This window comes from Siphateles boraxobius, unplaced genomic scaffold (assembly GCF_051911475.1).
Source record: "Siphateles boraxobius isolate OS27281-9 unplaced genomic scaffold, OSU_SipBor_1 117, whole genome shotgun sequence".
In the NCBI taxonomy this organism is placed as follows: domain Eukaryota; kingdom Metazoa; phylum Chordata; class Actinopteri; order Cypriniformes; family Leuciscidae; genus Siphateles; species Siphateles boraxobius.
Window position 1 is genome coordinate 12,571 of NW_027508719.1, and position 139,041 is coordinate 151,611.

The 139,041-nt window shown below is 39.0% G+C and overlaps 5 protein-coding genes across 15 annotated transcripts in view; 1 reads left to right on the plus strand and 4 right to left on the minus strand.

Annotated features, from left to right (window-relative positions):
• Positions 1-3,200, minus strand: part of LOC143710570 (uncharacterized) — a 15,467-nt gene extending 12,267 nt beyond the window's left edge. The window contains exons 1-2 of the mRNA XM_077201491.1: positions 3,072-3,200; positions 1,359-1,418 (exon numbers count right to left, since the gene is read on the minus strand). Coding sequence (XP_077057606.1) covers positions 1,359-1,377 — 19 coding nt within the window. The 5' untranslated portion in view covers positions 1,378-1,418; positions 3,072-3,200. The remainder of the gene's footprint in view (positions 1-1,358; positions 1,419-3,071) is intronic.
• A 9,288-nt stretch (positions 3,201-12,488) lies between these two features.
• nsdhl (NAD(P) dependent 3-beta-hydroxysteroid dehydrogenase NSDHL) lies at positions 12,489-26,773 on the minus strand. 3 transcript variants are annotated; one of them, XM_077201525.1, is made up of 9 exons: positions 26,703-26,773; positions 26,403-26,473; positions 24,444-24,605; positions 22,943-23,089; positions 22,405-22,533; positions 21,043-21,185; positions 16,803-16,905; positions 13,751-14,110; positions 12,489-13,147 (listed from the first exon to the last, which is right to left on the minus strand). In XM_077201525.1, exons 2-8 carry the CDS (start codon positions 26,421-26,423, stop codon positions 13,778-13,780), a joined length of 1,038 nt encoding a protein of 345 aa, XP_077057640.1. In that variant the 5' UTR covers positions 26,424-26,473; positions 26,703-26,773; the 3' UTR covers positions 12,489-13,147; positions 13,751-13,777. The 3 variants fall into 3 exon arrangements, with proteins under 3 accessions (XP_077057640.1, XP_077057620.1, XP_077057631.1); XM_077201505.1 differs by having other exon boundaries at positions 12,489-14,110; positions 26,703-26,772; XM_077201516.1 differs by having other exon boundaries at positions 12,489-14,110; positions 26,403-26,452; positions 26,703-26,753.
• A 669-nt stretch (positions 26,774-27,442) lies between these two features.
• cetn2 (centrin, EF-hand protein, 2) lies at positions 27,443-31,353 on the plus strand. Its single transcript, XM_077201748.1, has 5 exons — positions 27,443-27,532; positions 28,043-28,201; positions 29,127-29,255; positions 29,332-29,469; positions 29,541-31,353. The coding sequence occupies exons 1-5, from the start codon at positions 27,530-27,532 to the stop codon at positions 29,628-29,630; spliced, it is 519 nt and encodes a 172-aa protein (XP_077057863.1). The 5' UTR covers positions 27,443-27,529; the 3' UTR covers positions 29,631-31,353.
• A 435-nt stretch (positions 31,354-31,788) lies between these two features.
• On the minus strand, positions 31,789-58,974 carry gcna (germ cell nuclear acidic peptidase). 2 transcript variants are annotated; one of them, XM_077201538.1, is made up of 14 exons: positions 58,851-58,974; positions 48,857-48,969; positions 48,652-48,769; positions 46,575-46,641; positions 44,514-44,563; positions 44,372-44,438; positions 44,218-44,294; positions 42,030-42,326; positions 37,803-37,935; positions 36,975-37,122; positions 35,439-35,574; positions 35,159-35,363; positions 32,258-32,485; positions 31,789-32,169 (listed from the first exon to the last, which is right to left on the minus strand). In XM_077201538.1, the coding sequence occupies exons 2-14, from the start codon at positions 48,944-48,946 to the stop codon at positions 32,091-32,093; spliced, it is 1,695 nt and encodes a 564-aa protein (XP_077057653.1). In that variant the 5' UTR covers positions 48,947-48,969; positions 58,851-58,974; the 3' UTR covers positions 31,789-32,090. The 2 variants fall into 2 exon arrangements, with proteins under 2 accessions (XP_077057653.1, XP_077057662.1); XM_077201547.1 differs by having other exon boundaries at positions 31,789-32,485.
• Positions 58,975-61,160: 2,186 nt separating this feature from the next.
• Positions 61,161-94,561, minus strand: LOC143710589 (UDP-N-acetylglucosamine--peptide N-acetylglucosaminyltransferase 110 kDa subunit). Of its 8 annotated transcripts, none has more exons than XM_077201567.1 (24): positions 94,120-94,542; positions 92,180-92,330; positions 83,765-84,008; positions 82,101-82,169; positions 78,765-78,881; positions 78,603-78,682; positions 76,475-76,670; positions 75,883-75,960; positions 74,784-74,924; positions 74,593-74,693; positions 71,638-71,791; positions 71,456-71,557; positions 70,952-71,131; positions 70,658-70,816; positions 68,798-68,887; positions 68,575-68,700; positions 67,749-67,919; positions 67,550-67,666; positions 67,004-67,168; positions 66,330-66,377; positions 65,979-66,131; positions 65,031-65,283; positions 63,683-63,806; positions 61,161-62,287 (listed from the first exon to the last, which is right to left on the minus strand). In XM_077201567.1, exons 1-24 carry the CDS (start codon positions 94,154-94,156, stop codon positions 62,107-62,109), a joined length of 3,237 nt encoding a protein of 1,078 aa, XP_077057682.1. In that variant the 5' UTR covers positions 94,157-94,542; the 3' UTR covers positions 61,161-62,106. The 8 variants fall into 8 exon arrangements, with proteins under 8 accessions (XP_077057682.1, XP_077057675.1, XP_077057709.1 ...); XM_077201560.1 differs by having other exon boundaries at positions 92,180-92,360; XM_077201594.1 differs by lacking the exon at positions 75,883-75,960 and having other exon boundaries at positions 94,120-94,549.
• Positions 94,562-139,041: the final 44,480 nt, after the last annotated feature.

Here is a 139,041-nt window from a genome sequence, read left to right on the forward strand (position 1 = left end):
GAAACATACACATTGCAAAAAATGCTTTTCTTACTTATTTTTTTCTTGTTTCCAGTCCAAATATCAAAACACTCTTAAATCAAAATGCATTTTCTAAAGTAGTAAATACAATACGATATTGTGTCTTGTTTTCTGGGGAAAGTTTTGTTTTTGCTTAAAATAAGCACAATCATCTGCCAATGGGGTAAGAAAAATAATCAACAACTCACTTAATTTTTATTTATTTCCCCAGAAAACAAGACTTAAAGAGATAGTTCACCCAAAAATGTAAATTCTGTCAGTATTTACTCACCCTCATGTTGTTCAACCCCGTAAGACCTTCATTCATTTTCGCAACACGAATTAAGATATTTTTGATTAAATCTGAGAGCTGGACCACTCCTCATAGGCTTCTTCAGGGATTGAACTTGCCAGCCCCGAAAAGTTATTAAAGACATCGGTAAAATAGTCCAAGTGACTACAGTGGCTCAATCTTAAGTTTATCAAGCGACGAGAATACTTTTTGTGCGCAAAAACAAACAAAAATAACGACTTTATTTCAACTATTCATTTCCTTCTCGTTGTGGGTCTCGAGTCAGTTAATGTAGTGTAATTGCGTAGAGCTACGTCACACGTAGGCTCACTATTGGCCGACGCTGGTCATGTGTGTGATGCGTGTGACGTACAACAACAGAAGCTTACGCTGTTACACTAGTGAACTCACTCGAGGCCCACAGAGAGGAAATGAATTGTTGAAATAAAGTCGTTATTTTTGTTTGTTTTGCGCACAAAAAGTATTCTCGTCGTTTGATAAACTTAAGATTGAGCCACTAGTCACACGGACTATTTTAACGATGTCTTTAATAACTTTTAGACGATGAACGAAGGCCTTACGGGTTGGAACAACATGAGGGTGAGTAAATACTGAGAGAATTTTAATTTTTGGGTGAACTATCCCTTTAATATCTTATGTAATTTTACTCATCTAGTAAATACATCTTGATTTAAGAATTTTTTAGAAATTTGGACTGGAAACAAGACAAAAATGCTAAGTTAGAAAAGCTTTTTTTTGCAGTGAAAATACATCAAAGAAATGAGATCTTATTTATGTTTTCAGGGGCCATTGCTTCAGGGGTAATACACACACAGTTGTTTGAGTATTTTTACAAAAAAGAAGTATGGCTGAAAGTTGAGTGTGTTAAGCAATGTGTGACATGTGGCACGACAGGATTTGATGCTGTGACGCAGGACATAAATGTTTTGGTTGTAAGAGTGGAATGCCATAAATTATTAGCTGAAGCTCATGAGCAAACGCTGAGAGTTTGACCCGATTCAATAAGATAAGACGGTGAATCAAAACACTGGACACTGTAACGTACCTTTAGTACCGTTAGACATTGTTAGTGGCAATCAAGTGAAAAACCTTCCTGAGAAGACACCTGGACATTATAAAGACAAGAAAAAAGTATTATTCATTGTCGTTCATTTTTCATTTTCATGTGATAAAACGTGCTTTCTCAAAATTGAATGCATTGACAATATGATATGCATTGACACTGATATATGTATATGTGCATTGAATGACATCATAGGAATACATTACAATATAAAAGATTTAAAATGGTCATAACTGACCCCAGACTTTTGACTTGTAGTCTATGTATATTAAACCATTTAATCCCAATGGTAACTTCCATTTTCCTATAATTTATGTAATTTTTTCATCATTTAATTTGATTATTTGTGCCGTATTGCTGCATAGAAATGCTATTTTGTCCCTTTTGAAAGTGAGCCTTCTTTGTTAATGGAATAAAACACTCATTTCAACAATTTAACCCAGTCTCTGAACTTATTTCAGGAGGTTTGTGAGTTTGTAAATGCATTAACACATAGACCCCGACTCCCTTCGTTCTATACCGACATTAGAACATTAAAACCATTTTTCATGGAATTTTCAATTATTTTTTTTTAATAATTGTTTAATATCCTTACAAATACCATCCAAATTAATATATGTCATCTCTGGGAATCATTTGGAATTAAATGGGTTAATATTAAATTATTATTATTGAATTGGTCTTATTGCTGGAAGCACTGCATATTTTGTATATAATGTAGGCACACTATTTATTAAATAAAGGCGGGTTGTTGGCAAGTTAAACAACCACCAACACAAAAATAAATTCTCATTGTGGGAGTGTCTCACAACTTTCCTTCAAGAAATTCCCACGAACTGAAAAATTCATTAACAAATTCTCCAAGAAACTGTCAGATTCACAGGAAACGGGGAAGCCGAGGAGCCGTGTTAATGGCATTCCCAAAGAGTTTGTGTTACATAAACCAGATTACTGAAATAATTCATTCAGCACTTCATTATGAATATCTCTGTTTATTTAAGAGAGTTATTTTGAACATAGGATATACATCTGTAACACTGAACCATTATGCCGAATTCCTGAGTTTCTTTTCTAAACCATGTAGAAGAGCCTGCACACACACACACACACACACACACACACAACGTCTCTCTCTCTCTGAAAACCACGACCTCCGAACATCTGATCATATTTACCAAAAACTTCCCTTACGCTATACATTAACTCACCTAGTTTGATGACACCATTCATTAATAATAGTATTATTAGCAGATTTTTTTTGTAAAACTGACTTCAAAAATCAACCCCCCTTCGTGTCCATAATTGTTTGTTCGGTTCCCAAAAGAATATCCCAGTGTGTACATAAAGCCCAGCAACCCTCATGAATGCCCTTGATGAGTCAACAGAGCTTGAGCAAGAGGAAACATGTTTGAATAGCGATCGTGACAGTGACAGTGTGAACGCAGAATCATTGATATCTGACGGCAAAAACACTTTCACTGTGACACACATCACAGCACACATGACACAAGCAGACAGATAGATATATACACATATATATATATATATATATGTATATATAAGATAAGAAACTGAAATAGAAATGTCATCTCAAGCTTGCAATACTTCAGATCAGTCAAAGATCTGCCAACACCAAATAGCCACATTAGACAGAAACAGTTTGTGGATCTTAATGAGAAGAAGCAGAGCACTTGCCTGATGAATATGAGTGAAGCTGCAGTCGAACGCAGATGCACTGGTAATTTCAGCTGACTGACTGAGAGCTCACACACACACACACACACACACACACACTGAGGGAGGTGTTGCAGGTATGGGCGTAGGCACAGACCTGCCCAGCCAGTCGGGTAGGCAAACCGAACCTATAGGTGTGTACCTGCATGTGTGTGTGTGTGTGTGTGTGTGTGTGTGTGTGTGTGTGTGTGTGTGTGTGTGTGTGTGTGTGTTTCTATGTACTTCATGGTTTGGTGTGATACTCTCCCACCTTTATTTGTTGAATTCTGTTTATCTGCATTTCAATACAGCCGAACCTGAGAGCAATTACTGGAGGTGATGTCACATCATGACACTGGTGTCCGAGGGACGGTGCGAGACCATGAAGAGGAACCGCTCTTAAAAAGCTCCCAAAAATAACCACTTGTGCCTGAAGGTGCACTTTTAAAAAACATTGGGTTAAAAACAAACCAATTTGGGGTTACATAGCATTTCCCTTACGTTATACCCTAAACGTTAACTTGCCTAGTTTGATTGCACAAGGGGTATTACTATTATTCATTAATATTAGCATTATTATTAGCAGAAATTTTTGTTAAACTGACTTCAAAGTCAACCACCCTTAGTATCCATAATTGGGTTAGAAACAACCCAATTTGGGGTTACATAGCATGCATTTCCCATACGTTATATCCTGAACGTTAACTTGCATAGGTTTTAACCCAATGACTGGGAAAATATAGGACAGAACACATGTTGGGTTAATTTTACCCAGCACATTGGGTTGTTTATTTAAATCAGCATAATGGGTTGATTAATTTTTTTCCATGATACTAGCTTTTTTCTTTCTTTTTTTTACTTCACAAATGAACTAATGATTACAGATTAACTTCAGTCCTCTAAACTTTTTTAAAATACTCCACACAACCACTGGTTGCCTACATTAAAGCTTGTTTAACAAATATTAGAAGTAAAAATTAGACATTTATAAGTAATTCAAGTGTAATCGACCATTCTCTGATCTCGTGCCAGTGTTGTGCCGAATTTAAAATCCCTGCAAAATTATTACCCCCTCGTTGAAGACAGTACCTGATTGCCTAATCCTAAACCCCACAACTAATCCTAAAGCTACCAATACTAGGGGTGAGGGGTGTGGGGTGGGGGGTGAGTTTGGGGTGGGGTGTCGGGTGGGGGGTGTGGGGTGTGGGGTGGGGGGTGTGGGGTGGGGGGTGTGGGGTGTGGGTCGGGGGGTGTGGGGTGGGGGGTGTGGGGTGTGGGGTGAGTTTGGGGTGGGGTGTGGGGTGGGGGGTGTGGGGTGAGTTTGGGGTGGGGTGTGTGGGTCGGGGGGTGTGGGGTGGGGGGTGTGGGGTGTGGGGTGAGTTTGGGGTGGGGTGTGGGGTGGGGGGTGTGGGGTGAGTTTGGGGTGGGGGGTGTGGGGTGAGTTTGGGGTGGGGTGTGTGGGGTGGGGGGTGTGGGGTGAGTTTGGGGTGGGGTGTGTGGGGTGGGGGGTGTGGGGTGAGTTTGGGGTGGGGTGTGGGTCGGGGGGTGTGGGGTGGGGGGTGTGGGGTGTGGGGTGAGTTTGGGGTGGGGTGTGGGGTGGGGGGTGTGGGGTGAGTTTGGGGTGGGGTGTGTGGGTCGGGGGGTGTGGGGTGGGGGGTGTGGGGTGAGTTTGGGGTGGGGTGTGTGGGTCGGGGGGTGTGGGGTGGGGGGTGTGGGGTGAGTTTGGGGTGGGGGGTGTGGGGTGGGGTGTGGGGTGGGGTGTCAGAATTCTGTGCAACACCTGAGCTTGTGTTGTGTTCAGCGGGGGAACGCCCTAATAAATATCATTTAAAATCTTTACGATAACAGTGGAACAGGCATCTCACGGCAACACATACAAACATTCAATGGCAAACAATCGAAGGATATCGTGAAGGGCAATAACATGCACAGAAATCAAGAGATAAGGACATTCAACATACACTCTCAAGAAAACTCCACAAAGAGGAGACCAAATATGCCAGAAATTATAAGTTAGGTTTTCTACTCGCTTAATAATGTTGGGTTAAAAATAGCCTAATGAGTAACCCAACTATGGGGTAAAAAAAAAAACCTTTGTGGGGTATAGCACCTTCCCAACTGTGCGTTATTTTAAGCCAATGCACTGGGTTAAAAGCCAATTGGGTTAAAATTAACCCAACAGTTGTTAACTATTCATTTATGTTAATAAATAATACAGATTGTTTATTTGCATTAAACAATAAATATGTTTTTAAATTACAAATTAAATATCGGGGAGTCTAAAATCTAATGTAAGTATCCAACATACATATTTAACCCAACAGCCGGGTTATTACTAGGAATTACCCAACGATTTTAAAATGACCCAACATTTTTTGGAAAAATAACCCAACATACTGACCAAACGGTGACCTCAACCACGTTAACTGAAGGTACACGAACATCCACTCCGGATCAGAACAAAAGTATATATTTTCTCACGTAAAAGGTCACACATTGAAGGCCATGGTCAAGATAATCAACTTTACAGTTCAAAAGGAAATACTTCTGGAATAAATCTGGATCTCTTGAGGATATCGCGGTCCTAAAAGACGTGCATCACAGTACCAATATTAACATTTTGTGTAGGTTTTAGATATAGGTCTTGATAAATATGTGTTCTGTATTTACACTTTGAATTTATGTACACAATTATGTATATTTACATTAAATTCTACTCTCCCCAATATATAGTTTGTAATTTAAAAATATATTTTGTTGAAACATGTGTATAATAATAAACAATATGTATTTGTAAACAAAGTGTATTTTATTTATTAAAATAATACATAAATAAAAAAATAAATAGTTAACTCAACTGTTGGGTTACTTTGACCTAAATGCATTGCATAAGTGAGTAGACTTGCACCTGAAACACAGTTGGGAAACATTAGGGCAGATCTTATGAAGGGGAACTGGTGTTCAGCAAGTCCTGTACATGAACTTCAACTTCTGCTCATGATTAGATATCGGAAAGACGGATAACCTCTCCTCCAAGTCTTTCTCCCGTTAAACAGAAGAATCAGAGATCAGAGGGTTTGCGATCTTCCTTTAGAAGAGCTTCAGAGATTTATATATAAAAAAAATCATTATTAGGTAGATTACATTTCTGTGAAAAATCTATTTTAAAAATGCCAAATTCTTAAAAATGCTTCACAGGTTTTAACAAAGGTTCTGATTAAATGACCCTGTTGTGTTGCAAACGTGTTTCACAAAGTATTTGTAATAATTTAAAAGGTTTTCCTGAGGTTACTGTCACATCTGGTCTGCAGCACAACAGACATTTTAGACATTTTTCAGTCTTTATTCAAAATTCTTTAGTTGAACCGAAGAATCTAAGGATCCTCAATAGCAGTGTGTGTGTGTGTGTGTGTGTGTGTGTGTGTGTGTCTGTGTGTGTGTGTGTGTGTGTGTGTCTGTGTGTGTGTGTGTTTTCACATCCGTGTTGTGTTTTATTTTCTTTATTTTTTATACAATTTAATTTTTATAATTTACTATCACTAGTCAATTTGCAGTTTGACTTATTATTATTTGACTTACATCATTTAATTATTATTAATTTCTCATTTATTGTTGTTATATTACCTTACTAATTTCCTTGCTCTTACGATGCTTGCTCTTGTTGTTTCCTCTTATGATCGTGTGGTTTGTAAGCGATAAGAGAATGTCTCCAGGTTTCTAACTTCACAGGACGATGTTGTGAAGCTGTAATTTTCCTTGTTGTTGTTTTACTGGTCAGACATTCAGATGAACATATGCAACTACGCTCTTTATCATCATCATCATCACTTCATCTGCTTCTGCTCCTCCTCCGCTTCCTCAGGCTGATCGAGACTGAGACTCCAGCTCTGACACCACACTGGACTTTGTGTTGACCGGTTTTACTGGTTTTGGACACCAGATAAAGCTGATATCTTCTGGCAGGGATTAAATATCAGATATATCTATATATTTCTGACGTGGAGATCCATCCGATCTAACGAAACGCAGGAGAACTAGCAAACCACACGAAACCAGAAACCAGAACTGATATATATATATATATATATATATATATATATATATATATATATATCCACAACAAACATAAAGAGACCAGTGCAAAACATAAGCAACCACAGAAACAAACGTAGACAAATGAGGAAACCAAAACTAAACAGAGTGGAGAAACAGGAACTAAAGGAATCAGAACAGAACATGAATATGACATGAATTTCAGTAAATTATCAGTCTGTTTTATGGTTATCCTGTCATATGAGAACAACTCACCTTGGTTACACAACACTGACTTCTGAGGAAATCATTTTGATGGACAAATTTTCCAAAAAATTGCTACACAACATATTAAAAAAACAATATTTTTAAAAATACTATTTTATTATTTATCATCATTATTATGAGAACAGTAAGAGAGCTATACAAACTTGACATTTTTGCTTTATACGCCACAAAAAAAGAAAAAAAAACGACGCAAAATTCGAATGTTTTTTTTAAAGTCAAAAAATGTATTGTTTGTAATGACATGTTTTTTAATGAATTAATAGATTCTAGGGGTGTAACAATATATCGCAATACAAATATGTATTCTGGATAGTGACCAAATGCATTGTGTATGTTGCAGATTTTTCCCTAAACCTGCGTACCTGGAACCTAATTATTTTAATTGAACGCCATCACTTGGGATTGGTTGTAAGGTCTCTAGTGCTCTTAAATGTATTTGGGGTGCCCAGTCATCACCCAAGCGTCTACACGTCGACACTTAATAAATATCTGGGGCGTCTACATATCGACACCCAATAACCTTTATACTCTGGCTCCTGCGTCTTCTGTCCGAGTTCCCTAAACTCTAACTTACTTACTTTCCTAAAAATGTCCTTTAAATGCTTTAATCACGGCCAAGCAGTTCTTAGAGGATCTCCCTAGAAGAAGCAAGGCCGGTGGATCTCAGACAAATCCCATTGAGAATCCCACCAGTAAACACGAATACAACAGTTTTTATAATGTAACATGATGCATCACCACGAGTTCTCCAACCCAGACATCTCAAAACAGAATCATCATGACTAACATATCACGCTCTCCATCATCACGATTGGTTACATTGTCAAAGCAAGTCCCCCCTTTCATTACCCTTCGTTAGTAACATAAGCAAAGATATCCTGTATCATGAGGGGTTAATATTTTAATCAATCATTTCACAATATAGCGGTTAGTCCAATTTTAAGTTATATTAAGTCAAAAGTTAGGAGGTTAGACATCACTCACTTTAGATTTATTGTTAGAATCGTGGAAGTTTTAGTCATCCTCAGACATAGGAGGAAAGGAAGTGTTAGAACTTATCACGAGGTGTTAGTATAATTCATATCTTTGTGGTTAGTATCATAATGAATCTTTATCTCATTAAAAAATTCATCACATGTACAGCATCACACACAGCTCTAATAAGCCCACATCCTCCGACAGTTGTCACGAGCTGGCCGGAGGTTCAGGAGGTGGAAAAGCTGGATCAGGTGAGTGGAGTGGAGTCACTCCTGCGCACTCCTCCTCCTGCTGCTGCACCTGTGGAGGAGTGCGGGTGATCTGGCGCAGGGGAAGAGTAGCCCGGCACTGGAGATACGCAGACGGTGTATGGATCCCCAAGGAACATCAGTCAGGTCAGTGTCTTCAGCAGTGTCCACTAGTCTCTCCCTGTGAAGGTCCCCTTCTCCTTCCCTTTACCTCTGTAAACCTGGCCAAAGTAGGTCCGGTTCACACGGCTACTCGGAAGTGATAAATAATTCTGTATTATGCATTTTTAAGGCCAGGCAAGTAATTTGTTGGAGGTCAATTTGTAAAGAATGATGTGCTTTGAGTTTCCAGCACCAAGACCAACCCTATTCATTCACACACACAACGTAACACCAAATTTAGCATTTTAATCAACAGCACATTTTTTATCATATGTCTTGGAGTATCGCAATAATATCGTATCATGAGTTCAGTATCGGGATATGTATCGAATCGTGACATGAGGGTCTCGTTACACCCCTAATAGATTCACATCCAAGTGAGTTTTTATTTTTATTTGAATTCAATGATAGTGATTCAAAACCACTCACACACAGACTTTTTACAGTAATGCCTGGCTAAACAGTAACCGCTAACATAAACTTGTCTAAATGCTAACTGGATGATGTTCAGTGGAGGGGAACAGCTTAGTCAGAAGATGTGTGTGTGTGTGTGTGTGTGTGTGGTCTCCAGGAGACTCACTAACCCAGTGCCCAGTGTTCTGCAGACTCATCAGCACTGGTTTCACCCTGGGTTACACCTACAGCTCTGGGACAGGAACAGGTCTGACCGCTGTGAGTCAGACTGATAGCGATTCATATCTACGGGTGGGGAATGTGAGCTATCCGAACAAACAACACCCCTATCCCATCCAACGCCTGCTGGAGGAATCACAAACATGCAGCACTGGCAAAAGACTGATGTCGTAATAACGCGCATCACTAAAGCACGGCCAGTGTGGACTCATAATAATAGTTCATTGAACCCATTGATGGGAGATATTGAATAGCAGAGCTGGAAGTGGGCAGAGGAAAAAAATGATGTAGTGTCTATTCATCGAGTAATTACTCTAACGGATGCAAGACGGATCATGCATCATAATGACTACACTATTTATAACTGTTAACAGCCTTTCTAACATCTCGTTCCAGTTATATTTCCAGTTGAGCTTGAAGCGGCCCGTTCACACCAAGAGTGATTACTAATGATAACGATAGTTCTAAAAATACTTATAAATATAAAGGAATAGCAGAGTTGACCAAACTATAACGATAATAACATAGTGAAATTATATCGTTGGAATCAATTTCAGAATGTTTTTTTCTCAGCTGATCAACGATTAAAACACTGACAGCCAATCACAATCCATCCAGGTTTGACAAGCTCGAGCATTTAAAGAGACAGAAGTCAAAACTGTATTCAATCCCAAGCATAACTTACATTAATCTTGGAAATACAAAAGGTATTTTTAATATTCTCTCATTTTTGTCCATTCATTGAAAGTCCATGCTGCAACCAAACTTTAATGCATTAAAAAAAGTACAAAAATGATATTGTAAAATTAATCAAGACACATAAACCCTGTGTCTTGATTGCCCCTCGGTGGCTGGTCCTAGTATAGCTCATAAACCCCGTGTCTCGATCGCCCCCCGGTGGCTGGTCCTAGTATAGCTCATAAACCCCGTGTCTCGATCACCCCCCGGTGGCTGGTCCTAGTATAGCTCATAAACCCCGTGTCTCAATCGCCCCCCGGTGGCTGGTCCTAGTATAGCTCATAAACCCCGTGTCTCGATCGCCCCCCGGTGGCTGGTCCTAGTATAGCTCATAAACCCCGTGTCTCGATCGCCCCCCGGTGGCTGGTCCTAGTATAGCTCATAAACCCCGTGTCTCGATCGCCCCCCGGTGGCTGGTCCTAGTATAGCTCATAAACCCCGTGTCTCGATCGCCCCCCGGTGGCTGGTCCTAGTATAGCTCATAAACCCCTTGTCTCGATCGCCCCCCGGTGGCTGGTCCTAGTATAGCTCATAAACCCCGTGTCTCGATCGCCCCCCGGTGGCTGGTCCTAGTATAGCTCATAAACCCCGTGTCTCGATCGCCCCCCGGTGGCTGGTCCTAGTATAGCTCATAAACCCCGTGTCTCGATCGCCCCCCGGTGGCTGGTCCTAGTATAGCTCATAAACCCCGTGTCTCGATCGCCCCCCGGTGGCTGGTCCTAGTATAGCTCATAAACCCCGTGTCTCGATCGCCCCCCGGTGGCTGGTCCTAGTATAGCTCATAAACCCCGTGTCTCGATCGCCCCCCGGTGGCTGGTCCTAGTATAGCTCATAAACCCCGTGTCTCAATCGCCCCCCGGTGGCTGGTCCTAGTATAGCTCATAAACCCCGTGTCTCGATCACCCCCCGGTGGCTGGTCCTAGTATAGCTCATAAACCCCGTGTCTCGATCGCCCCCCGGTGGCTGGTCCTAGTATAGCTCATAAACCCCTTGTCTCGATCGCCCCCCGGTGGCTGGTCCTAGTATAGCTCATAAACCCCGTGTCTCGATCGCCCCCCGGTGGCTGGTCCTAGTATAGCTCATAAACCCCGTGTCTCGATCGCCCCCCGGTGGCTGGTCCTAGTATAGCTCATAAACCCCTTGTCTCGATCGCCCCCCGGTGGCTGGTCCTAGTATAGCTCATAAACCCCGTGTCTCGATCGCCCCCCGGTGGCTGGTCCTAGTATAGCTCATAAACCCCGTGTCTCGATCGCCCCCCGGTGGCTGGTCCTAGTATAGCTCATAAACCCCGTGTCTCGATCGCCCCCCGGTGGCTGGTCCTAGTATAGCTCATAAACCCCGTGTCTCAATCGCCCCCCGGTGGCTGGTCCTAGTATAGCTCATAAACCCCGTGTCTCGATCACCCCCCGGTGGCTGGTCCTAGTATAGCTCATAAACCCCGTGTCTCGATCGCCCCCCGGTGGCTGGTCCTAGTATAACTCATAAACCCCGTGTCTTGATCGCCCCCCGGTGGCTGGTCCTAGTATAGCTCATAAACCCCGTGTCTCGATCGCCCCCCGGTGGCTGGTCCTAGTATAGCTCATAAACCCCGTGTCTCGATCGCCCCCCGGTGGCTGGTCCTAGTATAGAGTTTCCCAATTCAAAAAGATATGAGCTGCGCTTGAAAGCCCGAGAGGCGTTTCAAAAATGGCCGCCGGGTGAACTGACTTGTCTTAAGGTAATTTGACAAGTCAGTCTTCATGTCTTCAGTGAATGATATCAGATGGGAAAGAAATCGGATGCGTGTCAATAGGACCAGTGCATTAGGTCTTAAAGTGACAGCAGCCTAAAACAGTAAATCTGCTGCTGTCAATCAAACAAGAGAAAATTCCTCAATGCTCTTGACTGAAGGACTTTTGTAGCTGTATTATGAATTCACTGTATATTTAATTCAAGTGAAGACTATGCAGCGTTTCATTTTTACATTTGATTTCTGTATTGATTCTTATTATAATGCTGCGCTTAAATCTAATGTACATGAAAACTTTAAGCACTGTTTACTTTATTTGCCTCTTTGTTCTCATTTTTAATTACAAAGATAAATTAAAATAAATGTAACTAATCGTCCACCCCTAGTTTCAGGTGCTTTTGTTAACCTGGATGTTCTTAATGTGAAGTTTTCAGGCTGATATAACTATACATTACCAAGATGAGCAAAAGTTGTTTTTTTACATTGATGTAAAAATGCCGTTGTCATATTTGTGACATCACCATTTATGTAATGCCGTTCACTTTCAGAAGTTGTAGTGATGCTTCATTTTCTCAGAAAGAATGAGAAACATTTTTCATTTTCAGTTTTTAATTTAAATTGATTTTACACACTTAAAGCAATATCATATTGCATATAGAATATCACATTATTTAACAAGTTATCGCATATCACATTTTTCCCTAGATTACATTTACACTTAATGTCTTTATGAACATTTTGAAGAGTCAAGTTTTGCTGTAACTTTTACTTGAGGTTTCTGTTCCTCAATTGAATCTAAACAAAAATATCTTCAGTGTTTTTCTTAAGATGAAAGGAAACTATTATGGGTTTGGAATGACAAAGTACATTCTTGTGTGAAATATCCCTTTAAATAAAAAAATGAAGTAAAACAGGAAGTGAATGCCATTTCATGTTGTACTGAAAAGGGAACGTGACTATTAGAAACTTGATTTGAAATTTGTACAGACAAGTTTAGAAAAACTGAATAGCTCTTACATAGATCGAATTCTTTCGGACAAAAGTCGGAAAAGGCAATCGTCCATATCTACCATTTGAACTCAACATCACATGCGGATACATCCGGGTGAGAAGGCACATTTAGCATAGGAATGATTAAAGGAGGGGTTCACTTCAGAGTTAAAACTTCCTGGTAATTTTCTCCCCCACGTCATCCAAGACGTTCAAGTCTTTCTCCATTTGAAAAGAAATGAAGGTTTTTGAGGAAAACACTCCAGGATTTTCTCCATATAGTGACTTCAATGGAGTCCAACGGGTCGAAGGTCCAAATGTGAGTTTCAGTGCAGCTTCAAAGTCTCGACACGATCCAGCCGAGGAATAAGAGTCTGATCTAGACAAACCAGCGCACATTTATAACTAAATAAACATTTATATACTTTTAACCACAAATGCTGGTCTTGCACTAGCTGTGATGCGCCACACATCACGTTGAAAGGTCACGCGTGACGTAGGCGGAAGAACAGAGCTAGTGTTTACAAAAAAACAAGTCAAAAGAAATTAATAAACAAAAGGTAAAACAATGATGTGCCGAGCGTTTATGATTAAAAAGTATATAAATGTTTATTTAGTTATAAATGTGCGCTGGTTTGTCTAGATCAGACTCTTATTCCTCGGCTGGATCGTGTCGAGACTGAAACTCACCTTTGAACCTTCGACCCGTTGGACTCCATTGAAGTCACTATATGGAGAAAATCCTGGAGTGTTTTCCTTCATTTCTTTTCGGCTGAAGAAAGAAAGACATGAACATCTTGTAATCATCAGGAAGTTTTTATTCTGATGTGAACTCCTCCTTTAGGTGCGTAGTTAATAAACACTAGTAATCCCGCAGGTCCTGGAACGCGTTACGCCCCCTGGCGGAGGTGCGGGTAGCTCTCCACGGTGCGCACGATGGCCTCCTGCAAGCTCACCGGGGGCCGGTAGCCCAGGTCCTGCTTGGCCCGAGCGCAGCTGTAGTAGTGGTGTGTGCCGGCCAGAGCGACTCGCATCGGGGTGAAGGTGGGCTTGATCTGGATGAGCGGGCGCAGCACTAGCGCTATCAGCCACAGGAGCAGAGATAACCCATACACCAGCGTGTAGGGCAGGTGGAACCGCGGGGCGCTGTAGCCCAGACCCACCAGAACCTGCGACATGAAGTCCCAGAAGCGCACCGGCTCGTCGTTTGTTATGTGGTAAGCCTGTTAGTGCGGGAACAGTGGAACTGGATGAGGTACAGTTTGGGTTTAAAAAAATGTCTTTGTGAAAATCTTTAAAATGTTGTTTATATGTCTATGTGGTGTTTTTAATATGCTTTAAGACAAACCATGTGTAAATTCATAAGTCGACAGCATTGCTGAGTATTTTCTGCTTAACACTGCAGTGAACCAAAGACAGTCTCAAAAACACGCTTTGAAATCGCTGGTGTTTCTGACGTCACAAACTACCTTGTAACCAATCAGATCAACGTGTGATCGTCAACGAGTGGATCTCTGAGTGAGTGAGTGGAGGCGGGGCTCATTTGCATAGAACCGCGCATACTAAATGAGGCAAGGGTGTCGAGTTAAATTCAAGATATTTTAAGGCATGAAGACTTTTTTTCCAAGGAAATGTAATTTTGGTGATCAAAGATGAGTTTTGTGTAACTATTTTTAAAAGTACTTATGGTCCCACTTTATATTAGGTGGCTTTAAGAACTATGTACTTGCATTGAAACTAATAATTTGATACAATGGACTTTTTACATTGTACAGAAGATTAAGAGCTTACAAAATAATTGCATATTAAATCGCAAAATCGGTACAAAAAATTGAAATAATAATTTGCAATTAGATTATTTTCCAAAATCGTTCTGCTTTAATTTACACATGGTTTGCCTTAAAGCATATTTAACACCACATAGACATATAAACAACATTAAAAGCTGATTTTCACCACAGGGGGACTTTAAATTTTAAACCAAGTAAACGGTGATGGATTGTCCATTCGTTGCTCCCACAGGTTTGCTATTAAATTATTCCACTACTGGTAAAAAGTTATATTTGCCAAACGTTCACACAAGAGCTGTTTGCTAATAGTGTCAAAATGTTAGTTTTTGTTCAGTAGTATCTTTAGCCACAAGTACGGGAAAATAAACAGCTTTTGGGAGGTTTTTCATCAACACCTGTAATATTGAAGCACTTTCACACAGAGGAAGTTCTGCTATGTTTCTGGAAAGGCTGTGGGGCAGCATTTTTTCAGTAATGCTCAACTAACCATTTCTTAATGAGTTTTGCAACTACTACAATAACTGCTAACATGGCCTCTGTCATGATAAATAAACAGCTCATATTAGTTGCAGTAGGTAAAAGAGCATTTATGATAATATAACATGCTGCTAGTAGTTCATTAGCCAGCTAATGTGGGTTACTCAAGATTCAGATCATACACACTCAGGCCATGTGTCCACCAAAGCGTTTTTAGCCAGCTGAAAACGCTGGGCGCTCTGCTGAAAACGCCTCGCTGTGGGCGCTTGAGAGCGTTTTGGCTGCGCTGCGTTTTTTCAGTTGAGGCGATTCGTTGCTATGATACAGAATATACGCAGCACAGTTTACTTGTAACTGATTTCGTAGATAATTTGTTTCATACTAAAAATGTATTTTTCATCCAGTTTGTTCGGTTAGCTCTGCTGGTTGACGTCGTTGTACAGAAAGAATGTTGTGACAGTTGGTCGGTGTGGTATTTGTCCCGCCCCTCCTACACTGTGATTGGACGGCTGTGTAAAAAGTGACAGTGATGAGCGCAGCGTTTTACCCAAAGTTGAACATTTTTCAACTCTCGGCGACCAGTAAAAAACGCCGGGCGCTCAGCGATTGTGCGTTAAATACACGCTCAGCACCTCGTTACGCTCATGGCGTTTAAAAAATGCGGCGCTCCCATTGAAAACAATTAGAATTTTACGCCAGCTGCGTGAAAAAACGCTTTGGTGGACACACGGCCTTAAGCCCTATTCGGACGAGATTATCTTTGCAAGGGTCGATGGAGTAATGTAATTTTACCACAGGACGCCTGTAGTATTAATGGCCAATTCGCACGGGATAAGAGATCTCAGTAAAACTGCTGCTGTCATTGATGTCACATGCACAAATACATATAACCTATATTTATATATATATAAAACAGTAATGTCCGGTCGAACAATTTATTAATTATTATTATTTATTAATTAACTTCTGATTGGGTTCTGTTGGTAATAGGCACTCAACGCTAAAAGAAGTGTCGTGCCTCTAACCAGTGCTTTCGATCTTCTTCCTGGTCTGAATGGTGTGTGTTTTGCCACAGACTCGTCCCAGCGTCTAGAACACAACTCAATGCCTTTTCAAGCGTCTCCATACTTGAAAAACAGCGGAAAACTACTTGTAAACAGAATATTTACAGCGGGTCTATTCGCTGATGATAATTACTCTACCCCTGCTTTAACATGTTAAACTAGTCCCGTCCGAATAGGGCTTTAGTGGTTAAAGACAGCTAATCAAACAGATATTTTTTAGCTGTCCCACGCTCCTATTGGCTGTGTCTTACAAAAATAAATATTTTGGCATCACACTGAAAAACCCACACCATGTTTGTTTTCCAGAGCATCTAGAAAATTCTCATTTTCCATGACAGGACAATTGCGTGACGAAACTCAAGGTCTCTCAGGTTGTGCTAATAAAAAGGTTTATTGACCATCGCTGCACTTAATGAATGACGTAAAGCCCCTATGAGCTTGTTTTATCACTGCATTTCCCTTGAAACGATAGTCAAAACTTAATGCATCATTAATGCTGGATGTTTACACAGTAACAGTATACACACACGCACGCGTGGGACTAGCGCATCTAGAAACACTCTTTCGGTCTCTCGTTCACATACCTGAGCGCAGAGCGGAGAGTCAGCCTTGAGGTGTTCAGCTGCTAAGATATGCCCATGAACCACATTCTCCACATACGTGAAGTCCACAAGATTGGATCCGTCTCTGCATCATATAAAGAGTCAGACAGCACTGGTTTATCACATGATGTCATCACATCAACATACAGTGGGGTTCCAATGTCCACACTGAAAAGATATATATATATATATATATATATATAGGAAAAAAGCAATGACTTAAAATGAATAATATTGATTTGAAATTCTGTACTAGGCTAATCAATGATCAAATGAAAAAAACATACACAAAAAAAAAGAACAAAATTCATACAGATGGTCAGATTTTCTTGCTTTCATTGAAGCACAAGATGCTTTTCTAGATCGATGTTAAAACATGATCATCATTTTTTTGCTCATGCCACCTGAATGCTGTCATTAAAGCAAAAGGACAAATGCAATATTAATTTCTTCAAAAAGAAGAAAACATACATATTTAAAAACAGACAATTAAAATAAATCAAGTTACTATCCCCCTAGTGGACTAAGTTGAGAACCTTATTAGCAGATCACGTCTCTTCGTGGAAGATTAACTAAAGTGTAGTGTTGGGCATTGACACAAATTTCACGACTCAATTAGATTTTATTCACAAGCTTGAGATTAGATTCTGCAACTATCCGATTAGACTTTGTAACTTTGTTATTTAGTATTCATCTCTGATGTAATTTGTGTATTTGTTCTTATTTTATTACTGACTGTTCACTTTAATAATGTGATGTTAAATAATAATGTTAAAGCAAAGTTACATCCCCAAAATATATATATATATATATATATGTTTTTTTTGGCTGATCCGAAAAATTATCCGATTCGTGGCTCAAAAACCGTAAATGATCCAAACCGTGAATTTTGTGATCCGTTCCACCACTAGCGCTCAGAAAACCATATATCAGAAGTTTAAACTGATACGGCTTTTAACACGCATGCAGACAATACATTTTCTTGATAGTGAAGAACTGGAATGTCACATGAGCGTGACCGCGATAGAGATGTTAATCAAAACCAAACAGATGTTTAGTTTTTGGCGTGGAGTATCCGAGGAACGAGCTGTACAGGCTCCGCCCTCTTCTGGATATGGGGCGGGGCACAGCAGCTCATTTGCATTTAAAGACACATGCACAAAAACAGCATGTTTTTCCTTCCACTCAAAAATGGGGGTCTCTGTAGGGTATTATTAGCTGAAACTTCACAGAAACATTTTGGGGACACCAGAGACTGATGTTACATCTTGTAAAAAGGGGCATAATAGGTTCCCTTTTAAGAGCACCAAAACTATTCATTGCTTGAATTTCGTAATACAATTGACAGAATTTGAAAGCTGAAACTTGGTTTCAAATCGTAAGTAACGAAGCGTGTTGCGATTTATTGGATGTGAGGAGCTACAAAGCTTTGTTCATCAACTGAAAAGCATAGAATGAAAGATCGATTCTTAGGATTTTTTAAAAATTATTTTAAATGCTCCTTAAGGTTCTCTTATAAAGCAAAAAGTGTTTTGCACAAAAAACAAATATATGTGGAAAAACAATTTTCAACCCTCATTCTGATCCGTTTTTAATGTGCGGCTCCTTTAAGGCTGGTCAGTAAACGCGCACTGTTATGATTAGTGAACCTACTGTATAGGAAACAGTATCAACGCCCACTCGCTATTGCATGCTTTAGAAACATTCTCCATATAAAACCATCACTTTCAGACAGAGCATTATGATGCAGCTGCTGTCAGACACAATACTGCTGCTTCTGGCAGTAAAAGTTTCTCTGCGAACTCTCTATTACACTGTGCCTCGTTTGCAGTCAAATGCTCCGAACAAACATGTACGGATCCAGGACGCCATTAAAAATAAACCATACACTGGTTCCTGACGTTGGGATCCTCCTGAGGTGTGTACAGAGACACAAACCAGCTGTGATACAGGATACGTCAAAGCCAGCGCTCCTTTACACTTCTTTTTACTCCTCCATTTGCCCATGTGACATCACAGATCCCACAATGTCCAAACGAGCCCTTTTTGGAGCTTTATAGGGATGGGCATTCGATTAAATTTTCTTAGTCGATCGTCGGGAGAATTAACGATCGACTATCGATTAATCATTAATATTTTTTTATTCAAATTCATTATTTATTTAACTTTTTATAAATTAAAAAGGCAATGAAAATACAAAAATACAGCGTGTTTTTCCTCGATTAGATCTTTATTACAAGATGATCAACTTGTGGCAGTAAAACTGGACGTTCGGTAAGGCTAAACTTGAAGATATATGCGCTGTGGTGCTTGAAAGCAACGGAACCTGCAGCTGCGAGTTGGCGTTCTTAAACAGAGACCCTTGTTTGTTCCAAAATAATAAATAATAATAAAAAATCATGTTAAACAATAACTTAACCAAAAACATAATAATACTTAGATCTGACAGGTTTTGTCAAAATGTAACTCAAAACTATCCAAGAACGAAGTCGAGAAAGAGGGTGAGAGAGATTACTGTAACAATCAATTAGGCTAGGCTACTTAACAAAGCCTCATAAAAAATAACTAGTAACTCACATACAACTTCTACACCAGTCTACTGATTTTTGTTGAGAAAGATAAGCATGTTGATGACATGATCTGGGGTCAGACGCGACCGCAACTTGACCGTCAAGCCTCGTTTACACTTTCGCCTGGCTCTGCAGCGCGAGTCTCCGCAGACTGCGCGCGCACCTCCCCAAACAGACGAGGCGTTTATACTCGACGCGCTCGCCTGTGAAACACCGAATACCGCAATGACGTCATTTTTGCCGCGCTAACCTTCGCGCTCGTGCGGACGCGTCGAGTGTAAACAAGGCTTCAGTCCAGCCGCTGAAAACACCTGCTCTGAGGAGACTGACGTTGCCGGGATGCACAGGTACCTCCGCGCTAACTTGACCAGCCCGGGGAACACGTTCACTTTCCGCAGCAGCATTAGTTTAATGATAATCGATAACAAATTAACGTGATCGACGAAATTCTTAATGATCAATAATCGATCGTCGATTAAACATGCCCATCCCTAGAGCTTTATTTAATAAATGCTTTGATTATGAGGAGGATTTAAGCTATAAAACTTGGAGGATGTTTTAATGTTACAAAAACCTCTTAGATGCCAAAAGATCAAAGCAAGTTTGTCAAATTTCTCATGTCATGACCCCTTTAAGAATCGATATCAGTTCTTCTAAATGCCCTACAAAAGTGTAAACTCTACCTTGAGTCAACTGGACAGTTTACCAATGGCATTATCAATGGATAATTCAGGGTGCTTTTAAATATTCCTGATTAGAAAAATAACAGAAATGTGTAAAACTGTTTAAGTAACAGGTGTACTTTAGTTGCTTAAATTAGCCACCTGATCTCTAGCCATTGGCATCATTGAATATAAAGCAAATGGTAGCCATTGAAAATCCCAGAAACTCGTCTATCTCGAACACAATATGTGGTCACAGCGATCAACAAGCCGAAGAGAGGACTAAGAATATGCATTTGTTGTCGTTGTCTGTTTAGTTCCCCAAAACACTGCCTCCTAAAGCGATTGCTCCTGGCTGTAACAAAGGCTGATTGAGGAACCCAGACTGGGCAGTGTGGGACAGTTACCTCCACTATGAACTGAACTAAATGTGCTCTGCTTTGCAATGTCATGGAGTAATTTAACAAATCTAGAGGGTCCTGGTTCAGTAGAGATGCTCTTTGGTCTTATTTAGTTGATTTCTTGCTCTGAAAACCATATTCTTGATCGTTATGTTCCTGCTGCTATGTTTACTAATATAACACTTCATGTCGATACGAATGCTGTCAGTCAAGATAATATTGTAGGTGTGATTCTGCCACCTAGTGGACTAACCCGCTCTGCCACTGAGCCCTTATAGGAGCCCTTTTCTTTGGCATTTGGATCAATGTAGTTTTATTGGAGTTTTTAACCCGTTTTTTACAATAATTAGGACACATTTCTCAATAGTTAGGTCACTTTTTATACTGATATTTGTAATGTTCTTTGTGTTTGGCGATCAAATGAAACTCTTCATACACTCACACACAAACACATTCCCTTCAGACACGACCACACACACACGTTCAAGTGCTGTGAAACACATTCCTGTCTAGTGGAAGCATAACATCTTCACTAATTTATCAAAAGTTAACTTAATCAAGTCTTTCAGCCAAAGTCCCCCTCTCTCACCCGATGATGAACTTCATCTTTCCTCTGCGGGCCGAATCCACCAGGATGGGCACTAACTGAGGGTCCCGGGGCCCGAAGATGCCATGAGGACGGATGGCGACCGTAAGGAAACCTCTCTCTTTACTGCAGGCCTCCAGCACCAGCTGGACACATGACACAGAGATCATAATGACTCAGCACATCCACCAACATCAACATCCTTCATTTCAGAAGAGAGCTGAAGATCAATACTATGGAAGCTTGTTTCCGCCACAGAATAAAACATTTAAAAAACATAATTGCGACATTTTATTGATTTCTTAGGCCCCATCAACACTACTGCGTTTTAGTTTAGAAACGGAGAATTAAAACGAATACGATCTCCAGCGTTTTAGCTGCATATTAGAACTTATCTCAGTCCACATTAAACGACTGAAAACGCGGATCACGTCACCATTCACCTACACTGAGCGTGCACGTGCCGGTGTAAACAGAAAACAGATTGACGAGCCTATTCCTCAGATTTCGCTGAGGTTAATAAGTGCCGATCTGGACATTCAAAAGTTTTCGCACCATTCTTCAGGAAGTACAACTTAATTGATAAAATTATCCCACCATGCGCTGGTTCTTCCCGGCTTAGCACAAAACCGACGCTCCATGTAGGGTCGATACCGCCGCTGCACACGGGAACTGTCACAGATCGCTGGAATAACAGCTTGCCTCCGGCGCATGTAGGCAGTTATAGCATTGTAAAATTAAAAATTTGCTTGCACTAACGTAACTGGTAGTCCAGGCTGTTGTTGTATGTTTTCTTCCGTTGTATGACACCCAATCAGAGAGCCGAGCGTGAGCCTCTGCGTCATCGTTTCTAAAGTCCTACACTAAATCGCCCTCCGGAGATTCAAAACGCAAATGGGGGTCAGCACAGTTTCTAAACTTCTCCGTTTTAGGTCTTCGCTTTTGCCGTTTTAGTGTGGACGGGAGGTGCAAACGTAGCAAAAGGTCTCTGTTTCTAAACTAAAACGTAGTAGTGTGGATGGGGCCTTAGAATTGTGAGATATAAACTCACAATTGCGTGTTAAAAAGTCAAATTCTGAGGAAAAAACAGTTTATATCTCACAATTCTGACTTTATATTTCCCAATTGTGTGTTATAAAGTTGCAATTCTGAAAGAAAAAGAAAAAGTCAGAATTGCGAGTTTATCTCACACAGTTCTAAGATTAAAAGTCAGAATTGCGAGATGTAAACAATTGTGAGGAAAAAAAAAAGAACTGAGATAAAAAAAACTTATTTTATTCTATGACAGAAACAAGCTTTATTATACAATACTAAGTAAAGTAATAGAGAGAAATATGATATGCCACAGATATGATTCATACACACCTTCTCCTGCTGGATTTTTGTCGCTGTATAATAATCAATTGGCCTTTTTGCGTAAGGCAAATCCTCTTTCCCATTCTTGATATCAGTTCCTTCAAACACCACACTAGCACTGCTGGTCAAAATTAATTTCTGTGAAAACAATTTAAAAGATTATTCCAGATTAGATAGACTTCATGCTGCCAACTGCCACAGAAACATATATGAAATCCCTGGGTGGACAGAGATGGAGCCACTGTGCATATTATATAAGATTATAACAGTATTGAATGTAACAAAACAAAAACAGACTAATATCTTCAGTCATTTTGCTTCTTAAGTAAATGTATCTTGTTTTAAGAATGTAAGTATTGCATTATTATACATTATATAAAGTAGTTTAATGTAGTACTGACACTAAATCTCTGAAAACTAGAAATTTTTTCACACCAAGTAATTTTTATTTTGGGTGAACTATCCACCATACATAGTGGCATATTTTTGTATTGTGATATATTGTGACATGATATATTGTTACACCTCTAGGAATTATGACACCCACCTGAACCCCGGCCTCGAGACAGGCCTGTATGACGGTCCGTGTGCCGTCGATATTGACCCTCTGAAACAGAGACCGGTCATCACTGCCCGGAGCCGGAGACGCGCAGTGAAACACGATAGACACTTCCTTCAAAGCCGACAGCAAAGCCTGAACACATGAGGAGAACAGCTGAGAGCGTGAAGCCGACAGCAAAGCCTGAACACATGAGGAGAACAGCTGAGAGCGTGAAGCCGACAGCAAAGCCTGAACACATGAGGAGAACAGCTGAGAGCGTGAAGACGACAGCAAAGCCTGAACACATGAGGAGAACAGCTGAGAGCGTGAAGACGACAGGGATCGGTCAGAGAACCGGCTCCCGAGAACTGATGTTTCCCATAGGAATGTTTTCCTGGTTGTGTTCGCGCCGCCAGCAGGAACTCTGAGGTGCCGTGAGCCGCGCTGAGAACGCCAGCGCTCGCATTCTCCGTGTTCATAGCTTACGATCTGTCTAACAGTCTAATACGTTATTAGACAGAACTGATATACATTATAACATGTGTTATTAGTGTGTGCCGTGTGTTTGATGTCCAGTGTTGCTGAGCAGAAATACAGGATCATGATTTTCTCCTCAGTGTGAAGGTTAAGTGGCTCATCTATCAGTGTTTCCATGTTCGTAGAGTTAGTTTCTGGAGTAAATATATAGGCTATAATGAGTGTGTTTACACAGTTTTATTAAAAATGGCGTGTGTTGGTGTTTCTCGTGTCCGGCCAATCAGTGTCACGGGTAGTTCCTACAGCGCTGGTTTAGACCATAGACTGTAAAAAAATATGGACGTAGTGTCCGTATAAAGTGTAGTAAAGTGGGCGTAGCCGACCGTCGCCATCTTGGCAGCGCGTCACTCCTGGATAAACGAAAATGGGCAAAGAGGCGGGACATGGGTGGAGCTGAGGAGCCGAGTGCTGAAACCACGCCCGCCTAGCTCGACGCAATCAAGTTGTCTATTGATGGAAGATATTGGCGGTTGATTTTGAACCAAGCTTACTATTGAGGTAAATTATGAGTCATTTAAAAAAAAAAAAAAAAAAATCACCCCCCTCACAGTTGTCATGAAGGGCAAAATTAGCTGTATAGACCAAAGCCACTTTTTTCTCCAGGCTGTAAACATGTTTTTTTCTGCGGTAAAGTTGGGCATTTTAACATGGGGGAGATGCAGATTTGACTCACTTTTGCTGCCAGCCTCAAGCGGCCAGGCGATGAATTGCAGTTTAATTCACTTCCGTGTTGGTTTCAAGAGAGAGGGGGAGGTTGCCGCTTGGTTTAGACCGACTCTGGAGTAAATTAGTTCTAGTTTCTAGAACTAAAATCATTCCTAGTTCCTGCGGTGCGAACACGCCCAAAACCGGGAACTTCCTCCAACAGTTCTAGGAACTAGGAAAAGGTTTCTCCAGTGCGAAAGCCTCTCGTGTGTGTGTGTGTGTGTTTGTGTGTGTGCGTGTGCTACTGACACTGAACGATCCTCACCTGTTTGTCACACAAGTCTCCTTGGTGAAACATCACTCCTGGAAGCTCGTAGGCCTGTCGGATGTCAAACACACTCACGGTGTATCCGCGCTCCAGTAAACGCTCCACCAGGTGCCGGCCCAGAAACCCCGAGCCGCCGATGACGGCGCAGCGCTTGCTGCTCTGCGGAGGACAACATCACACACTCAAACTGCTGCATGTACTGCCAGTCGGGTGGAAACATACATAAACCATAATGTTGAACAATTAGCACAGTTTAAACACAAGTAGACAAAGTAATAACACAAATGACGATAAATAAAACACTAAATAAAAGTGAACGGATCCATGATGGACACTGCAGTGATTACAGTCAAACCAAACATTATTCAGACACCAAATATTATTTGATATAATTTTTACTAGTGTGTGCAGGACACTATAGTTAATTTATGGAGAGCAAAATAAAGTAAACCGTGACACATTATACCCAGAAATTCTTCATACAGTGGAAAACCAGTAAAATTATAAAGATTTGGGACCAAAAATGATTCCGACACTTTGAGCTGATCATGTTTTGCTGAAGTGTTTTTTCTTTAATTGCTAATGCACATTTTTACAGCGCAGACTGAACAACATGAAGCATTGCTTGGTGATTGGTTGAGCTAAACTGGTATTATCTAATTGTGTAGTTAAATTTAACAGCTGACAGATATTCAACATAATTCATGTGTGAGACAGTCTAACAGAAGGATGGACAAAACCTGTGAAATATTAACTCATTTAATAACTCTGACTTCTGGTCATATTTTATCACCATTTTCTAAACTATAGTGAATAAACTGTGATAATGTGAGAAATGTTGAAGGTGTTTGAATACATTTTGGTTTGACGGTGTTACAAAAGAGAGCAATAAGAAGTGTAAAACATTTTACAGATAATGTATAAAGTGTATAATAAACTTCCAAATAGTTTTCAGAGGCTGTTCGAAATAAAGTCAGTATAAACTAAGAGGAATGTATGCGTTTAAAAAAGTAAGGATATGAACTAATACAAAAAAGAGAAGCATATCTGTCAAAGGTTATGGAATATCTATGATAAAAAATTAATTGTGCATTTCACTCTGTAAATTCAACACATAATTAATTATAGAATTCAAAATTAATGATTTGTGTATGTAATATTTAAACTATTGTAATAATATCGGAAATGTGTACATTTGTAATCATGAATGCACATTTTGTAAATTGTCTTATGTAACGGTGTATTTTGTATGAATCAAATCCAGAGAGAAAAGTGACGCTCATTAGATAATTATGTATAAAGGGTAGGCATAATAAGCAAAGGCTTTAGACTACACCTTTTTCGGTTATTATGCACACACACGTTCATGTGCACAAAACAAACTATTTTTGGTTTTGAGTATTTCAGGCTTTCTTTTTTCACTAATTTGAGAACTTTATCCTCAAAACTGAGGCTCAGATCAATGAGGCCTACGAACAGTCAAAGAAATAAACACAAAACCTGTCCTAATTTAAAGAAAACAAGTTGACAAAAAGATTGAATCCAATATTTGGTGATAAGGTGGCATAAAGAGAGATTTATAAGATTTCTAACCAGGAACATCACAAGTGTTATAGGGTTTATATACACTTATTATTCAACAATATGACAGACTGAGTGACGCGGCTGTATGAGATCTGAAAGATGACATCACTGTTTTCTGCAGAGCTGCTGTAACTTATAGATAAACTAATGTAATAATTGATGAACTTTACAACAGAACGGAATCAACACTGAACTGACTTCAGCCGAACAATGACACGAGTTTCTGCGAATAGGGAATTAATTCAGTTTGCATCATTGAATCACCGTAAAGCTGCTTTGAAACAACATGCATTGTATAAAGCGCTACATAAACTTAACGTTAGGTGACTTGACTCAGGTAATAGTGAGGTGTTTCAGGTGTTCACTACTCACCGGTCTGATACGAGTCGCCATCTGTGTTTCTCTCAGCTCCCGACAGCAGTCTACAGAACCATCACACACATCTACAGAACCATCACACACATACTGGCTAATCACTTCTGAAAAACGATGTCACACCCTGCATAACCATTACTGCACACTTTATACTATTTTAGGTTTTACTCCGATTGAACAGTTCGCTACAACCAAACTTAACGTTACTTTTACAAACTAGTTATGCTCGAAGCCCATTATACAAGATATAGTTTATTCCAGTTCTGTAAAGTTTAAGTTAGCAATAGCATCACTCACCTGTTCAACTGAAACTCGAGTTACAGCTGTAATGAATGATAATGAGGGAAACACGAAGAGCTGTATGAGCAGAGAGCGGAGGAACATCTGATTGGTCGAGACAACTATCAGGAATCAGCCCGACATGTGAGTTGAACCAATGAGAGAAGCGCTACGTCAAAGAGCGCCACTGCGCGGCCCAATCAGTAAAAATATTTTTTTTTACCTCCTCATGACATCCCCAATCAAGTTCCTACATGTGCTTTTTATTATTTATATATTATGGGAACATTTAATTCAATATAGCGCGTTTGTGTATTTGTTTACAAGATACTTTATGAGATATACAAATAATACAATAGAAATAACCAGAGCCATATAGAGATACTCTATATGGCTCTGGAAATAACATGACCAGTAACAAATCTGAGCCAATCAGAAATCAGTGCGGTAAAAGATCGGTGTGCGCGCGCTTATGAATCAAAACAAAAAAATATTTTGACTTTATAAAGCCCCCAAGTTATAGGATAAAAGCAGAATGTGAACTGCATACTAATTACTTCTCACAGTTTGTTTAAATAAGCGTTATAATCGGGATAAGATGCTTTTGTACGATTATTACGAATCGTACTATGGCGAATATACTTGATTAATTAGGCTGTGTGGAAGTTTCTTCCTGCAGCTTCATAATTATTATTCATGACGAGACAAGATTTCCGCCCACTTGCCAACGTCTTCTTTTCAGCCAATCAGTTGGGCCTAACGAGCGAACGTCACGGAACGTAATTAATATTCATAAACCAAGCCTTCACCATAGTGTGGTTTATGTTATTCTCCTCTCGGTGAAGATGGTGAGTCACGACGAATGCAGCTGTCGCAGTTTGTGTGATTTGTATATTTATTTCTGCGATTTATTAAAGTAGGGCACTCCCTTTTAGTGTATCCGTTTAATTGCCGTTAGTATGTAAACATGTCCTTCTTCAGGTTTGTGTGACATATGTAATCATGTGTGTTGCTTATTATTGCTACTGGTCTTCCTTTTTCATCGGAAAAAAATACAGAGAAAATTGTCATGGTAGTTACGAGTGAATCTACAACCACGGCTAATGAAATGCTAGTCTTATTTAAAAGCATATAATTTTATATTCCTCTTATTCTCTATTTCTTTCTCCTAAACAATATTATTATATCTAACCTGTATTATCTCTTATGTGCACTGTCTAATTTATGTTTACAGTATGTGTCTTGTATTCATAAACTGTATTGTAATGTGCACTGTACTGTACTGGTCCAGTTTTAATAGAGATTCTATTCTTTTCTATTCTATTCTATTCTATTCTATTCTATGCTATATAACACAGGCCACTAGTCCCAAAAGACCCGCTCTGGGTGCCGTAGCCCCTCGTAAGAAAGCCAACCCAAAGCCTGAACTGACAGAGGAGCAAAGGCAGGAGATCCGAGAGGCGTTCGAGCTCTTCGACACTGATGCTTCTGGCTATATTGAGGTGAAGGAGTTAAAGGTGAGGTATATAATGCCATGCATTTATTAGAAACATGAACACAGCTTGAGCAGTTTACATCCCAGTGTTGCATTGTCTCTATTTAGTTACGTATATCTCTATACAGAGGGGTCCAAAACCCTGAGACCACATCCGAAATATTATGATTGTCTTCTGGAACAAGAACAAATGTGGGCGGGGCTTGATTGTGTCTGTGGGGAATTGATTGGATGTTGTGGTTTGCTATTGGTGGATCTCATGTGAGTGACAGGTTATAGCCCCGCCCTCGTCATCAGAGAAGAGAAGAGATGCTGCAAGAGGAAGATATTCTGATTCAAGATTACGAACATGAATTTAGAAAAATAATGATGATGACATCAGTCGTTTATAATAAACACGTCAATATTCCATAAATAAATAAGTGTCGTCAATTGATTTCATGGCGACTTTAAACTTGGAACGTTCTAGGATTTCGAAAAAAATTCAAACTATTGGAACGAATTAAATAATTGAATAATTTTCGATAGTATATGATGTCAAATAGCCAAACGTCGGCTGTTTACACTCTATAGTCTCAAATCATATCCGTAACGCAGATATAAACATAACAGAAGTTTTAGTGATTGAGTGAGTCATACAATGACTGTATTTTGTTCAATATCTTGCTTTATATGAACAAATCTTATGTTTCAAAATAAAAAAATACATTTTGCTTATTTTTACGCTTAAAAAAAAAAATAATCAAAAAATAAATGAAAAGTAAGATATATGGACACGACATATAGAACTTGGAACTTTTTGGAGAAAAAAAAACATTAAACAATAAATGTATGACTAACGAAACTAATACAAAAATGTAATAATGTTCAGTAGTGCCGCGAGACTGTATCTCTATATGACGTGTGTATGTCAAGTTTCCCGTGAGTAATGAGGAATTCTGCTCCAGGTGGCCATGAGAGCGCTGGGATTCGAGCCTAAAAAGGAGGAAATCAAGAAAACGATTGCAGAGGTTGATAAGGAAGCAACCGGAAAGATCTCGTTCAGTGATTTCATGGCAGTGATGAACCAAAAAATGGTAAGGTATTTTTAAAATAGAAATATTCCAGGCAGCTAGAAAAGAAAACTCTAACTACTGTTTGGGAAATCTCTAGGCTGAAAAGGACTCTAAAGAAGAAATCCTTAAGGCTTTCCGGCTGTTTGACGATGACGAGACTGGAAAAATATCTTTCCGGAATCTAAAGAGAGTGGCCAAAGAGCTCGGGGAAAACCTCACGGACGAGGAGCTGCAGGTACGGGATCGCTCACACACACAAACCTGTGCCGGATCATATCAAACATTCATGTTTCCCTCTGTCTTCAGGAAATGATTGATGAAGCAGACAGAGATGGTGATGGAGAAGTTAACCAGCAGGAATTTCTTCGCATCATGAAGAAAACAAGTTTGTACTGAATGTTACCAGAAGCACAGGATTCGGACAAACAATCCTTTTCAATGTTTAAAATATTGTTTTTATTTTAATAATAATGTCATTGTTTTATGCACCGTACCATTCCAAAACCTTGATGCCTGTCAATCCCAGTGATCCGATCAGATCCGTGTGGGTTTTCCAAATGTCGGCTGTTTACACTCTCATATCTGGAAAGATATAAACATAACAGAGGTTGTAGTGGTCGAGTGAGTCATACAATGACTCAAATATTTAGTCAATATGTCATTATATGAGCGAATCTTATGTTTCGAGAATAAATATAAATACATTTAGCATTAAAAATAAAGCTTATTTTTAAGGGTTTTTTGTTACAATTTTTATTTTAACAGTAAGATACATGGATGCTTTACTTGCTTTAATTGGAGGGAAATGTGCTTAATTTTCCTGAAATAGCTGCGCTTACATGCACCCTAATAATCCGATTGTGATCGGGCTTGTAGCAGTTTATTAAAGTTAAACAAGTCACATATGTAACCACTTCAATCTGAATTGATTGACCCGATCCGATTTAAATGTCATTCGTATTGTATATTGTAAGGGCTGGTTTCAAAATTTCCTAATCCGTTTGATGGAACATGTAAACAAGTAGTGCGCATGCGCAGTGATGTGGAAATGGCAGAGATGTTTGGGCTACTAATGCGCGGAGCAAGACGTCAGACGTGTCATAAATATGAAAGGTTGTTTCCGCCGCAAAATAAAACATTTTAAAAGATAATTGCGAATATTTATATCACAGTTGCGAGTTAACATCTTGAAATTCTGACTTTATTTCTCAGAATTGCGAGATATAAAGTCAGAATTGCGTGATTTAAAGTCGCAATTGCATGTTATAAAGTCAAAATTGAATGTTATAAAGTCAAAATTTCATCTAACGTTAAGACTTTATAACACGCAATTGCACGTTTATATCAAGCAATTCTGACTTTATACCTCGCAATTCCGACTGTAGCCTATATCACGCAATTCTGAGATAAAAGTCAGAATTGTGAGATAAAAAGCCGCAATTGCCTTTTTTTTTATTCTGTGGTGGAAACAAGCTTACTATACATAAATGATTGTCATGTCAATCTATAATGGTCATTCCACCTATCGTCTGTGAAACAGTGCAGGACTGTCCCATCAGTGTGTCCACAGACTGTTTTAGGCACGAGGAGGGGCTGTTTTACTGCTTGATGTGCTCGTCGTCTCAAATTAGGACTCGAAATAGATCAATATTAAGTGGGAAACAGTATGGCATGTCAGTCAAAAGATCGTTACATAAATCACACGTCAACCCGATCGCTTATTTAACGTTCAAAAACATCAATCGGAAATTAAAGTGGTCCATGTAAACGTTGCAAATTAAAATGTCACATGTATTTTTCCACATTCACTCATATATATATATAGGCCTACTTTACATGTATAAACATGCCTTGTTACAGCATACATCACTGATTAAGCTATGACGAGTTGAATGATCATCATCAGGGATGTCTTCTCTGTGCCTCGGCTTTATACTCCACTTCACTGCAGTTTTAGAGAATGCATCATCAGCTACGGTGATCTGTGCTTGTGTTCTTCCTGTTGGGTTTCCTTTACGCACCACCTACCTTTAAAATTGGTTTCATATGTTTTGTATTTAAGTATATTTGAAATGCTATTTAAGTATTATTTAAAAATAAAATAAATTGTATTACGCTGGTGAGGACTTATTCTCAATTTATTTCCTTGCCCAGTTTTTAATTCAGTATTTTATTTTTCATCAAAGGTGACAATGTTACAAAAGATTTCTATCAAACACTGTTCATCTGAACTGTGAAATATGAAGAAATCAGAAATATGAAGCAGCACAATAGTTGATAAGCATGTTTCTTGATCATCAAATCATCATATTATACTGATTTCTGAAGGATCATGTGACACTGAAGACTGGAGTAATGATGCTGAAAATTCAGCTTTCATCACAGGAATAAATTACACTTTACTATATATTACATGTTATTTTAAATCATAATACTTCACAATTTTACCTCCTACTTTTACTGTATTTTATCAAATAAATGCAGCATTGTTGAGCAGAATTCAACTCTTCTCGATTTGTTTATTCAGTAATGTGCGATGAAAAAAGAGAGAATGTAATAACCCAATTGTTTATTCTGTAAAAAATAATAATGCATTCAAACACAAATAAAGCACAAGATAGGCATAACTAACTGACATGACACACAGACACATAAAGAGGGATCACACATTTCCCTTTTACAGACTGAACAGCAAACTCACAGGAGAGATGAACACACTCATCATGAGTCTCCTGTGGCCTAAGACCATAAAATCATTTCACAGTATAAAACTAGTAAAAAACTGATGTGATATTTCAAGTAAGTTGATGCTGCATATGAACAACTCAAACTATGCTTGGAGGTATTTGGATCAGCTCATGTGTGTGTGTGTGTGTGTGTGTGTGTGTGTGTGTGTGTGATCAGCTCTGACTGAGACGTGTGTGTGTGTGTGTGTGTGTGTGTGTGTGATCAGCTCTGACTGAGACGTGTGTGTGTGATCAGCTCTGACTGAGACGTGTGCGTGTGTGTGTGTGTGTGATCAGCTCCGACTGAGACGTGTCTTGCTGGCGAAGTCAGCGCTGAGCTTGCGCATGACCTCTGCGTGACCCTGTCCCGCGAGCTGCTGTCTGGCGGAGCTGTAGTTCTCCTTCACGAAGCTGGCGAAGGGCGCGGGCGCGCGTGGCTTCGAGGGGGTCAGCAGGACCAGCTGTCCGGTGCACAAAGCACACACAAACTTCGTGGTGTCCAGTGACTTCGAGTGGCGGCCGATCCTGTGAGGGAGAGACACACTGACTCTTACAGACAGTAATAGTGACTCACAGATTACGGCATTTACCTCGCAGATCCATGAATGAGGTGTGGAATCAGCCATTATATGGCCGCACCGTGTGACTTGTAAGTATGAATTGTTTTCATTGTTTTTGGACCGCTTTGGTGGTTTAAATGACGATTTTAATCGCTCGTATAACTGCAATACCTCACTGTGTCCGTATCACTGCCTGTGGGAATGGGAATCGGCCTTGTTGTGAGTGCAATATTGAATGAAGCCTTGTTTCAAACGGGTGTTACTAATGTGGCTAGCGTTGCTAACAGAAGATAAGCTAAAACATGAAATAAAGTGCATATCCTTATTTTGGAGCGAGTGCTACCATAGCAACAGCTTTCCGGCTGGCGTCCATGTTTTTTCTCCGATGTGCAAAACATACCAGAACGCTTGAAGTGTGGAAGTGACGTCATATCCGAGGGCCGAGTCGGTTCGTTGACAATAATACACACCATTAACATTGGCCCACATTTTGCGAGATCACATCTCTGAGAGATTAGAGACATGCTCATCCGTGACCTGAAGGGAAAGTTAATTCAAACCTCACCTTTTTTCTTTGCACATGCCTTTGCGTGGCATTATGCTAATATTTCACACTGTGACAGACATTTGAGAAAGTAATATCTGATCAAGGCAGTGGTTTAGGGGTTGGCCTTCTTGTGATCACATTCATTGCCCAAGCAAAAGCCTAGTCCTGAGTTTGGCCACAGACAGCACCACTCATATTTCCTTCAGAAAATGTACAGTTTAGTTTTATTATGCAAAGGTACGGTCACATTACTGAAATCCTGCAGGCAAAAAAGGTCCACAGTCTCCTAAGCGTTCTCCGATGAGCAGTTTTGGAGCCGATCACATTTGAAGCAGTATTGGCCAATAAGACCACGATGACTGTAATAAATAGACTATTCTTAACAACAATGTTTTTTAAGTATTAAAAAAATGAACAGATGAAAACCTATAATGAATTGGCAACTATTTATTGGTGTGCAACATTACATTCCCTCTCTTAGAGGCGTTTAAGAACAAATATAAAACACTGTATAAATTAAATATAGATTAATCCTATAAAGAGCAGCGAGTTATTTTCTCTGTTTTTTGTTGTTTGATAAACATTAATGTTTAATGTTAATGTAATGTAATTAATTAATACTACTTTACAATTTTCCCCCTTTATATATAATATAATATATATATTATTCTTTTTTTAAAGCGAAAAAAAACAATCCAAAATGGAAAAGCAGAATCTCGAAGTTGTTATATTACAAACAGTGAGAAAATATTTGACATCATTGTGTCAAGATGCGTTATTCGCTCCAATGTGCACAGGCCTTTTAATAACAATATTAGTTTTAGTTTATCTTAATGCAGTTTTAATAACTTTATATATAAATATAAATCAGTTTCTTGCGGTCATTACTGTGGAATTACTGTTGCTGCAAATGTCTCCACTCTTTGCAAAGACGTGGGAAATGTATTGTGCCCTTTTCAATTACCTGATAGAAGTGCAAGACCGGTTAATGTACATTTTTTTAACTGCACATAAAATTGTCTCACGCGTTTTACGTCATCAGATTGGCCTTTATAGAGACCAAACTATATAAAGCGATTATCAGCCGATAACGATCGGAGGATCCTTACTCTCTACTGTCAGATGTATAAAGCACAACTCATACAGACGTCACTTCCAGACCAACCAGCTTTCGGCTGGTCAACACAGCGAATTCACGCAACCAACTTGAACGGTTGCAAGGGAAAATCTTTCGCATCGCGTGAAACTTCAGATCGCATGGATGAATATAATAATAATACCCGTGAAAATTGACAGACAATAGCAGTTAGCCGCGCTTCCGATACCCTTCAGGTTGCGCAAATAGAAATTGCGAATTGAAAATATGCCCAATGGAAACGAGTCAATTTTGCAAAAACTCCAACATATTGCAAAAAAGTTTGCATTTACTGCCACCTGGCGTACATAAAAGTCACATGATCACTGGAATACTGGAGTCTAAACAACAAAGAAATACCAGAGTTTATCAAGAGCTTGTAGCAGAAATGATGGAGAAACACCAGAAACTCCTCATGTGAGCCGCTCTCAGTATAAGAGGATCTCATTGCCATTAAAACTTGGATAACAAACCTACGTCTCCTTCCATTAAAAAAATAATAGCTAGTGCTGTGACTGCGATATGTAAACCTACCAACACCCGTCGCCATGATTATTGGAATGATTTATCGCACGAGAAAAAAAAACCAAAAACGTTTCAGTCGCATAACATCGGTTTATGGAAACACCGTCATTTCGCAATAGTTTTTTTTTTGACATTTAAAAAATAATCGCAAAAGTTTTGCCTAAATTTGTAATGGAAAAGCGGCTAGTGATTGGTAAAGTCAACGCATCAGTTCAGCGGCCGCTAGAAGCTCCAGCATGTGATTTTAGCATAATAAACTACATTTATGGGACAGTTCATAACAGGTTTAGTTGCTGATTTGAAATATGTTGTTCAATTGTGAGTTTGGCCAGCAGTTTTTGAGGTTTCAGGATTCCCAAATATGTGATAAAATGTGACGGCACCATAAAAACGTGGCCCATAGCAGCAAAAACCAGAAAAGCTGTACTCACGAGTTCTCACAGCGGTTACACTGATACTGGTACTTGTAGTTGATGTCGTAGCTGTGGCAGCGGGTCACCATCGGGAGCTCGGGATGAGCCAGCATTGCTTTACGGGCGTAAAGCCTCCAGAACGGCCCGTGCCCGTCACGAACGCCGTTTATCAGCCAGGTGGCAGCGTGACACAGCTCATGGACCAACGTGTCCCGTAGGCGATCTGTCAGAGGGAACACTGCGTTTACTGACAAACATCAAAAGCTGTTGAGTATTTTATAACGGTAAAGACAAGCACCTGCAGAGTCGCACACTTTGTCGGACAGCTCGATGCGGGCGTACCGTGTGCCAGTGCCGCGCTCCTGGCCCGAGACGCAATACCCCGCTGTCTTACGCATCTTCTTGTTCCATGTGACAGACATGTCCGTGGGAAGCTGAGGGGGGGATTCATATTTCATAAGTAATGATTTTAAAACCAGAGACTTTTTTTCCCCCATTCCCCTGCCCTGCATCTTCAGGGTCTCTGCACATTTAAACTGCGTTTTAAAACACATTCTGTGTGAATCTTGTGGTTGTTGCCGTTGGTCAGTGTCTGTTAGAACGGTGTAAATTAGCCTAAAAGTGTTGAGACTGGCTGCCAGTGCAATGCTATACAATTGCTAAGGTGTTTTGCTAATTTTAAAAATTGAGTGTTCATCAGAGGGGTCCAAGACCCTAGGACTTAAGTCGCACTTGAACCACAAGTATATATTAAAAAAAAAAGTTATGGATTTCAAGGAGTTTTGTGGTTGAAATTGTAAAAAGTAACAAATCCTTCCCTCCCGGGTCAATTTGACCCCCTTGGTAATATATGGAAAGCTTCAGTACACATAGAAAAACCTAAAAATGCTCAAACTTTACCAAAATATGACGTTTAATTACTACATGTGTAGCTGAATGCATACTGAAAGGGAACTGACTTTAGGACCCTCTTTTCCTCCATATAGAGATATAAGGATATCTAGACTCATGAAATATCATCATGATGATGTATAATTTTTCCACAAGAGGTCTGCAAATACACCCAATGTAAGACATTTTGAGCTGAATTAAAAGGGTTATGCATGAAATTGTGATTTATTTTAAATTTTTAGTTGAAAAAATGTGAGGAATGTCCTTAAATTATTATTTATTGAACATATATAGTAATTTAAAGGTAAAAATAAATAAAAATATTATCAGAATGAAATAAAATTAGCTTTCTGGACCAAAAAAAAAAAAAAGTGTAATTTTAGGGCTTCGGGTCATTTTGACCCGCGAGGGAATGAAGGTTAAAGAGTGTTATAATGCAGCGGCAGATTCTGGCTCAGGTCAGAGGTCACCCTCAGGTCTATAATATTCTGGATTAGTGGTTATCGATACATCGCCACGGCCAACATTGAGTGTGTTTACATGCTCGTTCTTAACCCCATAATGCTTAAGCCGACAACGTGTATGATCATGTAAATAAATGCATTAAACCATTTCCCTTTATCGCGCAAGCTCATAAACAGCTTAAGATTAAACCAATTGACACAGCAGGATTTTTGCCAATTACTCTGATTTCTCACCTTAAAACACCTTAACCCGTGTTCTGTCAGCTTATTGACGTGCGCACGTGTGAGATGAGACATAAAAACGCCTGGAAAAATCCTGGAACGTTTTCCTTTAAAAACCCTTAATTTCTTTTCAAATGGAGAAAGACATGAACGTCTTGGATGACGTGGGGGACAGTAAATGAATGAATACGGTGTGGGTAAACATCAGCCCTGGTGATGCGAGTAATAGTCACAGGAAACTGCAGGTTCACATGTACCTGACTGTCAAACACACTGGTGTTGTAGAGCTGGAAGAGTTTGCTGGTCAGCTCCTCTTTCTTCTGTTTGAAGCTGCGGCAGAACGAGGATGATCCCGGATCAGCCAGAGACTGCAGGAAGCATCCGGGAGTTTTACACACCAGCACTCTGACACACGGGAACAGTTTTAGATTCAGACTTTAGATTAAGTATTAGCGCCGCAACGGATCTCGGCACGCATGTGATTCGCGGATTAACTGCTAAATTTAACCATCATAGAGTGAAAGTTTATCATTTGGATGTTTTGTCTTGCCAATTTACACATTCAAACAAGTTTACACGAAATTGATGAAAGAAAGAGAGAGAGTGAGAGAGAGAGAGAGAGAGAGAGAGAGAGAGAGAGAGAGAGGGAGACAGAGAGAAACACACACAAAATGTCTAAATGCTAATTTTAATAAAACAACAAAATAAAGCTTTAACAAAGATGAAACTATATTTAATTTCCATTGAACAAATAATTAGGCTTAATTATTAATTTCTGAGCCTGAATACTACTGTTAGACTTTGTTATTTAGTATTCATCTTTGCTTTTAATTTGTGTATTTGTCATTTTATAACTGACTGTTCACTTGTTTTTAATAATGTTTGGACTTTATTAGTTAGGCTAGTAGATCTTGCTGTGGTATCGAAGTACTTCAAGTGAGCTTTCAGTAATAAATGGAAGGCAAAGTTATATTTAACCCCATATACATTTTTTTTTTTTATTCCTTATCCAAACCGTGGCTCAAAAACAGTAAATGCCCCGAAGCGTGTGTTTTGTGACCCGTTGCAGCCGTATTGATCAGTACCGGCTGCTGGGAGGAGCTCTGGGCTCGGTCCGGCTGGCGGGTCTGTGTGCTGGGCTCTGGGTTACTGACGCTCCTCCAGCTCTCTGACCCGCAGCAGAGGGCGTCGACAGACAGGGAGCGCGTGGTTTGGGTTCTACATCGAGAGAGCGAAAACAAAAACAAAAAACAAAGAAGAATATTTAGCCACATATGCAATTATATCTGGAAATCATGCAGATCGAATTTAGCTCCATAACGGCTATGAACTATAAACACTGTTGCTGGAAAGCGATGCCATATGGGGATTGTTTATCGTTTTTAACTGATGACCACAACAAAAGAATATCACAATTCATTCAGACAATAAAACGTATAACATTTGATAAAATTGATAAATGTTAACACTGTTACCAAGCTAGACATTTAAAACGGCCGAACGAACAATATTCAAAACTTCACAGATTTTTAAGATATGACAATAATTGCAAATGTAAGGATCTCTCACTCGGTTGCAAGATCAAATATGATTCAGAGAGTGAAGCATCACTGGGCGCATCTAATACAATTAGTTACTTTTTAAGGAAGTAACGCAATATTGTAAAGCATTACTTTTCAAAGTAACTTTCCCCAACACTGGTCACTAGGGCTGTAACGGTATGCGATATAAAACCGCGACACTCAGATCCACGAACTTGTGTCGCGGTGTGAGAAGGCAGAATCCAAGAGTTATCCTTCCCGGCCAGATCCAATGCTACCACATCTTTAGATTACTATTATTTGAAGTTAACATTATAAAATACGTAGACCTACACCACAAAACTAGTTTAATTTGACCCGTAACGGTTTCACACCGCAAGTGTCAGCAATGAAGCGCGGGTTTCAGCGCAGAGACGATTTTCACGCTCAATTAAAGTGAAAGCACGCTTTTGATGGACGAAATAAATATTTCACTCAAAAAGTTCCCAAAATCCACAGAATAAACATATCTAGTGAGTTTTTAACAAGAACTGGAGTAGGCAAACAAAAGAAAATAAAGACAAATATTTATAGAAGATTTACGTGTAGGTTTTTTAATATTATATATAAAAATATATTTTTTCCCTCAAAATAATTTTTTCAAAAATAAAACAAATAAGTCCCTTACCCCCTCCCCCAAAAGAATCGAGGTTTGTATCGAATCGTGGGTCAAAAATCGTGATGCGAACCGAATCGTGGGTTTGGTGTGTCGTTCCAGCCCTACTGGCCACTGTTGTGTCTCACTCATAAGCAGGGTCGAGTATCGTTTGAGTTTGAACGATTCGGATTCCAATTTCGATTCCTTGTTTCGATTCCGGTTCCTAACGATTCTCGATTCCGATTCTTTTAAGAGGATATTTTAAATGAGCTAGCTAACCAACGGTCTTTCTGAAGAAAATAGTCTGACCTTCTCCATCAATTTTAATTCTATGAACTTTTTACTATGAATTTCTCACAGGGCTGTTTTCAACTACAATATAAATATCATATCTATGAACTTGAATATAAATATTATAAATTATGAATATATTTTCACAGGGGTACACTTTCCTCAAGAGAGCTTTATTTTTGAAAACCTCATGAAAACACATTTACACACGAGTGTATGATGCTGCAGGTACTTAAACATGTTACTGTGCTCCCACTGATGGGCTAATCTGGTGCACAATAGCAGAGATGGGGACTCGAGTTTGAGACTCGGACTCGAGTGCGACTTAAGTCGCACACACAGTGACTTCAGACTCGACTTGAGACTCGTCCTCGAAAGACTTCAGACTCGACTCGGACTCGAGCTGCGGGACTCGTGAACAATGTTTATTTTTAGGAAACGTCTGATGAGCACGCTGTTATTCCCCTCCCTCTGACCCGTTACCTAAAACCTGCCTACATAACACGTACTACGGGCGCGCGCGCGGCCACACATGAGAGGACAACAAACAAACATGTCGACTGCACCGGCCGTTGCTGTGCCATTCATCGTCAGCTTTGGGTTTAAAAACTTCAAACAAGACGGGCCAAACAAAAGAAGCGCTCAATGCAAAATATGGGGTATCTGCGCGCGTGCACCTCATGGTGTTCCAGAGCGCGAGAGGTGGGTGTACGAGAGAGAGAGAGAGAGACGTGCGAGAGGTAGTGCTGCGCGAATGCGCTACGGCGCTCTGCAATCAAATACGATTTTAAATAGGCTTAGTAAAAATAAAAAAATAAATCGAAAATCAATGTGTGGCGGGCCGCCACAAATATATGAACCATGTATTTCACATCATTTGGTTGCAATAGTGTTTTGCATTTAGCTACTGTGATGTTTTGCACTATGTCAATTTTAGTGCTGTGAGGTAGGCTATAACATTTTCTATATTTGGTCTAATGGCTCCACAGAGCCAGCACAATAGGAGCCAAGGCCTTTCATTATAATTCAGCAACAGACATGAGAGTCCTTTTTCTTCAGAACCTCAATTTTTACAGATACAGATATTAACTTAAAAGTAAAGTATTCTTGGTGTTTTTGTCATGTTGAAATAGCCTGTTTACACTGATTATATACCTAAATCAAAGCTGATATTGTATGCTATTAGATAAAGGAGTCATAATAACATATTACATGCTTTGAATTCCTTAATAGCTATGCAGTGTTCTAAGCAGCCTGGATGGGTCGCTGTACGTGATGCAACACTTATTATAACCACAAGAGACTTGAGACTTGACTTGGACATTAGCTCAAAGACTTGAGACTTGACTTGGACTCTAGCTCAAAGACTTGTGAGCATCTCTGCACAATAGCAAATAAACAATAAGAAACGAGGAGAGAGCAACCAGCGAAATAACCTGTGCTCTGAACGGCGTCGAGAGCACTTTTGGAATATATCCATTGGTTTGATACTGCGTTCACACCGGACGCGAATAGCGTGTCAAATTCGCGTCTAGTTTGACGCTTCACCACTTTTTGTCAATTCGCGCGACAAGAGTGAAACTGATGCGCGTAAAAAACAAATTTTAAAGCGAAATTTACGCGGCGAAAGTTTCAAAAGTTTCAAACCCCGTTGGCGGCCATCTTTTTACAAGATGTCTGTTGTTGATGGGCCATTTATCGAGAGAGTGATTGCTCTGTATTTGCTCTGGAGAGCAGAACAGCGGCGTAGGGATCATCATCGCCGTATTTGGGTCCACCAGACCCTTCGGAGGCGAACCCAGTTCGGCAAGTTTCACCATTGAAACTCCAGGAGCTGCGCCTGGATGACGGCCACTTTCAGCGGTACTTCCGCCCTGTCCCGCGCCCAGTTCAATGACCTGCTGTCCCGCATCGGAGCGAGGATCACCCTCGCCCTCACCCACCTAATCTGTAATTTATTTTTGTTTTGATGATAAATGGAGCCAGCCTAGGCTACTACAAAAGTGATTAAACTGTCCTGTGTTTTTTTCCCTCACACAACACACACACAAACTATGTTCTTAAACTAAAGTATGTTGGTTCTTTTTACATTAGAATAATAATAATAATAATAATGTTTCATATAATCTAGATTAGATGGAATAAATAGTATACAAAATCAATGTCTATTAAAATCCTTATATAATCATTATATAATCAATGTATATTAAAATCAAGTTTTTATGTGGTAAAATATTTACTTCACCACGTGACAGCAGCAAGCTGGCTCCTGATTGGTTAACGCGGCGCGAATTTGACGCAGAAGTTCAGATTTTTCAACTCGGGCGGCAGACGCGAATTCGCGTCAAATAAATGCACAATAAATAAATAAGCACTAAATAAATCATTTGCGCGGAACGCGCCAGACGCTCAATTCACGCCATTCGCGTGAACTTGACGTGCGAATGAGGCGAATTCGCCTCTACCGCGCCGCGCTCTACTCCTCATTCGCGCCACAGGATTTTTTTCCACGCGTAACGCGTCTTTGCACTGACTTAACATTGAAATCACTCGCGCTAGACGCTCTATTCGCGTCCGGTGTGAACGCACCATTAGGACGACTCTCGAGTTGCTTCGCTCGGTTATGCCAACACTTCCAGTGGACGCTTCTTCGTTGGTGTTCAGTGGTTTCTTCTTCCGGTCGGCAGACTGTGAATCGAAACTAGGAATCGAAATTTTAACTTTTGAACGATTCCGGGAAAATCGCAAAGCTAGTCCCGGTTCCAATGGTTACTCGATACCCAAGCCTACTCATAAGTGAACTGTGTGTGCACAGGTTGTGCTGGTGTGTGTGTGTGCTGCACCTGCGGGCGTCCTCGGGCTGGCTTGAGCTCTGCCTGCCAGACTCTGGTTCTGCCGGACCCGGTCCAGTAAGGACTGAAACTCCTCCTCAGAGCTGCCGGTGTCGTCTGCAGCACTGGGAGTCGCGGGGACACGAGGCCGGTCCTCTCGGGTGTGCCTGGTCCTCCACGTGCTCCTGATCACAGCGCTGCTGTCCTCATCACTGTCGCTCAGGAACACTGGACACGGATCACAGCGGGACGGGGGCCGTCTCTCGCTCTTCTGCACGGATGCAGGAGTTCTAGCACTCTTGGCTTTCCCTGTACAGAAGCAACAGAACCGTGATCAGAAACAACAACAACAAAAAAAGCCAAAACTTGATATAGTGCATATTTTATATTACAGGAACAGTTGTGTGTGATTGTGAATGAATAATTCAGAATGGATTTCAGAAACGGATCAACAGATTCATTACAATTATCAGACTCAAATAGGCATTTGTTTATTAATATGATTGCTAGACATCAGAAGTTTATATCTGTCACACTTTGGAAGCAGATGTCAAAATTTAAAGTTCCTGTGGTGAAAATCCAGCTTTTAATGTTTATATGTCTATGTGGTGTTTTTAATGTGCTTTAAGACGAACCATGTGTAAATTCCAAAAACCATGTGTCGACACCATTGCTGAGTATTTTCTGCTTAAAACTGCAGTGAACCAAAGACAGTCTCAAAAACACGGTTTGAAATCGCTGGTGTTTCTGACGTCACAAACTACCTTGTAACCAATCAGATCAACGAGTAGATCTCTGAGCTGAGTGAGTGAGTGGAGGCGGGGCTCATTTGCATATTCATAGAACCACACATACTAAATGAGGCAAGGGTGTAGAGTTATTCAAGATATTTTTAGAGTTTGGAGAAAAATGTTTTCAAGGAAAAAAAATTGTTTAAATATGTCATCTTGACGACAATGATGAGTTTTAAGTAGGGATGCACCGAAATGAAAATTTTGGGCTGAAACCCGAAACCAAAAATTTGTTATTTTTATTAATTTCTTATTTTAAATTTGGTTTTTTTTGTATAACTGTATTATTGGACTTAGTTAAATTCAATAATTTTACTGAATCGGATTTTTTTTTTATACAAGCAAATAAAATAACCACACTTTTGTTTAAAGTAACACAAAAATTGGACATAAAAAAGGCCTACATTAAAATAATTTTAAATATCAATATTTTCATATCTTTATATCAATATATTATTCTTCATTCAGCTCTATACAACAGAATCAGATTTACAAGATTAATATTATTTTATCAATATTCAAAATAATGTATAATCCTACAAAGCCATTATTATCAGAGTTTGAAGTAGGGGTGGGCGATATAGCCTCAAAATTCTATCACGATATTTCAAGAATATTTGCGATAATGATATTTATGACGACTTTAGTTACGATGCACTGATGGCCCGATTGTAAAAGAGACCATTCAGTCATGTCCCGACTCCTAAACACGCGCGAGAGAAGACGCGCGTCAGCAGCCCCGCTGAACACTCAAGCTGTTTGTGAAATTGCTAAATCGTCATCGGAGGCTGACAGGCTGCTCTCGCGCTCACACAGGTGTTGTTGTTGTGCGTGCTAGGGAACGTAAATGCGCCATACGTCATCGCGTCGCTATATCATTGATATTGCGATATGACACTTTTTTTATCATGTAAAAATGTATACCGGTATTATCTTGGACGGTATGATATGGCACACCCCTGGTTTGAAGCTGTGCATCTTCGGAGGTGGAGTGATATTTTTGGTTTATATTTTCGACCAATCCCATTATGGGTCGATAATTTTCACCTCAGCGGTAGAAATTTCGGTGCATCTCTTGTTTTAAGGGATAAAATTATTGCCTACAGGGGGACTTTATGTGTTTAGCTGTTTGCACGCATACAAAGACAGAAATTATGTGCAGTTTGTGCATTTTAAAGTCGCCAAGAAACAGAAATGTATCTTTTTTTCCCAAATGTGACGTATATCCAAGCGAGACGCTTCTGGAACAAGAAAAAATGTAGGAAAAGAGAAGATGTCGCTGAAATTATTCTGATTCAAGATTACCAGGAACACGAGTTTAACAACAATGATGTGCACCGATGAATAAATACTGTTAAAACTCCATTAAAAAATAAGATGACTTTAAACAAACTCAAAGATCAGCATACCTTTATTAACGGAAGGCTTCCTCTCAGTGACAAAATCATCATCAGATGAAATGCAGTCCACTATGAAGTGTTTCAAACTGAGGGTGAAATAATAAAGTCATGATGATACACTGAAGATACACTGAAGGGTTACATCTAATGGTGCAACACTGACCGGTCTTCACCGCTGCTCACTGACTGAGACACGACTTTAGTCTTTGGGGTTTTCACTCGATTTAAAACTGGAAAGAAAAAATGTAAATGTAAAAATTGTGTGACATCTTATTTGATTTGAAAACGGTTGATAAAGAACTTACATATTTCAAATTCATCATCACTATCTGAAGACAAAACTGGAATCGGTTCTCTAGAAGAAAGAAAGGTGATTTAGCTTGATCTGATGTCATGATGTTAATATAGCGAATATACAGTATAGCCACAGCATGCAGGAGTCAATATATTCACCAATAAACAATCTCTCTGCGGGCCTATTGTCAATCTTACAGCGATGCGTGAAGCACAATTCACACAAAAATCACTGTTTCAAATCAAGCAGCTTTCTGATGTTCAGGGCGGCCGAGTGAACAATTTGAACGAACCCAATGTGTGTGAGATCTGCATTGGGGAAATCCCTCCCGAGCACAAGCATTCCTGTCGAAACGGCTGGATTTCCCCCTTGAACAGTTGCAAGACAGCGATATATGTGACCGCACCTTTAATGCTTTTATAAAAAATCAATCAGTAGATGAAACTATTAAAGAGGATCTATTGTGCCTTATAACGAAGTCTGGATTTTGTGCTGTACTAGAACAGGATTTCCTGCTTGAATGTTGATTATTCCTCATATTCTCCATTGTTGCGGCTCCTCTCTTCCCAGTCTGTCAGTAACGCTCTGGACTGTGTTTCCCAAAAGCATCGTTCGACAACCATGTTCGCAAGTTCTGTCATTAACAGCAGTTCAACGAGTCGGTGTTTCCCGAAACCATTGTTCCAACGGACATTCGCAAACAGCATGGCAGAGTTGTGCGTGTGTGTGTAACGACAGAACTAGAAGCAGTTTCTAGTTTACAGGAACATGTGGACTCAATACATCCTTATCCTGAGCAAAATACGCAAGCTGACATTCAGTGCAATCTGTGCCTTTTATTTATAATACATACAAATGTCATTTACGTCTGTTAGTTTGTCAAAAGATTTATAGCACCGTTTCTGAAGACTGTGCATGTGAACGTGCGCTAGTGCGTAAGAACGAGTCTATGATTTAATCTGGAAATAAAGCAAAATAACTGAGAAAAATGATAAATAGTCCTCAGATGCCATGCATGTAATTTATAGCAAAATATCTAGCGTTAATTATATCTCCAACAGATTCATTGAAGAAAGTTCTTACTCCAACACCTGCGTGACATCATTAACAACGTGGTTGAACAACCAATTTACGAAAATATAGTTCCGGGAAACAGTCGTGACCATAGATATCCATAATAAAGGCTAGATGTCTTACGGCGGAGCCTCTATCGTCATCACCGTCGGCCATCTTGTCACAGGCAAGCTTTCTGGTGGGCTCAGTGGTACCTGATGTAAGATGAGTGATCAGCACGAACACAAATAGTCTTATCTCGTTGAAATCTTGACGGATTTACAAACGGGTTGGTTTCTTACAAACGTTATTAACGTGGCTATAATTCCGGATGATTATTTATTATTATTCATAAGTATACAGTGTGATAACTACATCTCTGACGTTTATAACAAACCAAACCGTTTGCAAATCGGTAGAAAATGGAGGAAGTTATGGTTATTTAAAAAGTGCATGCACCATGCACCACCTGACAAGATGGCCGCCAGGTGCGGACGTCGACCTCGATTGGCCAGCAGCGCGGACGACACATCTAGTCTTTATTATGGATATCTATGGTCGTGACTAGCTAGTTGATTTCTTCAACTGTCTCTATGAAGCTCCTCCTGAAAAGCACACTGTGCTCTGATTGGTCGGCTGGATCAGTGTGTTGTGATTGGTCGAGCACTTCGAGTGCGTTTGGGAAATGTCCCGCCCCTTACCAGAACCACCAGTTTGACACACTACTAACTCAACCAGGCCCCGCCCCTTTATTCTGCGTATGAATTATTATAATGAGGAATATTGTGACGTGTTCGTTCCCGGAAGAAACTCAAGACTACAATGGAGTCGTTTCAGGAGTTCAGAAACACTGACACTGATATAGAGAAGAACTCTTTTTCATGCTCAAACAGCAACATTACACACTAAAGACAGATGAACATGTGAAAACAGCAGAATAGGTATCGAGTGCAATCCTTCTGCTAGGTAATATGATGCTGGTATAGTAAAGTATGTTTCAAATATATATAATTCTCACCTTGGCTTCTGGGCAGATGATGCGGATTGTTTTAATCTGGATTTTGGTGTAGCCTTTGCAGCAAGAACTGGAGAAATAAAAATCAAGCACAGAATTCATTAATTCGCATGACAAGAATCCATGCAAGCAATAAAGTGTTCAACCGAAACCAAACCGAGATATAGTCCAGTCTTTTTAAGCCAAAATGGGGGTCAACCTACAACAAATTGCAACAGAAGCAAACTCAACTGATGTTGTATCCTCAATATGTCCTGAGTAAGGGAAAAAAAAGCCCAGAAGAATCCCATTAGGGGGAAGTTTGGAAAAAGACCCAAATAAATCCCATTCATACGCCTATTCATTCTTGATCTCACGTCAATAGGGTAAAATTTTTAACCTTTAGATATCACCATGAAAACTACTGAGTTGGTTACTTGCATCAAGACAAACAAAAAATGTATTACAAGTTTTTTGAAATTGTTTGTTAACATGGACAAACGGTGCATAATCTAATTACGCATGTGCTCATTTACATAAATAACAGAGATCTAAACATTGGGTATAGCAGGTGAAAATGTCTTGTTGACATCTTACAGTTAAATACTATAGAGGCAAACAAATGTCAACAAAAGGGGCAGAGATTCAGTCATTCATTCAAGGTCCACTCAGCTGTCACTCAGGTAAGAAAGATTTCCTTTTGTTTCTCCTACATGGATTAATTTGATTGTTTGATCCAGACACTTTTTATTTTACCTATCTTTCGTCTTCTGCATTCTCCTTACCCATGTCTCCTGTTCTTCCCTCAGACTCATCCCCCAGAAACAGTCCCACGGACTCAGTCCCAAACCCCGTCTCTGCAATAATAATTAATAAAGGCTGGTTTCTACTGTCTCCTGCCTCTATGTATTAATGTTCATGGGTAGCCTAAATGTGTTCCATTCAGACCTTAACATTAAGTCTTTAACTGTTATATGTCAACAAGATTCAACAAGACATATTCACCTGCTATACCCAATGTCTCTAGATCCGTGTTATTTATGTAAATTAGCACATATGTAATTAGATTATGCACCGTTTGTCCATGTTAACAAACAATTTCAAAAAACTTGTAATACATTTTTTGTTTGTCTTGATGTCAGTAATCAACTCAGCAGTTTTCATGGTGATATCTAAAGGTTAATATTTTTACCCTATTGACGTGAGATAAAGAATGAATAGTATGAATGGGATATATTTGGGTCTTTTTCTAAACTTTCCCCTAATAGGATTCTTCAGGGGCTTTTTTTCTTTACTCAGGACATATTGAGGATACAACATCAGTTGAGTTTGCTTGGTGAGATTTTTACTGTTTTTAAAAGAAGTCTCTTCTGCTCACCGAGGCTGCATTTATTTGATTCAAATTAAAAAACACAGTAATATTTGTTAAATATTATGACAATTTAAAATAACTATTTTCTATTTAAATATATTTTAAAATGTAATTTATTCCTGTGAATATTATGATTTAAAATAACATGTAATATATAGTAAAGTGTAATTTATTCCTGTGATCAAAGCTGAACGTTCAGCATCATTACTCCAGTCTTCAGTGTCACATGATCCTTCAGAAATCAGTATAATATGATGATTTGATGATCAAGAAACATCTCATTATCAACGTTGAAAACAGCCGTGTAAAAAAAAAAGAAGAAATCTCAGGATTCTTTGAGGAATAGAAAGTTCCATTTAATTTATTTGAAACAGAATCTTTTGTAACATTATACATGTCTTTAAAGTGACTTTTGATCAATTTAATGCATCCTTGATGAATAAAAGTAGTGATTTCTTTTATCCATCATATTAGAATGATTTCTGAAGGATCGTGTGACCCTGAAGACTGGAGTAATGATATACAGGAATAAATTACAGTTTAAAATATATTCCCATTGAAAACAGCGGTTTTAAATTTAACAATATTACTGTTTAGTTTTTTTTAATCAAATAAATACAGCCTTGGTGAGCAGCAGAGACTTGTTATAAAAACATTAAAAATCTTACCGATGCCAAACTTTTGAACGGCAGTGTATACAGTAGGGAAGTCTGTGATTGGGACGCTTACACTGATCAAAGTCTTCATCGTCTGAGGTCAGGAGTTCCTGTGGAGCCTGATTCTCCTTGCCCGAGCCGTTAAAGCTGCCCAGCGCTGGACGCCGGCTCTTCCTCAAGCTCTTCCTCAGCTAGGAGAGAAGGACAGGCTCTGCTGAAACGGGATCATGGGACGGGTTGCTTTGTAAAAGACGTACATGTTGATTATAAGCACTAACCTTCTCTTCAGCTTCATCAAGACCCCCGTCTCTGTCCCAGCCCAGCTTCTCTGAGACTCTCTGAAACAGAGACACGGTCCCGGGATCCATCGCCGCCTGAACACGACACTCTCCTGTGGTCACATGACAAATCAAAAATGAGCGGAACACAACACTCTCCTGTGGTCACGTCAAAATAAAACTGTGCTGAACACGACACTCTCCTGTGGTCACATGACAAAATAAAACTGTGCGGAACACGACACTCTCCTGTGGTCACATGACAAAATAAAACTGTGCGGAACACGACACTCTCCTGTGGTCACATGACAAAATAAAACTGTGCGGAACACGACACTCTCCTGTGGTCACATGACAAAATAAAACTGTGCGGAACACGACACTCTCCTGTGGTCACGTCAAAATAAAACTGTGCTGAACACGACACTCTCCTGTGGTCACATGACAAAATAAAACTGTGCGGAACACGACACTCTCCTGTGGTCACATGACAAAATAAAACTGTGCGGAACACGACACTCTCCTGTGGTCACGTCAAAATAAAACTGTGCTGAACACGACACTCTCCTGTGGTCACATGACAAAATAAAACTGTGCTGAACACGACACTCTCCTGTGGTCACATGACAAAATAAAACTGTGCGGAACACGACACTCTCCTGTGGTCACGTCAAAATAAAACTGTGCTGAACACGACACTCTCCTGTGGTCACATGACAAAATAAAACTGTGCTGAACACGACACTCTCCTGTGGTCACATGACAAAATAAAACTGTGCGGAACACGACACTCTCCTGTGGTCACATGACAAAATAAAACTGTGCGGAACACGACACTCTCCTGTGGTCACATGACAAAATAAAACTGTGCGGAACACGACACTCTCCTGTGGTCACATGTCAAAATAAAATTGTGCTGAACACGACACTCTCCTGTGGTCACATGACAATAACTGTGCTGAACACGAAACTCTCCTGTGGTCACATGACAATAACTGTGCTGAACACGAAAGTCTCCTGTGGTCACATGACAATAAAACTGTGCTGAACACGACAGTCTCCTGTGGTCACGTGACAATAAAACTGTGCTGAACACGAAACTCTCCTGTGGTCACATGACAATAACTGTGCTGAACACGAAAGTCTCCTGTGGTCACATGACAATAAAACTGTGCTGAACACGACAGTCTCCTGTGGTCACATGACAATAACTGTGCTGAACACGAAAGTCTCCTGTGGTCACATGACAATAAAACTGTGCTGAACACGAAAGTCTCCTGTGGTCACATGACAATAACTGTGCTGAACACGAAAGTCTCCTGTGGTCACATGACAATAAAACTGTGCTGAACACGACAGTCTCCTGTGGTCACATGACAATAACTGTGCTGAACACGAAACTCTCCTGTGGTCACATGACAATAACTGTGCTGAACACGAAAGTCTCCTGTGGTCACATGACAATAAAACTGTGGTGAACACGAAAGTCTCCTGTGGTCACATGACAATAAAACTGTGCTGAACGCGACACTCTCCTGTGGTCACATGACAATAAAACTGTGCTGAACACGTCACTCCTGTGGTCACATGACAAATGAAAACTGTGCGGAACACGACACTCTCCTGGTCACATGACAAATCAAAACTGTGCTGAACATGACACTCTCCTGTGGTCACATGACAAATGAAAACTGTGCTGAACACGACACTCTCCTGTGGTCACATGACAAATGAAAACTGTGCTGAACACGACACTCTCCTGTGGTCACATGACAGATCAAAACTCTGCTGAACACGACACTCTCCTGTGGTCACATGACAATAAAACTGTGCTGAACACGACACTCTCCTGTGGTCACATGACAATAAAACTGTGCTGAACACGACATTCTCCTGTGGTCACATGACAAATCAAAACTGTGCTGAACACGACACTCTCCTGTGGTCACATGACAATAAAACTGTGCGGAAACACGACAGTCTCCTGTGGTCACATGACAGATCAAAACTCTGCTGAACACGACAGTCTCCTGTGGTCACATGACAAATCAAAACTGTGCTGAAGACGTCACTCCTGTGGTCACATGACAAATCAAAACTGCTGAACACGACACTCTCCTGTGGTCACATGACAAATGAAAACTCTGCTGAACACGACACTCTCCTGTGGTCACATGACAATGAAACTGTGCTGAACACGACAGTCTCCTGTGGTCACATGACAATTCAAAACTGTGCTGAACACGTCACTCTCCTGTGGTCACATGACAATAAAACTGTGCTGAACACGACACTCTCCTGTGGTCACATGACAAATCAAAACTGTAATGAAGACGTCACTCCTGTGGTCACATGACAAATCAAAACTGTGCTGAAGACGACACTCCTGTGGTCACATGACAAATGAAAACTGTGCTGAACACGACACTCTCCTGTGGTCACATGACAAATGAAAACTGTGATGAACACGACACTCTCCTGTGGTCACATGACAAATGAAAACTGTGCTGAACACGACACTCTCCTGTGGTCACATGACAAATGAAAACTGTGATGAACACGACACTCTCCTGTGGTCACATGACAATAAAACTGTGCTGAACACGACACTCTCCTGTGGTCACATGAAAAATGAAAACTGTGCTGAACACGTCTCTCTCCTGTGGTCACATGACAATAAAACTGTGCTGAACACGACACTCTCCTGTGGTCACATGACAATAAAACTGTGCTGATCTCGTCACTCTCCTGTGGTCACATGACAAATCAAAACTGTGCTGAACACGACACTCTCCTGTGGTCACATGACAAATCAAAACTGTGCTGATCTCTTCACTCTCCTGTTGTCACATGACAGATCAAAACTGTGCTGAACACGACACTCTCCTGTGGTCACATGTAGACATGTGCCGGTATTCGGTAATGCGATAAATCGCGGTAATGAATATGCACGATATTGTTATCGCGGGGACTTCGAAATACCGTGAAAAATAATAGATCCGAATTTAGATTTTTAGAACGCGCATCAGCTTATTTTCCATCAACCGCTTAAAAAACAATGCGTATATGCTGCGCAAAACACGTGCACTTTGATGTAAACAATCCCCACATCACATGTATAAGCACTGTGTGAATGCAGTGTGCACTCTAGTCTAATGTAAACAATCCTCACATGGAGAAGAAGCACGGCGGAAGGAGGAACGCTGCCGACTATTTATCCCCCGCATGGCTGCCAACTCTCACGCATTCAGCTTGAGACTCACGCAATTGACACTTTCACACGGTCTCGCGCCACACATCCATTTTCTCACGCAGAGAAAAATCGCGGAGCAAAGAGGACACTGACACCGACAGACTAGACAGAGCAGGTTACTTTTGATATGAAAAAAATATCAGCTCTCAGGTTTTATAACGAAATTCAGACAATAAATACTGTTTTGGTGCTTGTAAATGTGACGTGACAGATCGCGCGCCTCAGATCAAGTAAACCGATCATCTGTTACTTTTTATTAAAGATACAGTACAACCCACCGAAAGGTACGTACTTTCGATCAATCAGTGTTTTTCAACCACGGAAAGAGGTCAATAACACTGCAGGAGAACAATTATGTCACAGAACGTTACATTTACCTCAGGAAAGCCATTTAATGTTAGTTGACTATAAGAAAATAGCTATAGAGAGGAGTATTTTGCTAAATATGTGCACTATATTATTTTAATATATGTTTACTTGTCATTATATAATTGTTATTATAATGAAAATTACGGCATATTACATTTTTATATTTATATTATTATTATATTTATATTGTATGCATTATATTTAATTTCTCTCTGTATGTTTACAGCATTATGTGAGATATATTTTTTCTTGAGAAACATTTAAATGCAGGCTATCTACTGTAGCCTACCTAATATTTATCCAAATGAGTCAATATTGAATCAAGATTGAAATTAAATCCAAGAATTTAATTGAAATCATGAAAATTGTGTTAAGCAATAATACAAACAGTAGCCTCAGTAACCATGTAAACATTATAACATGTTGTCACTAAAAAATAAAATTAATGTTTTGACAATCACAATTACACATTGTGATGCAAGTTTTTTTTTAGATACCCCCAATCCGTCTGTTTCTCTTGTGCAATTAAAATATCGTGATAATACCGTATACCGTGATAAAAGCTCAATCAATTAATCGCAGCATGAAAATTTGATACCGGCACATGCCTAGTCACATGACAAATGAAAACTGTGCTGAACACGACACTCTCCTGTGGTCACATGACAAATGCAAACTGTGCTGATCTCGTCACTCTCCTGTTGTCACATGACAGATCAAAACTGTGCTTAACACGACACTCTCCTGTGGTCACATGACAAATGAAAACTGTGCTGAACACGACACTCTCCTGTGGTCACATGACAAATGAAAACTGTGCTGAACACGACAGTCTCCTGTGGTCACATGACAAATCAAAACTGTGCTGAAGACGTCACTCCTGTGGTCACATGACAAATCAAAACTGTGCTGAAGACGACACTCCTGTGGTCACATGACAAATCAAAACTGCTGAACACGACACTCTCCTGTGGTCACATGACAAATGAAAACTCTGCTGAACACGACACTCTCCTGTGGTCACATGACAATGAAACTGTGCTGAACACGACAGTCTCCTGTGGTCACATGACAATTCAAAACTGTGCTGAACACGTCACTCTCCTGTGGTCACATGACAATAAAACTGTGCTGAACACGACACTCTCCTGTGGTCACATGACAAATCAAAACTGTAATGAAGACGTCACTCCTGTGGTCACATGACAAATCAAAACTGTGCTGAAGACGACACTCCTGTGGTCACATGACAAATGAAAACTGTGCTGAACACGACACTCTCCTGTGGTCACATGACAAATGAAAACTGTGATGAACACGACACTCTCCTGTGGTCACATGAAAAATGAAAACTGTGCTGAACACGACACTCTCCTGTGGTCACATGACAAATGAAAACTGTGCTGAACACGACACTCCTGTGGTCACATGACAAATCAAAACTGTGCTGAACACGTCTCTCTCCTGTGGTCACATGACAATAAAACTGTGCTGAACACGACACTCTCCTGTGGTCACATGACAATAAAACTGTGCTGATCTCTTCACTCTCCTGTTGTCACATGACAGATCAAAACTGTGCTTAACACGACACTCTCCTGTGGTCACATGACAAATGAAAACTGTGCTGAACACGACACTCTCCTGTGGTCACATGACAAATCAAAACTGTGCTGATCTCGTCACTCCTGTTGTCACATGACAGATCAAAACTGTGCTTAACACGACACTCTCCTGTGGTCACATGACAAATGCAAACTGTGCTGATCTCGTCACTCTCCTGTTGTCACATGACAGATCAAAACTGTGCTTAACACGACACTCTCCTGTGGTCACATGACAAATGAAAACTGTGCTGAACACGACACTCTCCTGTGGTCACATGAACAATGAAAACTGTGCTGAACACGTCACTCTCCTGTGGTCACATGACAAATGAAAACTGTGCTGAATACGACACTCTCCTGTGGTCACATGTCAAATCAAAACTGTGCTGAACACGACAGTCTCCTGTGGTCACATGACAAATGAAAACTGTGCTGAACACGACACTCTCCTGTGGTCACATGACAAATGAAAACTGTGCTGAACACGACAGTCTCCTGTGGTCACATGACAAATGAAAACTGTGCTGAACACGACACTCTCCTGTGGTCACATGTCAAATCAAAACTGTGCTGAACACGACACTCTCCTGTGGTCACATGACAAATGAAAACTGTGCTGAACACGACACTCTCCTGTGGTCACATGACAAATGAAAACTGTGCTGAACACGACACTCTCCTGTGGTCACATGTCAAATGAAAACTGTGCTGAACACGACACTCTCCTGTGGTCACATGACAAATGAAAACTGTGCTGAACACGACAGTCTCCTGTGGTCACATGACAAATCAAAACTGTGCTGAACACGACACTCTCCTGTGGTCACATGACAAATGAAAACTGTGCTGAACACGACACTCTCCTGTGGTCACATGTCAAATCAAAACTGTGCTGAACACGACACTCTCCTGTGGTCACATGACAAATGAAAACTGTGCTGAACACGACAGTCTCCTGTGGTCACATGACAAATGAAAACTGTGCTGAACACGACACTCTCCTGTGGTCACATGACAAATGAAAACTGTGCTGAACACGTCACTCTCCTGTGGTCACATGACAAATCAAAACTGTGCTGAACACGACACTCTACTGTGGTCACATGACAAATGAAAACTGTGCTGAACACGACACTCTCCTGTGGTCACATGACAAATGAAAACTGTGCTGAACACGACACTCTCCTGTGGTCACATGACAAATGAAAACTGTGCTGAACACGACAGTCTCCTGTGGTCACATGACAAATGAAAACTGTGCTGAACACGTCATTCTCCTGTGGTCACATGACAAATGAAAACTGAGCTGAACACGACAGTCTCCTGTGGTCACATGACAAATCAAAACTGTGCTGAACACGACACTCTCCTGTGGTCACATGACAAATCAAAACTGTGCTGAACACGACACTCTCCTGTGGTCACATGACAAATGAAAACTGTGCTGAACACGTCACTCTCCTGTGGTCACATGACAAATCAAAACTGTGCTGATCCCGAAACTCTCCTGTGGTCACATGACAAATGAAAACTGTGCTGATCTCGTCACTCTCCTGTGGTCACATGACAAATGAAAACTGTGCTGAACACGACAGTCTCCTGTGGTCACATGACAAATGAAAACTGTGCTGAACACGACAGTCTCCTGTGGTCACATGACAAATGAAAACTGTGCTGATCTCGTCACTCTCCTGTGGTCACATGACAAATGAAAACTGTGCTGAACACGACAGTCTCCTGTGGTCACATGACAAATCAAAACTGTGCTGATCTCAACACTCTCCTGTGGTCACATGACAAATGAAAACTGTGCTGAACACGACAGTCTCCTGTGGTCACATGACAAATGAAAACTGTGCTGATCTCGTCACTCTCCTGTGGTCACATGACAAATGAAAACTGTGCTGAACACGACACTCTCCTGTGGTCACATGACAAATGAAAACTGTGCTGAACACGTCACTCTCCTGTGGTCACATGACAAATCAAAACTGTGCTGAACACGACACTCTACTGTGGTCACATGACAAATGAAAACTGTGCTGAACACGTCACTCTCCTGTGGTCACATGACAAATGAAAACTGTGCTGAACACGTCACTCTCCTGTGGTCACATGTCAAATGAAAACTGTGCTGAACACGACAGTCTCCTGTGGTCACATGACAAATCAAAACTGTGCTGAACACGACACTCTCCTGTGGTCACATGACAATAAAACTGTGCTGAACACGACACTCTCCTGTGGTCACATGACAATAAAACTGTGCTGATCTCTTCACTCTCCTGTTGTCACATGACAGATCAAAACTGTGCTTAACACGACACTCTCCTGTGGTCACATGACAAATGAAAACTGTGCTGAACACGACAGTCTCCTGTGGTCACATGACAAATCAAAACTGTGCTGAACACGTCACTCTCCTGTGGTCACATGACAAATCAAAACTGCTGAACACGTCACTCTCCTGTGGTCACATGACAAATGAAAACTGTGCTGAACACGACACTCTCCTGTGGTCACATGACAAATGAAAACTGTGCTGAACACGTCACTCTCCTGTGGTCACATGACAAATCAAAACTGCTGAAAACGTCACTCTCCTGTGGTCACATGACAAATGAAAACTGTGCTGGTTTAGAGGAAAGGTGTTCTCTTGTTAGAAAGTCCACAGGTTTGACCTGGAAATGTTTGAAAAACATTTACAAATGTAAGTGAATCTGGAATGAGCTGCTGCAAAAGATGATGTTTTATTCTCAATCTATGGGCTTTTCGTGTGTTTGCACTGAAATAGATGAATAAAATTAATTAAATATTTGATGAATAAAATACAGAAAAACTAGTAAAATTATGTTTGCTTTGAAATAGATGAATACAATTAATTAAATATTAAATATATGATGACTACAACACATTAACTTTAAAAAATGAGTAAAATTATTTGTTTTTGCATTGAAATGGATGAATAAAATTTAAAAAATATTAGATATGAGATTAGGGATGGCTGGATACCACAATTTTGGCTTCGGTACGATACCAGAACCTAATACCTCGGTATCGATACTAAATCGATACCACAGGTAAAAAAAAAAAAAAAGTCTCAATTTAAGTGACACTTAAAAAACACTGCTTGAAACTCTCCACTAACAAAATGTGCAAAGAAAAGGTATCAAAATGTAAAAATAATAATAATAATTCAGTCAGGGAACATACAGTAGGTTAAATTTTGATTTTGAAAAAAAAAAAACTGAAATTATACAGTTAAAATAGGTTAATATCTAAAATAATAGATTAACATATAATAATAATAATAATAATAATAATAGAATAATGACATGACATGTAAACCATTAGCTGTCATGCATCAACAGAGAATTATCGACATTTATTGCATTTATTCATCTTGGTTTGGTTACTGTTTGGGTTCATATTAGTTTAATGCATTGCATAAACATGCTAAACATGTATTAGTATATTTAATTTTCTAGGTCATTTAATTACTGATTGATATAGATTAATAAATGCTATAATACTGTTAGGTCAGGTTACCTAATGAATGTTGACAAATGTAGCTTAATTGTAATATTAGTAATATTCATATTACTACTATTACTCTCTCTCTCTCTCGGCTTATTCCTCTAGGGGTCGCCACAGCGGCACTAATATGCCATTCATTTTACTATAGCGTGTCATGCAAGCAGATTTGAGCTTTCGTGTTTACCGTATCATATATAATTGATAAGCTCTTACGTATGTGCGCTGTTCAGTGTTCAATAAAAGTCTAAATTACATCAGTTGAGTGATGGACTAACTTGATGAACTTTTCTCATTACTTTTGTTGGCAAAGTAATGCCTTATTTCACTCATACTGCTCTCTCTATTTATTAATTTCGGGCGTGTAGAAATTCGTCTGATCCATCGTGTTCCTCTGTTGTCACCATTTGCCGGTTTCGCGTGACCCGCATCAGTTTAGGTAGCGCACTGCCGCCTAGCGGTGAACTTCGAAACAACAGCGCATCAAATACCGAATTGAACAAAATTATGATACTGTACCGTATGAAATATAATATATACCGGTATTTTTGCAGTACCGGTATACCGCGCATCCCTATATGAGATAAATACAATTTATTTCCTTTTAAAAAACGAGTAAAATTATGTGTTTGCATTGAAACGGATGAATAAAATGAATAAAATATTAAATATATGTTGAATACATTAACTTAAAAAACGAACAAAATTAAGAGTTTGCATTGAAATGGATGAATAAAACGAATAAAATATTAAATGTATGGTGAATACAATACACTAGATGAATAACATTAATAAAATTAAATATATGATGAATACACTACATTAACTTTTAAAAAAACGAGTAAAATAGTGTTTGCATTAAAATAGATAAAATTAATAAAAAATATGATGAATAATACATTAACTTTTAAAAAAAACTAGTAAAATTATAGCAGTATTTAACAATACAACATTATATAACGAATATAAAATTGCTAAAGCTGGATATATATTCAATAATAGATAATAAACATTAATACAGCATAAAGTTAGAATTAAAACAACAAATCACAACATTTATGAGCGTTTGATGTCTCTGTGAACACATTATCTATTGATCATATTATGTGGCGTTTTTCGTGCATCTGACTGTATGTGGTTAAACAGTCGAGCATGTGACAAACGCACACGCTTACTAACAAAATTAACAAAAGTTTAGCTTCAGCCAAAATGTTTTGTTTATTCAACATACCTTATAAAAGCGGGTTGATATATAGCACCTTCAGTCAAATAAGCAGAAGTTTATAAGCGTTGTTGAACCATCCGCTCAGCGCTCACTGCGCGACTCGACATTCAAATACAGCCAACCGGAAACCGTCATCAGTGTGAGGAATAAAAACTTCCGGTCTCAGCAACGCTCCTAGAGAAGGGTTACAATCATATACAACACAGCCCTACATCTTTGCTAGTTTGCAAAAAGGCCTAATATTTCATTAAATAATTAAATAAACAAATAATTAACACCACGAATAGTTTTTTTTTAATTTGAAGATTTTTCTAATGATATCTGCATGCACTGATCAAAATAACAAAATCAGTCAAAAGGCAAACGCTTCCGCTTTAACGACAGAAAGAAGTAGCCTATTCAAAATGTATCTTTTAACTTGCAAACTGCAAAGGAGTGGGATAGTATGCCCACTTTAATGTCTATATATTTACATAAACACAAGTTTATAAATAAATAAGCCATTTTGATAGAATCTATAATTTTCTGCCGCTGTTTGAACTCCCGCATATGTGTCAGAAAACATCTGGATCATGTTTGGATTCTGGCCATATTAAATAATGCCATTGTCAACCAATAGTTGTACACTACTCACATAGTGTATGAGTGAAGAACAAATGTGTGTTTGTATTGAACATTGATGTAGCAACAGATTTTTGTGTGAAAATAAATCATAAAAGTGGTTGCTTTTGTTTAAAAATCATATTAATATATGATGTGGCGAGGATTGTTGATATAAACACTTTAGCTAGAAAAAATGTTAATACTTGTAATCACTTTAGCAAAGTTTGCACTTTTTATGTTTATTTTGATCAATTAAATCATTCATTAAATATACTGTCATCAAAATGTTAATATAGAATATTTTATTAATTTAAAAAAAGTAAAGATTCTGAAAGCACTGAATATCCCATAATAATTTAATACAGATTTACAGTAGTAAAGAGGCAGTAGAGGAGACTTTATAACTATGAAGATTCATGGTAAAACTATATGCTAAATTGAAAATAAACAAACAAAAACATTTCAATACTTAAGTGAAAACGATTTCTATCAATTGTTTTACTAACACCAGACTGCAGTTTTACCACAAGTAAAGTTTAATCAAAAGTTAGTGTTTCCCATTCAGCAGAGAGAGACAACCGTATCTGTGAAGGACATGCCTGAACCTAAAGCAGGGGAAATATGTGCAGGAAACAGAATGAATAAAAGCCAGGTAAAAGAGGAAGATGTCTGCTGGTTTCACACACAGAAAACACTCACACAGGACTGGTTTACTCAAACACACTGGATTCATAAGCTCCTCAGAATAGTGACTGGTGAATGTACAACAGCACGAGTTCAAGATAAAGCTCGTTGCATTGATGCTAATGCTTTTCTTCAAACGTATTGGATTATATAAAGGAATGACCATATAAACTTCCTCTTTTTCTTTCAGATTGCTAAATTATATGTGTTTCTTTGAATGGATGTTGTTTTGTTATATCTAAAGATAATAAAAAGTTGATCAGAAAAAAAAATACATTTTTCGCTGAAACCTTGTGAGTTGTTTGCGAGTGAACGCAAAGTTTCTCAGGGAAACAGGTTTCTGTGAGGGGATTTCATTTTTTCACACAACTCCTTTTCTCTCCATCCAGGGATCGTACAGACACTGTAAAATTACATTCCGGGACTCGAGGACTACTTCCCTGGTTTTCAAGGACAGAGATCTCACTTATCAAACAATCTTTATTAGCTTTTCAATTATAAAAAAGGTAAATAGATACATAAAAATAAACTAATAAAACAACTTAGTACAAATAATGCATAGCTGCACATGCAATGACTGTGGAAACTTTAATCATTGAAAGGATACTATGAAAGATATCACCCGCCTTATTAAACCGGATTTATTTCCATAAATATATGATTGACCTGAAGAATGAAAACTGTGACATATACTAGGATGTTTATGAGAAATATCACACTCATAACCATGTGAAATGGCTCTATATCAGTGTAAGATGGACTTCAGCATTGATTGTGTGTGAAAAGTATTAACACTAAGTAAAATTAAAACAAAAATTTAAATGAAACACTGATGTTACACATCTGGTATTTTAATAATTCAAGCACCTTTTCCTAAATATGACTAATTAAGGGTTTTCCTTGACCTACATTTCAAAAAGTAAAAATTCAAGCGCCTTGTATGAACCGTCCATCACAAAACCACGGGCTCTGTTAATAAAAGAGTTATAACCCAACATGAAGGATCCAGGACAGGCCACGCAACCCAAGTGTAGAAACATCTTTAGCATTTCTTTATTGAACTAAACTGATACAGCGATCAAATTTACAATGGGTGCACATCACAGTTCAGTCAGCAACAACGTAACAGCAATATAATCACAATAACCAGTATGTTACTATTGTTAGGTTCATAATGTGTTGGCTCCTAAAGGGACTGGGACCATGACAACGAAAAAACAAAACCGCAGCCAAGTACGTGCAACTCTCTTCAAGGTTTGCCACATCTCTTTATTTCAGTTTATGTAGAGAGCCTTGCAGAATTGACACTGACAGAGCATAAATAAAACCAGTTGATAGGAAGACAGTGTACAAAACCAGAACATCTTAGAACATACTTACCTACACCTGTCCTGGTAAACCCATCGAAAACAAAGAAAAATCAACACTTGAGCAGTTTGCAGGGCTTTAGTCAGCGTGTAATAACACTCCTCTGTTTAGCGTGTTCACATAGCATGTGCTCAAAAGCAAGAGGAATTATTTTCTATTGACTGCACACGGAAACTAAGTTGGCATTCATTTTGGGGAGAAAGATTGGAGATCCGAGGTTTGCATCCGTCACCCGGGTTTAAGTCATGATGACAAGGCTAAAATAGTTCAAGACGCACATAACCCAACTACCTACCTAACTAACTAACAAAAAAGAAAAGAAAAAAAGAGCCTATCTGTGTTGATTATTTTTGTGTTGACTGTTACATTTCCTTGGAACAAAGTCGTATTTCAGATCCACTTCAATCAACCACAGAAAACAAAGCAAGATCAGTGGAGCCAACAAACATCTAATTGGTCAGACGAAGGGAAAGTGTGCGAGGTCTCGGTCCGGCTCGCGGGAACAAAAGCTGTCCAGGGGGGGGGGGGGTCGTGACGGTGCTCACCTGTGGCTCACGAGTCTCTGCGACACACACACACACACACACAAACGCACGCATGCGCGCGCTCAGGTGCTCTCGCTGCTCTCCACAGACTGCATCTTCACCAGGTGGTCGGGCTTGGCGCCGGCGGCGTGATGATCCCACATCTGCAGGTACAGTCTCTCCAGCTCCAGCGTGTACTGTTTGGTGTTGAAGAGCGGGCTGATGATGCGCTGCTTCCAGACGCGGGAGCGCACCTTCTTCAGGCTGAGCGGGACGACAGACAGCAACAGGTTAAGGTGCGCTCATTGCATGCACAATTCACGTTTGCATATAAATGCGTCTCTTCAGTGCGTAGACACAACCACCATACAATGACACATCCATTCACTCCTTTTTTTTTTTAACACTCAATAATCAAGCCGTTTGGATTTTCTGAGTATTATGATGTCATATTGCTTAAGCTCCGCCCACGATTGCTGACAGATTGTCCCGTATTAGCATATTTCCAGCCATATGTATACTGTCCGCTAAGACAGCACATTACGTGTTTTGTGTGACACCCCCCATGGGAAGGGTGCTCATTAACATTTAAAGAGACATGCACCGGAACGGGTCAGAGCTGTTTTTGAGGAGGTAAAAGGGTGTTTTACACAATATTGAGGAATTTTAACCAAAGTATGTTACAAACTTTACATGAAGACCCTAAAGAATCATACCAACTTGAGGAAAATAGGCATCCGACGACCCCTTTGAACATTAGGGTTGGGCGATGTCTAAAGCAGCACATTCACATTCTTCACATTCAAACATCGCGATAGAAGATGACATCAGGAGGGGAAACATTAAATGTTAAAAATGTAACGTTCTCATTTTTACACTTGATATTCTCGTCTTCATCTCATCAGTAATCTCGACCGAGGAGCGGCTGTCAGGCTGTGCTGTCACTGAGCCGGAGACGCTCAGCGCCGGTCATGTAGAACTATACCACATAATGTTTATTTTAGGTTTTACACATTTAAGTGCACATAAGTACTAGCAAATACATTTATAGTTTGTGAAATACACAATGTTGTAGTGGGTTTTTGATCTACTTTTTGCCCTCAAATTTGAAAAGATTAAATTTGGAGTTGAAAAAAAAATGAAATCTGATATTTTCTTAAAATCATGGAGCCCATTTTTAGATTAGTTTAAGGAGACAAGCTCTGGCTAAAACGTCATTTATTTATTTTTTTATTTGTTTCTATGCATGTCTATGCATATATTACTGTGATTATATGTTCATTTGTATGTGAGCATGTATTATCCTTGTTTTTTGCCTCGATTTAATTCTGCAACAATCTGATGCTTGTACTGTGCTTGAGATGCTTTTAAAAATTTGCCGACATGTTTTATTCATATCAGATACACATAGCGTAAGTAACTATAAAGTTTACTCTATTCTTCTCCCAGTTCATTGGCCACTTAATTTCATGTATTTCAGGACAAGCTTGATGAATTCACGAGACAGCACTCTGACCTGCCGTGCAAACAAACATGGTGGCGCCCATCTCCCGTAACAGATCAAGAGCGGGAGGAAACAAACCGTGATGCATCATCTATCAGCCCAACCCTATTAAACATGTCTTGTTTTGAATGCATTAATTGACAAAATGAGCTTACAATTCCATATCAGTGCCGAGCTTCACGGCAACGTCTTCATACTCCTGCCGGCTCTGGGCGATGAGCTCGAGACAGCCGAGACACGTGAGCTGAGAGGCGGCGACTCGTGAAGCCAGTGTCTCTCCTGCAGGAAACATGAGATCAGGAGATACAGTCACTGTTCTGAAGAAAACATGAGGTGTTTGCCTGTGCTAAAGTCACACTTGGCTGGTTGTACTTTCACAGCGTCCGAATCGAATACTTCCCTACTATAGGCCAAAAACACTGTGCCAAAAGAGCAGTATGTCCAAATACATAGTATTTGAAAAACAGCAGGTGAAAAGTCCCTGGATGATCTACGGTACTACTTCCAGCGAGATTATGAACTGCACATCTGATGGACACTTTAGTATCCCATGAGGCCACGGGAGAGGATTTGTGAATGACAATGAAGCAATACAACTGATGCTGGTAGATCACATGATAATGACAACACAAGGGGCTTTCGCACCGGAGGAACCTTTTCCTAGTTCCTAAAACTGTTGGAGGAAGTTCCCAGTTTTGGGCGTGTTCGCACCGCAGGAACTAGGAATAATTTTAGGTCTAGAAATTCCTTTTGGAGGAACTAACTGTCCGACTCTGTTGGTGTCTCTATGATACATGATTTGGGTCCCTGTAAGTCTACGGGATTTTTTTCTTTTAATTTTTAGTCATCCAAACAAACCACTAAAGTATAAGCAATACCAATAGTCATGCTGACAGACCACACTAATAATAAGAAATGGGTTTATGCCTGTGAATTAGAAGGCATACATTTTATAGCATGTGCTCCTAGTAGGGGTGCAACAATATATCGTGTCACAATACAAAAATGCAACATGTATCGTGGATAGTGAAAATATGTATTGTGTGTAGTTCATCCAAAATGAAATGAAAAAAATTAAAGTTTTCAGAATTTGTGTCAGTACTACATTAAACTACTATATATAATGTTGAATATAATGTATAATAATGCAAAGGTGAAATATTTGTGAGTCCTGATAATGCCAAATGTCTGATGTTACCAGTAAAAAGTGGCATACGTTATTTAAAATATATCTAGTCAGTAAAAGAGTTCAAGTATATTCATCTAAAATAATTCTGTATATAATTCAGCTTCAGAATCATGAATATTGTTATTCTGGTGTCTCTATTGTCCTGTGCTTTGGATTTCCAGCATCAAGACCATTTACACAATGTAAAACCAAAATTTGCTTTTTAATCAACAGTACATTTTTTGTTAATCTTTTATCATGTCTTGGAGTATCGCAATAATATCGAATCATGACGTGAGGGTCTCGTTACACCCCTAGCTCCTAGTGTGTGTTACCTGGCATAGTGACCATGGGGGTCCCGGCCCACAGCACATCCATGCCTGTGGTGTGTCCGTTGCAGAGCGGGGTGTCCAGGCACACATCGGCCAGCTGTCCGCGCCGCACGTGCTCCTCCTTCGGGGCCACCGGGGAGAAGATGATGCGGGACGCGGGCAGGCCCAGGTTCAGGGCGTATTGCTGGATATTGGGCTCGCCCACGGCCGGGAAGCGCAGCAGCCACAGCACACTGTTGGGCACACGCTTCAGGATCTGCACAACGGAGAGCACAGTGAGGAGAGAAGCCGCCAGAGGATCTGCTCCACAACGAGCACATGCTGTTCGCTTCAATCAATCCATAATAAACACCACGATTTCAATTTACTTTGAGTCAAAGATCGCAAAGATTTGAGAATACTCAAAACATGTCTGCAGAAGCCTCTGTTGGTCTCTCATTTAAAATATTACTTAGCTGGAGAAACAACAGCGAAACAGTTATGTAGATATAATGCCTTTAGCTATACCGCCCAACCCTAAACTATGTAAATACAGATTCAATAAGTTGTCAAGATTTAACTAGCTTTGTATTATTAATGTTAGTATTGTATGTAAATGAGCAAATAAACAATATGGACACTTTCTCCGTTTTATCTTCACCCAGATACCTGTTTATTAGTTAGCAAAAGTCAAAATGACCTGTTTTGCATCATCCAGCATATTTTGACAACTCTTTAGTTCAAACTATAGATTGAACTTCTGCATTTTTTGTATTACTGCCCACGGACAGTCGGATAGACAAATGGGCAGCGCCAAAATCAAGTGCATTATGGGTGTTTTTGTCAAAAGGAAATGCCACAGCTCTTTTTGTCTGTTTTCTCTAATCATGTAGCGCTGATTTCAATTTGCGTTTCTACTGCATAGACAAGTGTTATTAATAAAATAACACATCTTCGCCCTTTAAATCTTACATTGGCCCACATCTGCAGGGTGGGAGGGTCAATCTTATAGAGCTGGTTGAAGTTGCAATAGACAATAGCGTCTTCAGGAAGGCCATATTGCGAGCGGGTGGTCACCACAATCGTTCTGGGAACTTCTTCTCCTGTTGCTGCCTTGTTGTTAATCTAAACAGAAAGGTTGAAGAACACATGAGTTACTAGTTTAGGTACTGAAAAGACAAGCATGCTCCCTAAAACAGTGTCGCCCAACCCAACTTCTCCGCAACCGTGTTTGTGCCCTACAGCAGTGGTGTGAAGGCCCAAGTGAAGGGGAAATGCCTATTGCACATAGCCTTTCTCAAAGCGTGCTTTACTCAGCCATACCTGCAAGGCTACAGTCCCAGATACTACAACCTCCTCCAATGTAAAAATCTGAAAAACAACAACATGTGGTAATATTCTGACTCCGCCTACTATCATCAAATCGTCTTTTTGCCAGATCTTCCCTTAAAGCAGGAGTCAATCAGGAGTTGTTCGAAGGAGGAAACTGATCTGAGATGATTAGAATCATTTCATCACCAATCTGAGTGAAATCAAGGCTCTCACGTGTGAGTACAAATGCAACCGCGTTCGATAAAAACACCTCAACACGGCTTTAATCGCCATAATGACTTAGACATTGACAATTTGGGCATGATTGAGGTGCCAGGGACCACATTTACATACAAAGCCAAATTTAGAATTATTAATAATTAGAAAGTGATATATTCTGTTTGTGCGCATGATTAACGTGAACACATTAAATACTCTAGTCACACAAAATCTGAATTTTGACAAAGCAAAAATGGAGGATCACAAAAGAGTGTGCATGTAACCCTCTTTCACAGAATGAAGGCTAGTGTTGTGCATGTAAACGTGGTCAATTATCCACAGATCTGTCATGCTAAGAATGAAGGACAGGACTAAATCACAGTCGGAGAGCAAGCCAGGACCCTCACAGCCAGGAAGAAGCAGGGAAATGAGTTCCTCAGACACGAGATCGACACTGAGGGCCGTACCTGAGTGGTGGCCAGGCCGTTGCTGACGGTGAAGCCGTTGATGGTGACCTGGATCTGGCCTTGGTTGATCATGTTAATGATGGCCTCGGCAGCCGTGTTCATCGGGATGACGGGCATGGAGAGGGTACCGTTAGTGTCAGCCACCTCTTGACCATCACAGTCCATCTGAAAGCAGGAGAAGAAACATTAGCTTTACCCTTGGCTTTAAACATTTAGCTTTATCCTTTACCCTGTCTGTTTAACAGGGTAAAGGAATGAGAGGTAGATTAAAGCTGTGATTTCTTGAACCTAATTTTTATCGGGAAAATGTAAATAATTTAATCTTAAGAAATGAACCATTGTTCTTTTAAAGTATCATGCTGAACTGACCGACAGATTCAGTGATTATAAAACTGAAACTAAAACCCTTTACTTGTTTTCTGTGTAATTCAGGCACAATTTGAAGAAAAGTTTGTGCTTTTCATGAGACTTTCATCTGACTTCCTACTTTTCCATATATTAGGAAGTGGAAATGGCTAACAAGTTAATAAGGTATTCTTGACTAACCTTCACCACTTTGACATCCGGCAGGCTTTCCAGAAAGGCTTTCAGATCGATGCCATTCAGCACTATGCGGTTGTCAAAAATGTGTCCATTTGACTTGAAGTCTATCACTGCTTTTTTCTATTGGGTAAAGAGAAAAACGTGAACCTTCTTTTCTGTGATAGATCTAAATAAAATCATGTGATGGGAGACTGAATCTTACCTTGAGGTGAGGGAACATGTTAGCATGATCTCCAATGAAGAAGGTGTTGGGCATGTAGGCCAGTTTCTCAGAGTATTGCTCTGCGACCTCAATGGGTGACGTGTCCTTATCAGTGATGATGTAGTCCATGAAGGGAGCACCACTGGTGCCTGGGTATCCAAGCCACATGGCCTGGGTGGATTGGAAAAAATAGTTATTATTCTACTTAAGCTTTATGTATTATCTGATATACTCTCCCGTTCAAAAGTATGGGACAGAAAGTTGTTGTTTTTTAGTTGTTTTAAGAAAGTAGTACTTTTATTCTGCAAGGACACATTGATCAAGCGTGTCATTAAAGACATGCTAAAATGCTGTTCCTATTCATCAAAGAAACCTAAAAAATATCACGTTTTCCTCAAAAATATGAACTGTCTTCAACATTGATAAATAAATTATTTCTGAAGGATCATGTGACACTGAAGACTGGAGTAATGATGCTGAAAATTCAGCTTTAAAAACAGTAATGACATCTTAAAATATATATTACAATAGAAAATAACTATTTTAATGGTCACAAAAGATGCTAATTGTTCTGGCTGTCTCGAGCCAATATGCAAGACAATCCTTATTATAATTGTAAGAAAATTATCACTACGTTTTTTTATTTAAGGAATTTGTTGCAAATGTCTCCTCTAAATTTGGCCCAGATCTCTCCAATGTTATATCACCAACACTGTAAAAATATTCCAATCACACATGTGCACATTATATTAACTTAATAACATTAAAAAAAATGATGTGGTTAAACACAGATGCCATTCTGTAAGCTGGACTCTGAAATGCCAACCTGAATGGGTGCCGGGCGCAGTGCGAACAGCTCATTGCGTGCTCCTTTAGTATAACCATTCATGTTGACCAGGATGTGGACTCCATCTTGAAAGATCCTGTCGGCTGCTTTTCCATTACAAGGGATCTATGGAGAGATGAGAGCATGATGAAATCAAAACAGATCCCCTGAAAGGAGGAGTAAGATGATGTGTCTTGAATGGGCCTGCAATGCCTATCCTCACCTGTGAGAGGTCGATGAAGTGATGAGACTCTGCCAAGACTTTAACTCTGAAGTTGGTGCTGTCATCAGGGCTGAGAGCATAGCAGAACACCTGCACAAAACACAACACTATGAGCAGAATAACATTTGAGAGCAGTAGCACCAGTTTCACTAACCCGATTTTTAATCATGAAATTACTATTTTTTTGCATTAATAAGTGCAGTTACTAATAATATTACATGTTTGTTTATTGGAAATTTGACAAAGCACTGAGCATGAATTGAAATGCAGATAAAATGACCTTTTATTAATAACAGAAACTTGCAAAAAAAAAATTTATAGGGAAAAAGTAAATATTCTACTCTTGTTAAATGAACCATCGTTCTTATAAAGTATCATGCTGAACTGACCGACAGATTCAGTGATTATAAAAGAAGTGCTCTTTACTTATTTTCTGTGTAATTCAGTTATAATTTGATGAAAAGTTTGTGCTTTTCATGGGGCTTTGTGACATCCTACTTATTTTTCATATATTAGGGACTGGAAATGGCTAATAATCAATAAGTTGTCCTCTGCCGCCATCTGCTGGTTATAGTGGTATATAGTGGCCCTTGAAAAGTGCTTGAATTTCACTCTCAAAAGGCTGTACGAACCCTGAGATGAATAATGTAATAACATTAAATTATTTCTGCCACAATACCATAGGTTATAGTTAGCATTACTACAATAAATCCACAGTGAATGTTGGTGATTTGTGGATTGAAAAGCCTTCTAACTGCTCGTTCACAGCTAATTGTTTCTCCTGGTTTCCACGTCATCCGATATGGTTAAATCTAACAGTTAATAAGAAGTGATTCAGAAAATTGCTTAAATTAAACATTTATTGAACAACACAAGCCTCTCCAATCAGTGTACTTGCATAAAATAAATTAAAATATGTATATGATAAATATTAAATTACTGTCAAATAAACTTTTAGATGAAAAAAAGTTTTAGCGCACAAAAACGTACATAAATAAAATAAATTATATAATAAGAATAAGTAATAACTTGTAGGTTTCAAATTCTACATATGGCACATTTATTGTTCAACAAAAAATATTTTAGCAATATATTTTTGTTCGAATTATTGCACTCTGTTGTCTGTTTTTCGCGCATACGTGCGGCAGCGCTCGTTCATTGAAATCTGTTAAGTTTAGTGGAGATTCACTCCTGACAGTAAAATGGAAATATTTGCACGAGTTTCTAACATTTACAAATGAAGAATATACCTATGAAGTTAAACACTGAGGAAAGCACTACATCTCAAGCACATTAAACAGCGCAAGTATCTGTCTATCAGTCAGCAAATGTATCTGAGAGACACGGGTACTTTCCAGTCTACGTGCGCTTCAATATTTAATTAGGCAAGGCTTAAAAACAGGAAAATTATGGTTTCTTGGGAAGTTACCAGGTAGTCCTCTTCAAAAAGTTATCAGGCAGAGGGGGAGTGGCAATCTGCAGGAGGCAGTGTTACAAGTTCCACAACAACGCTTAGCTGCCCGCAGATGCGCCTGCCTATTAATCGCCCTTATTTGCAGCACAATCGCCCGATGGCGATTCATTAAAAAATGCCAAAAATCGTCCCAATCAATCAGTCGATTTCAAAATCTAAACACTTCTCACTAGATCTCACTGCGATGTTATTAATTTTGCGGCGAATTCAAACGCTTTTTCTCTCGATGTCCAGCGCTGTGTAGTAACGGTGAGATCGAGTAAACCTGTTCTTAGCTCAAACGAGTAGTGTGGTATCGTTCCACTTTCGTTTCGTTTGCCATTTCTGAAAAAACTATAAATTGAACAGAAAGACCTATACATAACAACTAGTGTTTTAGACTTCACCTCAAACTTCTCGGAGTTGTGCATGCCAGGGATGGACTGCATCAGGTGAGAAGTGGGATGGTTGCCGAAATCTGAGCTAACGTAACCCACTCGCAAACGGCCTGCACTGGCCTTCAGGTCCTTTGGATGCTCATAAGCAGGTTTGTGAAGAGCATTGATCTATAAAGCAAGAAAAGTATTACCACATCGATGCTCATACATTGAAAAAGTACAGACACGACTTTCAGCCAAGTGAAAAATCTGAAATTATAGCAGAATAGGCCAGTGTAAATCCTTTTAGTGTAATATACACACCTTATCCAGACACAAGTTGCCATGTCTCTCTGCAATGGCCTTGCGGAAACCGTGCGAGAGGGGGTACAGCATGCTGTGATGGGGGTGCACTGACGGCAGGCGGTTCTTATCCAGCTGATCGGCCACAATGCTCACCAGCTTCTTCATACGCTCATCATAGTCGGTCCAGTCACATACAATCTGAAGATCAGAGTACAACACAGCATCACACAAACGTTCACACCTGTGAGCGGAGTGAAAATCTGCACGTTCATGATGCTTACGTTCAATTCCATTCACATTTATTTGTGTAGCGCTTTTCACATTACACATCGTTTCAAAGCAGCTTTATAGAAAATCCACATTACAATTTAGAGTGATCCGTCATCAGAGGAAACTAAGTTATGCATTTCAGAAAATAATGCTAAAATGTATTAATTTCAAACAATGTAATAATTTAAGGCAGAAACAATGAGCTCATTGAAGTAATGCATACTTGTCAGTTAACAAATGATTCTGACACACCTGTAGACAGTGAGCCAGGTTACAATAAGCATCAGGGAAGTCAGGCTTGAGCTTCAGGGCAGTGCGATAAGATGCAATCGCCTCAGGAATGTTCCCAGAATCCTTTAAGGGGAGAGTGACACCATTTGAATTCAAAATAACACTGAAAATAAGTATTATTCTCCATGGCTCAAGATTCATACCTTGTGTATGGAAGCCAAGTTACTGTGCGCATCGGCAAAAGCGGGGTTGATCTGAATGGCTCGAGTGTAGCATGTCAGCGCGCCCTGAACGTCCTGCATCTCTTTAAGAGTGTTGCCCATGTTGGAGTAGGCATCAGCAAACGTGGGGCTGATTCTGTTCATCAAGTACAAACAGACAGTGAGACTTTGAAAGACGCCAATAGACGGTATGTGTGTGACGTCACCGTCGGCCGGAGTGACTGCGGTTACACACACTGAGTGGCAAAAACACTGAGCGGCAGCATTTGTTTTCAGCTGCAAAACACACCAAACGCATCTAAAACGGGAAAGAGCTTTGAGATCGACTGTACAACTAGATTTGACAAGAAATCTGAGGTGTAATTTTACAGATTGCCAAAAGCTTCAGAACAAAGAAGCAAATGAATCGCTGCAAATCACAGAAACAACTCGATCCAGGCAGAGAATGGTGGATTTGCAGTTATCATTTGTGTCAATATGCTGAATTTAGGGGTAAAATCATAACCTGTATATTGTATTGACAACTCGTCAATTAAATATTTACCATCGTATATTAGGGGTGGGAATCTCGCGGCACCTCACGATTCGATTACGATTCAGAGGGCTGCGATTCGATGCTAAAGCGATTATCGATTATCTGAATCTTTGTGTGTGTGTGTGTGTGTGAATATAAATACTTTGCTTTAAAAGTACAAAGTAATGACCCATAAAGAATTAATGTACAATATATTTTATTAACATTGCAAAGAACCAACAGGAAAATAAATGTGTGCCTGAACTAGCAGCATACTTGTAGTAAATCAATAGTATAACAACGACTGGTACAGCCGAGTGTTTTTCCTCCTCTGGGTGGAATTTGTCATATGGCTTCTCATATTTGTCGTGTTTCCGAAATATTTTAGTTTTATTCTACAAAGCTTACAACTAGTGTGGCTCTTGTCCAGCTCCTTTCCCCCGTTAACTTCATAGAAGGCAAAATATTTCCACACGTCAGCTTTTAACGAGGAGGGTGTTTGGATTTCGCGCTCAGCCATCGCGTCTCTGTAATGTGCGCACGCCACAGACGGTTCGGGCACTGCACTTCCGCGCTTCAGAGTTCCGTCTTTTGCGTTCCGTCAATATTACGTTATTATAAATGAATATCTAAAAAAAATTTTGGCATTTGTGAATCGATTCAGAACCGTCCGCATCGCGATGCATCTAAGAATCGATTTTTTCCCCCACCCCTATTGTATATTCTGCATAATTGGACGTTTTTAAATAAACACTGACAAACCACTATACAAGTTTTAGGGCTGGACGAGATGACGATATCTATAACGTTGATATAAGTGATCACATGGATTTAAACCTATATTATATTTTAGGGGTGTCCCCGACTAAGGATTTTCATAGTCGAATCAGAATCGTCAAGTCTTCCCTATAGTCGAATCGTGTGTGCGGTTGGGGAGGGGGCGGGGCTTTAACATTTTAAAGCCACGATGTACAGAACATCACACAAAGATAGAAGAAAATGTAGAAAAACATTTCGGATCAATAAAACTAAGAAATAACATAAATAACTGCAGAAAGGCCACACTGCAGACAGGATTTGCAATTCGCATGCAAATCAAATTAAATCAGCTAATCCTCTAAGTAGCCTACAGAGCGCAACATCGACGCACCGAAAAATAATCTACAACTAATTTACAGAATTAAATAAGAACAGAATATAACTTTCTAATAAATAAAAATACAAAACGAAATAAGTCAGAATCAAGTCACAAGATGCAGAACAAATGTGTGCAAAGTGCCTAAAGTGCAGGGGAACATGTATTCAAAACACAAGCCACAAATAGTTAAATTAGATTATCCTGAGTGATCAATAAATTAAATAAAAATAAATCAATTATTAAAATATCGAAAGTATAGCCAGAATTGTCAACTTTGTCTTTTTAACTACAGAAACAACAATAATCGAGGGACAGTTTCTAAACATGTTCACAGCATCCTGAAATCAAATTAGAACCGGCTGAAATGTGTTGAAATCACTTGTACCCGTATACCTGATCGAGAGAGAAAAAATCTAGTCTTTCACTCTGTCTGTGTCTCTGTGTCCGTTTGAGTCTTTTCAACTTGTGTGCGCGGATAAAATACATTCTAAAACACTTAACGAGCAACGTTTGACGGCTTAATGTCCTAAGACAGTTATATTAATAGATCAAATTCTGTACACACCTTATGTAGCCAACAGAAAAGCAGATGAGCCCAGAATATGAACACAACGAGTTTAATTAAATGCTAATTTTCCTCCCATTGAAAACCGTTATTATAAAGAAAGCGCTTTATGTGACTAGGAGGAATGCGTTGTGTTCATATTCTGGGTTCATCTGCTTATCTGCACATAGTATGGTTTCTTAATGAGATATGTACTATACATTAATTAAGCCATGTAAAAGTGCCCTTTAAAAGCTTTTTTCACGTTAAGCGTTTTAGAATGTCGCGAGGAAAACCAACTTGTTAACGTTGGCCTGCAGAAGTGCGATCATGGTTTTCCTGATGCTAAATCCAGCCTCGGAGAATATTCTTTCTGATGGATGTGCATCCACTCTTTAGATTTTCTTATCCCAGACATTTTTAAAGATTTAAATCCCTGCCGCCAAAATGTTCCTCTTTCGGTCACGGATCGAAAGTGAAACTTAAATCTGTCACGGGGTGTTTGGATTTATTCACGCACGTTAGAAATATTTATTAAAAGCTTCTTCCTTTGCACATTTGTATTTACAGCATTATCATAATAGGCTCATATATTAACGTATTGACAGAACTGTTTAACTGGTGTTAACTCGCAGTTTCACGCAGCAGCTCTTCTGCCACTCAGTCCGGCTGAGAGAGTGACGTCACTGCAAACCCTCTATACTAAACAACATATGAGTACATCTAGACACAAGAACATGCCTGATGGCCTCCTTATAGTGCATGAGGGCCTCCTGAAGTTTCCCCTGCTGCTGCAGGACACTGGCCAGGTTTGAATGGGCAGCGGCAAATTCAGGGAAAACCTTTACAACAAAGAAAACCAAGACATGATTCAAAAATCGATCACTTTTTTAAACACACATAATAACAGATGTGTTTTCAGTGGACTTCACCTCCAGTGCTTTCCTGTAGAGCTGCACAGCATCCTCGATGTTGCCTTGCTCACGCTTGATGTTGGCCAGATTGTTCAGGGAGTCCGCATGAGTCGGGCACAGACGCAGAGCAGTGTTGTAACACTCCTCAGCTTCAGAAACCTAACAGGAAATGTGCAAGTTAGCGCTTGACTTTAAAGGTACTGGACCGTTCATTTACCGCTGTTCTGCAAATTTTCAGGGCAAATCCACACATTTGAGCATTTTGCGAGAGGACAATCATTTTTGCAACGGGTTCAAGCTGATTCGCTCGTGTTCAAATGTTTCAGACAGCGAACTGATTACTCTTTTGTGTTTCCTTCCCTTTGAACAGACACAAACACAAAAATATGTCAAAGTACCCATCTTAATGCCGTCTCAGCAAGTATTCTCTCGGTTATGTCATAAGTGAACAGTTGAGAAAGTAACCGGATGTTTGTCAGTTTTTTCGGTCCGTGCAGTCGGTCTTAAAGTGACAGAAGCCTAATATTCCTACTGTTGTCTGTGTCATTAATGTTAATAAAACAACAAAACAAAGCTTTATAATAGATGCAACTATTTAATTTCTACAGTGAACAAATAGTGTTATTTTACATTCAGGCTTAATTATTAATTTCTGTACTTGAATACTACTGTTAGACTTTGTAATTTTGTTATTTAGTATTCATCTCTGCTTATCAGTTAGGTTAGTATATATATATATATATTAGGGAGCTCAGTATTGGATACTGGTATCGGGCCCGATACTGAGCTCAAGTACTTGTACTCATAAAAATGCTTTGATACCAGGCAGCATGTGCACAGTGTTTGTGCCAAAACAAAGAACACTAACAACAGAGATTATAATGCGGCTAAAAAGAAAGCTGTCTATGAAGTAAATGTATCCAATTAGTGGAATATTAAACTAAATATATAGTAACGGCCGGTGCGTGGGCTGATAAGAGAAAAACACGCAGTGGATTGAGAGCGCAGCGGCACAGAAGTGTGCGACCTGGTCAACCGCATCACTTTTTAACAGACGTCAGTGGAAAGTTTGTAGTCAGTCGGATGTCATATAATATCAGGCCTATAATATCTTCACCTGTTCAACGGAGAAACTCACGGAGCGACCACACGAGCCACTGCCTAAACTGAAACTGACTGGTCTTCTTTTTATTAGCTGTGTAGAAAATGTGAAAACAGCTCTCAGAGAGAATGGGTTGTCATGTCCACACATGCATTTATTTATTTCATAAAATCGGAGCATTTAGCGTCATATAATCGCATAGTCTTGACATTGCGATATGATTAATCGTGCAGCACTAATATATATATATATATATATAAATATGCATAAACCTGATGCTGTGTTATAATATTAATCAAAAAAACGACAAAGAAATAACTCACAGCTCTTGACTAAATAGGCGGCCTTTTGTAACTTTACAAAAAGATCCATCTATATTTAATCTATGCAGTAATGAATATGCAGTGTTTTTTTCACATTTGATTACTTTATTCGTACTCGTTCTGGAAAAAGCGATATCGGTGCATCCCCAATATATATTTTTTTCTTTTGCTGATCCGAAAAAAGATCCGATCCGTGGCTCAAAAACCGTAAATGATTTGAACCGTGAATTTTGTGATCCGTTGCACCACTATCAGGGACACATGACACAAACGCAGGTTCTTACATTGCCCTTCTCCTTCAGTGCATTAGCGAGATTGCAGTATGCGTCAGGAAAGTGTGGCTGCAGCTCAATGGCACGACGGTAGGTGTCGATGGCCAGGTCGATCAAACCCTGCTCGTAGTACACACAAGCCAGGTTTCCATGAACAACTGCATGGTTCGGGCTCAGGCTGAGGGCACGCAGATAACCAGCAACAGCTCTGTGGGGGAAAATATATCAATCAGATTGGCTGAAAAAGGCTGAGGACAACTCAGGGTTCGTACACATACTGTAAAACCAAATTCCAGGACTTTCAAGGAATACAATCAGAGATCTCACCAAGCAAACAATATTTTTATTACCTTCAAATTCTAAAAAAAAAAGGTAAACAGATAAATAAAAATATAACAATAAAACAAAATGGTATAAATAAAGTGCAGCACATGCAATGACTGTGGAAACTTCAATAATTGAAAGGATACAATGACAAAGATATCACTTTTCTTATTTAAACTGATTTTTTTTTCATGAATATGATTGAACTGAATAATTTAAGCTGTATCATATACTTGGATATTTATATTAGAAATATCATGCTCACAGGCATGCAGAATGACTCTATATCTATATCAGATGCGCTGCAGCATTAATTTTGCGTGAAAAGATTGTTTTATCAATAAAATTAAACACTAATTTCACATATATTGTCTTTCAATAATTCAAGCAACTTTGTAGGGCTGGGCGATAAATCGATTTTATCGATTAACTCGAATGTGTAGTTTACGCCGATTTTTTTGAATGAAAATCGGTTTTCTCTTTAACAACCGCCGACGCTCCCCTCTGGGTTCCCGTAGTTCCGACCGGGCTCAGCGCTTGCCATGATAGAGATACACAAACAACATGGCAAATGAACAAGACCGTAGCAGCAGAGGCACACCCGCCGAAAACATTTACAACTGAATCTGCAGGGCCGCCAACTCTCACGAGTTCACTGTGAGAGACGCAATTTTGTCACTTTTTACACGCTCTCACGCCACACATCCCTTTTCTCATGCAGAGAAAAATCGCGAAGCAAAGAGGACACTGACACCGACAGACAAGACAGAGCAGATTACTATTGATATGAAACAGATTCTCAGCTCTCAGATTCTGTCAATTTTATTACGAAATTCAAACAATAAACACCGTTTTGGCGCTTGTAAATGTGACGTGAGAGAACGCTGACAGATCTCAGTTCAAGCGGCACGTGAACGGATCATCTGTTACTCTTTACTACCAACTTACCGAGATGTTTACCTCAGGAATCCCTTTTAATGACCCATAGCACGCATGTGGACTTAAAATAATTGCTATAGAGAGGAGTATTTTGCTAAATATGATAACTATATTACACATTCATTGTATTTTTACCTATATCATTAAAATAGTATAACGTTGTTATTATAAAAAACGCATTATATTTAATTTGAGTTAGTTTTAACCTTTAATAATACCAGCTGACAGGGCTCTCTGTTTACAGCATTAGGTGAATTTTTTTTGAGAACAATTAACAACACATTAACGTATCTACCATACCTAATATTTATCCAAACGAATTTATATTGAATCAAGATCAGAATCAATTCACAAGAATTGAATTGAAATTGTGAAATTTGTGTTAAGCAATATTAAAAACACTAGCATACCAGTCATTGTGCCTGTCATAATTAACTTAATAAAATTGTTTAGTTACCAAATAATTTGACAATCACAACACACTTATTGTGATGCAAGTTTTTTGTTTTTTACACATCCCCAATTCCAATCCACCCATTTTATTTTGTTACATTTTCAATGTTTTCAAAGACAGGGCCTGTCCTCTTGTCTTTTTGGCTTGTTGTTTCTGATTGTAATTAAATCCAGATCGAATCCCATAAGGGAATATTAAAACAAAATAAAGTTAAAACTTGTTTTGAACAATTTATTTGTCATTTGCAGATTGATTTTAAGTAGGGAGAGAAAAAAAAATCGATTTAAATCGTAAATCGGATTTTTTGTGAAAAAATCGGGGATTTTTTTTTAGGCCATATCGCCCAGCCCTACAACTTTGCATGAATATGGCTGTTTTCAAGGGTTTTCCAGGACTGTAATGACAGAAGAAATGACTGTTTACCTGTCAAAGATACGAGCCTCTTTCAGAACGTTGCCCAAGTTGATGTAAGCATCCAAAAAGTTTGGGTCCAAGGTCACTGCCTGTAAACCCATAGAACAGCCCATGTGAACATTGCGTTCATTCATATCATTTACCAAAGTGGGATTGTCATACACAACAAACCTTCTCAAAATGATGAATAGCCAGCCAGATCTCTCCCTGGGCGTTGAACACGCAGCCCAGGTTACTCCAGGCCACGGCGAAGTTTGGCTGAGTTTCAATTGCTTTCAGGTAACAAGCCTTGAACAGGTTAACAGTAAAAAAAAAAAAGAAGAAAAAAAAAACAGGAGGAAAAGGAGGTAGAGAGAAGAACGGAGAGTAGACAGGGGAGGGGGTAAAAGAAAATAAACCAAAACATCAAATAAAAAGGAAGAAAAAACAAAAAGGGCAGACAGAAATAGTGTTAGTATCTATTCTCACAAAAAGCAAAAAGTGAGTCTGCAGCATGGGCTCGCGTGCGCGAAATCTGCCGCGCTAAGCTGCACACTTTTCCTACGCTGCGCAAATCCAACCAACACCTACACTCAGACTTACATTCTTCAGTTACGCAGTTTCAAATTAACTTTATCTGACAAAAAACAAATTAAGTGTTAAGACGACAGCTTTAGATAATTGACCTTACACGACCTCAGTAAATTCCCACAACCTTAAATGCAAGTGCGGTGTGCAGGTGGAGGTCCCTGTAATGCAAGCGCACAAAGCCACGCGGGCAACCCGCACTGAGATTGCCGCTTACGCAGTTTCCGCTAGCGCCCGCATTCGCCTGCGCTAACGCCAGCTCAGGGTGAAGACTGCAGACCTGGAGCGATCCCACTCCCAACCAGACTGGCACACAAAACTATGAAACTCTCTACCCTTTGAGGCATTCGACTAGCGTTCGTTTCCCACGGCCAAATCCATTCATATCCTAAGGAGATATTCATGTGAGAGTTAGCACTATGCCAATAGAGCCATGTTTAGGGCTGTGTAGCCACTGGGTGCCATGCTAGCAGGAAAAGGGCGTGCAGGTCTGCAACCCGCAAGCCGGGGGTCGAGGGAAGGGGAAAGTGCGGTTCAAGCGCGCGCGTTTTGGTCGCGGTTTTGTCGCTGCGCAGCCCTTGCGCCGCTGCAGACTCACAGCGCATCATCTGCAACTCCAAATAAAGGAGAAAAAATAAATCATAATCCAAAAATGAACAGGAAAAAAATATCAACAAGTAAGAGAGTTAGAGGGTTCTTACTGTGCTTTTTGTTTTTGCATACAGCATCCAATCATTTTTCTTTGCTAATAAAACTTGGGTTTTGTTACCAATACTATGGTTTTGTTTTTCCTTGTTTTTTTGTTCTTCTTCAAAGGAAGCCACAAGACAGAAGAACTCAGGCATTGGATCAGGCATTTTTCTTTCTGTTTTGTTACAAACCCGTTACCATATTTTTGGACTTTGTCTGGGGGGGGGCGGCCACAGCTGGAAGAGGAGAAGACTGATAGTCCTAGTGTTCCTGTCCACCGGACCGCACCTACGCAGGAATACTGTCACCCACCTGAAACCTTCTAAATAACAATATCAGTGGTGGAAAACCAAAAGAGACAAAATAAGAAAACAAGAGCGTTAGTAAAAGTTTGACATTTCATATCGATATCAAAACTTGTATTGACAAAGCAAAACAAGTAAGACAAAAAAACGAAAAAAGGAGAAAAAGAAATATAAAATGACCTAACATCAGTTTAAAAACCCATGCAATGAAAAGGGTTTTACATTTTTTACAAACAGGAATATGTTCGCAAGGGAGTGAAGAAAGGCTCTGAGTTGAGATTTACACACAGACTCAAACTTTTCATAACCGTTCCACATTTTCAAATACAGGTAAAAGAGGAAGGCGAACTGGCTTGATCTTACCCAAATGAACTGATCACATTGCTCTGGGAATATTATTAATAAATCAGACCATACAAGGGGGAAGAAATGTAATCAAAGATATGTTTCCTTTTCTGTATTCTTTGTTTACATGGTTTAATACCTTTATCCTTTCCTGCTTTCTTGACTCCTGGCCAATGGTTAAGGGGGGAAAAAAGCCTTGGTGTTTAAGGACTTCATACTCATCTAGAAGCCTCCACAGCTCTGAAATAAAGAGGTCAACGCTTGTGTCGCGCGTGTAAAATTCTCTCTCTCTATCATGGTGTCTGACGCGTGCAGTGGAGTGCAAATAGCGATCTGTCTGCCTGGCACAGCCCAGGGCTGATACACAGTGTTGGGAACACATAAACCCTCCCGAACCCAGTTAGCCATATTTCAAAGGAGAAAAACAGGGGGATGTGAAGTCGAACTGAGGGAAAACAGGCCGAAATATAGACGCTCTGGTCAAATTTCACTGTGAAGGCCTTGAGAAGCAGCTTTTGGCTCGACTGAGGGGTCAGACAGACAGTTCGACGCGCGCACACTCCACGGGCCCTAAGCGAGCGCGCGGGGTTAGGAGCGACAGAGCAATTGGGGGGCCGCTGGCGCCCTCGTACTCTTCCCCACTCCGCACCCCTGGGCACCAAATAAGAGGGCTTCAAACCATCAGAAGGAGAACTCTCTCTACAACATCATGTTAAGCTCCCAAAGACCCACCGAAATCATTAACGGCCACGCTGCCTCAAAGAAGGCGTTTACTAGGGCCTTGTAAAGCTGGAGAAGCAAATCCAAATCCAAGCTTAGTCTCTTACACTTTTGAAGGCGGTTAATGATTTTGAATAACCTAAATTAACAGAATTACATGGTTACGGGTTAGAAGCCATCTTATTTTTTGCACAGCAAATACCACTACCTTCATCAGTCCATTTATTTGCCCCCCAAAGACCGAGCCAGCGAAATCCCTCCGAGAAACTACAGGGAAGAAGAAAAAGCATGCCAAAACTGCAGCATGTGTTTTAAGAGCCCCGGTTTGGTAAGACACAGAATAGCCCAGCCTTTCTTCCTTTGTGTGTGGGGGTGAGCGAGGGCTGGCTGGGGCCAGGATGAAGAAGTGTTTAGACTGAGAGAAGAGTTGGAGTGAGAGAGGGCAAAAAGAAGAGGGGGCGTGTCTCTAATCTAGCCATCCAAAATGAGGAACACAACAAAACAAAAAAGTAAGTGAGAAGAGGGTAAAGGGGTCTTGTTAAATTTTTTTTTAAAAGAAGAAAAAAAAAGATTGTTTTTGACTAGTTAGGTGAGATGCAGGTGGTCTTGGTTCACTCTGCTGATCTAGTGGGGCTAGACCTGTATGATGGTAAAGAGTGCTGACGTGGGGACATAAAAGGAGCAGCACGCTCTTAAGTGTGCTGACAGGCACTTACTGGTGTGTGTGTGGGGGGGGGGGAAGAAGCTCAACACTCACTCCCAAAGTACAAGAATGGCTAGGTGTCTGACAGGGGGTCATGATCTAGAGCTATGAGTTTATACTAAAAAAACAAAAGAAATCATTATGTAAACGTGCAAGGGTCGACATATTTAGACATACCTTTGCCTCTTCCAGACGCCCAAGCGCCTTAAGCAGGTTACCCAAGTCACTGCGCACACAATACAGATCCTGCGATGAAAGAGAGAAAGATAATATCAGCAAATACCTAATGCATACAAAACACACTAGGGCTGGGCGATATATAATATTTTCTTTTATGCCAAAAAACATTAGGATATTAAGTAAAGATCATGTTCCATGAAGATATTTTGTAAATTTCCTACCGTAAATGTATAAAACATTTGTTTTTGTGAGTGAATGCAGGACAATCGCGAACACACATGCACAACTTTAAAGGAGATTTTCTCAATGTTTAGATTTTTTTTTGCACCCTCAGGTTCCAGATTTTCAAATCGTTGTATCTCGGCCAAATATTGCCCAATTGTTCAGCTTTCAGGTCATGTATAAATCTCAATATAAAAAAATTGCCCCATGTGACTGGTTTTGTGGTACAGGGTCGCATATAAAGTACAATGTACTGACGGTACTGATGCTGTTGAGGCTCGTACAGCCTCTCGAGGAGAAATCGAAACAAACGAGCACAGCTCACAAAGACACTCAGCAAACATACTGCGGTAACAATTCAAAGCTTGGAGTTTTTATATTTATAACTTATGATATAGTTAAGCTACATCACACGACTAAGAGTGCTGTTTTCCTGAATACCATCACGATTGAAAATGTGACACTGATTTCATTCAACAAATCAATAAACTAGTAGTTAAGTTCCACACAAAGATCACAGCAGAACCACAGCGCATCTCACAGCAACACTCAACCGTGTTTCATTACGGAATAATTTTGAACAAATGGGCTGAGTCAAAGATTCAATGACCCATTCTTGAATGAGATATATGCTCTATAGTCTACACTGGTTACCTGTTCCTGTCTGCATTCAGTATGAAGATATCTTGTTAAATTTAAATGTCTTCATGGACTTCCGGTGATCTGACTTAAAACTGCTTACTGTACCTTGTTTTCGTCTTTCAACAATGGGTGTTGGATCATTCAGTGCTGTAACTCCGAAACTCTGGATATCAATCTGGAAAACTCTTTGTGACACTTCTACTATATCCTCATTCAAATCTTTTCATATAGTATTTCCAACCCTCCTCTGTTTCGTGTTCTGCCGTTTTGTTACTGTATATTTCTGTGTGTATATGTTTATGCATGTACTATATGATGCATACTTATTAGGGGTGTAACGGTTCACAAAATTCATGGTTCGGTTCGATACGACACAGTGGTGTCTCGGTTCGGTACGTTTCCAATAACGCAAAAAGAAAGAAATGCCAGAGAAATTTCCTTGATTTAAAAAATACATATTTATTAAAAAATATATATATTTTTAAATACTTTTTTTTTTTACGTTATAAATTCCATTTGCCATTTGACGTTGGGCAAAGTTGTGGTCACGCCAGCGCAACTGCTAACCAAATTTTAATCGCACCAGCAGGAGAAATGGTCCAATGAATCATTTGGTTTGTAATGCGTACCGAACCGAAATACGTGTATCGATACACCGATACGAATACGTGAATCGATACACCCCTAATACTTATGTCTGATGCTGTATTAGTCATCTCCTTGTACAGCGATAATGCAGGCAGATCAATAATATGGTTGAGTATTAGATGAAATGTCAGATTGAAGGCTGAACTCACAGGGTTGTACTGGAGAGCGGAGACGTAGGCTTGAACGGCTCCCTCCATGTCTCCTGCTGCCACCAGCGCTGCTGCCAGGTTGATGTATCCGTCGATGAAGTCGGGTTTGAGGCGGAGCGCGTGGCGGTAGTGCTCGATGGCCTCCTGTAGTTGGCCCCGCTCCTTGTACACATTGCCCAGGTTAGAGTAAGCCTCAGCCAGCATGGGGTTCTGCTTGATGGCCAGTGTGCTGAAGTGGGCCGACCTGCAGACACAACCAAAATTAAGAGGATGAGATGGACATGTTCCCGTTTATTCAACAAACGCATTCCCTGTGCTGTTCTCATAAAGAAACAGTCCAGGTTATTTCTGGACATGCTATCCAATTACAGCTATCTTTAAATGTTATACCTTCGGAAACGGTCTCATATTTTCAGATTTTGAACCTTTTTTTTTTTCACAGAGCTGCCCACTTGTTTCTAGGGGTGGGCGATATCTCGATATTTCAAATATATCGAGATATTTTTTAAACACGATATGGATTTTGACATATCGTATATATCGATATATTGTTTATATTTAACTCTGATTTCGCCACTTTGCTTGTTTGCCTTCTCTGTGCTGTGCTCGCCCCCGCCTCCTTGCTTTTGTTCCCCCTCCCCTCGCGTGCACTGTTGCCAACTTAGCGCCTTTGTCGCTATTTTAGCGACTTTTCAGACCCCTTTAGCAACATAAAAAAAAAATTTAAAAAAAGGCGACTAGTGACAAATCTAGCTACTTTTTAGACAAACCCCAGTAATCTCCAGATGTTGCCAGTGCTGTTCTGCAAGCGCGAGCTCTTGCTTTCTCCCTATCGTCACTCTCTCTAGCTGCGTCTACCTTGTTCAGTGAATGGCTGAGACGAGCAGCAGCACATTCATGTGTTGAGCGCGCGCCAGTTTTTTTGTTTCTCCACGGACTTGTCACTTATCTGCTTCTCTTTTGTTTTATATTTAAAGTTTTGTTTGACCTTTTTAATTTCCTTTCTTTCGAACTCTCTCAATTCAGTTACACATATAAAAAAATGTAGTCATTCACTATCATAGCTACTTGTTCTATTGTCTGACAAAAATAATATAGGAAATGAGAACAGCTTTATTGGACATTCGGCCATATTATATTATATCATATTATATTATGTTTAAATACACAATGTCAGCATGAATTTAGAGAGAAAACACATTAGGCAGGCAGAACGACGCGATGACGTCATGACTATGCTAATTGGCATATGACGTTATCTAGCGACATTTAACTTTTAAGGAAGGCGTTAGCTACTTTCTTTTGAAAATAGTTGTCAACACTGCTTGCGTGTTGTCTCATTCAACATGGAAAAAGCGCAGAAGCACTTTGTTCCTATATGCACTGCCTACCTTAGGTTGTTTCATTTTTGAATGAAAAGAAGACAATATGTATTATTTCTTTCTTTATTTTACAGTTAAATTATTATTTTTGTATACAGGGATTTTTTTTTTTAAATGTCGCAGAAGCACTTTGTTCATACATGAACTGCCTACCTCTTTGTACTTAAAAAAAAAAGACTGTGGTATTTTGGCATATTTGTTTTTGCAGTAGTTTTTGGGGGGTTATTTGTCCTGTAAAGATAGAGATATATATCGTATATCGAGATATAGCAAAATATATCGAGATATATTTTTTGCTCCATATCGCCCAGCCCTACTTGTTTCTACTGCAAGTGTGCTTTCCATTCATTGAACAGTGTGGATGGATCATAATTACTGTCTGTGGAAACTGACAGCAAGCCATAGAAAAGAAAACGTGTTTGAATTGTCAAATTATAAGGGCTGCAACAACTGTTCATTAAAATTGATAATAAAAGTAATAGGGGTGGAACGGATCGCAGTTGATCCGTACGGATCAGTTGCCCCGCGGCTCGGCACGGATTTGAACGGCTAAATTTAATCGTCATAGAGTGAAAGTTTATTATTTGGATGCGTTATGTCTTGCCAATGTAACCGTAGAAGGAGGGGGAGAGAGAGAAAGAGAGAGAGAGAGCGAGCTTGAACACCGAATTGATTCCTCTTTCGCGTTTCCTTGCCCTTGAACGGACAAATAAACACCAAATATGCCTAAATGCCGTCTCGGCAAGTATTCTCTCGGTTATGTAATAAGTGAACAGTTGAGAAAGAAACCGGATGTTTGTCAGTTTTTTCGGTTCATGCAGTTGGTTCTTAAAATGACAGCAGCCTAATATTCCTACTGTTGTCTGTGTCATTAATATTAATAAAACAACAAAATGCATCTTTAACAAATATGAAATTATATTTATTTTCTACAGTGAACAAAGTGTTATTTTACATTTAGGCTTAATTATTAATTTCTGTACCTGAATACTATTAGACTTTGTAACTTTGTCATTTAGTATTCATCTCTGATGTAATTTGTGTATTTGTTCGTATTTTATTACTCGCTTGTTTTTATATTGTGAAAACTGAAATTTCCTGGCTTTATTCATGATAACAGAGGTCTAGGGGCTGTGTAACTACCATATGAGTTTCAAACCATTCAATCCATAGACACACGCACACAGCCTGGACAAAAATAGCTGTGCCTTTTCACGAGCCGCTGTGACAGAACTACTCAGTCACCGCCTTCAGTCTCCTCCCGAACACTGCCCACAATCCCTCACTCCTTTAACCAATCACCAGACATCATCGCGTCCTTGCCGTTGCTGAGCAACAACAACATGGTAACATGTCGAGAAAACGCTGTTCAGTCGATGGATGTCAGGAAACTACATCATTGCACAGGCTTCCGAACAGCATTAATATAAGAGACCAGTGGATACTGTTAATTTATTCGGAAATAACAGAGCAATTTAGTTCGACCTTAACCGTCTGTTCTGCACATTTCACAAGAGACTGCTTCGTCAATCAGGAACAGTTCAATGCCGGGTTATCAAAGATGCTGCAGTCCGACCTCAAATTCACAACACGCAAGAAAACTTCTAACACAATATGTTATATTATGGAGCCAGCATAATCTGAAATTATAGTTTTTAAGCGGATATGTTGCTAAGTTGATGTTGAAGTGTTGTTTTGTACAGTCTAAGGTTGCCACAAGCTTTGACAGAATATCTGTTGAAAACAAGACAAAATAACATTATGTTGTTTGTTTTCCTAAGTTACAAACACCGACCCTGTTTTTATTGAGTAGAAGACGGTGAGATTGAGTTCACACAGTCTCTGTGTTTTTTGTTATGCTGTGGGACGGACATGGCATTATAAAAAAAAAAAAAGTAACATTGTAAAAGAAATTGTAGCACATCAACTTACTGTATCAGTAGGAAAGCAAAAGTTACGTAGCTTACTCCATTCTGTGTCTGCTAACGTTATATATTATAAAGCACTTAAGCGTTTCAAACTCAGTGTATAACTAGCTATTAATGTACATGATATTGACATTTATATAGAATTTGGTCAAAAGAAATTCTGAATTTGTTTACAAATAGTTTAAATTAGCGTTAACGTTAATTCTGCGTGCAACATTGATGTGATTATAATACTTTTACAATAACGCCGAAAGTAAAAAAAAAAACATTAATTACCATTCTGAAACATCCTCCTGTAAGCATGTTTTTGAGGAGGTGGTGTGTTGTCTCCTGTCGTCGATTCGGGGTCTGACTCCGGCTCAAACATATAAGGTCGGATAACATTTCCCTCAGCAATGTCCATCATTAGTGTTTTATTTACCTGAGCATCACCAAGCCACAGCAGGCTACAGCATACACGACCCGAGTTACCTGTGATTGGCCTGGCCGTGCGTCACTCAGAACACAACAGGCCAATTAGAGAGCGTCTCATGAATAATAATTAGAAATCACAAAATCGACCTGTTGTTAGCAGAGCTCCAGAGAAAGGAGCTGTAAAAATATATTGGGATGGTTGTTGGTACTTAAATCCGCAAATATGTATTCTTAAGGACATCAAAACATAAAATAAAACTCCAATAATGTGGGACCTTTAAATAATGCGTGATCTTTATCAGTTAGGCTGAAAAGCAAAGTTATACAAAGTTTTAATTGCTGATCCGATACGTGGCTCAAAAATCATAAATGATCCATACCGTGATTTTTGTGATCTGTTCCTCCACTAGAAAGCACTGGTAATCGATAACGAATCTGATTATTGGCTATTGTCATCTGCAACTCATGCCCGTCAGTCACAATGCTCTACAGTAGAGAATAACACATTTCTAAGAACAAAATGCCTACGGAAAACAGCGAGGACACAGACTGAGCCGCTGCGGAAAAGATGACCAAGCAGGAAAACATGAGATGCTTTATTGCAAGTGCTGACATCAAGCGAGTCTCTGCTGAAAGAACAGCTCAGCCAAACATTCTGTCATCATTTACTCACCCTCAAGATGTCCCAAACCTGTGTGCGTTTCTTTCTTCTGCTGAACATAAATAAAGATATTCTGAAGATTATGGGTAACCAAACAGTTGATGGACCCCATTGAGTTTGAGTGAATTCGTTTCTCATACCCTTGTACAAATTTTCTGCAATTCATTTTGCTTCGGTAATGTGACGCATTCCCAAGTAAATCAGAGATAAGGAAAGTTGTTTCAAAGGCAGAGGAGTTTGTTTAATTTTGATACGAAATTACAAAGACAACTTCTTTGGAATAATGTGTGCAAAAACCCCAAGAACAAGGGATGCTTCTCAATACTCAATCAAATGCTTCCTCGTTTCCTCGCTCCTCCAGCCTTTAGAAACCGATAGAAATCCGCCAACCGGAAGGTAATCTCAACACTCGACTGCACCGCGAGGAACGAGGAGTGATGAGCGAGGAAACACAGGCGTATCGTATCCAAATCTTTCCTGTTGGTAAACCTGACACATGTATAGATTCTCCTCTGCCATCACATCTGTCAAAATAATTTTTTAATGTAGGTTTTAAATTTGTAATTTAAATATCTCACATATTTCAGTAGTCAATACTTGTATCCCTTAAAACTCATCTCTGATCACCCAAATTATATATTTAAAAGTTTTTCCTTGGAAAAAAAAAATGTCTTCATGCCTTGAAATATCTTGAATGTAACTCGACACCCTTGCCTCATTTAGTATCCGCGGTTCTATGAATATTAGGGGTGTAACGATACACAAAACTGACGGTTCCGTTTTCCCACGGTTTTGACGTCTCGGTTCGGTTTAGAAAGCTAAAAAAAAAATTTAAACAGTGGTTTAATGAAAAAAATTGTGTCTTTGTCTTTAAATTAACTCAATTACAATTAAACATTTTACAAGGATTAAAAATCTGCTAATGCTGTAAACTATGAAGTAGTGCTGCCGCGATTAGTCGACTTAGTCGACGTAATCGACCATGCAAATTAGTCGACGGCAATTTTTTTAGTCGACGTGTCGTTTTACTATTGACCGCCTATTTATTTTTGGTCTCCCGTCTCAAACGGCTGACTTTAATTCACCTCCACACAGCAGTCTGTGCGCCGTGCGCGCCCTGCTGGTTAATCTGCTATCCTCTTCCTTCACGTTCCCGCCCCGCCTTCACTGCTTTGATATGAAAAATTGCGGAGGCAGGTGACGGTGCTTTCAAAGTGGGCTCGTTTGCTGCGGTCCGAGCGCGATTGTTCCCGGCGCCCCCCGCAGCGTTGGTCTGTTTCACACTCAACTTAATTCTATCGAACACTGGTGCGTTTGCGTGCATATTATGCCATCGCAAACGTGCACGGCGCATGATAGAAAACAGAACGCGGGTCAGTATTGTGTTTTTCAAACGGACTCTTTTGAGGAGACAATGGATTTCCAAATGTGTTGCCCTGATTCCACGCGCAAAGCACGAATACACTGCAGGCTCACTCTCGCTCGTATCCAAGGTAAATCATCAACACTATCATCCCTTACATATGTTTTTTTAACTAAATACATCATAATAAGCTAAAACGCATGCGCAGGTTACTTTACTTCCTGAACAAGTGCGCACCTGAGTCCGTGTTATTTTCACATTCACGCAAACCGCGGCACGGGCCCGCCATGCACGCAAGTGTAAACGCGAGCTGCATATCTGCCTGCCTGCTTTCAGCGCGACTCATTATTAGGCAGAGCTATGCGTAGTGGGCTAGACTCTTTCAATTCCAATTTATTTGTGTAGCGCTGTTCACAATATCAGAAAATGCATGTATTGCATCTACTTTACAATTCAGAGTGATGTTATCAGTTATGCATTTCAGAAATGTACATAAAAAATTTACAGTAAGCTAATAAAAATTTATTTAACAGCATAGATGAACAAAGAGCTAATTTAATTAATACATACATGTTTGTTAATAGAGGATTAGATTAGGACTCTGACTAATATGGTATAGCATAATGGAAATGCAGATAGTTAATGCTTTGATTGTTAATACATAATGTTTTTGAACAGGTGACATTTTATGTTTTGGCCCTTCAGTTGAGTTCAAAATTAAATGGACACAATGAAATAACAAACACTTGATTTTTTTTTTAAAATTAGTCGTTTAGATTAGTCGACTAATCGAAAAATTAGTCGAAAGATTAGTCGTTAGAAAATTAGTCGTTAGTGGCAGCACTACTATGAAGGGAGCCGCACATTACTATAACATTAAAGGTTAACAACAGAGCCTAAATTCAGATGCTATTCATTTTTTAGATAATCAACACCCAACACATTGTATGAAAACATGTAAACTGAACATAAGGCAGTTTTTGCATTAACTTTACTCTAATTTGTTTTTGAAATAAATTTATTTACACAGTTGCTGTCATTTTCATGAAAGATATTTTAAACGTACTTTAAATAATCAAGATATAATTAACAGGTTAAGTAAAATATAATTTATAGGATAATATAGTGCATGAGTTCATTTCTCTAGGAACCAACAAGTTGTGGACACTGAATCACTTGCCTGTTGAGATAAATATAATGCTAGTGACAAGCTATGCAGTTTTATTGTCGTCTTTACGCTGCTGAAACACTGATTGAGCGATTACACGAGCTATGATGCCTTTCAGTAAGTATACTGTATTTTTCACCATACCTTCAGGTGTCCATTCATGTTTATTCTGTAACTGAGGAAGAGATGATCGCGTTTAATGAGGAGCTAGTACAGTGATCTATCACGCCACATCAAAGAGCGCCGAAACGGCATTTATTGTTTGATTTTTCTGATCAAATAGTTAGAATTTAAAGATTACACCTTGCTTATTATCGAAAGTAACAAAACACGGAGCTTGCTATTTGGTGTTAATGGTGGTTAGTCTACAAAACTGAATTCGTTGTGTACAAATTCCAGATCCAATGAGCCGGACTGGGCGGGGGCCGGGGTAGCAGGGGGCGGGGCAGGGCGTGTTCAGTACGCCATGAGAGTATCGCGATTCGAATCGTGGGTTCTGTATCGCGGTTCTTCGGTTCGAATATCGTTACACCCTAATGAATATGCAAATGAGCCCCGCCTCCACTCACTCAGAGATCCACTCGTTGACGATCACACGTTGATCTGATTGGTTACAAGGTAGTTTGTGACGTCAGAAACACCAGCGATTTCAAACCGTGTTTTTGAGACTGTCTTTGGTTCACTGCAGTTTTAAGCAGAAAATACTCAGCAATGCTGTCGACTTATGAATTTACACATGGCCTGTGTAAAGCCCGGGACACACCAAACCGACGCCAGAGAACTAGTGCTGATGAAAGCCGACTGTGTTGTCGCCTCGCGTCGGGGGAAATAGCTGCACTTGAACACAAAGAGAGGACTACAAGGGAAACCGACGCTGCCGGCTGCAGATACAGAAACCATAAACAAAGCAGTGCATGCTTACCGTTTTGAATATCAATCCTTCTAAACACTTTCATTATTCCACTCCGCTCATGTTAATACTGAAATATTTGCCAAGGCACACTCAGGTAAGATGATGTAACATTAGACCAGCCTTCTCTATCTGTACCGTTTTGACTTCTTTGCTCACTGTTTTGCTATTATTCTCGTGCACTGACTCATTCACTAAGCTGATCAGAGGCAATCAGAGTTCTCTCTCTCACCGCCGGCTCGATGGCGTCAGACTAGAGCCAACAGTGAGTAACACACCGGGAAAACTACGTCGGCCGATGCTCAAAAACGGTCCGACGTTGCCCAGCGGCTTGGTGTGTCCCGGTCTTTAAAGCATATGAAAAACACCACATAAACTTGATTTTCACCACAGGGGACTTTAAAAACATATGGGCCGATTCCTTGAGGCATCCTCCCGAGGCTGATGACGCTTTGAAGTGACAATGAGTGATCAATTTGATTTTCCAAATTCATGACCCCTTTGAGGCAATAAGGCATTGATTAAAACCCAATCAATAGACCTGGAACACCACACCGCCACCGTGAAGCGTGACAGACGCCCATCTCACCTGTCGAGCCTGCGACACTGGAAGTGTATGGAGGAGAGCAGCAGCAGAACGCCGGTGTTGTCGGGCTCCTGCCTCCACAACTGCATGCAGTGGCGCTCGGCCGCCTCGAAGTCCCCCGACTGATACTCCCGGTGCGCCAGCTCTGCCAACCCTTGGAAGGAAAGCAAACGTTTGGTTGGTTCTGGAGCACCAACACAACCCAGAGGAGGGGGAAACAACATGTTAGAAGAAATGAAAATGAGGTCAAATAATAAAAATAATAAAAGAAAAAGAACAATGCTGTAAAAAAAATTAAAAATAACTAGTGAAACGATTAATCGCATCCAAAATAAAAGTTAACAATATGTGTGTGTGTACTGTGTATAATTTTATATATATATATATATACACACGAGCATGCATGTATTTAAGAAAAATTTGTTACAAATATTTTATATATTAATATATAATCTAAATTGTGTATAAATATACAGCATATACATGCAAATATTTCTTAAATATATGCATGCATGTGTGTGTATTTATACAAATAATTATACACAATACTCACACATATGTTATGTAAACACAAACTTTTATTTTGGATGAAATTAATCGTGATTAGGCTAATTGTTGCCCCGCACTATAAATAACACTATAGTGTGAAACCATTTTTATGCTGTGTTTTTAACAACAACAACAACAACCATCACTGAATAAAACTGCGAAGTCTCTAAAACTGGCATTGATGGTTCCAGTAATGATGATAGCACTTCTGATGCACTGACATCAAACAAATTATAATTAAATAATATATATTTACCACAGAAAGTCAGCAACTGATGATCTAAAATAACTCAAATTAGTGATTTTTATAATGTTTCAAAATTGTTAATGACTTAACTAAAAGTTATACATTTTAAACTCAGATGTAAGGGATTAAAAGAAATGAATGGGGATGGAAATGAAAAACAGAGATGAGGACTATGAAGGAGTATGATGTGATATTATGAATGTACAAAAGACAGATTAACATGTAGGTTGGGCTAAATTCAGAGTAAAATAACTGGCTTTCTAATTTCATTAGTGTAAAGAGGGACAGAAAGAGGAATTTCCTTGCAGTTTATAATAATTCAACAACACAATCACAAAATTGAGGAATTTCATTAATCCTAAAAAGCAAAACAAAACAAGGCCATGATCTTATAATGATGCAGTTATTCTTATATGTTTGGCTCCATTTAAAATTAAAGCATTCTGGGAAACGAGGTAACGTTATCCATCATGGATCATAAAATGAATACAAAATAATTATACACAAGAGGAACCGAAATTAGCCATTTTAAACACTGAATATTAACATTTAATGTTGTATATTGTAACACATTTAAAGGTTTTCACAGTGAAAAACGAAATAGGCCTAACATTACTTGTAACTGCACTAAACTAGAATAGTTTATTCTTAGAAATATCTTAGAATTTCTTCCATTTTCCATAATGTAAATTGGGCCCTTTATTCTAAACTCAGTTTGAGTGTTGGGATGAAAAAGACATTTTCGATTCTTAATGGGACAATCCTGATTCACACACTGCAACTACTGACTATCGACTATTAGGCTATCTGAGGTTTATGAGTGAACAAATGATCATATTACAAACAGCCGTCCATAAAGTAAACAGTAACTGTTAGATGGAAGAGACTCACACCATCGTAACCAGGTTAACGTTAGTTACTACTACTTAAATTTCACTAGTGTTGCTGAAATGGTTCATAACTACCATTAATATCTGCACATAAATCTACCTGGGCAAACTACTTGACAGTTTAATCATGACACGCATGCAAAGAGGTCAGTATCACAGAGTTATTAAACCTGCCACAAATAAGATAGATTTCAAATGAATAAAAGCGGGAGATTATAATCAACAAAAGCTAAAACTGCCGTTATTGTCATGGTTACCTGTGCTATCAGCCACGTTCCCCACCGAGCTCGCCATCTCTCCTTCACTCTTCACCGAATCCTGCGAGGCGGCGGACAGTGTCGCGGTTTAATATAAGATGTAAAATATAAGGGTCTCGGATTTACTTAATATGTTTAAAATCAGATTCAGAATATTATGGCGAATATCTTCGGTAAACAGCCGGCGGTCTTGCTGCTGCTAGGCTAACACACTACAGGAGAACGCGGACAAATTCACGGAATCTGACGCGCACGGCCAACGTATTGAATCGTTTTTTCTCGACGTTACTTGTTCAAATAGTATATACCTATGAGTCTAAGAGCTCAAATATAGATGGCTAGTTAAACTGGCGAATTTATGTTCGATACTTTCACCATGGCGGAAATTTTAGCTAACAATGGCTTTCCACTCTCCACCGAAATGGCGGATGTGACCGGAACTTCTTTTTCGAGGAGGAGGGGCGTGGATATTAAATAAAATAGAGCCATAGCGCGCAATTCCTACAGAACCATGTGAAAGCAAATATCGACAATTCTGCGTTAGTACATATATCAGATATAGGAAAATATGAATGTTTAATCATCTATATCAGTTTTCTTTTCCAATTCTAATTCTGTTTTTGTACCCTGAAAATGTACTGCTCGTTGGCTTCTTGTATCAGTGCGCGGGCAGCACTACAGATAAAATTGCAGTAGATTAAATATGGCCGCGTTCAAACAGGGGTGTGGGTGCAAACAACACACAGTTTAGGCGGGAACTATTTGCACTACATTCCCTCACACCATCTATGTTTGAATTAAAGCAAGATACTACATGTGAATGAAATAAACATTTAAATAATATATATTAATTTACTTCCCCGTGGGATTATAACAGTTGATGAGGCCTTTTGGCTTATAAAAGTAAAACAATGGGGTCCATCAACTGTTTGGTTATGTCTTCTTTTGTGTTTAGCAGAAGATTTATACAGGTTTAGAACAACTAGCTCTGGATTTTAAATGATCTAGACAAAATTTAATTTTTTAGGCTAACTATCCTTTTAATATTCAGCAATATTGTTGATTTGACTGCACTCTGGATTATGACATCACTGATTTCTGCAGAGCTTCTTTATAGCCAAATTGAACTCATTTCATAATTGATGAATTTCACACAGCTACTGAACCGGAATGGATCAACATTCTACTGACTTCAACTGAATGAAGACTGTTTACTCTTGTCTTTTAGGAGCTGCTTTACAGCTGAATTGAACTTCACCATTGCAATCATTGAATCGTTATTTTTCCTGTGTAGCCTATTAATGTAAAGCTGCTTTGAAACAATCTTTATTGTATAAAGCGCTATTTAAATGAGCGTCACTTGACACTCATACAATTATTCTGTAAGGCAAGTTTTCTGAAATGTTATGTTTTAATTAGCAAATGAGGCATTATCTGATTAAATATGCACTAATTTGTTTGAATTTTCAGAACTAAATCTAAACATAAAGCCAGGTAAAATGCTTCATTGACATAGGCTAGTTAAAGGTTTTTACAGAGGATATTTTGGATTTCTCTCTCTATATCTCCACAAATCAGAAACTGTAGCGGATCTACCAGTGTGGCAACTGCCACCCGAAGAAATAAATAGATTGAAAAGTTCAAAAGACAAACTTTATGTTAAAGCCAACTTAAAATCTTGTCTTAAAAAAAGAAAGGTAATTCACCAATTTCAACTTCTTTGAATCCAGTCTCAAAGTTAAATCCTGAGGGCCTGTACACATGTAAAAAATTAATTAGTGCCTCTTGATCAATTTAATTAATTAAAATAAGCTAAAGTAACACGGTTTTTGTTATAATGTGGTAACCATTATGCAGAAGAATGGCGTTTAGGCACTCATATGCATTAAATCTCACACTTGGACCTACATAAGTAATATTTGTTGTTACTATGTAAAAAAGTGGTTTTAATTTAACTGAACAAAAGTATTTCACTTTCATTGGAAGTAACTGTAGAGTTAAGCTATAAAATTATAATGTTGGCAATTTTATCTGCAGGACAACATTTAAACTTAGTTAACATGACAAAATTTGGTAACACTTTACAATGCGGTTCATTAGTTAACTAGTTAACATGAAATAAGAATCAACAATACTTCTTTAGCATTTATTCATCTTATTAATCTCAACATTAATACATTATTAAATCAAAGGTTGTATTTGTAAACATTAGTTAATGCACTGTGAACATGAACAAACGATGAGCTTGTATTTTCATTAACTAATATTAACAAAGATTAATAAATTCTGCAACAAATGTATTGCTCATTGTTAGTTCATGTTAGTTACGGTAATACATTAACTAATGAACCTTATTGTAAAGTGTTACCCAAAATGTTCTCTATTAGGAATGCCAAAACTTTAGGAAATTACACAATATTTTTAGTAATCTTGACTAAATGATTTTAAGTTCATACAACAAATCCTTTCAAACTAATTAGATTGGAAAATGTTAATTTAATTTAGTGGAATTTTTTTCCTCAAAACATGTTTGTTCAACAGCTTTTTTTTTTTTTTTAGTGTAATAATGCCATCAGTCAGCAGAGGGCATGCCACGCACACACACACACACACACACACACGCACACACACACTCATCTGCACACATGCAGCGCAGAAAGCTTTGTGCACACAGGGTCAATTCAATCAGAGCTTACTTTAAACGTTTTTCAGTCAATCTAACCATGTTGCTTTTGCCCCCATAAATCTTGCGTGGGTAAGTTGACCCAGTGCCCAAGTCATCCCGTGTTGCCGTTCACAAGGCTTCATGTCTTCCAAAAGCTAAGGGAAGTAAACATAGCCAAATCAATTCAGCTTTCCCTGACAGATTGACGTGTCTAAAGGCCCGCGCTTGTGATGTGAGGCTCATTAACTTCTCGATCTGTATGGGAAAACGTTGACATCATTGCTCGAAAGGCTGCTTCAGAGTGTGTTGGTTCAGTGTGTGAGTTTGCCCCACTTTACCCTGTCATTGCGCTTGGCTTTCGCCTTGGGAAAAGCTGTTGTGCACGAGTGATGTCATGGCCGTGTTTTGGGCAATTGTATCTGACATGTTTTATCTTTGTGCAAGCCGGGCTCTGATGGCCGAGGCAGGTCAGATCTCCCGCTAAAGGCTCCGGTGTCATTTATCCACAGGCTTTCACACAACCTCTTGCTATTTTAGGCAACACATGAATGGAAAGAGGGTCACTCGTATAAGTCGTCCATCAGACCAGCTCAGTGAAAGCAGAGTTTGGGAAAGCAGGATTTGTTGTGCCTTGATCTTCTCTCAGATCAGGCGACCCACATATTTCAGGTCGTATCAGCTCAATGTTCCCATAAAACAATGACCATGTCTATTTCAGTTCTGGACTTTTTAATAAGCCCCCACTTTTTATTGTGCTTTGAGGTAAACTGTTGGTTTAGAGTTTGATATTTGCATTGTCATGGTTACTACTGTGTGAGGAGAGCAATGTGTCACCAAAACAGACGTTTCTCAGCACACACACCCGTATCTCTGCTGAAGACTGTGTGCTTTAGCTCTTCTCATGCGCTATTGCTGCACATGTTTGCATAGGCATAGTTTGCATAGTTATAGACTGTAAAACATTTTTTTTTCTGTGAAACAACGGTAAAATACTAGCAGCAGAGACGCCTGAAATCTACTGTGATTCTATAGTACAAATACTGTGGAATTGCTTTCACTAAAACAAGTTGTTTCAACTTTTACAAAAAGTAGTACAGTGTTTGTGCGGCCTTAAAATGTTAAGTTTAGTCAACATGAAATGTGAAGTTGTACTAAGTGACAGCTTGGATATTTGAGTTGACTAAACTTAAAAAGTTAAGTGTTCGTGCCTTCAAATTTTTAAGTTTAGTATGAATGTGTCATTTTGAGTAGAAATTAATGAATCCAGATGTCACAAAATGGCAAGTTACCAAACCTAACAACAAAAGCAATGATAAAACGGTGTAAATGCAGCTGGAAAACAGTGAAAAAATCAACCTTATAAATGATCCATGCCCCAGTGCATGATGGGAACACCAGAGTTTTACTAAATTTTTATATCGTTGATATTTCTGCTTTAATTTCTACAAGCGTGAGTTGAGTACTGATATAGGATTTACATTTACATTTATGCATTTGGCAGACACTTTTATCCAAAGCGACTTACATTGCATTTACATTCTTATCAATTCTCTCGGATTTATTTTGTTTTTTTAATTGTCAAACTAACTAACCTTTTACTGTAGAAATTACATTCGTGTTTTTCTGTAGCATTTACTTATTTTCATCAGGGCACACATTTTGTTCTATGGAAATGAATAATACTTTGAATCGTTTGGTTTGTTTAGTTGAGATGCCTGTACCTGTAAATGGCGTACACTATGTTTACCTGACATGCAATGAAATGGGTGATACATTCCTACACGAAAACCCCGTTTTTATCACAGAAAACGATTCTTTCTAAAAACTCCGGCCAAAGTGGAGATTTCTGATAACACCGGTTATGTGTTGTCGTGTCAACTGGGAGAAACGGGGTTTTAGGTTCTCAGACGTCCCATTATGCGCCAGAAAATGCTTAACGTCATGTGATCGTCATGTGATCCTTCTCCCTACACTGCCGCCCATAGGTTTGGCACAGTTATGATGGCGCTCAACGGGGTATTTATGCGGGTTGATTCACTTTTTTGAAAGCGATGTTGTGTGGGGGTGGGGGAAATATATTTGTTTCTCTAAATACCCGGCTATGTGTAAATGAGGCCTAAGAGTCCTTGAAAATGTTTTTCGTTTTTTTAAAACGTTTTTAGCTGAAATTCAGTGCCTTTCTTCGGGAATTTAGGCATGTTTGACCTCAATAACTGCAAAGAAACTCAGTCATTTGTAGAAGTGCTATTGCCATTATGCCAGAGCTGCCTTGGTCCCTGTCTGCCATTGTCTGTGATCAGGGCCGTCGCAGGGTTTTATAAATGCAGAGGTCCCAAAACTGATCTTGCTGGGGGGGGTTTGGGTCTTGTATGCCACCTCGAGAAAATTTAGATTTTCCTGATCTCGACATTTGCATTATAAGGTGTTTAAAGGCCAAAAAAAGCATGCTTTTTAAGCTTTAAAAGCATGTCAGTGGGCAGTAGCATAAATGGTTTTGTCAAGCAGAAAAGAGATTATTAGACATTAGAATCAGTTTAAATGTCGCAATGAATCCACACTACAAAATTGAAATGCAGAATTTTTTTATGCTTTTTGATGACAATACACAATCACATATTCAAAACGGGAATGGCCTTAAATAAATGATTCAAGGGTTATTTTGCATAGATGTATGTCCAGAGGCATTTATGAGCAGTTAGTACTTAGTATGAGCATCAAAGATCAGTTTCAGCTAGCCTACTTTTTCTTTGCCACCTACTGACTTAATGATGCAAGTTGCGCAAACACATGATTTCCATTACACGAGAGTAGATGTTAAAACTTCATGCGGATTTGTACTCGGCTTTCGCCAAGATAAGCACCAACTAAGACGTAGCTTTACAGTAATCTATGCTTCTCCATCCATTTACGCTTCTTTCCATATGGTGATGTGAATCTCCTTCTGTCTGGTGTTTACAGCTGCAGTGTATTTGCGCTTCAGCACACACAACGGCTGCAACCACAGTGCGGTCCCCCCATAACAACCCTCTGGATTGAGCGGAGTATAGGGAACATCTCTAGGGTCTTCAAGTGGGCACCTTGCGTCCTCAGTGTTTCGTCGACTAGCCCACGACACCTCAAGAGGGCTCAACAGTGACTCTGGCGTCCCAGAGTCACCCCCCTACGTCCCCCACTCAACTCAGCCCAGCTTACTGACCTTTACATCCTTCCTGCCGCTGAGGTTGCTCCTTCCTCGAAGTTCACATGAGACCTAACCACAAACTCAATATCTCCGCAACCCGACCATACGCGCCAACCCGTTTGACTGTCGAGCCCCACTGCCGACGTTAAAGCAGGTTCAGCGGCAACGGTTCCGTATACTGCCGCAAAACACAATATCTGTCCAAACACCAATCCTCATTCACGCAAAATACACAGGAACGTAATTACTGTAATTACTATGCAAACTATACAAATAAACCAACAGAGTATTATACATATGTTCTTTGCCAAAGACTGTGGAAACTGTGATGCTTGAATATAAATAAAAACAATTGTATTAATAATAAAAAAATCATTATTGGACTTCGGCTGCGAGGAGAATTGTTGACGCTGTTTCAACGGATACAACAAACTCCTTCACATCCGCCATCCTGAAAACTGTGGCTCCTTCCTTCAGTTCTTTGCCAATCCAAGGGGCAACATTGATGGAAGCGATTTCTATTTACTGTATATTTACATTTAATCATTTAGCAGATGATTTTATCCAAAGCAACTTACAAATTAGGAGAGCAATATAAGCAGTTAAACTTACAATAGGACAACAATATGTAAGTGCGGTGACCCTTCCCAGTTCAATCTAATGCAGTATATATAATACAAAATAAAGATGTAGAGTAGAAGAAAAGAGAAAAGAAAGAGTTGAGTTAGCAATTTCTATGCTTCTTCTCATTGTAAGCTCTGGTATTGTGTTACGTTTTGGTTCCAATGAAGATGAAAATGATCCAGAATCAAAATCAAATGTATTAAACTAAATCCGCACAGGTACAAAAGTGAGAGTCTACGAAACAGAGTGTGTTGCACAAACAATACCAGCAACTGAATGAACTAAAATGAGGGAATTATATGAACAGAATGCAAACTCTTATTAAAGTGCTTCCATTGCATACATTTCTGGTTTTGGCAGCAACTGGACTATTGAAGATACCGTAATAATAACCCTTTGTACCCAATAGAATCTACAGCATCAATGAAATCTATTATAGTCTACCACAATAATTGGGCCTTTTACAAAATTGACCTGTTTACAAACTCTTTTTTCAAATGATACGTCATTCATAAAACGTAAGCTTGCATACATTCTGTAAAGTATGTAAGTATTGGTTGTTTAACCCCTAAAATTATTTATGCATTTATTCCCTACTAACCTCAGATCAGGGAAATTGTGGTTTATTGTTAAAAATAACCCTGCGAGTAACCCAACTATGGGGTGGTTATACCCAACTGTGGGTTATCTTAACCTAATGCATTGAGTTAAAAGCCAGTTGGGTTAAAAGTAACCCAACAGTTAAGTTTAGTATTTACTATTTAATAAATAAAATACACTTTGTTTTCAAATAGCCTACAGATTGTTTATTTGTATAAAACAATAAATAAGTCTCAACAAATATAATTTAAAATTACAAAGTAAATATTGGGGAGTCTAGAATTTTATGTAAATATAGCCTACATAAATTCAAAATATGCATATAACCCATCAGCCGGGTTATTGCTACAAATTAACCAACGATTTAAAAAATGACCCAACATTTTTTTTTCTCAAATAATCCAGCAAAGTGACCCAATTTGTGTAACCCAACAGTTGGGTTAAAGATATAATAACCCGTTTATTTTTTTATAATAATAACGTTTTTACTGTGAGTAAAAATTTTGCGAACGATAGCATGAGTGGCACAGAGAGTGGAGTGTGTGCAAAGCCACTAATAAAAGGTTTCCTCATGACCTCACGCTGGAAGGATGTTCAGAGTCTGGGGAATGTGTTTCATCACTCCTGCTGTTCATGTCCTTATGATGCACAACCCTCAGGGATCATTACCAGTGTAAAACCAGTTCGCCCATCATTGGTGTGTGAACATCTCCGCTTCAATACTGATAATAAACACCACACAGTTCATTGAGACGACTCTGAGTCAGCTAAAGGTCATGCTTTGACACATCACATGACAACACATCTGTGCCAAACGGTTCCTGGAGGAGGAAGAACACATCAGGCAGAACCACAGCATCTGCCAGCTCTTAAATATCAGGTGCTGGTGTTTGATTCACGCTGCGGCCTCTAGTTAGTGCACATGTCAGGCGGTCTACTGCTTTATAGCCTCTTATTTTGAGGTGGGATTTTGTTTGCCCGAACAGCTCAAGTATGTGGGAAAGGCAGCCTTTTAAATCCAAGCTTTTCTGAAGCCCCTGTACTTTCCTGAATGGGAAACTGTGTGATGTTTCTGTTGGATTCACACGTTTGCCTGGAGCAGTTGTTCAAGCATGCATGTTTGTCTAGACTTCAGACGTCTTTAGGTGAGCATCTTTAACTGGTGTGTGTAAAGCATGTGCTTTCTCTGCTCCTCCATGATTTATACTGATGAAGAACATTTATATGGCATTATTCACAACTATTGGTGTCCCATTACTTTTTAAAAAGCAGAAGTACAACGTCCCTTGGAGTAAGAACGATCAAATTATCATTTTTTGGACCATCTCTACAGCATTGCATGAAGAAGAGTAAATAAGCTAAGTCCATTTTCTCTTTTTTTACTCAAATTATAGCATTCATTGCATTTGCAAACATTAAACTCTGTAAGTTATTGCTGGAAACATTATCAAATATGGGAGACAAGCATAAAAACATGCATATGCATTTGCAAACATTAAACTCTGTTACCAAAGTTATTGCTGTAAAAATAACATGCATATGCATAAAAACAGAGTTATATACTGCCGTTCAAAAGTTTTGGATCGGTAAGATTTTTAAATGTTTTTGGAAGAAGCCTATTATGTTCATCAAGGTTGCATTTATTTGATCAAAAATATAGTAGAAAAACAGTAAAATAGCGATGTAAATCAGCTGAATTTTCAGCATCACATGATCCTTCAGAAATCATTATCATATGATGATTTGCTGTTCAAGAAACATTTCTGATTATTATCAATGTTGAAAACAGTTGTGTACAATTTTCTTTCAGGATTGTTTGATGACAAGAAAGTTAAAAAGAACTGAAAAAATGCATCTTTGCACAATAAAGGTTCATTTCTTTAAAAAAACAATTCTTACTGAGCCCAAACTTTTGAACGGTATATGTATAATGTAACAGTGTATACATTTATGCATAACGTGTATTAATTATTTCCTTCAGCGGATAAACAAGATTTTAAAGTGATAAAGTGATACATATGTGAGTGATAGATTTGATTTATTGTGATTTTCAAGCTCTTTTTTAACGCTTCTTCAGCGAGTGGCGTGAGTAAAGTACCGTAAGTGAGCGTCTGATCTGCTTCATACACCTCGCACACCTGGACAAGACTGATGAAGGTGTAATCGAGGGTGTTTACTCTCCCAGTTACATAACTCGTCTACACCCCATCATAATGGCTTCATTACAGACGCCACTCCTCTCCCTCAGGGAAAACTGTTAGGGCATCGAATTTGTCAGGTTTAGATTAGTACATAATGTTTACGCCAAAACGTCTCCAAAATGCAGAGTTGCATAACGAATCATTAAAACAGTAATCTTCATTTCATTTCAGTCAGGGAAAGGCTGCATGTTTTTTTTCCTCTCCTCTTTTTGTCTGCATCTGTGTTGTTTTTGTGAGAGATTTGTCTTTGCGTGCCGGCTGTTTCACCTGACGTGAGGAGCTGTGATCCCGTGCCGGGTGAACGACACTGAAAGCACACAGAGATGTTCAAGCTGTTCAGACAGGATTACAAGCGCTGACTCGAGCTTTCAGCGAGTCTACTGACACAAAGTTTCCTGAATGATGCGGTGTCATTATTGCCCTAAATCATTTCAGGGAACTTTTATAAGAGACTAGGCAAAAGGTTCCTTTAGATAGAAAAACTACCAGTTTAATCTGTGCAGGGTTTGTGGGTTTCTGCGCTTTTGAAAGAAGGTACACACTGCTGACCCTTCTTTAAAGGCCCTCTGAAATCAAAATTCAAGTTTTTTAGTTTTTAGTATGAACTAGTGCAAAGTGCCCATGCAACATCAGTTTTTTGTGTGTGTTTTTTAGTAATTGTGTGTTTGAGTGCTTATTGTTACAATTAGCTAAACAGCAAAAGTTCACTGACATTTTTCAATTTCAATTTTATTTGTGCACGGTAGAAAGCAAATACTGATACTAACATGATGACATACAATAAATATGGAAAATTGAACTACATGATTCAGTAGCGACACAGTGAACTCGGAGAGAATGCTACGCTTGAGCAAACAGTTTGTGAATAGGCTACTACAAATGATGGCCATGAATAAAATATAATATTCAAAAGTAAACAGTGTAGCTGACTTAATGTTTTGCTGAAAGTGTTTATTTTTAAACCACAACCTTCTACGTGCTTCTTTTACTGATATATATATATAACAATATCTTTTGCATTTGGAGATATAAGCATTCAAAACTTAGTCTCTCACTTCCGCTAAAATGGATCAGGGATTTTTATGACATCACCGCGGGCTTCAGCTTCTCATCACATCTTCTGTCCAATCAAATCCTCTCTAGAATCTGAAGCACCGCCCCCTCTGCTATAAACACCCCCTGGCCAAAGCGAGCGTTGACACGTCACAGAGAAATATGTGTTGGAGAAGTGTGTTCGGTTGCTCAAGCGCTCGAGCTTTATCAAGTTTTCCAACTGTACGTTGTTTAAGAATGAAAGTCTGTGAGGGAAACTAAACGCTATTGGCTATTTGAAAAGGGGGAGGAGCCATTCAATATGTCCCACCTTAGCTTCGCGTTCCAGTGGAAATTAGTTAACGCATCAAACAAAGCTGTGCGATCCAAGGCACTTCAGTGAGCCTTTAAAGTCCCCCTGCATGTAGTTAATCATTGTATCCCTTATAACTCATCTTTTATCACCAAAATTACATATTTAAATGTTTTTTCCAGTGAAAAAGTCTTAAAATATCTTGAATGTAACTCGACACTCTTGCCTCATTTAGTATGCACGGTTCTGTGAATATGCAAATGAGCCCCGCCTCCACTCACTCACTCACTCAGAGATCCACTCGTTGACGATCACACGTTGATCTGATTGGTTACAAGGTAGTTTGTGACGTCAGAAACACCAGCGATTTCAAACCGTGTTTTTGAGACTGTCTTTGGTTCACTGCAGTTTTAAGCAGAAAATACTCAGCAATGCTGTCGACTTATGAATTTACACATGGTTTGTCTTAAAGCATATTAAAAACACCACATAGACATATAAACAACATTTAAAGCTGGATTTTCAGCACAGGGGGACTTTAAATGATGGCGCAATGGATAAGACACATGCCTTTGGTGTGAGAGACCCGGGTTTGAATCCCTGAGCAAGACACTTAACCCCTAGTTGCTCCAGAGGTGTGCGACCTCTGACATACATAGCAATTGTAAGTTGCTTTGGATAAAAGCGTCAGCTAAATGTATAATCATATAATATATTCAGTTTTCTCCCCCAGCAGGAGTCATGGCATATCTGAGCCACGTCCAACTCTGGGCAAACAAGCCAATGTTGTGCCTCATTCCCATCAGAAAGTCATTCCCTGTCTTTGCCCCTCTTCCAGAGAAAAACTCTTCACAGCAATTACATAACCAGCCCACCTTGTAAGGCAAGAGCAACAATGTGTTCAGTCATCAGAGTGCAGAAATCACCCTGTTTATTTGCCCAAACACAATACTGTGCTGTCAGTGGGTTCAATCCTAATGATCACGTATCACGTCTTCTGGAGGCAGTTTTAAGCCCTACTGCTTCACCAGCCTCCTCTGTCAACTTTCAAATGTTTGTGCTGTTGTGACTGTGATGCTCACGGCACTGGCGTAGCCACGGGTGTGCCAGGGTGTGCCGGTGCCACCCACAGTGGCAGGTGGCACACCTAAAATAGATGCAGAATTCTTTTTTAAAGTTTTAATAAAAACGTTTCCTAAAATTTGACTATTGTTGTTTACTTAAAATATTTGTACATTTAAAATGTATTTTAATTTTTAAATTATTATCGTTAAAAAAATATCTGCCGACATTCGGACTGCCAAGTGCCAACCAATCCGTAAACAGCCGCTGACTGGTACGGTTGTGCTGTTGAGGCTCGCGCAGCTCATGAGGGGAAATGGAAACAAATGAGAGCAGATCACACAAAGAAACTTAATGAACATAGAGCGATTCAAAAATTGTTTTTATATTTATAACATGATATGATACAGTTAAGCAACATCACAGTGACCAAGAGTGCTGTATACCATCACGATTGAAAATATGACACTGATTTCATATGACAGTTCAATTAACAAGTAATTAATATCAAGTCACTTAATACATTTTAGACACAATATTGACTGTTTTAGTTCTATTTGAGCAGCGAAAATAGTTCCAAACAAAGATCACAGCAGAACCACAGCGCAGCTCACCTGAACACATCAGCGCATTACTGAATGATTCAGCGCTTTGAATGAATCGATTGAGTCAAAGATTCAATGACCCATTAAACAACTGCCTCATTCCTTAATGATTCAGCCGTTTGAACGAATCATTTGAATAAATTACTCAATAACTCACTCATTAAGACGGTCACCTGCGCCCCCCCCCCCCCCCTACTGGTGATTTAGTTTCGTGTTTAAAAGTAGGATAATTCTTTCCAATATGTCATATTTGTATTTTCCAAAAATATTTAAAACAATCTCATAACATTATTTAATGCAGTTGTAATTTTTCAGTGTAAATTAATTAATTTGATTGGTAACAGCATAGTGTCTTATTATTTCAATTGAATTTATTGATCAGATCTAAGAATTTAAAATGAAAGATGAAGCATACATTTAAACCGATTTCTGGATTTTTACCCGGACAAGAGAATGGCCGTTTTACTTGTTTGAAGGACAAGCACATGTAAAGCCTTAATGTTGAGCCCTGAGTTATATTTTATATACTGTAGGCCTAGTATTATGTTTATGTGGCAAGCCAGTTTCACACATCAGCCCAGTGTATTCTGTAAAGTTACTGATAAGCCGGGTCCGAGTTTTTGCATATTAATTTGACAATAAATGTGGCACACCCAATTTTTCTTATGCACACCCAGAGACGCTTTTCTGGCTACGCTAGTGGCTCACGGTGGTGTTCTCTGTTTCTGAATGTGGCGACTGACATGTTGATTTGGTTCGCAGCTGATTAATGTAATGCACATGTATATAGTTATTTGGACTGCACATTTTTGAACTTCAGATAGGATTCATCTGGAATATCCTGCTGAAAAATCCAGCATGCGGCTGAAGATCTCTGCATGTAAAATTTATTTTATAGTGCTATTTTTTTAGCGGCTCTGCTTCCGAAAGCATTTTTTTCCTTCATTTCTCTCACAGGGATTTAAAAAAAGAGTTAAAAATGGTGGATATATATATAAAACTACTGATTTACAAATGTTGATTATATATACAGTGTTGAGGGTAACTCATTACAATTAACTTGAGTTACGTAATCAGATTACTTTTTCAAGTAACTAATACGTAAAGTAATACATTACTTTTTCAGTTTACAACAAAATATCCAAGTTACATTTATTGACTGACAGCTCTCCTGTCCATGTTGAGAAAAATAAAGTGAGGAGTGTGTGTGTGTGTGTGTGTGTGTGTGTGTGTGTGTGTGTGTGTGTGTGTGTAAACATTATGGTTATTGTAGTTCTAAATGTGAACATGTGTTTGCTCATCTCACTTGCACGAAAACATTCAGTATTCCTAAAATTAATAGAAACCGTAAAATGCAATCTCAGAATTTTACACAAAACTTTTAAAATCAACTATATTAAATTACACAAATATACTTTATGTATTTAATTTCACTTTATTAACCAATGTCTTTGCTGCTGACCTTCAGTGATCTAATTCAACCATACTAATAAGCAAAAATTACTTGAGATTAGATTTAGAAATAAGAGAGTTGAACTTCCTTCTCCTGTATTGTTCTGTAATCCAGAACGGCTGAAAGGTTTGTTTGAGCGGCGCCCTCTACTGTACAGGAGTAAACATGCATTTCCTTCAGCCTGAGGCTTATTCACTTCACTATTGGTGTGTGAAAGGGCCTTAACATTTGCCAAAAATATAACTTTTTTTGTTGTTATTAAAAAACAAACAAGCAAGTCCAGCCCAGGTAAAGTAATGCAAAAGTAATATAACGCATTACTTTTCATAAAAAAGTACATACAATATTGTAATGTATTACTTTTAAAAGTTACTTTCCTGTATATATATATATATAATAGAAATATGTGTTTTGGGAACGTAGGGAGATTAAATCTCTGATTGGTGGATTTTTTTTTAATACAGCGTAATGAGTAATGTAGTTTTTCACCACGAATTTCACAGTTAAAAATGATTATTTTTTTTTAATAAGTTGAAATAATGCGGGTTGATAACTTCAACAGCAGCAAATACCCTCGATTAACAACCAGTAGCCCACAGTAGGGCTGACTTTAAAGGTGTTTAAGTTATCATTAAAAATCAGTTTCCCTATGGAGAAAATGAATGGAGATTTTACTTCCGGAACCGATTGTTTCGCTCAATTGTACCTCATTAGAGAAATCATCTTGCTTTTTTCAAAACCGTTTGTTTTCGTAACATCCATTGGTTTAACATCATGTGAGAACATGTGCAGGTGGTGGATGAACAACTCCTGATCATTAATAGGTTTGAGAACATATTAATGTTAGAATAGTGCTGTAAATGACAAAACAAAACAAACATGGGATCTTAGGATTTATTTACAGATGTTAAATTCAATCGCAGGTTCCCTCATACGTACTCCTACAAGCAAGCACCACAAAATGTTTACTTAAAATGTAAAAAAATTAGTCCATCTAATATTTTACCATGTAATGCTGTGTAAATCTACTGTCATGAATGATATATTTCACCTTAGGCTCCAACCCTTTTCCTCCTTAGAGATCCTGTTTATGTTCCTCAACACTGTAGAAATATCAGGAAATAGGGGAAGATTTACGACAGCAAATGAAACACTGACAGACCAAGTCAAGAAATGAAAACCGAGTCCATGGCTCCCGTCAGTATAAATCAGTGTAACAGTATCAGTTTCCCTCTGAGGACTGTCCGGGAGTGTGTGTGGCATCTGACTGATGTTCAGTGTGTGTTGTCTTGATTCACAGCTGGCCTGGTTTCGTACGCCTGTGAGAGCGGAGGAAAGAGGAAACCGGCTGAAGGAACCGTGGAAGTGCTTGGAGACGAAGCCAAAGGAAAGGGCGTTATAACAGAAACAGCTCCAGAGTTACAACCACACACAGGCACAAAGTCCCTCACACACCTGACACACACACATCTTTAGTCATCGTCTTTAGTATTAGACAGACAGATAGACAGACGGACGGAGAGACAGACAGACGGATGGATAGATAGATAGATAGATAGATAGATATATAGATAGATAGACGGATGGATGGATGATGGATGAATGGAGATAGATAGACGAATGGATGATGGATAGATAGATGGATGGATGGATGGATGGATGATGGATGAATGGAGATAGATAGACGGATGGATGGATGGATGAATAGATAGACGGATGGAAGGATGGATGGATGGATAGATAGATAGATACTGTAAAAAAGTTGCATTTTAACTTTTTTTGTAGTACAGTACTTTGCAGTACAAGCTGACTTCTTTTTTATATAGCTTTAAAGGCGTCATGACATTAATTTTTTTTTTATTGTTTAAATATGGGTGGGGGGCCTATGGTACGCTAAGGGTGGGCGGGGCCTATGGTATGATAATGGTGGGCGGGGCCTATGGTATGATTAAAGGTGGGCGGGGCCTATGGTACGCTAAGGGTGGGCGGGGCCTATGGTATGTTAAGGGTGGGCGGGGCCTATGGTATGTTAAGGATGGGCCGGGCCTATGGTATGACAAGGGCGGGCGGGGCCTATGGTATGTTAAGGATGGGCGGGGCCTATGGTATGACAAGGGCGGGCGGGGCCTATGGTACAATAATGTAAAACTATTCATCAATGTCTTCATCTGGAGGAAGTCATATGCAAATGAGCACTAAAAAGTGCTGGGTTGTTTTAACCCATCTTTTGGTCAAATATGGACAAACCCAAACGTTTGGTTAAAATGTCATTTCAAAATTTAACCCAATGGCTGGGTTTGTCCATTTTTGACCCCGAATTGGGTTGAAACAACCCAGCATTTTTTTTTTTTTGAGTTCCTGCGACATCCGAATGAGCTGTTTCTGGAGCTTGATTAAATAAATGCTCGTTTTGAAGCTTGCATGATGGCCTCTTATATGCCAAATGTCAAGAAAATGTTGTTTTCTCATGTCATGACCCCTTTAAAACCCCATCACACAAAAAGTGTTGACCATGTTATCATTTTAGATAACTATTGTGAACTTGATTCAGACATTCAGGAACAAGAACCCAAAAAAAGAGGACATTTTGTGTAATAACGTGTCTATTTCATAGAAATATTGACCTACATTCAAAGCATTTGTGGATTACTGCATTAAATAAATAAATTCTGCCCAATTTGTGAGTGTTTTAAGCATTTGATGAAACAGGATGATAAAGCTAACCGCTTATCAAGTAGTTGTTTGGGTGGGAGTGAACGGGAAACTGGCAGGATTTTCTCAGGGCTGATAGGTGTTTTTTCTGTGGTGTTAATGGGTACTTTCACTACTCTCTTAAGATTGCAACATCACAGGCTGTTTCTCAATAGACAAAACAGCATTAAAACCTCTTGCTGTTAATCGTGAAACACTCATTAGCCCCTGAATGTTTGATATCAGCTCTGATTTTGGTTTAGAGGCACACGGCGAGACCGTAAGCGATCTCCGGCCTGTCCCGGGTCAAAGCATGAGCAGGTCATGATCTTTAACTGATCGAGTATCAGTTTAGCAGACAGTGTGTCTGAACTGTAGCCATTTTGTGGTATTACTACTCTCCTTCCTTCCTATTCAAAATATTCAGAGTTAACCTGTAATACTTTAATAATATTGATTTATTATTTAATTGGTCTTGTTCCTTAACCCTCTTTGCGTGTCGGTCAAAAATTACCAAATTTTGAATTTTTGTTATTTTATTTTTTGTTAATGAAATGAATGTACTATTTTTTTAATTTGATAATGTTTTTTTATTTCATATTTTGTATTTTTAGGAGATTTAATGGTACTAAACTATATTTTTAATCTGCTATATTTATAATCCATTTATTCACTTTTTGAGCATAGACCTGAAAATTTAATTTCCAAATTAAACTGGTAAATCTTGAATGCTTTAGAGCAACATTCTTCAGTTTGATCTCTTTTCGAACACGACACTTGGCAGATTATTGCTGAAGTGAAAAAAGTTTTAAAAAGTGAACTTAAAAAAAGTTACAGAATTTTACGTGTATTGTTATGAAAAATGCACAAAAATACTATTTTCAATTTTTATATGAAATATATATTTTCAAAATCACGTTTTACTCAAAAACTGCAAGAAAATAAAAGCCATAAATCTAATTAAGTTGTGTTCCAAATTTGAGGTTGATATCTCAAAAAATGAGCTTCGTAAGATTTTGTTTGGCCGCACCGCCGCAGTACCAAACACTTCCACTAGATAAATTAGTCTTCCATTCATTTCTAATACGCTCATTTTTCACCGCGAGGAGCACAAGGAGCCCCCCCCCCCAAAAAAAAGAGCACCATAGCATTTATTTATTTATTTTATGAATCACCGTGCTTTCAGTCAAAAAACAGCCGTAATACTGCTTGCAAACCACTAGAACTGCAATACTGAAAAGCATATTTTTACTGGTCATTTCTGTTATGCATTTCACTGAGAGTGACTGATCTTTATTCAAACTATGAACCACATGATTAATAAAGTTGTAGTAATAATGCATCCAGACTTTAAAACACTCCTGCTGCAGTTCAACATTTAAATTACAACAACCGTATCTTAGAGTGAATCCAGATTTCCAGTTCCTGCAATTCAGCGCTGTGTATGTGTGAAATGGTGCATTGTACTGAACTTTACCTGTAATACCCTAAACTGCAAATAAATTCTGTTTGTACTGTAGTGAACTGCAGTTATATTAAGTGAAAGACAAACAAACTGCAATGAACATCTGTGTTGTAGTTAAATATTACAAACTACACGTAGAGTAAGATGGGGTAAGATCAATCCGGGGCAAGATATAAGTAAACTTAAAAACTCATATGTGATATAGTCAAAAACAGAGGAATATGTGTGTGCATTTATTGATAGATTGTGATGATATCTGCATCTCTGTAGTTCTGTGTCATAAATGCAGTTTACATAATATAATGTATACACATTTTCCATGTTATCTCCATAAATTAAAAGGATAAATCTTTAAAGTTAATTTTACTGCAGTAATGTAAAGAGTAAATAATAGTGTTTAAATCTTATGTGTTGAAAAAATATTTTATATTTTTAATCCTAATATGGATTGCAGTGACTCTGCAGTTCATTTTTATATGCAGGTATGCCAAGAGGAAGGTTTTCTTGCTGGGTTAAATGTTTGACACAAATTACATATGACTGAAATGCTTGTATTGAAATATTTTATGTTCTACCAATGATCAAACTGTGCTAGATGATGGGCTTTGTGAGGAAGGGCACTATAGGAAGCCTTTGAGCTCCTTTACGAAATCAGACTGTGTGTTATCATTACCAGTGATTTTCAAGCTCAAATCAAGGTGAAATTTTAATTTTAGCCATGGGAGTGTCATATGTTAAGTTTTGATATTTGGGAGTGGGTTATTGGGCTAATTGTGGGCTGTTTCTGATTGGCCATTGGGCTAGTTTTGTTATGTAGACCTGGCAACCCTATTTATAAGTGACATGCAAGTATAACACAACAAAAGATTTCTCCAAAACCGAGTGATCCAGACCCTCCTCTCTTAAGTTTAAGTGCATGTGCTGCAGGCTTGTTGAATGAACCTGTCCCATTGTCTGAGTCCCATTGCTCTCTAGAGAGGGTCTTTGAATCGCACCGAATGAAGAAAAATAAAGAGGTCCATCCAGGGAAGTATTCATTCAACGGAAACGTTATTTACCTCATTAAGCCAGATTAAGTCTGTTTAGGGTTATAGCAGCCAGCAGCTTTTACAGGAGTTCTTGCACAGATAATAAAACAGTCTCATGAATCTTGGCTTAACTTTTGTCTGAGGAGGAACTTCCTCCTGTTCCCTGAAAAACATCGATCACACCCTGTCACAGTTTAGGGTTGGGTGGCATTCGTTTGGCATTTATGCTGTTTAGATTTGGACGTCCTCTGTGTCATGCAGAATTATTAGATTTACACATTGAAAGAGGGACCCAAGCCGTATCAAGAAAAGAATAAGAAATAAACACTTGAGGGTAGCCAAGAAACCACCTAACAATCACCCAAAACACCCTAGCAACCTCTTAAAACACACATTTCCAGCCAAAGGGAGTGTAGGCAGAAAACACTTGCCTGAAACGCCTCGTTTGTAGTCTTGCCATTATTTCCATCATTTGCTGTCATCATGTTACATATTTGCATAATGCCCGCCTACTGGCAGCTTTGACCCACCCTCAAAGAACAGTTGGGTAAGTGATTTTGTGATTAAGTGATTAAAACATAGTATGGACTTCCAATAGTGACATAATTACCATAGATATTATACAGTTTACATCTGCTCATGAATCCTTGGAATTTATGTCACATTTCCAACACGCTCTTTGTTGACCAATCAAAGCAGACTGAGCCAGCTGGCCAATACCAGCAGCCTGGGCTAGCTAGCCAATCACAGCAGACTGAGCTAGCTAGCCAATCACAGCAGACTGAGCCACCTGGCCAATCACAGCAGACTGACCCAACTGGCCAATCACAGCAGACTGAGCCAACTGGCCAATACCAGCAGACTGAGCTAGCTAGCCAATCACAGCAGACTGAGCCAGCTGGCCAATCACAGCAGACTGACCCAACTGGCCAATCACAGCAGACTGAGCCACCTGGCCAATCACAGCAGACTGACCCAACTGGCCAATCACAGCAGACTGAGCCAACTGGCCAATACCAGCAGACTGAGCTAGCTAGCCAATCACAGCAGACTGAGCCAGCTGGCCAATCACAGCAGACTGACCCAACTGGCCAATCACAGCAGACTGAGCCAACTGGCCAATACCAGCAGACTGAGCCAGCTGGCCAATCACAGCAGACTGAGCCAGCTGGCCAATACCAACAGACTGGGCTAGCTAGCCAATCACAGCAGACTGGGCCAGCTAGCCAATCACAGCAAACTGAGCCAGCTAGCCAATCACAGCAGACAGAGCCAGCTGGCCAATCAAAGCAGACTGAGCTCTTCTGAATGGCGGGGCTTTAAAGACAGGAACTAAGCAGAGAGTGAAACGAGTACAGTAAGAGGAAAATAATGTATTTTTTAAATCATGTAAATGCAGGGACTAAAATTAACACTCGCCAAATGCCAAATCTGAATATAAGTCAGTGTTGGTGAGTATATGAAACAGTGTTGATCACCAGTTGGCCGGTAACATTTTTATGAATTCTAATAATGCAATATTGTGACAAATGTGAACAACGCCTGTGCGCCCAGAAAGCCGCGTCTCAGAAAGCGTGCGAATACTGAACTGAGCTCTCTTTCTCATCTTCTTGCGCTTGAGCGGACATATTCAAACAAAATTATGTCAAAATACCCGTCTTGGCAAGCATCCTCATAAACATGGTCAGTTATGTCTTAAAGTGCCCCTGTAGTCAATAATTTTATTCCTTAAAACTCAACTTTGATCACCAAAATGACATATTTAAATGTTTTTTCCTGTGAAAAAAATGTCTTCATGTCTTAAAATAGCTTGAATATAACTCTACACCCTTGGCTCATTTAGAATACGGCATACGCGGTCTATGAATATGCTAATTAGCCCCGCCTCCACTCACCCACAGCAGCTCAGAGATCCACTCGGCCAACTTACTGAGGTAAACACTGCACAATAGTATCGGTTTTTACAATGACGGACACATAAAGGTAGTTAATATGATTAGCCTCTTGCTTGAGTATGTTATCAAACAGCTAATAATGTGTTGCTAATGTTTCACAAACCATGTTCTCGTTCGCCATCTCAGTCTGCCTTCTAAAAATCATCAGAAACGCTTTGAACAACTCAAACATAGAAACCGGGATAAATATACCGGGATAACCGGCTTCTCTCAAAACTTCATTGCTAGTTGACTGTTAATGATATGCTAAAGCCCATCTGCACGTTGATCTGATTGGTTACAAGGTAGTTTGTGACGTCAGAAACACCAGCGATTTCAAAGCATGTTTTTGAGACTGTCTTTGGTTCACTGCAGTTTTAAGCAGAAAATACTCAGCAATGCTGTCGACTTATGAATTTACACATGGTTTTTCTTAAAGCATATAAAATAAAATAAACATAGACATAAACAACATTAAACGCTGGATTAGTAAACAGTTTTTCAGTTTATCACGTGACACGTGTATCATTATATCAGATCCGTGCATTTGCTGATAAAGTGACAGCAGCCTAATATTCCTGCTGATGTCCATGTTTATAATGTTAATCAAACAACACAGGACAAAGAAGAAATCACTCATTGCTCTTGACTGAATAACTTTTGTGAATTTTATAAGAATTAATCTATTTTTAATGGCTGGTCAAAAATGTTTATTGCCAGTAAATTTTCATAAGCAGGTATAGCAAAAAGTTAGTTTTAGGCCCTGTGAAAATGTATTGCAGCAGAACCCCAAATATTACAGTTTTTCTCCATTGGTTTGGCTCATTTATTGAAACAGAAATTACATTCTCAAACCTCTACGATCATTTGGCAAAACAGTCTTACAGTTCCGCAGAACACTATAGCTCATAACTTGCAAAAGCTCATATCTCTCCCAAAACTGTTCACTCATGCTTCAAAACTAAATTCCTTTCCCATATAAAGAGTCAGTGTCATGAAAATGGCAACGATCCTTCTCATTTGCTTTGGCTCATTTCTTGAAACAGACCGGACATTCTCAACACTCTTGGTGCTTTTGCCAAAATAACGTGGATGTTTCAGCACAACACCATGGTTCACCTGCAAAAGCTTATACCTCTTCCAAAACAGTTACCCCCTTGTGTCAAAACTAAATTTCCTTCTCATTTACAGTTTTTCTCAGTCGCTTTGGTGCGTTTTTCACATCATCCCTAACATGTGCAAAATAATAAGTGCATTTCTCAGAACAATTTGTACAAACTGCATAATATCATAGATATGTTTCTAAAGCTAGTCCGTCACTAAAAATCCTTAGTACATCTCTCAAAAGTAAGTATTCATGCCAATGATCATGTCAGTTTCATCAGAATACCTCTTCCAAAACAGTTACCCCCTTGTGTCAAAACTAAATTTCCTTCTCATTTAAACAGTCAGTGCCCCCAAAATGCTTCGTCCCTTGGGCATTGTGTAAGCACTGCAAGTCAAAATGTTTAGATGTTTTGTCACTATGGCAGAGGACCATTGAAATATCCCTCATGTCCACCTTTCAGTCTTAGCCCTGTCCTTTATAGACAATGGTTACTGTACTGTTTTTTGTCTAGCTTACAGAATACAATTGTGTATAAAACTGAAAAAAAGAAATAGGATTTATGGGTAAGAGTAGCCTCCAAGGTTTGACATCACACATTGCACTCATACTGCCAAGGAAATTGTATCCATTATCATTCACACACATAAAGTAACTTCGATACATCAGAGTAAAAAGAAAATGTATATAGCATAATATACTGTAATATAAACACACAAACAAAAAACAATGAAAATTATATGCAGCCTACAGTGCTGTAAATAAAGCTGTAGTTTCACAACTAACAGTTCTTCACTGGTCGCTGTCCTCACCCTCCCTCTCCTGGCCACCGTCCTCACCCTCCTGGCCATCCACACGCTGCTGTCTGTCTGGCCACAGATTCTCGTCCACATAACAGCGTATATTCTCCCTTGCGATGCAACGAGGGAAGAAATGGCTTGCATGTCGCAAGACATCCCCTAGACTGATCTCATGTAATATCCTCACACGCAGAGTCCATTGCATAGAGCAGGGACCTCTGATCTTAAGCCCGATGCTCATACACTCTCCACCTCCAAGCGGAGAAATACTCCTCAATAGGATTGAGGAAAGGAGAGTAAGGTGGTAGGAACACCATGACCATCCTTGGATGAGTAGTGAACCAGGCCCTGATGAGTGGGCCACGATGGAAATCCCCATTGTCCCATACAATGGCATATTATGGTAGGTGAGGGCCTACGAAACCTCTCTCATTTTCAGGGATCAAATCAAAATGAAGGCAGTCCTATAAGATGAGGAGATTCTGTGTATTGTATGGGCCAAGACTGGGGATGTAAGTGGCCACACCATTCTCAGATATGGCAGCACACATAGTAATATTGCCCCCTCGCTGACCTGGGACATCCACCATGGCCCGGTGGCCAATAATATTACGGCCACGTCTTCGGCTCTTGGCCAGGTTGAAGCCAGCTTCATCCACAAACACGAGGATGTGATGGGTCTCGTTTCCTTCCAATGCCATTATTCTCTACAATGGCGTAAAAAAAAGAAAATATAAAATCAGTCATACAGAAGAGTCATACACTACAGTTACAGACAATTACATAGGAATGTTATATGTTCTCCACAATTTCAATATACTACTGGCCACTACTCCAGTGGTTCCAAACCTGGAGTACATGTACCCCTATGCAGAGGTACTACAGAGGGTATTTGACAGAAAGGGGAGGGGTAAAATCATCAATGACTAGACTTACTGAAATGTAACAGTAAAACCCACAGTATTAGATAGATTTACATGGGAGGTACTAATTGCAGCTCTTTGACCCCTTTTCTTATTGTATGTTAAATTCTTCAAAATAAGGATTATAATGATAATTTCATCATACAGTAAGCTGAAGTTTTTAGGCAAAATTTTGAAGTCAAATACTTGCGTACCTGGATAACCTGGATACACAAATCAGGTAAAGTTGGTACTGAAGCCAAAAAAGTTTGGGAACCACTGTTTAATTGTAAAATGGTTATAACGATGGACAACCAGTAACTGACTTACATGTACATACTGGTACTGCAGCTCTTTTACTCTATCAGAGTTCCTCTCAAAAAAATCAGGTACCCTATAAATTTGCTTCATTGTCATCTGATGCTTCTTCAATTTCCGGTCTATTGTGCAGATGCTTATATAGTTGACATTTTGGAATATGGCATTGTCTTGTAGGATTGCAGCGCGGATCTGTCTCAATGTGATGGCATTACAGTATTTGCCATCACCATGCTACAGATCTCTTGTTCTTGTTGTTCATTGAGAAGTTTTCCTCTGCCACCCGTGTAAGGTTGTCGTCCAATCCTAGACATAGAATTCAAAGGACAACACTCCATTCATAATGCATTCCTAAGGTATTCCTTACAGAATGTGTTACCTATGTAATAGTATTGTTGTTTTACTTACAGTAACTTTACAACAATTCTAATGCATCACTGCACAGTGACTGGAATACTACTGTAAACTGTATCATCAATACTGTTGAAAATAAACTATTCCATAGTTTATTTTCTCCAATGCTTTTTCTTGTCATTTTTAGTATCATAACATCCCATTGAGGTAAAATACTGTAGGCCTATCACACACACACACACACACACACACACACACACACACACACACACACACACACACACACACACACACACACACACACACACACACACACACACACACACACACACACACACACACACACACACACACACACACACACTAAATGAATAGGTAAATGTGTAAATAAATATATTTCTTGCTCTATGCACAGTGACCTGTCCTTTACAACATATAATTCTGTCACTGACTGACCACATACCTGTTTCCCTGCGAAAGGTTTGGATGATGGAGGAGACTGTAGAGCGAGGCACATTAGGCTGCACTCGGCGACCTGCCTCCGCCATTGTGAGGCCATGGTTGATGACATGGTCTATAATTGTGGCCCGAATTTCATCCGGGACAGCATGGTGTCTTCGTGCTCCTCGGCCTCTTCCCCCATTCCACACCCTTCCTCCTCCTCCTCCTCTTCTTCTTCTTCTTCTTCTTCTTCTTCTTCTTCTTCCTCTTCCTTCAAGCAGGCAGTTGCCCTTTTTCATTTCCTCGGCCAGGTGCCTCCATGTTCAGAAATTGTACTAGTCCTGCATAGTCAACCTCTTTACATACATGTTTGGCAGCATTCACAGTCATGGAAACTAAACATACTGTTTGATTGGTCATCTGAGTTGTGTGAAACTCCTCCTTCGTAGTCAAGTTCTAGTTACACCTGACTGTCAATTGTTGTAATAAATGTATCAAATGTTCCAAGGGATTCATATATGGTATTCATGGTATTATGTTCTTGCCTAATTTTGACAATTGAACAGACTATTGTGCATGTGATGACTTATACAATGAAATGACGCTGACATGTTTTGGAGCGAACAACCATTAGACTGAGAATTAACAATCAGTTTAGATCAACAAGATCTATTTACTTGGAAATTGTGCTAAATGTAGGCTACCTGTACTTAATCATTTGGAAAGATGAATTGAGACATTGAGACATGCACTTAGACATTGGCAATTTGATGAAATGAATGAGAAATTAAATTCTGTTGTGAACAATTGCCAAGTGGTTTGGATGTTGGTCCATGTTGTTTTGAGAATGTAATTTCTGTTTCAAGAAATGAGCCAAACCAATGGAGAAAAACTGTAATAAAATGATGGACTTGTAAATGAGCATAATATGGGCAGTTTAAGACACTATAAAAAGCTGTTGATGAGCTCTGTAACATCTGCTGTATCTCTTGAGCATCAGGGCTTTATTCGTGTGCAACCGGTTCCCTTTAGAGGTCCAGCATGTGTAGCGCCTGTTATTGTTCTGTGTTTTGTGTAATCTGTAGTTTGAAAGACTCTCGTCTAGTCAGTGCAGCTTAAACACGCTCCATTTAAAGCACTGTCTATTTTGTGTACATACTGTACTTCATTAAAGACCCAGGGGATTTTTGCTTCCAGTTTTTCCAGTTTACCTGGTGACAAATGTCCTGCCTAAATGTTATGATTAGTGGAAGTTCACCTCTTCAGCCCATGGACTTCTTCCTGTTGTCAATCTAATGTTAGTTTTATATGCACACCAGAGCACATAGAAATATAATATTTAAATTAAAAGACGCCACCAAAACTGACCATGTTTACCTGCATATTCTTGGTCTTTTGTGTACAATTCATTGAGTTCATAAACTTCATAACTTGCTCTGCCTCTAAAATTACTTTCCTTTTAGTATTATGTCAGCAAGGCTGTACAGGCTATATTGATAATTTAACATGAATGTAATAAAGGTTACAGTAATTATAACAATAGATTTTAAATATAAGTAATTCCTGATAAGTCAAGATGCTCTCAAGAGGGATAGATAGATAGATAGATAGATAGATAGATAGACAGACAGACAGACAGACAGACAGACAGACAGATAGATAGATAGATAGATAGATAGATAGATAGATAGATAGATAGATAGACAGACAGACAGACAGACAGACAGACAGATAGATACATAGATAGATAGATAGATAGATAGATAGATAGATAGATAGATAGATAGATAGATAGATAGATAGATTCCACAAAAATGTTTACACATTTATTTGAGTAGCGCTTTACACACACACACAAAAGGTTCCAATATTAAGCAGCACAACAGTTTTCAACATTGATATTATTGTTATTTTAAATGATAAGCCTTGGTGAGCAGAAGAGACTTCTTTCAAATACAAAAAATTGAAACTCTGACTGACTCCAGTCCTGTCACCATTCTGTTCATTTCAGTCTCGTTTTCATGGACTTTCAGCTTGTTTTCATTTGTCATGTGTCTTTGTTCTGATTCAGTCACTCATCATCAGTCTCAATCATCAGTCTCCTTGGTTACCGTCAGTCACTCATCATCAGTCTCAATCATCAGTCTCCTTTGTTACCGTCAGTCACTCATCATCAGTCTCAATCATCAGTCTCCTTGGTTACCGTCAGTCACTCATCATCAGTCTCAATCATCAGTCTCCTTTGTTACCGTCAGTCACTCATCATCAGTCTCCTTGGTTACCGTCAGTCACTCATCATCAGTCTCAATCATCAGTCTCCTTTGTTACCGTCAGTCACTCATCATCAGTCTCAATCATCAGTCTCCTTGGTTACCGTCAGTCACTCATCATCAGTCTCAATCATCAGTCTCCTTGGTTACCGTCAGTCACTCATCATCAGTCTCAATCATCAGTCTCCTTTGTTACCGTCAGTCACTCATCATCAGTCTCAATCATCAGTCTCCTTGGTTACCGTCAGTCACTCATCATCAGTCTCAATCATCAGTCTCCTTTGTTACCGTCAGTCACTCATCATCAGTCTCCTTGGTTACCGTCAGTCACTCATCATCAGTCTCAATCATCAGTCTCCTTTGTTACCGTCAGTCACTCATCATCAGTCTCAATCATCAGTCTCCTTGGTTACCGTCAGTCACTCATCATCAGTCTCAATCATCAGTCTCCTTGGTTACCGTCAGTCACTCATCATCAGTCTCAATCATCAGTCTCCTTGGTTACCGTCAGTCACTCATCATCAGTCTCAATCATCAGTCTCCTTGGTTACCGTCAGTCACTCATCATCAGTCTCCTTGGTTACCGTCAGTTACTCATCATCAGTCTCCATCATCAGTCTCCTTGGTTACCGTCAGTCACTCATCATCAGTCTCCATCATCAGTCTCCTTGGTTACCGTCAGTCACTCATCATCAGTCTCCTTGGTTACCGTCAGTCACTCATCATCAGTCTCAATCATCAGTCTCCTTGGTTACCGTCAGTCACTCATCATCAGTCTCAATCATCAGTCTCCTTGGTTACCGTCAGTCACTCATCATCAGTCTCAATCATCAGTCTCCTTGGTTACCGTCAGTCACTCATCATCAGTCTCCTTGGTTACCGTCAGTTACTCATCATCAGTCTCCATCATCAGTCTCCTTGGTTAACTGTCAGTCACTCATCATCAGTCTCCTTGGTTACCGTCAGTTACTCATCATCAGTCTCCATCATCAGTCTCCTTGGTTACCGTCAGTCACTCATCATCAGTCTCCTTGGTTACCGTCAGTCACTCATCATCAGTCTCCATCATCAGTCTCCTTGGTTACCGTCAGTCACTCATCATCAGTCTCCTTGGTTACCGTAATTATTAGTTCATTGTTGTCAGCTGTGTTATTTTAATCATCTAGTTTGAGTTTGTGTGTATTCAGCTCAACTTATCCTGCCCTCTTGGTGTTGTTAACATGGTGTGTGTTTGTGTTCTTTGTATGGATCTTTATCTGTTGGGTTATTATAAGTAAAGTCTGTGTCTACACCCGTTTCAACTCCAGACTTTTGAACAGAATATGTTTAGGAGAGTAGATCTGTTCACAAAAGACAGTGAGGTGTCAGGATCAATGTTGCTACAGTGATTTGTGTTAATGGTGGTTTCTGGTATTGCTTCATCTCAGCAAATAATACAGACGGGTCTTATTGGCACTGATGAACGGTTCTAGACAGTTTGCTAGAGCATTTTTAGTTACTGTAGGACTTTCCTAGACAAAGACTGGGGCCTTGAGATGTGTCGCGTTTCAGTGATGGACTAAAAACGGTAAGAAATACAATAAGAATTACAGAGTCAAAGGGACATTTTCATTGACTGCTAAAGTCCCCCTGTGGTGAAAATCCAGCTTTTAATGTTGTTTATATGTCTATGTGATGTTTTTAATATGCTTTAAGACAAACCATGTGTAAATTCATAAGTCGACAGCATTGCTGAGTATTTTCTGCTTAAAACTGCAGTGAACCAAAGACAGTCTCAAAAACACGGTTTGAAATCGCTGGTGTTTCTGACGTCACAAACTACCTTGTAACCAATCAGATCAACGTGTGATCGTCAACGAGTAGATCTCTGAGTGAGTGAGTGAGTGAGTGGAGGCGGGGCTCATTTGCATATTCATAGAACCGTGCATACTAAATGAGGCAAGGGTGTCGAGTTACATTTCAAGATATATTGAGGAATGAAGATTTTTTTTCAAGGAAAACGTTTAAATATGTAATTTTGGTGATCAAAGGTTAGTTTTAAGGGGTAAAATGATCGACTAGAGGGGGACTTAAAAAAATTAAGGCAGACACTATTTTTTCACAGTGTACAATGTAAAAGCATGAATAAGTGAATTGCATCAAATGATTAATTTTAATGTTTTAAAGACTCTTAATGTAAAGTGGGTTCTTTAATTTAATGATTTATTTACTCACTCTTAGTCGTCTCATTACCTCAGTTAGCTCACTGTCGTTTTGCTCATCAAATGTCTGCACGTTTTCCACGTCGGGCTTATTAAAATTCTTCTCAGCGCTCTAGGAATGTGAATCGTATACGTTCTGTACCATCAACATGACAAACGGCAGAAACAAAACAAGTTCCTAATTTTAGATGTGGGAAACGAGCGTACGTGGTTCGTGTCGTGTAAACCCTTATTACTCGTGTTGACACACTCTGTGTATTCAGGCAACACACACTCATTTGTGCGCCATATCAACCTCATTACAGCCAGCCAGCTGATGATGTCATCCTCATGGACCTCGTATGGGCCGGGGATATTTATAAAGAGGGGTTCGCTCGGCCCCTACGGGTGAGGGCCCCATCAGAACGTGCTGAAAACGGAAAGGCTGTTTTTACCCCGTCCCAGCTCGGGGAGGTCCTCTGTGTTTGGGACTGAATGGGAGACATGCTGGGTATCGGAGGAGCTGCTTTCGGGATTAACCCTCCATTATTCCTGAGCAGGGCCTGTGGCTCGCAGTCTTTCCCCAGGCCCTCTATTCATCGCCACTAAACTCTCGCATAACAATATACCTTCTGCATGGACTGCTAAGATGTTGGTTAAACAACACGCTGTTGCACCTTTGAAGGACTGGGATAGGCTTTCCACTTGATCCTGAATCCCTAGGAACATCACCTATGTGTGGAAATCCGATGACACTCAAACAATAAAGCACATGCATTCACTCTATAGGAATAGTTCACCCAAAAATGGAAATTGCGTAATTTTTGCGTCAACGTTTTTCCCCCTTCTTTTTGTAAAAAAAAAAAAGCTCAGCACATAATGAAAACATAGAGTGACCAGGGTAGGGTTGCACCAGCCGTAAGTTCTTTCTTAAATTGGAACGTAAAGTCCACACTAAAGGCTTAGTAACTACTAGCTAGTTTGTAACTAACTCTGTACTATATTCCGTTGCACCATTTGTTCGTAAGGCAGAACGTAGCTAGTAGGTCGTAAGCTCTCCGTAAAGTAATGCGTAGTCGCATATTATGACGTTTAGCCTCGATGAACCAGTAGCAGCCTTCAAATGCGTGAGCAGAAGTTGTGTTGAATTGCCGTGAATTTCATTTTATCCTTCATTCTAACAACTTTTACCTCACGTTACTAACGGTAAAAATAAGTTTCCATTAAATACGATACTTGATCATAACTTAAGTGTTTTTATATGTAAATAACATTCAGAAACTGTATTTGAAATGAAATAAGGATCAATAAATAAATATTGATACAAAAAAACATAAGATATTAGTACGTTTATTGATTATGACTGATATTTGACATGCACAACATGGACCGATGCACACAGCGGCGCTGTTTAGGACGGGTTGGTGTTAAAGAGCCGCTAACAAAGTTATCTTTTCACATAATGTTCTCTCTCTTAAAATGTAAGCGAGTGTAAATGTCAGCATTATCATATAGGTCTAAAGAATTGAAGTCTGTCAGGTAAAAGAAGAGCTTATTGATGCAGTTTAGTCTGTCTGATATTTTATTCCAACCGTTACTCCAGATCGGAGGCTGCCGTAAATATTTAGTTGGAACGTAGAGTTACGTTTGAACTAAGTTTAATGGTGCAACGTAAAAATATTTAGTAGTTCGTAAGTTGTAACTTAGTTCCCATTTACGTCAAAACTAGGCTAAGTTGTAACTTACGCACAGCTGGTGCAACCGGCCCCAGGGGCTCAAAAGTGAGAAAAACACCATTCAAGTAGCAATGAGAAAGCTAAACGTGATTTACTCGCACTCACGATGTCCCAAACCCAACTGAGTTTCGTTCATCTATGAATCACAAATTATGATGTTTTTGATATTATAAGATATTCTTTTTGTCCCTCCATTGAAAATCAATGCAACAAAAATTGTCAAGCTTCAAAAAGTTATAACGACATTGTAAAAGTAATCATGCATTTTTTTTAGCATGAAGAACGTTTTTGAAAATCTAAAAAAAACATTTTCCACTTATAAAAAAATCTTTTGTGGTTTTTTCATGGAACCATCAATGCCAATAAAGAACCTTAATTTGCGAAAGTGTACAGAAAAACACTGAGACATTTCTAAAAAACTATTTGTTTTATGTTACACAGAAGAAAGAAAGTCATACAGGTTAGGAACAACACAAGTGATGCCATTGCATTTTAATAAATGTAAATATGGTTGGTCAGTCACTAGGAATGGACCGATATTAAAACTTTACCGATAGTCAGTACCGATAACCGATAATTCTTTATGCCGAAAACCGAAATAATTTTAGAGAGCCTAATAATAAAAAAAAAAGTCTCATTATTAAAAGTCAAATCCAAAACACACAATTATAATGATGTTCTCATTATAATTGTATGTACCTCATATGTGCATGTTGCACTTTACTGTATTTTCCTTTTTTAAGTGATTTCAATCATATTTCAAGCAATTTGAAACCCTTATGTCCATATGAATCAAGTGGTTTAATCTAAGTCTTCTTAAGAGACACAATCGCTTCAGATCTAACCCTTTGGTGTTATTCGTCATTTATTTTTTTTACTTCAGCGGAATTGGTAAAGGTTTTGACACTTGCTATGTGAACACACACACACACACACACACACACACACACACACACACACACACACACACACACACACACACACACACACACACACACACACACACACACACACACACACGCACACACACACACACACACAAAACAAATTTTGGATATGGTTTGGAAGCGTTTGGTACTCGGCCAAACAAATTCTTAATGAAAGCTAATTATTTGAGATATCAACCTCAAATTTGGAGCTTGTTTTGATTTATGGCTTTGATTTTCTTACAGTTCTAGACTATAAAATGTTTTTGAAAATATATATTTCATATAAAAATCAAAAATTTAAATTTTTCTTAATAAATTTACCGTAAACTTAAATCACTTTTTTAAGTTCACTTTTTAAAAACTTTTTTTACTTTAGCAATAACCTGCCAAGTGTCGTCTTTAAAAAGAGACAAGACATAAGTCTGGGCTCCAAAGCATTTAAGATTTAAAATTTGGCAATGTCATTTTTAGGGTCAAAAAGTCAAAACATGGAATATAATTTAGTACCATTAAATCTCCTAAGAATACAAAATATTAAATAAAAAACATTGAACTAAAAATAGCACATTAATTTATTTGAAATAATAATTTAATAAATAATAATTTTTAAAAAATCTGTCATTTTTGACCGCTCTGTGATGAGCACCAGAGGGTTAATTTAGGCTTTAATTGACATATAAACATTTATCAATACGTGTGCGTATACAAAGAATTTCAGTGACAAAAGTAAATGATGCAGAAACAATCAATTAATACAATATGGGGCACTAAACTAAATTCACTAAACACTAAATGTGCTATGCAAAAAAAAGACTGAAAATGCAAAAAAAAGACTGAATTATAGCTGCTTCAATAATATATAAATTATGTTATTGTAATTGTTTTCACTGCAAGCAAGCCTTCTTTTAATGTCAATTATTATTCTCAAAAATTACCCTGTGTAATTAATGTCACACTGTTACTCTAAAATTATCTGGAAAAATGTTTATGTACAATTTTAGTCATGACAGCAGTAATTCAGCTAATGATGATAATCAGCAAATTTGAGTGAATTCCTCCAAATGAAAGGACATAAAATCACTGTGTATTATGTCGAGTTACAGAGTGTTCATGTCAGGCTACTTCATACGAGCATGATCGAGATGCAGTGTGTGTGAGAAAGTGAAGGGTGGTCTGAGCCGAAACTCAGTTTATCATTGCCAAGCTGTTTTGTCAGGCTGAGCACACAGAAGAGACGATGCTCTAGTTGGAAGCAGACAGTAAAGAAAGCAATCAATGCTAATTAGCATTATTAGCAACAATACCGGGCTCCTGCCTGGCTCTCTTTTTTTGGCCTCTCTTGCTGGAGAATCTGCTAAAATTAGGAGAGTTTGACCGAAGCCCTGCAGGACGGAGCCAATGGAAACAGCTCACCGTCACTGTTCTTGATCCTTCAGTGATCCTCTATTGTTTTGTTTCCTCACAGGAACATTTTATTGCTAACAGGTTGACTTAATGGAGTTTGGAGACGTCTCAATAACTTCATCTCAGCTGTTTCTCCTAAAAGCACAAATAAAACAGAAGAGTGGCAGAATTTGCAAAAAAAATTTATGTAAATAATATTTATTGTTACATGTAAACTTTGTTTAATATTCTATATTCAGTAAAATGGAAGCTTAAGGATAGTTTGATTTTTATTCAATTTGACTGGTGCTTATCACTATTTCTAAAACTGGGGCTGCCATCATAGTTTCAAGACATTTTGGAAATATTAGACGATATTTATCCCAATTTAGATTAAACATGTCAAATCTGTAAGTTGTCAGTGTAACATCACAGATTTTAAAGTTGGACACATGACATTTTCATAAATTGTCAAGAAATAAAAATGACAAAAATTACATTTTTGTAACACCACAGACAAAGTTTGAGGAATTATATATATATATATTATTTAAAAAAAACTATTTAATTACATTTTACTTGCTAAATAAAGTCTATGTAACACAAAATAACCTCTTTGTGTCAGATGAGGTTTCTTTTTTACGTGTGTTAGGGTGCATTTATTTGATTATGCAAAAAATGAAAAGTTTTTCCATTGCGTTTTTCCGTGTACAGACGAAAACGTCAAAACGGTCCTCGTTCACACGGACTTGTGTAGAGAAAAGCGCTGTATTCTGCTGCCAGGCCAGTAGATGGCGATGTCACTTTGTAAAGAAACACTACGCGTCTATACACTGAACACGTAATATACAAGACATCAACGTTTTCACAAATGAGATGATAACGGTATAATTTTCAATAACTTTTCAAAAGGTTTCGTGTAAACGGCCCCTTAGTTCTTGTTTCCTTGGTCCCGGTTTATTATTTGTCCTGGTTTCTAGGTATGTTCCCATTTGTTTCCATGGTTACTCATTTGTTAATTGATTAACCCCACCTGTTGCTTGTTTTCTCTCTTCGCAGAGTCTGCATATTTATAGCCCTCGTTTTCAGTTGTTTCTTTCTCAGTTCTTGTCTGTGAAGTTGGTTGTTACTCCTGCGTTTATCCTGTTCTTGTTATTTTATTTGTATTGTTGAATAAAAAGACTCCTGCGATTAGATGCGACCTCACAACTCTCATTGCTGCAACCATTGCTGTCACTTTATTTGTGTTCAAATTTTATATTATTATAATAATGTTATATAGTTTTGGGAACACACAGATTTCATTACTCACAGAATCTCTTTTACATTAAATCTTTTAACAGTGCACAAATTGTTTTCACCCCAAAGAATAAAAATATGCAAACATTTTATGATTTATCTTCTGTATTTAAAGCGTATTTCTACTGTTGCAAAGTAGAGGGACATGAAGAAGAACAGCCCAGAAAAAAATGAGTCAAATGTTAAAATACAGAGTAGCCTATGGAGCTATAAAATAAATGTGAATAGCAACTTAAATCATTCTGAAAATAGTTGATATTAAATTGAAGACTGATCTTGAATCTGAGCTCAGTCTGACATGTTGTTAAGATCTCGGCTGAAAGAGGAGACACGTGAGATTATGAAGTGTGAAATCTGCCTCGAGTGAAAGCCTCCATTTGTTCGGAGTTTCTTCACAAAACAATTGAGATAATAAAAAAAATCTGTACTTTTTCTTCTTTTGCCGTCACCCACTGATCTGGCAAAAATAAACTTAGCATATTTTCTCAAACAAGAGATATTTTTAGCATTTATTTGTTGCCGTTTGTTTCCCTCCTAACACTCAGATCATAAGGGATGGAGAGTTCTAGGAGAAAAGCCTGTTAAATGTGAGCCATGTGTCCTTGTTTACACCTCACACACACACACACACACACACACACACACACACACACACACACACACACACACACACACACACACACACACACACACACACACACACACACACACACACACACACACACACACACACACCAACACACACACACACACACACACACACCATTCTCCCTTCGCTATCTGATGTGAGAGTTCAGTGTTGGTTGAAAACTCAAGCACAGGCAGATTAAATGACGATCGTTCAGCAAACTTTAACCCCCTCAGTCAGGAAGAAAAATAAAGAAATAAAAGAGCCTCTTCTCTGGCGTTACACTCCCGTCGGAGCCGGAGCTTTTTAGCGGGAAGGTTAAGCCGAAAGGCTTTAGGTTATCATGGGTAACTTTATATCAGCCATTGGTTCTGTGGGTGCAGCTATGTAAACATTAGCCCTGTGTGTGTGAAACAGAAACACACATCTGTCCCAGCGGGAGACTGTGGAAAACAGCAGGGAGCGTGGAGGTGTTGAGCTCAGTCATCCTGTTGTTGATGGTCCACACCTGTCTGTTGTTTTCGGGTCATCTAAGAGGCTGTTCGGGACATTAGTCGGGTGACGTTTACACAAGGCTCAGTGAATGATTCACTGTGTATGGAAGTGATGAGTGTGTGGATTGCTGGAGAGACATTTCATTTGACTTTTATTACACTGGCTTGACAAATACAACACTGCTTTTGTAACAACTTTTTCCAAATCCATAAACAGAAGCCAGCTTTTCTGGATTTAACCCCTCCAAACTTTCAAGCTTCATTCATCAAAGTTGATGAAGATCTTCAGCCTTATCTTGTTCAGGCCGGTGTGTGTTATAACAGACCATCAAAATCTCATTGTAATGAGTTTTCAAGACACATTCAGACCTCCAGCATGTTCTGATTTGGCATGTTTTATTTTTTAAATTGATCAGACTTATCCCTTAATACTCACCATTGATCACCAAAATTGAATATGAATGAATCAAGGAATATGCAAATGAACCCCGCCCCCCCCCCCCACTCGTCGACGATCACACGTTGATCTGATTGGTTACAAGGTAGTTTGTGACGTCAGAAACACCAGCGATTTCAAGCCGTGTTTTTGAGACTGTCTTTGGTTCACTGCAGTTTTAAGCAGAAAATACTCAGCAATGCTGTCGACTTATGAATTTACACATGGTTTGTCTTAAAGCATACACTGTAAAATGTAATTAGTTGGATTTACTTAAAAGAATGCAAAAATTGCCTTAAAAAAACATGTAAAGTGAAATAGGAATAGTATGTGGAACTGAAAAATGCTTAGTTAGTACAGTTCACTTACACAAGCGTTCTAGTAACTAAAAAAATACTGTAGAGAGTACTTGATAATTTCCTTTAAATTAAATATAATTGTTACCATTGTTGTGCTTTGCAGGCTGAATGTTGAAGTCTGTGTGACTCAAGTATGATCAATTACAAGATTGTCACACATATAGAGGGATTATATAAACCCATTTAAAAGTTTCACAAGGTGTTTAGAACATGAGTGTTAGCAACAAGATTATAAAATATCATTGATTGACATGAAATATAGTCATTCATTCATATACGCACACACACACACACACACACACACACACACACACACACACACACACACACACACACACACATATTGCTTCTCTTCTTTTGAAAACAAATTACTGATTTCTTGTTGCATCACTCCATTATGGGAAGAGAATTACAATAGTATAAATGAAGTTCCAAGTGCCCAACCAAAGGGAACACTAATCACCATAATGGTAAAACATTTTAGGAAAATCAACATCAATTTATTAAGTCAGCTTATGTGATGTTCTCTCAAATTTTTCAGTTGTATTGACAATTCAACTTTCAAGATGACTTTGGGAAATGAGTGATTGCAAACAGAGAAAAATAACTGCAGAAGTGGAGGAAATGAGTGAAAAGCTTGTCAAGATTTTCCCCCGCCTCAAAAAACACACTCAAACTAATCAATTAATCTTAACTTGGGTTTTCTGAGTAAACAAAGAATAGTATGTCAATAGTACAGATTACCAGATTTTTACAATTAAGTTAAGACATTAAGTAAAGTTAACTAAAAAGTGTTAGTTAGAATCACTGTTGGATTTTACAGTGTAAAAACACCACATAGAAATTTAAACAACATTAAAAGCTGGATTTGCACCACAGGGGGACTTTAAATACAATCAACTTGGATTTCAACTTACATTAACCTGACTTACTTATAAAAACCCACAGAACTGTGCCTAACTTTACACACCTCATAATAGTAAGTATAGAAGGACACATAACATAAAGTGGACCCAAAATTTGAAATAAACAAATAATACTTTAAAATAACATAATCTGTGAAATCTCGGAGTGCACAGATCTGGTGTAGAGAGCAGGAACAGGTTGACGTTGCTCGAGAGTTCAGTGGTTTGGAGTTGAGGGGAAGGACGATGTCTATGTTAATGAAGGATCTCCCCGGCCCGGCCCTATACATCGCCTGTGCCTTTGTGTGCCGGCCACGCTTTGTCAGAGACTTTAAAAGACTTCCTTTACGAGGCATTGGTCTTTGAATATTAACTGTGTGATCACACAAGGAGCATTCTTCAAACGCCCGGGAAACATATGTGGGAGTCTCTGGGAGTGTCCATGAAGACGCTTGAGTTTGTCCAGTGGTCCACAGCAAAACTGTCTTTCTGCCCTGATGCTTTTACATTTACAGCAGTGAAACAGCTGAACATTTAACACGTACAAACTGATCTACAGATTTACAACAAAAGCCAATACCTACAGCATTGATTCCTTGGGGAAGCTGTTGGTTAGTGAGTGCATCTAGTGTGTTTTCTCAGAAGTGTTTGAAGACACACACCTGCATTTGATCTGTTTTAATGAAACCCAGGTGTCAGCATTCATGCAAAAACAAGACAAAGAACCAGCGAAAACGGCCTTACAATTAAACAGGTGAAATGCACAGAGGAAGAGAAACAACATTCAAGAGACACAGATTATAAAAGCATCACTGGAGATCTACATATAGGCAGAGAGATGTGAGAAGTGAGTTGGTTTATCTGCTTTTTTCGAGCACTGGTGTTTGAATGAGCCGTTCTTGGCCTGAAGCCCGGGGAGTGTAAGCTGATAAAGAGAGAGTTGCTATTCTCCTCTGCATTGTGAGGGCATTGTATCCCGCATTTCCCACATAATAAAGTAGAACTCTGACGCATTGTAAGATCCCGATCAGAGTATAGCCAAAGCAAGTGTGTTCTTGTTTCTCTCAGATAGTGAAGCAAAAATATATAAATGAGTATAGTATAGGCCAGTGAAATATTCTGACCGGACTGCAGTGTTTGTGTGCCTTCGTTCACACTGATGTGTGTGATGCAACAGCGCAGATGCGATTGGTCACGATTATGATTATCTGATTATTCATGTGTGGACACATATTCCGACTCCATGTGGGATTTCATTAAACGTAATGAAGGGATTATTGCTGTACACACACCTGTTAAATTCGCCTTTTTCCCCCAGAGCAGTCATGCCTCACACCACACCCATGGACACAATTAATTACCCCGTCTCAATTTAATTACACCGTTATCTAAGCTTGTGAAACTAGATTTATAAAACAGACTCAGTATTAAGGACCTACAGTCAACTATTCAAAATGATCGTGATTTTAACAATAAAAAACTGCTAACAGAAAGTTTCTGTATTAGGTGAATAACTGTGATAGATCTAACCGTGCATTTAATGTAATTTTCCATTAAAACTGTTAAATTTAGAGTTTTTGTAAGTGAAAAAGAACAAGTCATTGTATAATTTACAGTGAAAAACCATTGACATTCCCACAATTCCCTGCATGCCGCTTCACATTTGATGTATTTTTGTTGAAATAACTGTTTCTTCATAGTTATACTAATCAGTTATGTACATTAGGGTTTTATGTTACATTTAATGTTGTTAAATTAATGTTTATTGCATTTTTAAAATGTCATGTGTGTTACCATGATGGTGTTTAGTTTTGTGTGAAGTGTTGTCAGTGTATTTAAAGGGAACAAAACAGATATTGGTACTCCATTATGTCAGCAAATTACATTACATCAGATAATGAATTTTTTTTTTTTACTGTAAATTTAAATCTGTAAAACCTAAAATGTTGCTACCGTATTTTATACAGTAGATTTCTGGCACCCACAGCTGCCGTTTTTTAACGGCACGTTTTACTGATTTTTTTCCCCACAGTGTACAGTTAGGACATGTTTATGATGATGCACTTCAGCAATGGCTAGTATTGTAATATAAATTTGTTGTAAAAAAGTTTTAATATTTTAATTTTTAAAATGAAGGCTACTGTACATCTACAGCATTATACGTTGTGTTATTTTAGCCCCAGTTACATCACACAAAAAAAAACATGCATTTACTGATGGTTGCAATGGGGTTTCTGATGCAGTTGTTGAGGTCAAGTTGACATCTTTTTCTCTTCTGATCTTCATAATCCATCTCTATTTTTCCATATTTTTTCATTTGTTGTTGGAGCAAATGAGAATGCAAAATTCATATTTGCTATGCCTATGGTCTCCAATTTATTTCAAGTTTGCTTTCACATTCCAGGGTCTATCAATTTGCAGACAAATAGCTTATTTTGATTATTAGTGTTAAAAGAACAGCTATATTGTGTGATGAGGGCTAGATGAGCTCAAGGTTTGTGTGTGGGAAGGTGCCAGAGAGGATGATGGGAAATGCAGTCCATGACACTCATGTCAATCCAAACCTGCATGGCTTTCTTTCTCCTGTGAAACACAAAACAAGATATTTTGAAGAATTTTTATAACCCAACAGCTTTGGTGATTGACTTGTTGAAAGAGACTTGGTCAAGGAAAAAAAAAGATGGAAGGAAATTTTATTTTTCAGTGCTTTCGGGAATGCAAATAAAGAACCTTTATTTTTAAAAGTGTACAGTAAAACACTGAGACATTTCTGAAACATCTATTTGTTTTATGTTTCACAGAAGAAAGAAAGTCGTACAGGTTAAGCACAAGTGATGCCATTGTATTTTAATAAATGGAAATATGGTTGGTCAGTCACTGGATGCACCGATATAAAACAAATTGTCAATACCGATAACCGATAATTCTTTATATTTTAAAACCGATAACCGATATATTGGCCGATAAATCTAAATCCAAATTTTTATGTCTTTTTTGAGAGCCTGATTACAAAAACAAAAGTCTCACCGTTAAAATCCATGTCCCAAGCACACAATTATAATTTTCACATTGTAATTGTATGTACCCTATATGACAGACTTGCGCTGCACATGTTGGACTGAACCGTATCTTCCTTTTTTAAAGTGATTTCAATCATATTTCAAGCATTTTAAAACCATCATGTTGAACAGTGCGTATCTGAAGTATATCAGTTGAAGGAAACAATACATTATTAATCGGCTTTAACATATCGGCCAACATATTGTTGGGTCGATAACGATAGCATTAAAAAGGATCATATCGGTTAATACTGAAAGGGTGCCCGATATATTGTGCATCCCTAGTGGTCACTATTCACTTAATAATGTTGGGTTAAAAATAACCCAATGAATAACCCAAATATGGGGTGGTACAGCATCTTCCCAACTGTGGATTATTTTAACCCAATACATTGGGTTAAAAGTAACCCAACAGTTACGTTAACCGTTAATTCTTATTTATGACATTATTTTAATAAATAAAATACATTTTGTTTTCAAATACAGAATGTTAATACATGCGTTTCAACAAATATATTTTTAAATTACAAACTAAATATTGGGGAGTCTAACATTTACTGTATTTAAATATACATAATTGTGTACATACATCCAAAATACACAAGTGAACATACAACACATACTAAATTCAAGCCTATACAAATGTGTATAAACAGTACACATTCAAATTAAAAACTACACAAAAATCTACATAAAATGTATATATACAGCACACAAAAAAATAAAAATGAACTACACATAAATTAACAACCTATACAAATATGGACAGAATACACAAATTCATAACATGAAATCCTTCAAGAAATAACATAACTTTATTATATGCATAAAACACATACAAGTTGATCATATGAACCAAACATTCCCATAGATTGATGGAGGCCCCTATAATGCCCTGTATACAGATGTACAGATTAAACTCAGATAAACACAGATAACACTCCTGTGTTTGATCAAATGCAGGTGTGTGTCTTCAAACACTTCTGAGAAAACACAATAGATGCAGTCACTATATCACAAACAGCTTCCCAAGGAATCAATGCTGTACCAGGTATTGGCTTTTGTTGTAAACTTCCCATAGGTCTTGCACATTTGCAGTTAGCATGTCACAGGTCTGTAAAGGTACTCTTGTGTCAGCGACTTAAACACCTGTAACAGACAATAGCCTAACTTCTTAGTATGTGTTTTGTGTTTTGCTGTTGGGCCGTTTGGCAAAGAGAATGAAATGGGATACTTTTCATGTAACGACACAGAGGACTGGTTTGTGCAGTGTCAGACAGCTCACCCACGCACATGCAGAGATGCAGAGGTTCAGTCTGACTGGAAAGCCTGTAAGTCGTTTCCAGCTGAAAACGACTCGCTTTTCTTGCTGTGATACGGAGTAGGCCTATCTGCGGATCCCATTTCACTTTTTTCACTTATTTCATTTCACTTGTTTCTGTATTTTTTCTATATAAAAATGTCGAGGGTTTGCTCTGGTTCTTGTTTTAAAGTCCCCATGTTGTCAATAATTGTATCCCTTAAAACTCATCTTTGATCATCAAAATTACACATTTAAACGTTTTTTTCCTGTGAAAAAATATTTCTTAATGCCTTAAAATATCTTGAATGTAACTCGACACCCGTGCCTCATTTAGTATGCGTGGTTCTATGAATATGCAAATGAGCCCCGCCTCCACGCACTCACTCACTCAGAGATCCACTCGTTGACGATCACACGTTGATCTGATTGGTTACAAGGCAGTTTGTGACGTCAGAAACACCAGCGATTTCAAACCGTGTTTTTGAGACTGTCTTTGGTTCACTGCAGTTTTAAGCAGAAAATACTCAGCAATGCTGTCGACTTATGAATTTACACATGGTTTACATGTTTACATATATGAATAATCATTTGAAGCATATATCGTATGGTTATACACATCGAAAATAACCTGTATTTGAAATTCCAGAATCAGTAAACAAGCTGACTATAGCATTATGCTGCCTTCACATGCTATCGGACATTTCTTATTTTCTGTAGTTGTGATTACAAGCTTGTCATGTTCAAGTGCATTGCTGTCGGAAAGAACGGGAATCGGGGAGGACGGCTGGTTTATTCTTGCATATTTGTTTGGAAAATCTCATTAAAGCAAAGGGCCAGATTTACTTACAGCTTGCACCAGTGCAAACCCTCTTTAGGCGTTGAAAAAATACTGTCAGGATTTCCTAAAGACACGCAGTGAGAAATGATCACTGAAAGGCGTGGACAGGGTTATTTTTGCGCTGACCTTATTTGCATATGCATTTTCCTTACAGGCAAAACATTTTTGGGAGGAGAGAATTTAAATGATTCATGCGAGATGATTTACTAAGGTTTGCGCTCGTCAATTTACTGGTGTTTGCACCATTATTTAGCGGCCAAGAAAGCATGTCTGAAACCATTCATTCATTCACAACAATATAAACATTCACCGCTCTATGATATTCAGCTTGCAATACTGGAATTTCAGTCAAGGCTATTTTTGTTGAGTATAAACCATATGCTTCAAATGATTATTCGTATATGTAAAAGTGTATGACACGCCCAACTCGGAAACTATCAAAATGAACCCAGCCGACCCAACCCAGTTTCCCAGCCGTAAATACAACTTGAGAGGGCAACGTGTCTAATTACCATAGTTTTCTATTTTAAATAAAGAAACGTGAAGATTCATGAAAAAGTAGTAGCCTATCACAGTTTCCACAGAAATATATATCAGCACAACTGTTTTCAACATGATAACATGATAACATCAATGTTTCTTGATCATCAAATCATCATATTAGACTGATTTCTGAAGGATCATGTGACACTGAAGACTGGAGTAATGATGCTGAAAATTCACAGGAATAAATTACACTTCACTATATATTCACACAGCTGCAAGAATTTCACAATATTACTGTTTTTACTGAAAGAAATGCAGTCTATTTTGAGCAGAAGGAAATTCTGGCCAATCACAGAGCAGCGCATAAATTCAACAGGCCGTGATCTTGTTGCATGCAAATGCATCTATTTTTGTGTCATATAAAAACCTAACTCTGGTTGGTCACATGTCAATTGAATTGGGTTTTTCCAGGCCAAGTGAGTAACTCTGCTGATAGTTAAACATCTCACTCTGTAGTAAATGAATAATCTGTCTTTTATCTCTCTCTCGTCCTCTCTATGAGCTGCAACACCTAGAGGGTGTCGGTGAACTAATATTTATGTAACCATCCCAGTACATCAAAGCAAGATTAACATGTCAGATTAAGTCTTCTAGACACATTCTCAGAGCAAATCCATTACCCAAACAACCGTCTGCCAATATCTGTGTTAAACACCTTATATATCTGGAAAACACCTTATTTTTAGTGGAAGCAGTGCGTGGACACAGTAAAAAACATTGGGTTATTTTTTAACCCAACCGTCGGGTTACACATATTAGGTCACTATGTAGGGTTATTTTCCCCCCAAAAAATGTATTTTTCGGTAATTTCTAGTAATAACTTGGCTGTTGGGTTATTAAATATGTATGCTGTATGTACACTTGTGTATTTTGAAATTCTGTAGCCTACACAATTATGTATATTTACATTAAATTCTCCCCAATATTTAGTTTGTAATTTAAAAATTATATTTGTTGAGACATATTTATTGTTATATATATATATTGTTTTAACTGAACCCAACCGGCTTTTAACCCAATGCATTGGATTAAAATAACCCACATTTGGGAAGGTGCTATACCACCCCATAGTTGGGTTACTCATTGGGTTATTTTAACCCAACATTATTAAGTGAGTAGGAATTCTTTGTATTGCATCTGAGCTGTACATTATACGCTTGGCACCTGTAGCATATTATGAATTCTGGATAAAAACAATGGCAGAGTTAAGAGACACATTTCCAGACACAAAGATACTCTTCTGGCACAGCAGTTCGGGACGGGCCACTCTAAAAACTGCTGGGTTGTTTCAACCCAACCTTGGGTCAAATATGGACAAACCTAGCCTTTGGGTTACATTTTTTAATTACATTTTCAACCCAACGTTGGGTTTGTCCATATTTGACCCAAAATTGGGTAAAACAACCCAGCATTTTTTGGAGTGCAATGAACCTCACGAACGCTGCTGTGACGTGCTGAGTTGATCTGGCAGAAGTGCTGTAGATGTGGAGGTGACGGGACTCAACGCTTGCTCTGTCACCTGATAGCCTCTCGTTTCCATGTTTCTCCTGGTTTGGGGGATTGTGTGTTTCTTTCAGGTGCTGTTTCCCATGAGCAGTTCTCCGCTCACTTCATCTTGGGTTCTCATCACCAGAGCTGATCAAAGCACAGGAGATTACAGCCACAGGAACCGCAGGAGATCACAGGCGCTGCATGAAGGTTCTCAGTGTATGAGAACTGATGCGCCATATTTTGCCCATTGTGTCTCAGAGGAGGGTGTTTTTACCCAAGCATGAAGCTGACC

What these genes read in the sequence shown, in the direction of transcription:
- LOC143710589 (XM_077201560.1), bottom strand. Translation starts at nt 94,156, where the DNA reads ATGGCGAGCTCGGTGGGGAACGTGGCTGATAGCACAG. An exon ending in ACTTGGCTTCCATACACAAG is followed by an intron (nt 71,558 to 71,637) that starts GTATGAATCTTG and finishes CTCCCCTTAAAG; the next exon opens with GATTCTGGGAACATTCCTGA. An exon ending in ACCTGGCTCACTGTCTACAG is followed by an intron (nt 71,132 to 71,455) that starts GTGTGTCAGAAT and finishes TCTGATCTTCAG; the next exon opens with ATTGTATGTGACTGGACCGA.
- cetn2 (XM_077201748.1), top strand. An exon ending in TTGAGGTGAAGGAGTTAAAG is followed by an intron (nt 28,202 to 29,126) that starts GTGAGGTATATA and finishes ATTCTGCTCCAG; the next exon opens with GTGGCCATGAGAGCGCTGGG. An exon ending in CAGTGATGAACCAAAAAATG is followed by an intron (nt 29,256 to 29,331) that starts GTAAGGTATTTT and finishes GGAAATCTCTAG; the next exon opens with GCTGAAAAGGACTCTAAAGA.
- nsdhl (XM_077201525.1), bottom strand. Translation starts at nt 26,423, where the DNA reads ATGGCGACTCGTATCAGACCG. An exon ending in GAGACTTGTGTGACAAACAG is followed by an intron (nt 23,090 to 24,443) that starts GTGAGGATCGTT and finishes TCATGTGTTCAG; the next exon opens with GCTTTGCTGTCGGCTTTGAA. An exon ending in CAAAAATCCAGCAGGAGAAG is followed by an intron (nt 21,186 to 22,404) that starts GTGTGTATGAAT and finishes TCATGTGTCCAG; the next exon opens with CTGGTGCTGGAGGCCTGCAG.
- gcna (XM_077201538.1), bottom strand. Translation starts at nt 48,946, where the DNA reads ATGGATCCCGGGACCGTGTCTCTGTTTCAGAGAGTCTCAGAGAAGCTG. An exon ending in TCATCTGCCCAGAAGCCAAG is followed by an intron (nt 44,564 to 46,574) that starts GTGAGAATTATA and finishes TCTTTCTTCTAG; the next exon opens with AGAACCGATTCCAGTTTTGT. An exon ending in CCAGTGTGTTTGACAGTCAG is followed by an intron (nt 35,575 to 36,974) that starts GTACATGTGAAC and finishes TCCCCCCCTCAG; the next exon opens with CTTCCCACGGACATGTCTGT.